The sequence below is a fragment of the Eretmochelys imbricata genome, chromosome 1, assembly GCF_965152235.1.
Source record: "Eretmochelys imbricata isolate rEreImb1 chromosome 1, rEreImb1.hap1, whole genome shotgun sequence".
Classification (NCBI taxonomy): domain Eukaryota; kingdom Metazoa; phylum Chordata; order Testudines; family Cheloniidae; genus Eretmochelys; species Eretmochelys imbricata.
In genome coordinates, this window is record NC_135572.1 from 156,246,127 (window position 1) to 156,390,305 (window position 144,179).

The 144,179-nt window shown below is 41.7% G+C and overlaps 1 protein-coding gene across 1 annotated transcript; it reads right to left on the bottom strand.

Moving 5' to 3' along the window:
* Nucleotides 1–22,543: 22,543 nt before the first annotated feature.
* EFHC2 (EF-hand domain containing 2) lies at nt 22,544–109,394 on the bottom strand. The gene is made up of 15 exons (XM_077807231.1): nt 109,353–109,394; nt 99,937–100,125; nt 95,505–95,655; nt 78,128–78,351; nt 69,725–69,976; nt 67,974–68,084; nt 67,481–67,619; nt 59,458–59,623; nt 57,402–57,544; nt 42,626–42,822; nt 38,529–38,662; nt 33,618–33,815; nt 32,807–32,899; nt 26,129–26,234; nt 22,544–22,639 (listed from the first exon to the last, which is right to left on the bottom strand). Exons 1-15 carry the CDS (start codon nt 109,392–109,394, stop codon nt 22,544–22,546), a joined length of 2,241 nt encoding a protein of 746 aa, XP_077663357.1.
* Nucleotides 109,395–144,179: the final 34,785 nt, after the last annotated feature.

Sequence of the window (144,179 nt, forward strand, 5' to 3'; positions counted from 1 at the left end):
GACGTCATGGTGGCAGTGGGGCTGGTTGATACAGTGGAATGCCGATTCTGGGCCAGGCAAACAAGCACAGACTGGTGGGACCGCATAGTGTTGCAAGTATGGGATGATTCCCAGTGGCTGCGAAACTTTTGCATGCATAAGGCCACTTTCCTGGAACTCTGTGAGTTGCTTTCTCCCACCCTGAAACACAGGAATATCAAGATGAGAGCTGACCTGACAGTTGAGAAGCAAGTGGCGATAGCCCTGTGGAAGCTTGCAACACCTGACTGCAACCGGTCAGTCAGTAATCAATTTGGAGTGGGCAAGTCTACTGTGGGGGCTGCTGTGATCCAAGTAGCCAATGCAATCATTGACGTTCTGTTGTCAAGGGTAGTGACTCTGGGATATGTGCAGATCATACTGGATGGCTTTGCTGCAATGGGGTTCCCTAAATGTGGTGGGGCGACAGACAGAACACATAGCCCTATCTTGGCACAGGACCACCTTGCCAACCAGTATATAAACCGCAAGGGGTACTTCTCAATGGTGCTGCAAGCACTGGGACATTTCACTGACATCAACGTGGGAAGGCCGGGAAAGGTGCATGACGCTCGCATATTTTGGAACTCCAGGCTATTCAAGCAGCTGCAAGAAGGGACTTACTTCCCAGACCAGAAAATTACTGTTGGGGATGTTGAAATGCCAATAGTTATCCTTGGGGACCCAGCCTACCCCTTGCTGCCATGGCTCATGAAGCCATACACAGGCAGCCTGGACAGTAGTATGGAGCAGTTCAACTATAGGCTGAGCAAGTGCAGAATTGTGGTAGAATGTGCCTTTGGACGTTTAAAAGCTCGTTGGTGCTGTTTGCTGACTAGGTCAAACCTCAGCGCAACCAACATTCCCATTGTTATTGCTGCTTGCTGTGTGCTCTATACTATCTGTGAGAGTAAGGGGGAGACATTTATGGCGGGGTGGGAGGTTGAGGCAAATCACCTGGCATCTGATTTTAAGCAGCCAGAAACCAGGGTGATTAGAAGAGCCCAGCAGGGCTCGCTGCGCATCAGAGAGGCTTTGAAAACCAGTTTCATGATTGATGACAGTTGTGTCACTCTCCCCCATTCGAAATAAAGTAACTATTGTTTTGAAACCATGCATTCTTTCTTTATTAATTAAAAAAAATAAGATAACCGACAAGGTAGCCCGGGTGGGGTGGGGAGGAGGGAAGGACAAGACCACATTGTTTATTGTAGCCACACTAAAAATCAAACTGTTTGAATGACAGCCTTCTGTTGCTTGGGCTATCCTCTGGAGTGGAGTGGCTGGGTGCCCGGAGCCTAGCCCCCCGCGTTCTTGGGTGTCTGGGTGAGGCGGATATGGAACTTGGGGAGGAGGGCATGCAGTTATACAATGGATGCAGCAGGGGTCTGTGCTCTTGTTGGCTTTCCTGCAGCTCCAACAGATGCTTCATCATGTCCGTTTGCTCCCCCATTAGCCTCAGCATTGCGTCCTGCCTCCGCTCTTCGCACTTATTTAATTCTTTCCTGGCCTCTGCCTCAGAATGCCTCCATGCATTAAGCTGTGCCCTATCAGTGAAGGAAGACTGAGTGAGCTTGGAAACGTAATCACGAGTGCGTTTTTTTCGCCTTCTAGTCTGCGATGACCTCAGGGATGGAGATGATGGGGGAGCGTAGAAACATTTGCACCTGGGGGGAGATAAAAAGGGAGAGTAAAATTTAAGATGATACATTTCTGAGAACAAAAGGGAGACTCTTTCACAGTGAATCAAGCAATTCACAGCAGACAGCACATGTGCTTTAGGTACAAGGTCGCATTTTGCCTTTTATATTGAGTGCCTGCTGGTATGGTGACACATCATGCATGGCTGGGCAACAGAATTCTGTTTCCAGGCAGCCATGGTAAGCCTATTGGTACACGGGGTTGGCTTCTTATGTCTTTGTAACATGGGAATGGTTTCAAACTGTAGTGCCCTCCTTTCCCAGAGCAAGCAATGGGTTGGGTTTCCCAGTGCAAGCAATGGGTTGCGTTTTTTGGGTGGATGTGCAGCACACACCTCCCCTCACCCTACCGCGTGGCTATTCTCCAGGATGATCCCTTCACCCCCTCCCCCCCCGCCGCATGGCTATTCTCTGGGATGATCCCTTTTAGCCAAGCGCAAACAGCCTGGCATGAACAGGGTCCTTTTACTGTTCCCATACAAAAATTCCCCTATTTCAACCAGATGAGCATGAATGATATCACTCTACTGAGGCTAACACAGAAAGATATAGACCGAACATTGCTTGAATGCGACCAAAACCCAGGACCATTCGCTGCCATGCTTTGTGCTGCAATGATTCCAGCCTACTTGCTACTGGCTTGGAGTGGTAAAGTGTCCTACCGTGGAGGACGAAATAAGGCAGCCCTCCCCAGAAACCTTCTGCAAAGGCTTTCAGAGCACCTCCAGGAGAGCTTCATGGAGATGTTCCCGGAGGATTCCCGCTCCATCCCCAGACATGTGAACAGACTTTTCCAGTAGCTGTACTGGCCGCAAATGCATTCCAATTCTTCAGGGCAAATCAAACATTAAACACTATTGCTTTTAAACCCTGTACTGTAGTTACAAATGTGCACTCACCAGAGCTGCCTTCTCCGGCTTCAGGGTCAGGGATCCCGCCTTGGGAGGGTATTGGCTCCAGGGTGATTAAAACGTCCTGGCTGCCGGGGAGAACGGATTCACTGCTTGCCTGCTGCGCATTCTCCTCCTCCTCCACAAAATCCTCCTCCCTGTTGCATGAGACTCCCCCTTGCAGGTGTCCACAGACAGTGATGGGGTAGTGTAGGGTCACCCCCTAGAATGCCATGCAGCTGATCATAGAAGCAGCATGTATGGGGCTCTGACCCAGAGCAACTATTTGCCTCCTTTGTCTTTTGGTAGGCTTGCCTGAGCCCCTTAACTTTCACGTGACACTGCTGTGTGTCCCTGTTGTAGCCTCTCTCCACCATGCCCTGTGAGATTTTGGCCTATATGTTTGCATTTCTTCTTTTTGATCGGAGTTCGGCCTGCACAGATGCTTCTCCCCATATAGCAATCAGATCCAGTGTCTCCCTTTTGGTCCATGCTGGAGTTCATTTGCGATTCTGGGGGGACTGCATGGTCACCTGTGCTGCTGAGTTCGCCACGCTGACCAAACAGGAATTGAAATTCAGAAGTTCCTGGGGCTTTTCCTGTGTACCTGGCTAGTGCATCGTAGTTCAAAGTGCTGTCAGAGCGGTCACAATGGAGCACCCTGGGATAGCTCCCAGAGGCCTATACCGTCAATTTGCGGCCGCACTACCCCAAATTCAACCCAGCAAGGTCAATTGTAGCGCTACTCCCCTTTTCGGAGAGGAGTACAGAAGTCGATTTTAAGAGCCCTTTAGGTCAACAGAACGGGATTGGTTGTGCGGACGCAGTCATTTTTAAATCGACCTAACACAGCTAAATTCCACCTTCCTGTATAGAAATAGCTATACCAATATAAAGCACCTTTATACTGATACAACTATGTTCACACTAGGAGAGGTGTACTGCTTTAACTATACCAGAATAGTTAAAGTGGTGCAACTTTCTAATGTAGACAAGGCCAAAGGCCTTGCCATCAGTCCCCAGTTGTTAAAATCTGGACACAGTTGCAAAAATTCCCCAGCTGATCACACCTCTCATGTAGCCGCTCTGTCAGAGGGGCAGTCTTTTATGATGTGGTTAGATATACTGATACCAATTTTCCACACATGTGAAGTATAAATTACTGAATGCAATGGAAATGGGAATAACTGTGAATAACAAGATTTTTTTTCTTTTTTCTCTTTTTTTGGTTCAATGGCAATTCTGAAAATTTGAGAAAAAAATTATTTTTGGTTAAACTGAAAATGAAATTTTTGAAATTTTTGGTGAATTGAAAAGTAAAAAAAAATTGTTTTGGGTTAAATGTTTCATTTAGTTTGACCCAAAACAAAATATTTTGTTTCAATTTAGAACATTTAATGTTGTTTACTTTAAAAAATATTAAGGCCATTTTGAAACAAAGTCATTTTGAATCAAATAATCAAAACATTTTGTTTTGAAAATATCTGAATGAAACATTTGGACTTTTTCAGAATTTTGTTTGTTTCTTTCTTTGTTTTCAACATGAACAATTTGGGGCTAAAAGTGAAATGAAATCACAAAACATTTTGGAGTCACTAAGTCTGCATTTTTCACCAAAAAAAGTTTCAGGCAAAAGTTTTCACCCAGTTCTAACAGTGACAAATCCTTGTCTGAGGTACAGCTATAAGACATTGACTTCTTTCCTTTTGTCAAATATAACCCAACCCTTTAAACACTTGTGCATAAATGCTTGCAGGATTAGGGCCTAATTTTGTAATTCTCGTTGAAAAATGCATTGTTTGTCTGGCGATATTTACTACAGTAGAAGCTAGAAACAGCAGACATCTGGCCTGTTGTATAATAACCTAGGCTGTTTATTGTCCATGATTCCTTGATCGTCTGTGGACAGAGATGGAGAGGTATGGTGTTTTTCAATATTTGTTTCATTATTTCATTAGAGATTGCAATTTGACAATATTTGTCAGTATCACACTCCTTTCTTTTTTTGGAACATCAGTGTCATCACTGCTCTTCCTTACCCCTCTAGCACCTCTCCAGTTCTCTAGGCTTCTTAAAAAATAATGGTTGTTGGCTTTGAACAATAATTATCTAGTTCCCTCAACACCAGAAGATGCAAGGTACCTAGATACACTTATCAGAATATATTCACATTTTCCAAGTATTCCTTTGCCTGCTTTTTTACTGTTGTTATATATGTACTCTGGTAGTGGTTAGAGGCCCCAGCTGAGAACAATGTCCCATTGTGCTATGCACTGCACATAGTAAGAGATTGTAAGCCCTTACAGCATGGACTATCTAAATAGACAAAACAGAGTAGGGGTGGGAAACAGGAAGTATTATCACCATTTTACAGACGGAGGATCAAGAGACAGAGAAATTAAGGGATTTGCCCAAGGTCACAAAATATATATGTAGGAGAGCCAGGAATTGAAACTTGCTCCCCACATCCCAGTCCACAAGACCATCCTCCCACTCTTTTACGTCTTTGTTTCTGTCTAAGAGCTAACATCAGCAATTGACCCCAGTGGGACTACTCACACACTTAAGTACCATCCTGAATTCGGGCCTAATTATCCAAATACAGTTCCTTTATTTTTCTTCTAAAGTGTAGGTTTTCAAAAGTAGTTCAAAATCTCTGTCATGTTAGAGTCATTCATTTAATCTCTTGCCTCATTTAGTCATGAAATTGCTATACCTCTTGGATTTTTCTTTCCTAGTTTTATTGTAAGTGCTCTCTTGCTCCTATTAACTCCTCTGGCTTATTACCTCATGCTACTTTTGTGCTGCCTTATATTTCCTGGTGAGTCCGAACTAACTCTGGCTATTCTTCTTTGGTTATGTCCCTTTTTTTGCTTCCCAGTAAAGGTATCAGCTGCTTTTCATTCCTTCCATTTTTCTTTTTGAGTCAGACTGTAGTCTGCAGCACATTAATTATGCTGTGGGGTAGGATTCTCCAGCCTCCTTCCTCATGCATGGATTGTAATATATCTGTCACTGTCTATTTAGGTTCTTATATTGTGCCCATCACCACGGTATCTGAATGCCCTCTCTTTCCCACTGCGCCACATTCATCACAGTATATTTCTTAATTTGCTGACACTTGTCCTCCTGAAGTGTCATCTTTCTACTACTCTGTTCCATAAACCCATTCCTTTCTATGTGGAGTTCAAATCACACATGGTAACTGATATCAGAAATCCATAACATTCTAACTTCCTCATTTAGAGCCTCTGGGTGCTTTCTCATCCCGCAAACAGGAAATACATTGCCCTAGAAACACACAGCCCACCAACCAGCTCTCATTTTCAGTCATTCACCAGTCCAAGTAGAGACGCTGTAGTTGAATCTGTCAATCACCCAGGAATGCCTTCCTCTTGAGCTCCTTCATTGGCTGATTTCTTCCTTATTGCCTTTCACACATTTTGCTGAGCAGTAACTCTTCTGCGTCTGGGTGATCAGAGTTATCTCACATGCTGTATTTCTTAGCATGTAAGTAAATAGCTGAAGTTGTCTTAAGCTTGTGCGTCTTATTGACCTTCATATGGAGGTAGTAAATATTCATCACACTTACAAGAGTTTTCTAAACCAAATTCAGGATGTATGAGGAGGAGGGCATGGCATTTTTCACTTAAATTGTTTGTGTATCACTCAACGAGCAATCAATCTCCACGCAGTGAGATGGTTAATCTGGGGCCTTGGGATAATGCTATGCTGCTTTTGTTTCTTGGTACTGTGCATCACACAATGCCCCCCTCCCACCACTGCACATCAGCTTTGTCGATGGTGTGTGTTCATCTAGACATCTTAAGTGTTTTCTCACTGATGATACCATTGTGTTCTCTTTAACATCTGTCTAATGTGCTGCGCCTACATGGTTGTGAATTCATGTGTTTATTTTACTAGCGGAATACACCTGCGACCTAAATATTGTATGATAAGCAGATGTTTGCATCTATGAATTGAACCATGCATAAAGATTTGTAGACCCAAGAGGTTCAGATTTAGTGAGTGAGAGCCAAGGTCATGTTGGACTTTCAGATTCAATAAATCTTGCCATTATTGGGGGGTGGGGGTGAAGGGGGAGGCAAGGAAGAAGTCGTTATAGACATTTAACCATTTTAAAAGTATGCCACTGATGATTTGCAAAACAGATGTAAGTCAGGTCGATTTTTGATACATTAAACTGACCCCAGCAGGACAGGAGATTAAATAAACTAGAGGCCTGACTGGGAATCACACAGGGAACATGAAGCACGTCAGGAGTGGAAATGGCAATAATATGCCACTCTTCTTATCAAGAGGGGGAATAAAATGCAATTAAAAAGACCAGATGTTTGAGTCACACCATACAATAAAGCTGATATTTATATGGCTCAGCATTAGATTTATCTGAAATTAGATGTTTGTAAATCACATGTGGGAGGGTGGCATGGGGCTAAAATGTACTGCTAAAATGTACAGGAGTGAAAATGTTAGCTCGGCATCCTTAATACTGAACTCCTCCATCATTAGAGCAGGTACAACTGCTGTGCCATCTTCTCCCCACTCCCTGCCATAATAACCACCAGGCAAAGTTCTCATGTAATTGGCTGAGGTTCTATGGCCTGTGTTATGAAGGCGGTCAGACTCGATGACTATAACGACACCTTCCAATCTATGAATATACCATAAAGCAGGCAGACTTACCTCTAAGGCAAAGAAGATAGTTCAGTTTTGATGATTCAGCCAGTCCTTGGCCTTGCTGCTGAGAATATCCCAGGAACCCGGTTGAGACCATTTCATACAGCCAACTGAACAGCCATCACCTTGTGACAACTTTAAGTCATACTGATCTGGGCTTGATCTGAAGCAGTGACATAGAGGTGACAGGCACCATATGCTATTCCCAGTCCCTGCAGTCAGCCAGTCCGATTTCACACATGGAGTTTTGCTATCTCCACCATTATTTTCAAAACAAACTAAAGTGGCCAAAAGTGGCTTCTTGAGCCATTTATAATAAAAATTAAAACACCTGCATGTGGACTTTTCAAAATCAGGTAATTTATATTTGTGTGCAGAAGGACAGACTCAGGAGCCTAACTTTGGGCATCCATCTTGGGCCTAGTTTGTCAGTTTTGGAGACGCAGGTCTCATTTTAGCTCCCACACTGCTGTTTGCAGGATATAGGAATACATCACCTCAGAGGCTGCTGTTGAAAATTTCACTGTAGATGCAGACTTAGAAAAAACTGCTACAATAATTTGTTTGATTTACAGCAAACTTTGTGACATTCTAAGCCCTCAGTGAAACTACTATTTCAAAGCATACATCCATCACATAGTCTACATCTTGCATCCTTTACTTCCCTCCTCCTCCCAAGTTGTTTCATACTTGAAGATATACAATGCAAGATTATATGTCGTGATTGCACTAAGAATGCAATACATAAGAACGGCCATACTGGGTCAGACCAATGTTCCCCCAACCCAGTAGCCTGTCTTCCGACAGTGGCCAGTGCCAGGTGCTTCAGAGGGAATGAACAGAACAGGCAATCAGTGAGTGATCCATCCCCTGTTATCCACTCCCAGCTTCTGGCAAACAGAGGCTAGGTTCAGTCAGCACATGGGGTTGCATCCCTGCCAGTCCTGGCTAATAACCATTGATGGACCTATATTCCATACCCAGAACTGGGATGCCAGCGGTAATGAATATGACGATCAGATTCACTAAAGTGCAAGATCTTCACCATCGCTACAAGCTTCAGAATCAATTAAAGAACTTATATTTGCGTGGCTTGTCACCACTATATTTTCCCCTTCATTTATTGGGCATCAAAAATACGAGCAGTGAAAATCCTAAGTAGCCAGAATAATTGAGAGGCTGTGTTCACATTTGCCCTTTCTGAGCTGTGCTCCCAATGTCATCAAACATCAATTCTTAAAATACTTCAAAAGGACTTCTGACTTTCTTAAGGAAAATAACAAAGCATATTCTATATTTTATGTTCTGGGGAAAGACATATTGTAAATGTCCACGTCCTGGAAACCACAGTACATTGGTCTGATAACAGAGATATCCCATAAGGAAGCTACCATCCTTTTTAGTGAAAAATGTGTCAATTTTCTGCTTTGTTGCCATCCCATCTCAGATTAGCCTGCAGGTGAAAGTGAGTTTCGTATTCACTATTTATCACAAACTGATTACTCATCCAATTTCTCAGTACTGAAATAAGGCATTAAAAATCAAAATAATCTTTTACTCAAAGGAAGACATTCCAACCAGCTGTTTCCTTCAAAGGCTTTACCCCTTTTTTCCCCCTATTGCCTCCCTAGGGAGCCCACAGGGAGACAGTGTTATGTAGGATGCCAACTGCTGACTATTCATCATGGCCCTACTCTCCAAGGGCCCATCTACCTTGAATCATTTATCACTTGGGGTTGTGTGTGTTGCTGCAGAAATAAATCAGACCAGGGAACACCAGATGCTCCCGCATCACATAGTTCTGTCTTAATTTATTGAAGAGGTGTTTTTTTATTCAGCATAAATGGAAGCAGTGTGGTTCTCACTAGCACGGAGCAGCAGGGACAGTGAGTTAGCTCCACGAGATAAAAGTGGGAGTAACTTTCCAAGAGAGAAATTTAAAAGGAAAAGCACGTGAGCTTGGAAACACCCACGGGGTGAGCAAACGGTCAGTTTTCCAATTAAAGCCAGTGGGGAGAGAGCTCCAAGAAAAACACATTTAGTGCTTAAGTGTGTGTCTTTTGTTCTGGGCACACAATATCATTTTGTTTCTTGGACTAGGTCTTGCTCCCAGATAGAATAACTAAATATCCAGCTATAAATCATAGGATTCAGGCTTGCTTTTCTTTCTTCAAGGTTGTATTATATAATAAAAAAGGTCAAGCCAATGCAAAGCAAGTTGTAAGCTGCAGATCCACAAAGTACAAAAGGCCCTAGGTCTCTTCAAAGTACCCTTCAAGAAAGATAGGGCTAGTGCTGATGTGAAGATCTACTTTTGTTAGAGACCACACAAATCTTCTCAAGGGTAGCAAGAGTTTCTCCTGTTCTTCTTTTCCTTAATAGTCTTGGAATAGTTTACATACAAAAACAACTTAATTTAACCCCCTTTTGCATGCATATGCATTATGAAAGTTTTACCCAACATCATAATGGGAGTCTGGCGCAGTGCCAGGACTCGAAGATCTCAGCTGTCCTGGGTTCCAGTACAGAGTCTTTAACACATAATAGCCTTTTTCTTCGTGCAATCTTCTGCCTCATTCACTGCCCATCTTGTCCACTGAGGCTCTGAAGCTGCACCATTAAAGTGAATGGGAGCTTTGCCACTGACTTTAAGGAGTCAAGCCCTGAATGAGGCAGGGGCCCTCTAGAACAAATACTACATAATTGTTTAGTTAAAGACTAGCCAAATTAACATTGCATGGACAATCTTAATTTTGGTATTTCCTAACTTTTGAATGCTTAACTTTGCATTCTTAGTATTCTTGAATGCCACTGTCAGAAGACAGGATACTGGGATAGGTGGACCTTTGGTCTGACCCAGTATGGTCACTCTTATGTTCTTGTAATCTAATATAATGTCCTCCTTATTGACAACAAGAAGCGGAATAGCTGAACTTAGAACTCATGATTGCCTCTGGCTCCAAAGTCAGTACCCATTTCCTTCTGCCAGAGGAGGAAAGTAGTGGTGGGAAGAGCAGCAATCAATCACCATAATTCACTTTATTTAGCACTCCAGCTTTGTGCGTACCAAATAGGCATTTTCATGGGGGGCTAGAAGCACACTCAGCGCTGATGGTGTAACACCAACAGACCCCGGTTGTTGGTGGGCAGAAGTGAACCTGGGACCTCTGGAGCTAAATGCATGAGTCTCTACAGTGTGAGCTAAAAGTCCCATAGCTGTTCGCTAAGGCTGTAGCAGACTCATTAATCCCTAAGCGGTATTGATGCCACTAGCGGGGACAGAACACCACACCCAGGAGGTGTATGGGTTACAGTGGCACATAGGAAGCCCTTGAGCAGGAGCATGGTTAGTGCTGAGGGAATGTTCCGGTAACATAGCATCATGTCTCTAACAAGCTCTGGGCATTCACAAATGGCCATTTGGGACTAGATGACCTCCTGAGGTCCCTTCCAACCCTGATATTCTATGATCCTATGATTTTCAGAGGCTCAGAACTTGGCCAAATGATGGTGGATTTTTTATGGTGACAACAAAATACATTTCTCTGAGCCAGGACTACTCCCCCAGACTCATTTCAAGTCTCTGCTTTAACCCCTGGAGATATCAGAGTTCTTTGAAGACATGACTGGAGGTGGGGGAGGGAGATTTTAACCATCCCTATTTTCCTTACTGCATTCTCAGAAATGGCTTCACCATTTTTCACTGACATTTTCCCAAATTATTCAGCCAGAAGTAGATATCTAGAGTGGAGAATTTCAGCCCAAACAGTTAAAGATGACAAAGTTATAAGCCACCTTAAGCAGCACTTTCATTGAGTATTGAGAAAAAAGTTACGTTAACTATGTTGTGGGGGACTTTTGTCCCCCACAGACATTCAGAAACTAAGAGCAATTCTTTAAAGAGGAAAATTTTAGACAACATTTAACTCTAAGGCTATGTCTGCACTAAAATAGCAGTGGAGGCAGGGGTAGCATGGGGGGCAGCTCGGGCTAGCCTCCTGATTATAAATTCACCCAGGCCAGACCCCAGGGTACATACTCTGGTAGTTAGCTCAAGCTGCCAGGCACGCAACCCCCGGCTACATGATAGCTCATGCAGAGTTAGCACATATCTGTCTATCCACATTGGGAAACACAGTCCCAGCGGCAGTAGAGACATACCCAGCCTGTTGTCTCATGAAGCTTTCAGGACACTGGGAAATCCTGAGTAGACAATAAGAATTTTGTTTATCCCCCAGCAGAACACAGATTTCATTAAATCAAGGCTGCTCTCCTTAAAGACAAACAAATGTTAGAAAAATTACTGTAAATTGCTAGGTAAGGTAGCAGCAAAAGATAATTTTCATTATAAACCCGTCTTCTCCCACTTACAACTTTATGAAAATATGTCTTCTTTGGAGCAAAACTTTTGTCTCAGCCTAAATATGAACTTTTGGGGGGAAGTTTGAACAAAACCCCTACAGCTGTTTTTGAATTATCCAGGAGGGAAAAAATGCACATTTCCCAGTATCAGCATTATCTTGGTTTTGGTTTTTTTAGTTCGAGGGGAACATTTTGTTTATTTAGAGTTAGACAGTTTTATTGTATTTAGTTTCAGCATGGTACAGCCATAGTTCTCAATGAAAAATACTCAACTTGCTATGTTTGAAAAAATATGGTTTAAATCTGAGATGTAATTAGTAATCAAAATGACTACAAGTATGCACTGAGGACGGGTTAAAGTTTTGATTACTCACTTTGCTGTTGAAAGCATAACTTCTTATATCAAGTGAACCAAATTCAATTCACCTAAAACATTTAGAAGTTGCATTTCCTACATTTCCTTTGCTCCCCTAATGTTTCCATTAACTTAGGTCTTTGCATTTTTAATTGGACATTTAAACAGTCTGTAATTTTGCACTCAGAATTTTGCTTTTGCTATCTCTTGTGGGCAAAGCTCAGTGGATGCAAATGACAGTATTTGGACTAAATCTGCAGAATTTATCACGTAGTTAGACATCTGCAGTAAATGCTGTGGTTTGAGCCCACAATGAAGAACTTGTCTACACAGGGAAATGTACGGCATTACTGTGCTGGTAGAATTATAATGCTACAATGATGCAGTTATAACTCATTGAGTGGGCTCTCTTTTTCAGAGTGACAGCGGCCTTTCTTGGGCTTAGTTTATGTTGCTTGAACATAACCGTTCACACTTTTAATTATCTACAGTCACAAAATTGGTATCTAGATTCAGACCCTTTTTAAAATTTGGCCTGATATACAATACAGAGAGAGAGAGAGAGAGAGAGAGAGAGACACTAGACTAGACTAGACAGGTAGACAAATAAGTCAGTAAACACGTGTAAAAATGTTTTCAATTTCAAAAAATACGAAATGCAAAAAACAGGAATTAGTGCTAACAATAAAGGCCTCATTCCATCAAGGTGCTTAAGCACATGCCTAACTTCAAGCACCAGAGCAGTAATGTTGAAATCAACACAACCAGTCTTGTGCTTTAAGTTAGGCACTTGCTTCTCTGCCTTGCAGAATTGGGGCTTTCACAGGAATCACCACAGACACCGCTTAGGCACACTTTCATTTGTGGTTTGGCTTTCAGGGCTGCTCATTGTTGCTTTGCAGTTCTCTCAGCTGCCGCATCTCACTCACTCGAAAATACTCTTACCCCATAATGGGGGAATCCCAGGTGCAGTGGTGCCAATTCAGATATTTCTTGGGGGCAAATTCTGTTCCAGGCCCCCCAGCAGGGACCTTGTTCTCATCCCCACTCATCCCTGTCCTTCCACAGGGACCCTGGATCTCCCTCAGCCAGGAAGTCTTCCTGTCTCTTACCCACATCGTGCATGAGCTCGTGCCACCAGGGAGTCAAGCTCTTGGCAGACTCCCCTGCATACTGCTGTTTGGGCACAACTCCCCCTGCACCAAGTCACATCATCATTTGGCCCAGCCCACCCTCTGTCTGGAGGGTGGGGCAGCTGGGCCAAATTTGAGTGGTGTTGTGACCCCATGTGCCAGATCTCAATGCCACTCACTGAAATTTGGCCCAGATACCACTACGTCTGTATGGAGGGGTGACTGGGTCAAATTTCAGTGGCTTTGAGACCACACAGCCAGAGTGATGCTTCAAGACCACTCCCACAGCAGCCATACTGATTTACTATGGGATGACTGCTTCAAAATGGTTGGGCCACACCCCGCCCTGCAACCCCAGCTCTGCAACCTATGGAACTTTGCGCAAGTTCAAAAATCTTGCAGGTGGGGGGACATTTACTCCCCCTTATTTACACACTTCCCAGATGCGATAAATTAAATTATAAATGAGAACTATAGCTACATATGTATGCCCGGCTTGCATTAACTAGTGTTTTACCTGGCGATGTCCTTGCTGTGAAGTCAGGCAAAGTCCTTGGTGAAATCTGGCCCATAGTCTAATGAAACTCATTGTGAACAAATGGGATCCTGTCTTCAGCGCTGGACTGTAATGTATTTTAAGCCCCTGTATTTCACTTTGTTAATGTCTGGCAACTTTCCATTTTTGAAATCTCACTGTTGCAACACTATGGCACTTTTAAACCACTATACTGACAGAATGTTCTGCGATGCACAAGGATTAGATGCTACGATGTTTAAATGTAAATCCATTTGAGTTGGTGTAGTATTCAACTTATTATCAGTGCTACAAAAATAAATGCAACATTATAAAAGGTACATCCAAGAATGACTTACATTGTACTGTAAACTGTAGACACTGTTTAAGTTTGGTTTTCATGCTTTGGTTATGAAAATACACAGTCTGCTTCCAGAATGATGGCAGACTGCTTGCTATCTTCAGTGATACCAACTCAGTGCAGCAAATGTGGAACCAGTTAAAGAGTTGATGTGAGCAACAGCAATATTAAATAAAAAGAAATTCTATATTGTACCCTAACTTCTGCTGTGCATGCAACAACAGAGCATGTGAAAGCCTTTTGACAACAGATGACAGAAGAATCCTAAATGTTTAACCAATACAACTGTCACCAGCTCACCATCCTGGAGTGCTTACTTCAGGCCGGTCACAATGATGCAAGTGAATCCTCCCTTAGGTTCTCCTCTTCCCACAGATTTGTCCTGTCACACCAAACCGGAAGAACCAACACCAAGTCTCAAGTCCAGTTTGACGCCTTTTCCGCAGGCTATCGCTATTTCTTGGAACAAAACAAACAAACAAAAAAGTTAAATAAACAAAACTCCAATGCTTTGTATAGGCTTTTACATGGTCTTCACCAAAGGCTTGTAGTCCAGACAGTTATTCAATAAGTCCAGACTTTTTGAGTCATTTCCCTTTTGTTCAAGGCATTCAGCCAGGACCCCACTGGTCCACAAGTTGCTTTTCTTAGTCCACACACCATAGCTTTCTGCTGAATGTTTAGAGTTCCTTCCTTTCATGTTCTATGCCTAGATCCAAGGATCCCTGCTAGAGGCTAAGGGCTTCCTGCAGTCTCCTTTCACCAGCACATCCTGGGACCCCTGCCCAAGCCACTCCACTCTAGGCAACCCCCTCCTCCTTGTTCACAGGGAGGACCTGAAGAGTTTTCCATATCTGCAACATCTTCATCCTCTAGCCCCTTTGGGCTCCCCCTCCTCACTCCCTTAGCTGCCCTTCCTGATATTATTATCATTGTCCCTCATCAGGGCCACCTACTCCATCACAGGGGAGCTGAACCTGTTTCCCTTAAAGGGTCCAGTCACCCCTTAAAAGAAACATGACATAAAAACAAAATGGAATTCACCAACTGCAAGGCCCTCAAGAGGAGGGTATCATTCACTTGACAGCTACATGTGTGACATTAACATCGACACTATAAATCCATATACAGCTCTATGTTCTCCACTAGCAGGGAAAAGCTTACCCAGGAGGCTTTCCAGAGGAGAGTAAATATTCCAAAAATTTCATGATACCATTTTACTGATAATATAGAAGGTAACAGACACAATTGCGTTTGATTTGTAACCCTGCTTCACAACAGAGAACACACCCCCTCACGCGTGTTTTCATGCAAAAGTGCTTACTGATAAAGGAAAGGAAAGAAATACAGAAAAACATGGACCTCTCCCTCCAAGAAACCAGTGGTAGTTGAGGGCTTTCTGGGCTTCCCAAAAAGCACTCGATACTTAAAGAATAGGGCATTGAGGTCACCACAATCCTAATTTTAAACCTCACTGAATGATTACCCATGTGAGCGAAGGGCCTCATCCAAAGCTGGCTAAGTCAACAGGAATCTTTCCAATCACTTCAGCGGGCATTGGAGCGGTGCCTAAATGTATATATTTTGTTAAAACACATAACCCTTAGGATTCCTGTATTCTTCTTCTCTGTAACTCATGTAACATCATGCCTGCTTAAATTAAGGAATATTTTGAAATAAGGAACTATTCTAGTCCTCAGTTCTGCTCCCACTGGAGGTTTTTATATATAAACATTTGTCTGTCACTTTACCAGTTCCCTATACTTCAGTGCTGGTATTGCAGACCTGCAGGTATAATAGGCTTTACAGACCAATTTACAGACTTTTCTTAGGATGGTGTGTGTGATGCACTGTACCACTCACCAATATATATGCAGAACATTTTAAGAGTGTTCTCTGATGGATAGGAATTATTGCTTTTAATATCCCAGGATAGTTTTGCTAAAGTTACTTAAGAACCTTGTCAGTTGTGAGCTCTGGCTTTCATTGGAGTTACAATCCATTTTTATATCATGTACAGTGTATGATGCTGTGAGTTAAGGGAGGCAGCAAAAGAAGACCCATTTATGCTGAATTAAGGTCAGATCCTGTTCACACTGAAATCAATAATAAAACTGCCACTGACTTAATGACCATTGGGATTGCCTCTTCAGACAAAGCCCTCTGCTCCACTAGGGTGCTGGGTCTCTTGTTTTTCTAATTAGAAAAAACTGATTTTGCCTCAGTGTGTTTTCTTTTCTTCATTTTGTTCTTTCCTACAGGGAATCAATGGGTGCATCTCTGGATCTGCTGAGTGGCCACAAAATATTAGTGCGTGTGCCATATGGAAAGTGTTGAAATGCATTTGCATGTTTGCTTAGGGATTACACCACTGTTAGTTACAATTATTCCTGAAACATAACCCAAGAGCAAAATAAAAAAGATAGTTAAATTAAAACAGCTCTAAAGCCAACAGAGAATACATTTGCTTCCTGTTAATTGCACTTGCACAGAAAAATATTTGATGGCGATATTTGTGGAGGTTCTGTTTGCGTGATAACTAGCTCTTTGGAAGCCTTCAATGCCAACCCCACCCCACAGGTGTAAAGGTCACAAATGCAAGAGCACAAAGGTCAAAAGAATAAATCTCAATAGCCATTTGAGATATGATCCCGCTCTGAAACAGACTGTCACAAAAAGTGACAAAATAGAAGCTATGAAATGGGGGGGGGGAATTAAATAAAAACAGGGGTTACATAACCAGGACAAGATGTATGTGGGAGATGGGGGATGGAGAGAAATTGATCCATTGCATACACTCTGGCTTTTCATGCAGAAATGGATTAACTCAGCTGCAGAGGCCAAAACATTCAGCTATTTTGATGAATTCAAACATATACACGAAATTAATGTACTTCAGCAAAAAAACTCCCCTGGTACAGTTGGCTCATTGAACAACTGATTACTTAATGAAATGGGAGTCTTGGCATCTTGAAAAACATATTTCAATGCGTTTGTTTTTTAGATAAAGCAAAGGGTTGGTGTTGTTTGCAAATGACTTCATTAATCACTCCCTCAGCTCTGAGTCCAAAGGAGTTCCTACTGCAGAAAAGCTTTGCCCGCGTTAACCTTCAGGCTGCCAGTGACACCCACAGACTCTCTTCCATCAAATCCATCTGTCCATCAAAATTGAAGAATGCTGGCAGCAAAATGGTTAAAGAGATGTAAAAATCCAGACACTACTGGTGGTGGTATTGTTGGTTGGTTTTTTTTGTTTGTTTGGTTTTTTTTTTGAATGAACATACTTGAATAACTGCAGTGGAGGGGATTTTTGTTCCCACCTTCCACAGAGGGGAAAGACAAGGTGAAGACGTCATCAGAGCTTTTAAAACTAAGCCTCTTTCTTTTATTTAAAAAGGAAGATTTTTCTATTGCCTGCAGACAAATTCAGAATTCATCACTGTTGCCAGACCACCTGGGACATAGGGAGGATGGGAGCTTTCCAGATGGGTTTTAAGACAATTTATTTATATTTATATAGCCAGAATAAATGTTTTTCCTGAGATAGCATTTCCCTTTGCTGTATCTAGACCACCAACAAAAGAGGGAGGCACAGAAATTCTACAGCATTAATAGTCTTGGTGTTTACAGCTTTGGCATTTATTAACTTGTGGGAGCTGTTTATTGAGTCATAAACAGTACTAATGGGGATATTATCTCTAAATTATAGAAGTATTACAGTATTTGGGTTAGTTAAGAGAACAGTTTAAAGCAGTTACATAGTTTCAATTTATCACGATTACCAACATGATCCCATAATGGGAATTTAATTGCTAATTGTTGGCTTATACTATGAAAAAAATACAGTAATAACTTATGACATATAGCACATGCACATGAGTGCAGACCCAAATGTGCACACAGGCACACACGCACTTCTATAATACCTCCTTTCTATCCTATCTTCTAAGATAATGTATTTTTATTACAGTGACTAAATTCACCAGGGCCTGTATTCAGCAGTCCATCCCCGTTCAACAAAGCATTTAAGCATGTGTGTCTGCTGCTCTGTGTTCAATGAGATTTTTTAAAAAATGCTTAAATGGCTTTGCTAAATAGAGATGGGCTTAAGGTCATGCTTAAATGCTTTGATGATCTGGGGTCTAGCAGTGCAACACAGTTAAGGAGAAAACCTGACTCCACTGAAGTCAATGTGAGCTTTGCTGTTGACGTCAATAAAGCAAGAATTTTATCTATGGTTACTACAGCTGGGATCTGATTCAAAGCTCACTGAAGACAATGGGTGTATTTCTATTGACTTCAGTGAGCTTATGGATCATGGTGACCATAATGGGAGCCCTGAGTTTCCTCTAATACATGCAAGTGGCAAGTTTGTACCACTGAACCTTCAAGACAATGTCATTCTTCCCTTTCAATGAGGACATTTTCTAAACTACCGTAGTTAACACTATGAACTTGTACTGCTAAAGAGTATTTTTACCAAGTTGCTTACCATTGGCTTACACCATGGTCCTGAGAAGCGGCTGACTCTGAACTGGCTTCTCCACTTTTTACTATGGCTAATTCTCAATGTAAAACTATTAGCTAAAGAAGGGAGAGAGGAAGTGGACAGATGGCTCAGCTGAAGGGTAGTGGAGGACAGCCAGTTTATTTACTGATAACACATACCAAAACAAAACAAAACAAAACCTGGTAGATGTTTCAGACCATCCAGCTGTACACAGTAACAGCCTATATAATATATAATCTTAATATGCTATACCTGGATGAAATTTCTTCCTCTCTCTTCCTTCCCATCAAGATACTAGTTTTATTCTCCCAACTGTTGGATCACCCAGATGAGAAAAGTTTTTCTAATGGCTCTGTAATTCCTTATCAGGAACCGTGGGAGCATCTGATGGTGTTTAACCAGAAATAAGCTGGCAAGTTGCTATTGGTGAATGAGGGATGTTTCTCTCCTATTGTTGTTGAGTGACTAAACCTTCTGAAGCTTCAGACATCATGGTATTAAGATCTTTGTAGATCCTCCATGGGAAGTTTGTACCTGGGGATACTGAATTGCCTTTTGAGCTAAAAGACAGACCAAAGAGAGGGTCTATCAGTTTGTTTTGGTGCGGGGGGGGGCTCCTTGTCATGACATGGAATCAGCTCCTTTGCGTGACACCTGATGTAATAATGAGGACGAGTGAGCTAAACACTAACTTCACACATCTGGGCAAAAATGATGCGGTAGCATGAAGGAGAGTGAATTGCACAAGGAGTCATTGGCACTGATCTGGGTGTACATGAAGGTGGTACAGTTGGCACTGCTGTCCACAAGAGCTGGTGTACTGAGCAGGGCATGGAAAAATGTTATGAGGAACATTTCATGGTAAGTTGATGCTGGTTCATGACGACACTGTTTATGGGTGCCTGTTATACATGGCGACTGTACCAGACACCTTTACTGGAGACACACAGACGTGGATTGAAGGTGTTGGGGGAGACAGCATCTTAGCAATGCATTAGCTGCACCTGGTGGCAGGTAGCCCTGGCTGTCATATGACAAGTTGTTTCGCTGAAGCAGCTTTTTTGAGGAATACGTAGAATTCCCATTCTGTCAGGTACCGCGGTGCTCGAACCCAGGCTGTGGGCGGGGAGGGGGAAAAGAGGGACGTGTCAAGCAAGAACCTTAGTCTCTGTGCCACGAGCTTACATGAGGAAAGTGCAGCTAACACCTCACCACCACAGACTACTCTCACTGACTCAGCTAGGTCAGGAGACGAGCAGCAGACTGCTGATTGGACACCACCAAGCATAAAGTTTCCCGTTCCTGTCTGACCTTTTGTCTGAGCAACTAGTTGCCAGGTCCACTGCTGACCAGACTCCTGATATCAAGCTCCTGACCCTTGTCCGTTACCATACCTTGGTCCTAGTTTCTGCCTTCTCAGCTGGTTCTGCTCCTGCTCCTGCTTCCTCACCTTAATTCCAGTGACTGACTCTGGCCTGACCCTCGGTCTGAGTTCTGACTCTGATTCTGGCTTACTCCTTTGCATGGCTACCGACTCCACCCTGGCCCTGACGGGTGGTTTGGCTTCTGACTCTGACCCTGTCTTGGCTTCTGATGCTGCCCCACTGTGGCCCCTGACACATTCTCAGGTACTGGGTTGAGCTAGTAAGTCAACATTGGGTCCTTTCAAGCTCCAGTCAGCATAGTGGGGTGAGGCAGTACCTCAGTGTGCATCTCTTAGCTACTGTCATGCAGAGCTGGGATGTCTGTGGACAGAAGATATATTTACGATATGAGGGAGGCTCTTCTCCAGAGACTGTTCGTTAAGATCAACGGTAAGGACTGCCTCCCACTTTATGTGATAAGTGCTTTAAAGTTGTGGCCTTATGCCATCTGGAAACAATGTTATGAAATGGTCTTCATTCAGGCATCTCATTAGCAATGTGAAGAGAGAGAGGAACCTGGTGGCAGGATTAAGGGGTTGAAATAGTCAGGGGGGTTGTATGCTTTATGTTACATTATACAAACAATAAGGCTGGCTGATGATTGGCTGGGGCCTTTTCATTGCCACTTGTGAACAGAAGATCTGGTGAAAATTATTTGTACTATGTAGTTCCACACAACTTTGCCAGGCGCATTGTGAACATGGTGGCAAGGAATGAAAATCCTTACATGAACCTGCAATGCACCATTCCTAGTAGATTTTTCTGTGGCTATCCATGTTGCCTAGTGCATGAGAAAGAAAAGAAGGCACAGACAGAAGCAGGGAGAAAATTCAGTGAGTATTATTAAAAATACACAGAACAGCATTACAAAATAGTCAAAAGACAGAAAGATGGTAGTTCTCAACCTTTCTTTCCAAGAAAAACAAGTCTTGTTACTTATCTACACATAGATCTTGTCAGACATGTGAGAAGGCATTATCAAGTCTAAAATAGCTTAAGGAGTGACTTGATCACAGTTTATAAGTACCTACATAGGGAACAAAAATTTGGTAATAGAGGGCTCCTCAATCTATCAGATAAAGGTATAACAGGATCCAATCCCTGGACGCTGAAGTTAGACAAATTCAGACTGGAAATAAGGTACACATTTTTAATGATTTGGAACAATTTACTAAGAGTTGTGGTGGATTTTCCATCACTGGCAATTTTTAAATCAAAATGGAATGTTTTTTCTGTAATATATGCTTTAGTTCAAACAGGAATTAATTCTGGGAAGCTCTGTGGCCTGTAGGACGTTGGACTGGATGATCACAATGGCCCCTTTTGGCCTTAGAATCTATGACATTATGGAGTCTAATCTGTGTTTAAAATGTATGACCACAAAACAAATCTGATTTAAATGATCTATTAAACTTGTTTGTAATACAGAATCATAAAATAAGCTAAGTATTTGTCTTTCTAAATTAAGCACTTGTCCTTCTCCTTGAATTGCAATTTGAGATAAAAACCTGTCATCCTCAATCAAAGAATTTAATAATTTCACAAAAGTAACCAGAAAATACTAGTGCAGAGCTGAGAGTCAGGATCTTTTGAGTTCTAATCCCGGTTTTTCTACTGACTCACTATTGCCTTGGGCAAGTCCCTCCACACCTCTGACCCAGCTTCCCCACCCTTCTTAAACTGGAATAATACTTACCAGTTCACAGGGGTGTAGTGATAATGAAGGAATTCCTGTCTAAACATGGCTTTGAACTCTTACAGTGCTATATACGTACAAAGTACTGACAGGAACTCCACTTAATCATCACAATCTTGAATGATAAGCAGGGTATCAATTTGTTTCAGTTGGGAAAGTGCAGTTTTACACTGAGGACACCTGTTCACTAAGACTGGACTAAAACCACCAATTCATTTCACACAGATTCCCCAAATAAGTTTTGACGTCTATCGATTTAGGATGTATGTAAAGCAAAAATCAAGAGCTCAGAGTTTCTGTGTTACACTGCAAGATATTTACTTCTATATTGGTAGGCTGTAATTATCTCTGATACCAGGAAATGTTATGCTGTGCTAGAACCCCTCCATAAACTAACTGGCTTTGACATAAACAACACTTAAGATTCAGCAGGGATACATCAATATAAAACTAAGCAGCATGAAAAAAAATTGAAGAGAATATTAAATTATTGTGCTGATATAGTCTGACTTAATGTTGTCAGTGATAATTTTCGTTTGTTTGCAGATGAGAATGGTTTAGGGTCAGTCACACTTTGCTACATTTGATTCTCACTGTAAGATTTCTGAATATTTGTGCATTCTACATATAAGCAAACATGAAGTTCAGTTTAAAGGATATTTTTAATTGTGCTCATGTACTTACAGTACAGTACTTTGTATTTTGAAAGAATTACAAAAATTCATGAACTATATTTCTACATTGAAGTAAGAAATTTAAATTCAATAAAATCTATATCTGTGATTCTTTTATTTTTTAAGGAAAGTTTACAGTATCTGTCCAGACACGCTTGGTGAAGTTGCAACAGTAATTCAAAAGAAGTGACCTGCATAGACCAGATTATTCTTCAGTGCCAAAAACATCCTCTATTAGGGGTAAATATTTGATCCTTTTCACTGGAAGGGATGGTGGCTGCCCACTCCAGTCATCTTCATACTGAAAGTGATAAACAAGATGAACTTAGAACTCCGTTTTGAAAACAAATAACTAGAAATGTCACAAAATAATGTTAAGCAAGTTATTTCATTTCTACATGCAAATCACCTGTGAAAAAAACAAATGTGTAAAGCATATCTTCCTAAAGAATATGGTGGTGTTGATTTTGATCAATGCTACTGAAGGTTTTATTAAAAATATCCCATCATCTCCACTTCTGCACAATTTTTTTTAAAAATCAAAGACTAGTGTGTACTGTTTTGTTCAGTCACACAACTATACTTCAAAGACATGGAGGTCAGCTAAGAGAACAAGACATTTTGTAGGAATTGTCAGCTTTCAAACGAGTAGACAAAACAAAGAAGAAATGTAAGTTAGAAGATCAAAACTTCAGGACTACATCACTGAGTAAGAATACAAACTGAAATTTTGGTTTGTCAAATATAATCATCTTACACCTAGACAAAATTACTGTCGTGCATATTAAACCACAGCTCGGATAAAGATTCAGCTGAGAAAGTCAAAGAATCAATAAAAGGATTTACATTCCCTTTGGTATCTTCTCTTTCTTCTTTTCTTACTCATTTTTTCATTAAAATGTACTCATCTAAAATAAATTCATTATTATATATTACAGCTAACCATCAAAATAATAAATTGGATAAATAATGCCACCACAGCCAACCTGGACATAATTTACTAACTTGTTTGTTCATTTACTATAGTGCAGGATATCTCAGTATGTTATAAAAACAGGAGTACTTGTGGCACCTTAGACACTAACAAATTTATTTGAGCATAAGCTTTTGTGGACTAAAACCCACTTCATCGGATGCATGCAATGGAAAATACAGTAGGAAGATTTTATATACACAGAGAACATGAAACAATGGGTGTTACCATGCACACTATAATGAGAGTGATCAGGTAAGGTGACCTATTACCAGCAGGAGAGAAAAAAAACCTTTTGTAGTGATAATCAAGTGATTCCCCCCTACTGTTCCTCACAGGTTCTTGTCAACTGCTGGAAATGGCCCATCTTGATTATCACTACAAAAGGGTTTTTTTCCTCTCCTGCTGGTAATAGCTCACCTTAACTGATCACTCTCGTTATAGTGTGTATGGCAACACCCATTGTTTCATGTTCTCTGTGTATATAAAATCTCACTGTATTTTCCACTGAATGCTTCCAATGAAGTGAGCTGTAGCTCACGAAAGCTTATGCTCAAATAAATGTTAGTCTCTAAGGCGCCACAAGTACTCCTTCTCTTTTTTGTGGATACAGACTAACACGGCTAGCACTCTGAAATCAGTATGTTATGTAATTTCCAGCCTTTTTTTTTTTTTTAAAAAACAATGAATGCAGAAGTGATTCTCCTATCTAGTGGATAACTGAATACACCTCTGTGGCTTGGGGCAGATTTTTTTTGTTTTGTGTTTGCAAAGTGCCTAGCACAATGGAGTCCTGCTCCAGGACTGAGGCTCCAAGGCACTACGGTAATGCAAATAATAAAATAAGAATATAACCAACAACTTCCATCTTTTTGGTCTTGTCTGCAACCTTGCTCCCCTTAAGTCCGTTCACTCTGCTGCCACTAAGATGGTCTTCCTAGCCTGTAGCTCTGTCAGCTCACTTTCTGTAAGCCCCTCCACTGGCTCTACTGCAAACACAAATGTCTTTTCCTGACCTTTACAGTATAACCCTGCCCAAATTATCCCTGATATTTTATTATATTGATCACAGCCTTTGTTCCACTTAAGATGCCAATCCTAACTGACTTCTTGGTTCACAAGTGCCTTTGTCTTTTCTCCCTTGCTGTCCCATAGACACTGAAGAAATTCCCTGTCAAAATCCATAAAACCAATCCTCCCTCAAATCACCTCTGCCATGACGCCTACAAAACACTGTCATCTGATAACAGTGAGGCAAAGTGGCAAGCTGTGATCACAGCCACTGACTGGCTTATTATGACTACAAACAGCACGTTGCCTCTCCTCACTACCACTCAGGTCCTCCACCCCCTCTTCAAGATTCACTTCAGGCACACCACCTACAAGAAATCCATCAGTGCTCAATGACTAGCCTGAGGCAGTTGGGCAGGCAGCCAATACAGCTAGGAGAAAAATATGAAATAAATAACGAGCCAACATATTTGTATATTTTTCTGCCTCTTTCACACACACATCCCCCCCCCCCCCGCACATGGTGCCCATCCTCGTAGTTTTGTAAGTGCTTTGGGTCAGAAACTGCACCTATCTGTTTGCACAGCACCTAGTACAACAGTGCCCTAATCCTGACAAGCATCACTGGATGCTATCACAACATAATCATTGAGTAATATCTTTGAGTAGAATTCTGAACTCCCTGTTTGAAAAGTGCCCTCATCAAAACCTGGAGCACACACTTTTAAAATCTGAAAACATATCCAGTATAATGTGGATGCTGTAAAAATATATACAGGATCTTGCTTAGAGGCATACAAGAAAATTTTTCTGAATTAAGGAATCCAAGAAAATGACACCCAGGAAATCTTAGCAACTCAGCAGCACTGTCTTCTCACTAGCCCCTATAGACAGTTTTATAGGCTCCAGAAGCGTGAGCAAGTAGTGAAGCCAGTATGTTGTCAGGATGAAAACACAGCACTTGTATATCACTGGTGAATATATGCAGCTGCTGAATATAAAATGCAGTGAACCCTATGCTTCTAAACCAGCAGAAGCAGAGGAGACTAAATGAAACACATTCAATATCAGCAGTCAAGGGCTGGGTCAGAAAAGCGATGTTATATGTGCACTAAGACGCTTTGGATTTCTTTGCTGTGACATTTTTAAAAAAAGTCAATTTGACTAGCTTATGCACAATTCTATTTTAAACCATTCTACTCTCACACCAACACAAGACAGCCAGGTCAGATTAATCTTTGCTGTTTGCTGAAATGACATTTTTACTTACTCTAAGTACTAGGCTGAGAGAGACATATTAGTTGATTTCTCCATGCTACTCCCACTACCTACCAAGGAAGTGGTGTATTCTGTGCAAGTTTCCACCGAGTTATAGGAAATTGTAGTTACATTTTGCAGAGTCAGTGGAATTTGTAGACTTTCCTGATAATTGTGACTTCTGAACATAAGGTTTGTGTAATAGAAAGTGTGAGCACCTAAAAGTCATGCCCTTGTTCACAGGAGAGCACAGCCATTTTCCTTCCTGTATTTCCCTAGAAAACCATTAGAGATGTGGCATCCACTGTGCACAAAAGAGCTACAGAGTTCCCCTGCTTTACACTGGTTCTCTGCTTCACCCAATACCTCACCACAGAAACAAACTGCTCAAAAAACCCGGGCAAGATCCATAAAGATCGAGTCCCAGATATTCTTTGTTGGATAAATCAATGGTGTTAATATGTTTTGACTTAATGACAGCAGCGGCAGCATGAAAGGAGCTTTCAAGTTTTGTGCACTGCTTTTTTATTTTAAACGTCTTAACTTTACCTTTATGGGAACCTTTATTGTCTGGAAAGTTGGAACTGGATTCTCTCTCCAATTCAGCCCATTGACAAACTTCTTATAATCTACTTGTTCCTTGCCATCTTCAAACCTAAAAGCAGAATATTTATATATATTTTGATTCAATTGTTACCTATTTTAATATACTTTGTCATATTTTACATCACACAACAAATTGCATATTTGATCATTAATTTAAAAAATATAAAAAATGGACAACTGGCTAAGGAGAAGACTGCAGAATATGTTTCTCTATTGTTCTATATATTACACTTCATATAAAACTTTACTCTTCATTATTGTCTGTCACATAAGACTTTTCATTGTCTTTAAAGTGTATGAGAGTTCAACTCATTTCAATTTTTTAAACATTACTATTAACCAATTTTTCTTCAATAAACGAAGGTTGTGATCAGTGGCAGCCTTATAGTTTTGGGATAAGGAGTGAAAATGTTCTTGGAGGCACCCTGTAAAATCCTGTCTTTATGTCTAGAAGAGAACATGCTGGTGCTACAGACACATGAAAATACAGCTGATCTGGTTTATTTTGCTACTTTGATTTATAATCCTTTCATAAAAATAAGCACCCATCCAAAATGCCCTGGGCACCCATTTTGTGATCACCAGTGCTGAGTATAGCAGGACAAATGCTTGCTTCTTAATCAAAAAGTAGGAAGTATGTGCCATAAAAGTTGACTGGCATTAACCTTTGATTGCACATATTATTTTAATATGATCTATGGTGCACACACATTGAATTTCATAAGACTTATGACATGTGATTTGTTTTTATTACCAACCTGTAGTATTGCTTTAACCTTCTGAAGAAAAAGTTAGAGTACTACATTATGTTGACATCCTAAAACTTCATTAATTAGACCCTTTGAAATTGTATGTTCTCAGTATAGGTTGGCCTTTTGCTGGTTTGTGGAAAGTCAAGATATAATCCACAGCACAGACTCAGAGTTCTACAGGTTAACCGAGCAGTTTTTTTATATACAGGAAAAGTGAAAGAATTTAATTACTTAAACCTATACTGGACCACTTTCATCTAAGACTGTATAGGTGCAATCCAGTGACTCCCACTGACTTCCACAAGCATTGGATTGGGGCCAAAGTCCTTTGATCTGACTGTGAAAGCACCCTGATCAGCTAGGAATGCCGTCTCTGAACTAGTACCCTTAACTAGAGTGAAAATTTTCAAGCCTGGGTGATGAAAATTAGGCTCCTAAATCCATATTTAGGCAGCTATGTAAAAGTGGCTTGAAAATATTCCAAATTCATACTGGTATATAGTAGGTGGCTACAAAGCCCTTGACTCGCATGGACTGCACCTGCTTACACAAGTGAATTTGAATAAGGAGATGCCCTATTTCTGAGTTATGAGTTTGGAGTCAAAGGTACTAGATGGACTGGAAAGAGATGCCCTACATTTGAATGATCAGAGTTAATATGAGTAGATACTATAATGCTTTTCAGTAATAAAGGAAGTTAGATTTGCCTCTTCCAAAAGGAGACAACTAAGATCATGTGACACCTTGTCCCCCTTTAGTTTAGCTCTAGATCATCATCAAAGCATTTGAGGTTAGAATATGGTTTAAGAATCATTCCTCCCCACAACACTTGGAGAACAATTTTCTTCTTTCTTTGGCAGAAGACAGATAGCTCTTGTTTGTGGCCTCTGCAGAATGTGTTCACCTTGGAATACCCCAACGCGTAGAAGCCTGCTTTATCAATTTATAAGAATGTAGTGCTGAATGACTCAACCTTTTTACAAATGTTTTTTTTCCAGCCAGGAAAGTTGCAACCCAAGTGTTCTTTTTCTAGATAGCAATATTTACAGAACTTAAGTTCCTTTGTTTTGAAAAACACTTTATTAAAATGTTAATCTGATAGCCGTGGAAAGGGCTATGTCACTTTGACTTAACGGAATATTTGTTGAGTATGGCTGTGCTGCTACTTCAGTTTGTTTGATAGCTTCTGTATATTCTGGGTATGAATAAGTGTTTAAGCTGGTTACAGGGAAAGATTAAAGGACTAACACAAGCTGGTTTGTACAACTGGTCAGTTTGAGCTGAGTAATGTTGGTGGCTAACCTGTGGTAAATATACTGATTAGCATGTACCTAACAAATGTATACCACACTACCTGTCTGTCATAGGGAACAGAAAAACCAAAAAAATGTTTGTAGAAAGTTAAGTTCTAAATATTGGTACCTGCGAGTTCCTTAAGGCCACAGTAGAGACAGGTGTGTCTAAGGTGCCAAACACATTGGGCTGGAGAGAGAGTATAGCAGGATGATTTAATTGGGGATTGGTCCTGCTTTGAGCAGGGGGTTGGACTAGATGACCTCCTGAGGTCCCTTCCAACCCTGATATTCTATGATTCTATGATGACCAGGGGAGCCTTTTGAGTCCTGCTGTCTGCCTCAAGATCTTTTTTGGTGTGGATGGGAAATTATGCCTACCCTCCTGGGGGGAGCATAACACCCCCAAAATGTACAGAGTTTTGAGGATAGATTCCTGGGTAAAAGTCACCAGGGCTCATGCACCAAGAGATAGCAAAAAAACAGAGGGGTCCTGGACTGTTGTGGGAGGGAAGTTCTAGGGACAGAATTATTCTGGCCCAAATCTCATTGCTCTGGCCCTTCTGAGGATCAAAGATGCCTGTTTGTCTTCTCCCTCTTTCTGTTAAGCCAGGGGAGGTGGGGTGCTCAGAGGAATGTGTGACCCTCGGGGTGGTACCATGTAAAAAGAAATTAACAGTTTTGCATTGTTCAAATTAAAATTGAAGCAAACCGTAACGGTTTCGTCGTGTGTTGGCTCATACACATGTGGAAACTTGGGGGCTATACAATGGAACTAAAAAACAGCCAGCAAACAGCGGCAACCTGAAGGTGCTGCATTTTCCACAGCTCTACTCAAAATGCATCTAGTTTGCATAAAGTTAATCTTTGATGCATGCACTCTCCTGCTGAATGTTCATCACTGCATCCCATATAGGGATTACAGTAAATTTTGGAGTTACAGTGTGTGGGCCTCCTGGCACAAGGAGCAACCATTTGGGATATTAGGTTCCAGAGGCACACCCGCTCCAGCCCTCCCCAGCTTGGCAGCTGCCCCCACAGGCTTTCCTGAGTCACAGCTGCCAAGCCTCCATCTGCCCTAGAAGCCCACCACAACCACCTCACAGCAGCAGGGCTGAGAGAAACCACCCCGATGTGTCCTCCACAGCGATTATTTAGCATAAAATTTACCATTTTTTTTTTAAAGCCACAAGATGCGTGCAGTATGGACAAACTAACTCATGAAGATAGCTCAGAGGTTTGAGCATTGGCCTGCTAAACCCAGGGTTGTGAGTTCACTCCTTGAGGGGGCCATTTAAGGATCTGGGGCAAAAATTGGGGATTGGTCCTGCTTTGAGCAGGGGGTTGGACTAGATGACCTCCTGAGGTCCGTTCCAACCCTGATAGTCTATGATTCTATGATCTTATATTTGAAACCTTTGTCGTACATTCCCTCTCCCTGCTTCCTTTCCTCCATTTTATCTTTCCTCATTCACCATGTCCCTATTTAGTTTGTAAGCCCTTTTAAATTGTCTATTAGTGCACTGTTAGGTGCACAGTGAATAAATAAAAATAGGATCAAAAGAAAATACCAATTATTTCAAAATGCAAAATTTTATTTTTCAAGCATTTTAATTGTGCTTGTGTATTAAACAAGCTCATTGTTCCTTGTATGTTTGCATAAACTTAAAGAAATGCTATAATAAATGTTGCATTTTACTAGTAGAAACAAATAGGAAGCCTCTGCATATCTTAATACATCATGGTAAAAAATCTGCACCTGCTCTGTAATTTTAAAAAATATATTTATACCAGTGAGACACTAAGAATTGCCTTAGTACTTTCAATGCACTGTATCTTGACATTATTGGCCAGGATTCTCTCTTCACTTGCTTAGATTGGGATGCTCCTTGGAACAGAAATCATGGGTGAAATCTTGGGCTCATTGAAGCCAATAGCAAAACTCCTATTTACTTCAATGTGGCCTAAATCCTTACTCTGTTTGATAAGAGCCACCGACACCTGCGGCATTATATACAAATGTTAAATAATAGATATTTATGGGTATTACTTTTTGAATAGAAAATTAAAAGTTAACAATAAGTTATTTAGAAAAAAACTGCAAGCTGTAGGATATATACCCCCAGCTAATGCAGTAGCTAAAGTTGCCTGTGTTGTGGGATTTGCCTTATTTTCCTCCTTAATACATTTAATAAATTCAGAAATGTTCATTAGAAATACCCAGGGAAATAAAAATCAAATTTTTCCTCATCCATAAAAACAGGTGAAGGGACATCAGTGATAAGCGGCACTGCTTTAGATTAAACAGTGGACTTTCCAGAAGTGAAACTGGCTTATCAGCAGCAATGCTACTATGTTAGATGTTTCGTGGCTGTTCAACCTTCATGATAAATGGGGGGATGGAGGGACAAGATACTAAATATCCTTCAAACACTCCTATTACCTGCAAGGTAGAGTCTGAGGCCTCCCAATAAAATGGAAATTAATTCCAATTAAATCCGTTACAGGAAACATTTTCCTGACCACAAACCCAAATAAACAAAAGTCACTATTAAATACACATCCTTACTTAAGTGGTATCAACTACACAAGCCTTTGTTTAAGAATTTAAATACTTTCCTCTTATCTGTAATGTAAGGACTCGCTGTACACACTGAGATCTTTCAATGCAACGAATCTTTATCTTATCACTCAAATTACTCGCAGTCCTTTATCATATAAAGCAACTTTTGGAACAAAGTGATCTTGCAATCGATATTAAGCATCCTCCTTGTCCTCTAAGATTGTATATTATTTTAATAATAATTTTAAATGAAAGGGGTTTGGTGGATTTTTGGTTTTGAAGTGACTCCATTCAGCCCTCCCTTACAAGAGAGGCTGTCAACTTTCAAAAGCTTTTCCTCATGCCAAACAAGACACATTTATTTTTGAAGCCTATGATGTATCAGGTCTGCCAGGTCTTCTTCGGTGTTAGTTAGTAAATAAAGGAAAACTCCACTTCATTCCTCCTCTAGTTGCATCTATTCAATCACAGTCTTTGAGACTATGAGAATTCTAACTCTAAATGCCAATTGTCCCGATGCACTTTTTCTGCTGGACAGCTTTGTGGGAGTTCTAAAAAAATGAATTTTATACGTCTTTTGACTAATGCTTGTGACCCAACCGTCAGAAGTGATGAATGGCCAGCAATTTGTAGAAGGCATCCATCTGGCTACCACAGGAAACTCCTCTGAATGCTTTTGGTGCATAGACAAACTGGGCTTAAAAACAATGGTGCCTTAGGTTTCTTAAGGCAGACTTGCAGGTAAAGAGTGACTTTAAAAGATTTCTCCCCCAAGCAGTGTCCTGTGAGCTTGGTGAAGTGTAGAGGGCTAGATTTGGGCATTAAGGATTTAAAGGTGGTCAAACTTTCCCTCACCTTCCTGTTTGAACAGAATCCTATCATTCAATAGTAAATCCCTGAAGCATATATTGAACTTCCGCTAAAAGCTAGAAGCTTGCATGCATGAAAGCATCTATTCCTGACAAGAAATAAGACCTCCTCCTGCTTTTGACATGATGTTAAGAGGTCTCCATATTCTCAAAATAATTTTCTTAATGATTTCTAGTAGGGGAAAAAAAGAGACCAAAGACTATATTCTAAAACTCAGACTAGACTGTTGGCCAGTTGGCTTAGCCCTGCTTCAAAGATGGGGCCTGGACTTGATAACTTCTCGAGGTCCCTTCCAGCCCAACATTTCTATGATTCTGTGGAGGCCTAGCAATCTGTGATAAGTGTTCAGATCACCAACTGGTAAACCTGTTTTTATTGTGAACTCTGCCCTCTAGAGTCTTGACACAAGGGCACTGAACATTTGTGCTTTTCTGTTCTTGTTCTTATCAGTGTAGCTGATCAAGAATTCTACTTCAAAGAATATATGTACAACCAAATTAACACTCCAAGAAAAAATACTGAAACTATTATGTAAATTCTGCTTTTGCCAATAATTTCTCTCCCTTTTCTAAAAAACTTAAAACATATATTTCAGGTAAGAACAACACCAAGAGTAATATAGGAGTAACAAAGAAGGACTGTTGTATCTATAGTGATACCATCTATTTGATTCATGAACTTTTCCACGTTATTCATCATGGCATCTTTCTCAGATCATATATAGTGTACCTTCTTGAGATACTATGTTTTTTCCCCAAACCAATACACCGAGAAAGTGAATGTAAAAATGGGAATTCTCCACCCATTTATCCCAAGACAATAAATATTAGTGGTTAATTCCTGTAAGCTTATTCAATCATAGTATTCATACATAGCCTAGGTGATTTTTTTCTGCCAACCAAAAATGACAAAAATGCTGCAATTCTCTTCCTTGTTAATTGCAAATGTTTACCAGTATGAAGACTCAAAGAAATGCATGGAAAGAATCAGCACAATAGCACATACACAATTCTGTGAACTGCTGAAATTCTTAGGAAATATTTCTACAATTTATGTTAAATACTCACCTGCCATTAAACATACATTACATTACAGTGCAAGTGACTTGTACTCACACACAGCACTTTATCTGTCTATGACTTACATGGTCAGTAAAGCTTGCAGAAGATCATCAGCCAATGGCAATCTGAAGGACTTGCAAATAGTCCTGCATTTCTCATGGGGCAGCAACCCACATCTGCACAAATATAAAATGAAATGAAAAAATGTCCTTCATGTTGTCTATCTTCACAGGTTTAACAATATGGAAGCAAAATGTATATTTCGAATGCATGTTTTTGTGAATAAGGAAATAATATAAAACTTGTTGAAAATCTAAGGGTAAAAATGAAAATCACATTTCACAAAACTTCACTTTTGCATACTAGGAAAAACATCAACACATTTGTAAGCCCTCTTCCCCTAAAGTATTTAAGACACATGTATACTACAAGTGGAAGGTATACGTTTACAGATTTCTAATTCTAAATCTATGATCCACAAAACCCGAAGGACAAACAATTTATCTAAGTGATTATTTTGAAATGACTAAAAATCCCAGGTTTTTTATTTTTGATAAATGTCTATTTTTCCTCCAAGATTTAAAAAAAAAAAAAGTTTTTCTATGGTGACAGGGCCAGGAACATAACTATTTCACAGGCTACTCAATACATTTGAAATGATGGAGACTCCATCAGCAAATCAGAAAGGAAAAAAAGAGGACAGAGAAGCAGTCTAGTTCTCATCCATCCTCACGTGGCTCCTACCAGAAACCAAATCCTTTGAATGTATTCATATGATATGCTAGGCAAGAGAGAGAGAGAACCTGGGTCTCCAAATAGAGTTTTATCAAATTGTGAACCAGCTTTAAAAAAAAGGAGTCAATTATTAGCTTGCATTAAATACAGAAACCTTACTTTTCACGATCATTGTATACAAAGGTAGCAGACAGTTGTCCGAAATACTCAAAGCTATTTTTCTTTAGCTGTTCTTGAGCCACTGCAAGAAGGAAGTTGATGTCCATTTCAAACTCATTTTGCACGCTGTAATAACGTCCAATAGTCATAATTTCATGTTCTGACAATTTTCCACCAGCGATATTCACCATCAAATTTCTGTTAGCAAGAAACAAATAAATTAAATAGACAAAAATAAGCAAAACAGTCAATTTAAAGCAGAGTATTTAATGTAATTAAGAGTTCTGTGAAATTAGGTGATGAACTATGCTCAACTTGTGGTGCTGATATTAAGTCCATATAGTTTAACATGAACTCAAAACTACTCAAGAAACTGTTTTAGAAATTACTTAAATTGTAACTCTTTAGGGAAGAGACCATTTCTTCCTACCGATCTGTAAAATACCTCGCACAATGCTGGTCCTGTACAAATCTTTGTAATCTTTGAAGTACCTTTCCACAGCAATGTCCTATTGGAGTCATACTGAAGACAGTATTTATTGTATGATTGTCTATGTCCAACTACTGTATGTGATCTTATTTCATCTTCCACCCTACTTGATCAGATATTTGTAGACTATGAGCTCGCAACGCAACTGCACTTATGTCACGTACACAGAAAATACACAAAATAGGGAAACAGGCGAGGATAGTGCCAAAAGGACAGAGTGATAGAGCTAGGCACGCAAATGGGGGAGAGGTGTGAAGTTCCACTCCCCAGCACAGAGGAAGTGCTGTGAAAGCTGGCCCCACCCCGGAAGCTCTGATTGGCAGACAGATGAAAAAACAAGGAGCTGGGCAGAGACATGTCAGGAGCATGGTGCATGGCTAAACCTTGCACAATTCTCTGATAATGTAGCCCTTAATAGTCAACACTTAATTCATAACACAAATACATACTGCCCCTCTCCCACACACACACACACACACACACAACTCTACCACAAATTTAACAGTTGTTTTATTTGTTTCGTTTAAATGATTTGCTTTTTGGGGAGCCCTGCCCAAATAAAGGTGTCAATCCAGGGCCTATGAAGTCTAAATTCTCAGAGCTATCCACTGAAGGATACTGAATACAATGTACTCTCTGCTTTGATTCAGCTGGTTCACTGTGAGCTGGACTTGTACTACGTAACACAGAAAGACTCTTTATTTACAATGACTGGAGATGAATATCAGGAGAGGACAAGGTATACAGAGCTCCAGATAAATCTTATTTCCAGACACAGGCAAACTGAGCATTTGCATTTGAATTGAATGCCCACCATGAAATACAACACTATACCAAAGCTTGGTCCCTCCCTTGTTATTATGTGTTTTACGGTAATGCTCAGAGGCCCCAATCAAAATTGAAGCCCTTTGTGCTGGGCACTATACTACCACTGTAGAGGACTATCCCTACCCCAAACGGCTTACAACTAAGACTCGGATCCTTCAATGATTTAAGCATACGCATAACCTTACACATATGAGTAGTCACTTTGAATCAGTGGGTCTATTCACATGCACAACTTTACATCCACACTTAAATCTTTGCAGGATTAGGATCTAAATAAGTCCTTCCATATGTTTTCTCAACTCAGACAATGACAATCAAAGCACCAAAGATTTCCCCAGATGACATTATTTTCTCTTTTGGAATTTAAGGGACTTTCTAGGGTTACTATAATCTGAACAGTGCTGAAGACCCAAAATTCCAACTCAGAATTTTATTGACTTCTTCTGCCAGGAAACAATGTCAAGTAACCTGAATCTTCCCTGTACAGTATAGTTGTAGAAGTGTGGGTCCCAGGAAATTAGAGAGACAAGGTAGGTGAAGTAGGATTTTTTATTAGATCAGCTTCTATTGGTGAGAGGAACAAGCTTTCAAGCCACACGGAGCTGTGTGTGGCTCGAAAGCTTGTCTCTCCCACCAAACAGAAGCTGGTCCAGTAAAAGATGTTACCTCAGCCACTTTGTCTCATGAATTTTCCCTGTAACTTAGTTTTCTTTTCTTTTAATTCTTTTATTCTATAAGAATGAAGCAGATTGAGATTAGGAGGATCGGAGAAGAAATTATAATTAACTGCTCAAGAAAACTGTTTCATAAGATGGATGAAAGAGAAGCATCTTCATTAAACCCATGTGATTCTGCTTTGTCTCTCACAGTGAATGGCCCTGCATATCACCTTCTGAAAACCAGAGGTCAGGACAGGACTGAGACAGGGTGTTTAATTTTCCAGACTGCTCTTTGCTCTCTTTAACAAAGCTTCTCCATAGCATGACCAATACCTCTGCAGATACTTTCTGTATATTCCATTTATTTATTTCCTGTTTTCTATTCTGTATGATTTGGGGTTTGTAAACAGAATAAATAAATGCTATAATTAGAATTCTGCTTCACTGCATCACATCTAAGGGTGTATCTTCTCAGTGTAGCTTGAGGAAAAGTACACAAGAGAGGATCTGTGCATTATGGAGAAAGCTATTTTGACTCATTAACTAGGCAGACAGGAGTATATTTGAACTGTAAACTTCAGAGCACAGTAAAATTCTTGTCTCATTCTAAGACAAGCCAGGAAGACTGTAGTACTGGAGCATAAACTTAAGTGTCCCTTACAGCTTCAGACTGTCATGCAGGTGTGTGCATGTACTAAAAATATGCATTTTGTAAAGGCCTCTAATTGTGAAATGCTGTGAAAGATTAAAAGCAATAGTAACATATGAGAGAAAAAGAAAATAAAAAACATATGTTCCCTCAAAAAAATTGACTTTTTATAGAAGCAGAGAGGTTTTCTGTTTGCTTTGGCATAAAAATATTTTCCCTCCGAATGGTGGATATATTTCCAGGCAGTTCTATAGTAATGCACATATTGCAAAATGGAACAAGACGACTGGTTAAGATAGTTCAAATCTGTGGATACTCCCTGGTCAGAATTGGTGGGATTCCACTCCCACAAGGGGGTTCAGAAGGCCAGCAGTTGCAGGTGATGGGCACACCTTATGAGGTACAGCTCATCCCCACAGGAGCCCTCTGCACCTCAGCACACAGGAGGTATGAAGAGGTAGGTCTGAGGTGAACCATGTAAGAGAGGCAGCTAGAAGATCCACTGCTTTGTGCGTCCTCCCCTCCTCTCACATTTGTGGAGGAGGATACTGAAGCCTCGCTGCTTAAAGAAGGGCCACGGAGTGGCTCCACAGCCTTGGGGAGAGAGTGCATCTCATTCCGCGCCCCTCTCACACTGCCCTGCGCTTAGCACTCAGGCGGTTCACAACGGCGCAGAATTCGGGCTTCAAAGACTACACAGTAAGCTTAAACGTAACAAAAGCTACACACCTCCCAAAATAAAAACCTTTTCCCACTAGACGTAAGTGCAGTCAGTCCTTCTAAAATCTGCCCCTCAAGTTTGGTAATACAAGTGCTAGAGACTTTGACACATTACCAATGCATGGCAGAGAACAACAAAATATTTCAGATCATTAGTGCAGAATTGGGACCAAAGCAAATATTTAATGATCAAGTTATTTGGTTTTTAAACAGATTACTGGGCATATGCAATAAACTGCTTACTCAAATAGTACGGTTTTTCAACATATACATCATCAACTAGGTTTTTTGCCCTTTCTTACTGTAGTAGTAAGACTAACCATCTCAATGCATTTAATGGTCTAATATCTTGACTTTGATCATGGACTGACACCTATTTGATCTCAGTAAAACTTCTAACACTGATCCCTGAGTACCTCGAGCAAAAAGAAGGTGCCAGTGGCACTGACTTCTCCTGGTATGACTCTTACCTCTCTAGATACCCATTTTTCATTACTGAAGATGGGTTTTCTTTCTTTCGTTGATACTTCTACTATGAAGTGTTACAAAGACCTGTCTTTGGCCCTTTTCTTCTCACCGATATATCTTCTAATATATTTCATCAGTAGTTTCTATCTGAGCTAACATTTCCCTATGGATGACATCCCATGGTACATCTCTTTATTTCCCATTTACCCACCCAACTTACCTCTGAAGTTCCTGATTATATCATCATATACTACTACTCAAAGTTTCAAAAACTGAAGTCCTAAGTAAAACAATCTTCCCTGTCCCACAGCTTTGACTTTACTACCACTCTCTTTAGCTCAGACCCCTTCTTTACCCCCAAAGCCAGAAATGTTGAAGCCAGCCTTGATCCTGAATTTAATTTCCCTTTCCATATATAACTTGCCTATAAATTCGTTCATTACCACCTATGGATCATTGCCAGAATCCAGACTTCCATTAATCCAGCCTCTGCTCAAATACTTATGCACGCTTTAATCACTGCCTGAGTGAACTACTACATTCCCCTCTTTTAAGATCTTCCCAGTTTGTTTCCTATACTTCAAGGGGCCTGGATTTAGTGACCAGGTTATCATCTTGCTCAAAGAATCAGGACTGAATTAACCCCATTCTCTCTTATTGTTTCCTATCCATCTCTGAATTCAACTCAAAGTTGCGTTCCTGATTTTCAGAACTTCCAGCTGACTTGGCTGACCCTACCTGTCTGCCCATACATTCACCTACTCCCCTGCCTATGCAGTCCTGATCTTATTCTCCTGTGGCCACATGGCTAACTCCACAGGGAACAGCCACATTCATTTGTGCTGTCCAAGCTATTCAAAAAATTCTCTCGGTCTAAGCCAGAATCACTTCCTTTTCTTTACATTTCACCTGAAAAACCTTTCATTGTATTGCATTTCACACAAAGTCCTAAAACTAGTGGAAATCAAATACAAGTCATCTATCACTTAACACTTAACACACAATTGTGTAAAGAGCTTCAAGAAACAGCAATGCTCTGTGCATTTCTCAAAAATCGTCCTCAGTAAACGTTAAAACTGAGAATCCCTCATTCTTACCTGAAAGGGTTATATTCCATCACCTTGGTGTGTTCAGGGTCAGTGGCTGCAAAAATCTGCTTGATCTCTCTGGAACTAGGTTCTCCTATAGCCTTCAGTTTGTTCAGGATGAGGCTGATATTGGCCATTGGGAACTTAATGGAGGGCGGAGGACAGAAAATATATATTACATGCAGAAAGGCATTACTTAGTTAATGTATGCACAGTGTTATGAAGATGTACGGCACTGTGTAATTGCTAAGCATTATCATCTTCATTGTCTCCTCTCAAACGTGCAGTACATATCACAGCATTTTCTAGGTGAGTCTGAGACAAAGCCAACTGCTGAGAAAATTTGCTTTTTACTGAAAATGTTAAAATCTCACTAAATGTACTTATCTGTTACACCTTCAGAAAGCTTAAATTTCAGTGACTGAAACGCTGCCCAGTCTTGCTTCAATGCAACATCAAAGTAGGTAGAGGTACATTTTAAAGCACAAGTTTAAACAGTACCTTTGCCCTCACTGTCCACTGCTGCATCCCACTTAATCCTCATTTAATACAGATGATCAATTTAAAATAAATCTTTGTGTCCTTCGCTTTGGTGAACAGTTCATTGCAGTTCCAATGTATATGCTCAGTCATATAAACTTTTCATTCACACTAAGTTCAGCACAGATTGTATTATTAGGAACCAATTTTTCCCAGAACATAAGATGAACATTTATTTCAACAAGTGTCATTCTTCCCGATTAGGCCATTCCAATTAGACTTGAGCACTTGAGCTTCAAATCCAGCATTCAGTTTTGCTATGTTAAAACCCTGTACATAATTTGCTTGCTACTCTTAAAAGTGTGTAGTCAACAAGAATAAAACTTTAATTTTTATTTTTTGGAATAAACAGTCATTTAACAAATGCTGAATCAATTTCTCGAAAGTCAGACATGCTCTGCTGCAGAACATACAGTATAATGAAACAAGCTGAAAACTGTTTTCTCCCATTCAATACATGATGTTATTTTGAGTAGCAAATACTGAAATTAGATAAGGCTGGCAATTAAGGATCTAACCATAAGAGATGTTGGGCCCAACTCCCAGCTACACTTAGCATAACCGAGAGTCAGGTCCAGCGTCTCTTAGTCCTCTTCACATCACTCTGGTTGTGTTAAGGGCCCTAAAAGTGGGTGTACCTTAAGGCCCTAGTAACATTGCCTGAGCAGCGCAAAGGGGCCTTAGTGTAATTAATAATCACCTGTTTGAATTAACCTACTTGCTAGACAGGACCTGCACGCTTTGTGACTTAGGGCTTGTCTACATGAATACTTACTTTGCAGCAAGCTGGAGTGTGACTCTACCGCGCACGAGTGCGTGGCAGGCTGGCTATCTGTCCATGTGTACCTTGTTGACACACATTACCAGCTCCTTAATGTGCTTTCATCTAGTCTCTTCAACTTGGCTAAAATATGTAGAGCTGTGTGGGAAGTGGAATTTCTAATTTGTGGGAAATTCCTCAGTGTCTAACTTTGTTTTCATTCCAAATCGAAACAAAACCAAACAATTTCACAATTTGCCACAAAATGACATTTTTGAAAATAATTCATTTTGGATCAATCAAAATGTTTCCTTTGATTATAACTTTTCAGATTTTTTTATTTTTTATAATATAAAAATAAACTAAATTTCAAAATGAAAATCAAAATGCTCTGTTTCAAAAATATAGAAATGGAACTTTATCAAAATGCCTTTAAAAAAATCTAAACAAAACTGCAACAAAAATCAACAAATTTCTGCAGAAAGCTTCTGTTTTGGCACAATGGTATTTTGTAATGGAGAAATGGTCAGTCGGAACTTTTTTGACCAACTCTAAAAACAGATACTGATGAGGAAAGTGATCAAGGCAAAGGAAGGAAACAAAGAAGTAAAGTTTAAAGAAATATTGAATTTAAAAATAAAAGGATTAAGAATAATCTTAAAACTCTCTTCCTCTAGAATGTATTTATTTTTTATCTATTTATCTCCAACTTTTATTGGAGTTCCTTACATTTGCTCAGGTAAGTGAAGTACATGACTCCACCTGAAGAGGTGCATGAAGTACTCTCCCTGGACCACTGTGACGAACAAGTATACTTAATCCTAATATTCAGTATTCAAATACCATGTATAAATCACCTAGGCATCAATACAACAGTAAAGCTTATTCTTACCATCTGTTTTAAAGTCTTATCTGCACGAATAATAGTTTTCAAAACTCATTTTTAAAGGGCTGTTTTCTCAATGTTTCTTGTTCACATTCTGCAGATTGTGATGCTGATATATGCATTCACTTAGTCTGAAAAACTAGGATCTCATTTATTTGCTTAGGGATTAATCAAATGCAAACAGCAGCTCCAAAGAACATTTGTAGTTTAATGGTGCACTGTATATTTTGGAGCAAGTTTGGTTATGATACTAGGAGTACAAACAAATTGCAGGGAATAAGAGGTATATATATAGCTTTATTTTTTATTAATACATAACAGTTAAAACACTTTATATCAACAAGCACTCTACAACAAATAATCCTTACTTTACCGAGTGAGGTAGACAATGTTAGTATCCTTATTTTACAAAGAAACAGAGGCTGAAAACCTGTTTGTCTCACTCAAATGAGTAGTGCATGGGGCCCAAAGGCATTAAGGGCTAGATTGTGTCTACTCTACCACGACTAGGTAGTGGAATAAGGATTTCCACCCTCCCACATGAAACAGTGTTAGGCTTACCCGCCCCTGGGATCTGGGACTTCGGCACAGCAGAGTCCTTGAATGGCTGCTTCTTGCCCCTTTCAGTGAGCAGGTGGGCAGGGAATAGGTAAAGATCTGTCTAGAGGGACAGTGCTCCCCCCCACCCCCACAAGATGGCAGGACACAAGGCTGGAGGGCAATCTCCTTTCTTATTAAGGACTGATTCCATGTATTCTTTGCCCCTCCTCACCTGCCACTGTGGGAAAGGGCAGCTTTGGAGAAATGATGACTCAGACACACTGAGTCTGAGGGCTTGTCTACACTGGCACTTTACAGCACTACAAGTTTCTCCCTCAAAGGTGTGAAAAAACACCCCCCTGAGCACGGCAAGTTTCAGCGCTGTAACATGCCAGCGTAGATGCTGCACCAGCGCTCGGAGCCGCGCTCCCAGAGCTGGTATCTATGCCCCTCGTGGAGATGGTAGCGCTGTGAGAGAGCTCTAGCTCTAGCCGTGGCAGCGCTTCCACGTTGCCAGTGTGGCCAAGCGGAGACACATTTCTTTCTGGTGCTCCTCCACAAGCAATGCAATTCATGCTTTGTATAGAACTGTGCCTCAGGGCACCATCTGGCCCTCAGGGCGTTGCTCAAGGTGAGTATGGCAGAGCAGAGGTTAGAACTCAGGAGTTCCTGACGTCACATATTCTTCAAACACATTTTTAAATAATTTCAGAATAACGTTTTCAACACTTCAGAGAAAAGACTTCCCAAATATGTACACCTACAGTTATAGTTATTTCATCAGAATCTCTGTAAGTGTATGCTTCTCTACAACATACCCAGCCCAGTAGTCCACCCATAATACCCTGCCATTCTTTTTAGCAGCTTGTTTTTATCTTCTCCTCCAAGTTACTATTTCTGCTAGTGCCTCATATGACCACTGCTGTTGGAAGATGCAGCCAGAACAACTATGAGATACCTTGTGGCTTTGGTTAACACTGACTCTGTTACCAGGACCAGATATAAATTAACTGGCACAGGAAAAGTATGTATCATCACTTTTTCCCCTCCTTCTACTAATTATTGCTTTCCTTTCTGAAAACAATGCCAGTGTCAGCAGATCATGAAACTCAATGCAACTGAGAGCTTGAATCCCCAGCTGTGAAGGGAATGTGATATTTGTGACAAAGCAAATGATCAGAGATTGTATACACATGGGGGGGGCCTTGCAGAGGGGAACGAAATGATCAAATTGTTAAGATAAATAATTACATAATGATAGTTCAGTACACATTGTAGTGTGAAGAAACATGGTAAACTTGGTTCTGAGAAAATTATATAGATATGATACTCAATGCATAGTGCTGAAAGGCAAAATAAAGTAGCAAAAGCCCAATTCACCTCATCTGCATGCTTCTCCATATAGTTGAATGCATACTCATCAGCATCCACCAAAAGAAAGTTGTGACCATTGAAACAAACTTTGGCTCCAACAAACAGATCCTGAGCTTTGAAGTACTCAGATATCTCACTCTTAAAGAGCTCCTGCCCAGGCTTCTTAATACGACTTCTTTCCAGGAACTTCCCACCAAGTATCCCTGGAGGAACAGAATTGTAAATTATTAGCTGTACTTTGCTATTTTGTTTTTAAATATTAGTTTTCATCTTCAAGTTTCATCTCCCATACTCCCTCTCTCATTCCTGAAAAGGGCCATCTATATCAGTGCCCACAGCAACAATTACACTGTGCACCTTCCATGACACTCCTTTTAATGGCTGCCAAACACCTTCCTTTTTTCATGAAAATGTGACAGAAGTTTGTCTTTTCTCATGGTTTCCACAACCCACACACCAACACTCGGATCCTTGGGAGGGATACAACACAAGCAATTGCACTTGAACTGCGAAAGCCAAATACAATTTTGGATAAGGAGAACGTCCTAGTGATATATACTGAATTTTTGGTTTACCATTATTTCAACTTCTTTTTAAGAGCTTATGAATGTGAAGAACATACCACTGAGGTAGCTCTAGCTTTCCCAAATAGCTCTTCCAATGCAACTTAATTCTGATCTGTTTTCCTTTGTAAACTTGATGTCCTCATGGTAATTTTGTTTTCATATATAATTATTCTATTCACATCATGGGAATTGAGCACATGGTTGAAGGGCACTGTGTGACTTATACTATAGGGGGATTTTAAAATGTAAATTACATTTAAGTGCCAAGTACAAGTGCAAGTAGGGCAGAACGGGTACCATTGTTTGTAAAGCTAAAGTGACTAGCATGTAAAACAGTAGAAGGAATAGGCTTTCTTTTGAATTGATTCACTATAGTTTTGCAATGCCCAGCAAATCTGCATCACATTTACCAAGTTCTAGAATACACTCTGTCAAAGTGTTCTGTTTTATCAAGATATGTTACTATGTTAAATGTGCACTATGCCAATTCCGTAGTGCCTGGGCTTCATTTCCTGTTTATATCTAACCTTTCAAACCAAAAGCCAAAAAGCATACTTTTGTAACTTTTTATGATGTCTTACATATTCTGTAGTGATGTAAGTCCAATAAAAGGCTGATGGACAGTGTAATAAAGTGCCATTTATAGTCAAAACTGTAAGTGAATGTGAAACCCAACTACTTATTAAACAAGAGTTTGGATCAGATATCTTACTTAATTGCTTTACTAACATCATAAAAATGACAGAAAAAAATACATTAAGGTAATGATCAGGGTCTAGCTTAAACCCCAATAAAGCATGAAAATTCAAAGTTAAGAATGGAACTCAACTTAACACATTCCTTTTCACCTAGGTATTACAACACATATGATACTTTAGATCATACACAGCTTTCAGAGTAGCAGCCATGTTAGTCTGTATTCGCAAAAAGAAAAGGAGTACTTGTGGCACCTTAGAGACTAACATACAGTTTTAGAAGATGTATGCAATACTTAAGCACAACTGGCCACCATGAGATTGGAATTTCAGCCCTGACTGCACTTCCCTCATTCTGTGTGTTTAAATTAGAAATTTACCTTAATGTATTTTTCTGGGTTTTTTTAAAATGTTTAAAAGTAGTGCTTTTCTAGTAGTGCAAAGAAAAATGAAAACAACAATAAGGAACACCATTAGGTTAAGGACCTTAGGTTGAGATCAGATGAGCAATTTGGATTGCAGATGACCAAATGGAAATCTACAAGAAGCAGACTCAAAATAAACACCAAGGAAAGTCTTCCACTGAGATCAGATCAGCCTTTGCAGGTGTTTATACAGCTGTTAGATTAGTATTAACACAAGGTGAAAAATGGGTTATAGTCTCCTGTATGGGGAGCCATAGGTCTCAGATTTTGTCCCCCTTTTCAACAGAAGCTTCAAAATGTCCAATTAAATTAAATTTCTAATCTAATTTGCAAAATATTAATATTGCGTTGCTTCTCCCCCTGTGATTTTCAGGATGCTGTAATGAGAAAAATAAGAACAACTTTAAGGTTTTAGTGTTAGCTTTGCAACTCCAAATAGTTTAACTTGCCTATTAACATCAATTTCTAAAATTAAAATAGGAATAATAAGCATATTGAATCTGAGTAAAAGAGGGGATGATCAGGCTTTCATTTAAAAAAAAAAAACAATTTACTGTTACTTCCTAACTCCCATCTGGTCTGAAGTCATCATTATTTCCCCCCTACTTAGCCCCATTTCAGCCCCACCTTGCTCCCTATGCCAAAGTGTCCCTCCCACTCTCCTCCTTCAGTCCCTGTCCCTTTGCCCTTATCCTCGCCCATCTGTGACCTCCGCCACCACTCCTCTCTCATTCTTAATCTTGATTCTCTCAGCTAGCTTCTTTTTCTTGGCCTTCAAACATACCTACTTCTCCGCATCTTGAGAAGTAAATCTTCCTCAGTTTCTCCCACCTTTCCAACTGCTACCCCGTCTCCCTAACCTCCCTAACCACATCCTAGCTCCTCCTGTTGCTTGTACTTCCTTTCACTCCTCTGTTCCACAGAGACTTCTCTCACTGAGTCAATCTCCAATTAGCTTTTCTTGGCCAAGTCCAAATCTCTCTTCTTCAGTTTCATCCTCCTTGACCTTTCCAAGCTCACCCTGCTTGATCTTTCTACTACCTTCAACACTGTTGACCACATCATCCTTCCTAACTCTCTTCTACTTTGTGTTTCTGAACTCATGTACTTTTATTTGACTTTCAGATACTTGATTTGGAGTGCTCCCTCTAGTATTTCCTCTGGAGGCACCACCTCTTCTTTACCCCCTCTCTACATCCGAATTCTGTCTTTGGCCCCTCTCCTCTTCATACTCTGCACTTTATGCCTGGGTAACCTCATCCACTTGATTTGAGCTATTATCTTTATGCTAGGTTTCAGAGTAGCAGCCGTGTTAGTCTGTATTCACAAAAAGAAAAGGAGGACTTGTGGCACCTTAGAGACTAACCAATTTATTTGAGCATAAGCTTTCGTGAGCTACAGCTCACTTCATCGGATGCATACAGTGGGGAGATTTTATATACAGAGAGAACATGAAACAGTGGGTGTTACCATATACACTGTAGTGAGAGTGATCAGGTAAGGTGAGCTATTACCAGCAGGAGAGCGGGTGGTGGGGGGGACCTTTTGTAGTGATGATCAAGGTGGGCCTTGATTATCACTACAAAAGGTTTCCCCCCTCCCCGCCCCCTCCCCACCCCGCTCTCCTGCTGGTAATTGTTGACCTTACCTGATCACTCTTGTTACAGTCTGTATGGTAACACCCATTGGTTTCATGTTCTCTGTGTATATATAAATCTCCCCACTGTATTTTCCACTGCATGCATCTGATGAAGTGAGCTGTAGCTCACGAAAGCTTATGCTCAAACACATTGGTTAGTCTCTAAGGTGCCACCAGTCCTCCTTTTATCTTTATGCTGACTCTCTCTCTGCCAATGACTGATCCCCTTTTGTTCCCTTCTCGCACAAGTGCCTGTGCTCTCCTAAGTGCTGCCCTCCGAGCCTGAAGTGGCCTCACTGGTCTGGTAGGCCAAGCAATCTCCCTGAGAATACTTCTTCTCAAAACCCACTGCTTTTCACAATCCCTCAAACAACAATCTGCAAATTCCATTTAAACAATTTTTAAAGGCAATTAACAAAACAAAAAAGACCACCTAGGAACTACTACAATAGGTAATGTAGTACCCAAACAAACCCTTAACTTTATTCTGTGTATTTCTTCTTCCCTGCATCCCTCTATTTCCCTTGCTTGTTGTTCTCTTTCCAGTGTCTTCTTGTGTCAATTTAGCTGCCCGAGGTGAACATATCTTTATTTGCTATGTGAGTTGCCATGCATGCCTATAGCACTATACACAAATGTTTCATAATAAAATAAGGAATAAACAATAACAGCAGCAACTGGAAGCATCAATGTGGATAAAGGATTTGTGTATGCAATATGCATTGCATACTATCTAAAATAAGCAAAAGCCAAAGCAATGGAAAGACACTGATATATTGTTCCACACTGTGGGATTTGTACCAGCATCCTCCCTCTGTTGATATAACATATATGGAAGCAACTGTTTCTACAGACAGTTCTGTTATAACTAGTTATGGATCCAATATGTAGGATGGAACAGTAGAGTGTGAAAGCTAGAAGCTATGGAACACAAGTCCTTTCTACACCGAATTTTTGCCTCTACTCCAAGAGGGGAGGGGGAAGGGCGGTGGCAGGTCATGGAACATATATGGACAACACATCTCGAAGAACCAGTTACTGTAACTTACACGTAGCCATTTCTTCTTCTTTGAGAGCTTGTCCATAAACATTTCACTGTTGGTAACTTACAAGCAATGACCTAGGTTACAAGGAGGTGGGTGCTAGGAGTCTACCTAACCAGTGATTGTAGAACAGTCCTACCAAAATTAGCATCGGCTCTTGATGCTTCCACGATGGAATAATGCTGGGTGAATATGTGTATTGAGCCCAAAGTAGCTACCCTAGTATCTCCAAGTATGGGAACATTTATCAAAGAAGCAACAGAGGTTGTTTCTGCTCTGGTACACTGAGATGTTAGACCCACCTATGAGAGTATGTTTGCTAATTCATCACATCACTTGATACAAGCAGAGATCCAGTTAGAACATCTGTGTTGAAAGGACTTGTCCTTTAACCCTGTCTGCATAAAATATCAATAATCTTAGAAATACCCTGAATGGCTTAGTCCTATCTACACAGCAGGAGAGCACTCTAAGAACTTCTGTAAGGTGTCCCATTTCACCTAACCTTTATTTGAATGTGGATGGGGGGGAGGTGTGAGAGACAGGTAGAGGGATGACCTGACTTAAGTGAAAGACAGAGACCACTTTCAGTAAAAAATTAGGGTGAGGTCTTACTGACACCCTGTCTTTATGGGGGGGCATGCCATCAAGTGCTTGTATCTCCTCAACCCCTCAGGCCAGTGTTGCTGTCACAGAAAAGCTGTTTTAATAAAAAGTGGAAAGAGAGAACTTATTGCCATTGGCTCAAAAGGTGGGCCCATTAGCCCAAATCAGTCCAATATTTATAGTTCCTGAGGAGGGGGAGGTTCTCTGACTGGGGGATATAATTACCTAGCTACCAGAGGGTGTGAAAGTGTAAAATATCACTGAAGTGGAGGGCGGAAAACTGAGATGGCTGCTCGGTGAACCCTCTGGGAATTCACTGACAGTCCAGAGTTCTTTAAAGATAGAAGGTAGTCCAGTATGTCTGGAATCTATTCCAGGGATGGTGATAACTGATGCTGCACCCAGATTATGAATCTCTTCCATTTGGCAGCATAAGTATGCCTTGTAGAATCTTTTCTACTGCGGATTAGGATGTTTTGTACTTCAGATTAATAGGATCTTTCCACTCAGGTCAGATAGCCAGCTCCCATGCCATAAGGTGCAGGGAACATGGATCCAGATGGAGAATCTGATAGTGCCTGAGATATTACTGGCTGGAGAAGCAATTGTATTGGAGGTTGGATGGAGAGATTCTTTAGGTGTAAGTACCAGAATTGTGTTAGCCATGCTGAAGCTATGATCATCCTGGCTGCATCTTGCCTGAACATCCTGAGAACACTCAGGATAAATGCAATGGTGCAGTATAGAACTGCTAAGGATCTCAGTGTGGTATGTCAGTCCTTCAGAGAGCATAAGGCCTCATCTGCTTTAGCACTGAGTTCACATTCCTTGAATGGGAGATCCTCAATTGTTATTTGAATCACTTTAGAGATCCCTAAAGAGCGAAGACCAGGGTGGATTTAATTTAAATCATGATTCAGGAAGACTATTCAACAGGTTAATCATTAATATTTGGAGGATTTTCTTGCCATGCAGTATTAGGAGGAGAACATCATCAGACAGACATTTAAATTGTTTTATTTAACTAAAACAACAACAACAACGTTATGTATTCTGGATTTTTTTCTTGAACAGCAACATGTAATATTTAACAAAACAAGCATATGAATTTTTGAATTTAGTTAAACATTCAAGTTTTTTAAAAATCAGGTTTGCTTTTGTTAAAATTGTTTTAAACTAAAATAATTAAATGAAACATTTTTTTAAAAACAAAAAACAAAAATTAAATTGACTAGGTCAGCCAAGGCAACATGAGAAACTTGAAATATTGGCTTCTGCAGCTCACTCAGTTGTCTTCATCTTCATTTTCCTGTTTGTTCATAATCTGGGAAAGAAAAACAAGCTTTCCTGATTTTTCAGGTCCCAAATGATTTCTCAGTTTGGAATGAATTAGTCCAAAGGAAGAAAATATTCTTTCTACACTGGCAGAAGAAGCTACTGCTGTTAAAAGTGAAATTATCACTTCAACAGTCTCTGAATCTAAGTGCTTAAGTGACTTCTACCAGTTCACTGGTGTGACTTTCTTTAAAACATCATCAGCAAACATATATTTCTTGAATGGTTCACCCTTAGCTCTGACGTTTATTATAGTTGGCATTATGGAGGGATGATTGCTGGATGTCCATGTCATAGCCAGCTCCTCTTCTTCAGCAGTTAAGGTTTGACCCTAGTACCAAGTATTGAGAATACTTGCAAGAAAATGAGCTGGAGATAGTGCTTGTCCCATTTATTTTTTTAATACTTGTAATTTAACTCTGTCATTGCATATTTCTCTTTTTAAGATCTCACTCAGTTCCTTCCAAATTTCGACAGTGTTAGCAATAAAACAGCCATTTCCCTGCATTTTGTTCCAGGCTACAGAAATAGACTTCAGGGTACTCAGCATGTGTTCAACATTTCTCTTAAGATCAACGTTGAGAACTTTGGCTGCGACAGTGCCATCTATTTTTTCATGATTTTGTTTATAAACTGTCATCAGATTAGGCCAGTTCTTGATATAGTGCTCAAAACAGTCCACTCCTGAGTTCCATCGCATGTCTTGTGGGAGAGTTAGCTTGGTTCTTCCCACTTTTTTCAGAGCAGCTGCTGCAAAGCGGTTGTTACGGAAGTATTTTGCAATTTCAACAATATTAGCCTCTATTTCCAGAACACTGAAGTCTTTGGCTAGGAGGTGCATCAAATGAGCTCTGCAACCGTATGTTATTAGCTTGGGACTCTCTTCACACTCTTCTAAATAATTTCTTCTCATCTTGGACACATTTGCAGCATTCTGTGTGACCAAGCCGCATACTAGACATTTATATTTTTTTCTCAGTTTGTTATAGCTTTTACTGCTACTTCTTGTAAGTATTCTGCTGTGTGTGCATTTCTTGATGTATCAAGTGTTTCTGTAAGAAAGACATTCCCTTCTTCTGTTGTCACACAAGCACATACAAAAGGATCATTGCGGACATTGCTCAACCCATCAAGACTCAGGTTAACAATTTTATCCTCTAGACCTTTTTACACACTGCTCAATTTCTCTTTCACACACTTTATCCAGCAATGTGCCTGCAACATCTGCTCTGTTGGTGGACTGTATCCTGGTCTTACTGACTGAACCATGTTAATAAAGTGTGGGCTCTCAATCATACGGAAATGAGAGTTTGTTGCATAAACAAATGGGGCAATTTTTTCATCAATTACCTCTTTCTGTAATCTGCTGGTTCTTATCACAAACTTATCTATGGCTGTTTCTGGATGATGGAGATTTTTGTTTTCTTTTTGCTACAGGTGATATACTGTGGCTATGTGACATACATGATGTGACTGAAACACTATCACTGGCAGAAAACTCTGAAACTATAGAAAATGATGGTGATCTTAAAGGTGGATAGTCTTCAGAATCCTGTATGTTGAGGATGGAGTCTCCTAAACAAAATAAGTCAATGCAGTTATTTAATTATTACCATACTGCTCATTTAGCATTACTCATTGCATTCCCTGACACTCAGTACTACTTTAAAGGTGAAATTGTAAAAGGAAGATCTGTCTATTTCAGCTACTTATTTTTTTTATCACAACTGCATCTAAAATGATAATACCACTATATTTTTTGCTCAAACATGAGAATTCAAGAATAGTCCAGAAGGAAGACAGGCAGTCCTTAAGAAAGATTATGAAATAAAAGTTTACCAACCTGAAGATCCTGCATGTTCAGATATGTTCCTTTCATCATCTTCAACACAGCTTCCTCCTGAGAAGGAACACTTATAGAACCATAGAATATCAGGGTTGGAAGGGACCTCAGGAGGTCATCTAGTCCAACCCCCTGCTCAAAGCAGGACCAATCCCCAATTAAATCATCCCAGCCAGGCCTTTGTCAAGCCTGACCTTAAAAACCTCAAAGGAAGGAGATTCCACCACCTCCCTAGGTAACATATTCCAGTGCTTCACCACCTTCCTGGTGAAAAAGTTTTTTCCTAATATCCAAACTAAACCTCCCCCACTACAACTTGAGACCATTACTCCTTGTTCTGTCATCTGCTACCAGTGAGAACAGTCTAGATCCATCCTCTTTGGAACCCCTTTCAGATAGTTGAAAGCAGCTATCAAATCCCCCCTCATTCTTCTTTTCCGCAGACTAACCAATCCCAGTTCCCTCAGCCTCTCCTCATAACTCATGTGTTCCAGTCCCCTAATCATTTTTGTTACCCTCCGCTGGACGCTTTCCAATTTTTTCACATCCTTCTTGTAGTGTGGGGCCCAAAACTGGACACAGTACTCCAGATGAGGCCTCACCAATGTCGAATAGAGGGGAACAATCACGTCCCTCAATCTGCTGGCAATGCCCCTACTTATACAGCCCAAAATGCCATTAGCCTTCTTGCAAAAAGGGCACACTGTGGACTCATATCCAGCTTCTTGTTCACTGTTGGTCCTTTTCTGCAGAACTGCTCCCTAGCTATTCGGTCCCTAGTCTGTAGCGGTGCATGGGATTCTTCTGTCCTAAGTGCAGGACTCTGCACTTGTCCTTGTTGAACCTCATCAGATTTCTTTTGGCCCAATCCTCTAATTTGCCTAGGGCCCTCTGTATCCTATCCCTACCCTCCAGCGTATCTACCTCTCTTCCCAGTTTAGTGTCATCTGCAAACTTGCTGAGGGTGCAGTCCACGCCATCCTCCAAATCATTAATGAAGATATTGAACGAAACCGGCCCGAGGACCGACCCTTGGGGCACTCCGCTTGATACCGGCTGCCAACTAGACATGGAGCCATTGATCACTACCTGTTGAGCCCGACGATCTAGCCAGCTTTCTATCCACATAAAAGTTCATTCATCCAGCCCATACTTCTTTAACTTGCTGGCAAGAATACTGTGGGAGAACGTGTCAAAAGCTTTGCTAAAGTCAAGGAACAACACGTCCATTGCTTTCCCCTCATCCACAGAGTCAGTTATCTTATCATAGAAGGCAATTAGATTAGTCAGGCATGACTTGCCCTTGGTGAATCCATGCTGACTGTTCCTGATCACTTTCCTCTCCTCTAAGTGCTTCAGAATTAATTCCTTGAGGACCTGCTCCATGATTTTTCCAGGGACTGAGGTGAGGCTGACTGGTCTGTAGTTCCCCGGATCCCCCTTCTTCCCTTTTTTAAAGATGGGCACTATATTAGCCTTTTTCCAGTTGTCCAGGACCTCCCCCGATCGCCATGAGTTTTCAAAAATAATGGCCAATGGCTCTGCAATCACATCCGCCAACTCCTTTAGCACTCTCAGATGCAGTGCATCTGGCCACATGGACTTGTGCTCGTCCAGCTTTTCTAAATAGTCCCAAACCACTTCTTTCTCCACAGAGGGCTGGTCACCTCCTCCCCATGCTGTGCTGCCCAGTGCAGTAATCTGGGAGCTGACCCTGTTCGTGAAGACAGAGGCAAAAAAAGCATTGAGTACATTAGCTTTTTCCACATCCTCTGTCACTAGGTTGCCTCCCTCATTCAGGAAGGGACCCACACTTTCCTTGACTTTCTTCTTGTTGCTAACATACCTGAAGAAACCCTTCTCTTAACTCTTAACATCTCTTCCTAGCTGCAACTCCAAGTGTGATTTGGCCTTCCTGATTTCACTCCTGCATCCCCGAGCAATATTTTTATACTCCTCCCTGGTCATTTGTCCAATCTTCCATTTCTTGTAAGCTTCTTTTTTGTGTTTAAGATCAGCAAGGATTTCACTGTTAAGCCAAGCTGGTTGCCTGCCATATTTACTATTCTTTCTACATATTGGGATGGTTTGTTCCTGTAACCTCAATAAGGATTCTTTAAAATACTTCTCATGATGTTGTTTCATTCGGGCAACCAGGCTTTGCATTTCTTTCTTGCGCTGTTTGCATTTTGCACGCATGCCTGTCTTACCCACAATATTCCCAAACTGGGTCTCTTTTACGGCCTGCTGCCATTATGGGTTTTCCCACCTAGTGAGAGAATATTATGGTAGATCTCAAATCAATGAAGGCTACACTCAGATAGACATCAAGACTTCTGGAATATTCTGCTCAAACAGTTTCACATTTGTTTCTACTGCCTGTCCCTCCCTTCTCACATTTATCTTCAGACTTCTTCTCCTTGTCCAGGTCTATTCCACCCCCAACAATCTTCTAGTCATTGAACTTTTTGAAACTTTGCACTTTTAAAGAGAGGTAAGCGATTGATTCTGTGTACACAAATTTGCAGACAATAGGGTTGAGGTCTGTTATTTCTCACCTCTATATATTATTTATTTATTTTAAAACATTTTTGCTGTTAACAAGCATGTTATCTCTGGAGACACAAATCCACAGTTTGAGAACTGCAAAACTAAGCATCTCTGATGGTACCTTCTAGACTGAGCACTATAGAAAGATTAACCTAAATAATCTATACAGAAGCCTCTGGAACCCCATAAGATTGGGTCCCTAATCCATGAACTATTGGAACTCATTTACAAAACTTTTCTTAAACATTACATGAATATATTGTCTCATGCTAAAGGAATAGGGATTATAAATTCTAATTCATGATGAAATATCTTTGAGCTATAATGTATCTATCTTTACATAGGTTTTTTCCTCAAAAAGCATTTTATCAAAACAATCAGATTTAAATAAAAAAAAATCATTGATTTTTATCCACCCTGGCGGAGACATGAGGATCCCTTATAGGAATGAGGTCACCATAGATCTAGAAGCTATACCTGAAGCTTCACAAGCTGCTTGGAGCGATATGCATAACACATCCTCACCTTCAGCCACTTAAATTCTTCCCTACTGTCTTAAAGAAGCCTGTCTGCAAATTTAACCATGTAATCCCACTTCAGATAATTGTATTTTGCCAACCAGGCTTGGTAGTTAACAATTCTCATTTGGAGGTTTGATGTGGAGTAATTTTCCCCACCCAGAAAAAATTATTTTGGGGGGTTCCTTGTCTTTTGATGTTGCTTTGTGTTGCCTTCCATGTGACCTCTCATTCACCACAAGAACCATCCATGATGCCAGCCAGTGTGTATAAAATTGCTCAATACCCTGGGAAGACAATAGGTGGAGATGATGATCTGAGCTCTTTGATGCTGATACCAAAGAGACAGGTGTCTGCCAGAGCAATTTAGCTGACTCTAGCAGTCCACCTTTGATGGGCAATGCAAGAGATCCAAGTATGGACTTGTGTAGGATGTCTAGAAGCTTCTGTGACTTTTCCTGTACTGCTTCAGCTGGAATCTCCAGCGGGTCAGCTATTCCTGGAACATCTTATAGCCCTCTGGGGTTGAGGTAGAGGACTCAGGGACTACAATCTCAGGCAGGGATGATGAGGACGTTTGAAACTGGGTTAAGATGTCCTCTGCTTGGGATTCCTCACTGGAACCATTAATGTCTGTTCAGCTGGAGTGGAGCAGATTGGGTTGGTTGAGGCGAAGAAGGGGAGTTAATCCTGGATTGGGAGGCAGACACTGGCCTTCTAGCCTGATGATTTCCTCCCAGAGCCCAATACAGACAAAGGTACTGTTAAGCACAAGATACAAGTGGCCAAGGGAGAGGATACCAGATAATTCTATCCCTCTTTGAGCTTCTATGTCTAGGGTAATAAAACTCAACCCTTGACTCCCTCTCCATGGTATGCTGCCTGAATATCTGGACCCTGGGGAACAAATTGGTCCAACCTCCCTACTGCCTTCAGAACCTGAGGAGGAGAATGTATAGTCCTCCTGGAGAGGAAGAGCTATAGCAGCTAGTGTGCTAGGAGCACCTTTAGTCTGTGCTCTGGTTGGTACCACTAATGTACCTGGTACCAGTGTCAGAGCAGCAGTCAGGGCTGGAGGAGGCAGTTTCATTATTGCTAATAGTGGATAGTCCAGCACTGAAGAGACCAGTAGGTCTTTCAATGCTATATAGGATTTCGATACCAAATATGTTGGTAACAAAGACAGGTGAGTAGATGGTCATGGTGCCGGGGTTATTAGTGTGAGAGACATCAGGGCCTGGGTGCTGAGAGGTCTGTACTGAGAGATTTAAGCGTTACCAAGGGAGGCATAGTGACAAGTGCCAGACTGGGTGCCTTTTCTTCTGAAGTTGGAGAGGATTTATGGTTCCTTGAGGAAGAGGACAGAGATCTCTTTCCTTTGTGGGTCCCGTGCTCTTTCCTTCCTCTGTACCCTGAGATTTTATCAAACTAGAAATATGGATCTTTACAGGTAGCTATTGTTATTAATTATTAATCATGTTTATTTTGAACAGTATCTACCACAATCAGATCTTGGTCTATGACGGAGGTTTCTAGGTGCTACAGTAATAAATAAATAATATCATAGTGTCTAAGGGCCAACAAAGAATGGACCCCTCTTTGCGAGACACTGTACAAACCCAGAGGTGTAGGTGGTCCTTGCCCCAAAGAGCTCACAGTCTAAATAGACAAGAGAAACAGAGAGTTGAGGAAGGAGTTGTTAACAATGGCAGAGTGAATAGTGTGATGGGAGCTAACATTAAACTAATTCCACAAGTTTTTTTTTGTGTGGGGGTGTTAGGGTGTTGATTTACTTAGGAAGAGATTGGTTAAATGGAAAGAAAAGGGAAAGGAGATGGGACACAGAAGGCCAGGGCATGAGGGACGGGTGTGGTGTGAAGCTGAGGTGAAAAGAATGGGAGGGAGGGAGAGGAGTGTGCTGGAACACCCAATCAAACACAGGGCAGAGAAAGTCCAGTTAAAAGTTTGGTCATTTCTGCTCCAGCCGGCTGGAGACTCTGGTCAGCTAGGCCACATTATAAGGGAAAAGGGGAGGCACCACCTGGATCCTAGTACCTCCAGAGTAGCGGGAAGTCTCCCCTGCATAGTTCACGGTTCAAGGAGATGCTATAGTCAGAGATCACCCCATGAGGCCCCATTTTACCCCACACCCAGTGCAGCATTCCCTAGTTTGGCTGCTTCTGCTCCCACTTTGACTCCAGGAGTTAAGGAGGCAGCCAGAGCACTTTGAGATGATGAGTGTTAAGAAACTGCTGCTCCAGGTGTCTCGAAGTTTGACTGGGATGCACTGACCTCTCCAGAGAGAATATTTTCAGAGGAGACTCCCTAGCTCTTTGGGTTCTCATAGAAAATGATTTACAGATGGTACGTGATTCTGTTATGTGCACTTCACCCAGACACAGCAAGCATCTAGTGTGCCCATCATTGGAAGGCATTACAGCCTTGCAGGAAGAGGAATTTTTGAAGCCTGGAGATTTCTGCTCAGCCATAATGACTGATCTGAGTACCAGAGCTAACTCACAGGAAAACAAAAAAAGTGAATTTCCTTCTAAAAGGAAGAAAGGAATTACTACCAAAAATCTGTAACAATAACACTGTTAACTAACTAACTACTAAGTACCCCACTATCCAGAATTATTTACATGACAAAGAATAGGCCACATAATGAGCAAAGAAGCTTGGACACTGCAAGTTCCAACCCATACCCAGAGGAAGGGAGAAGGAAATGAAGGGTAGGGTCGCCCTGCCCTTTTGGCCCTCAGAGGCACCAGAATACTCAGGGCGCAGGCATGACCCCCAAAGAACATTGCTGGCCCAAAGTATCTGGACTTAATTGTATTGGATGCATGCTCACCAACAGTGAAATATATGTGGACAAGAACTTGAAGCGTTCATCTCTAGAAAGGCTGGATGAGCTGTCTCCTCGAATTCAAATCAATGTCACTCTAGTAGGTCACTAGGACAGCTACTGGCACAAGACCAAATTTACCCTTCAAATGCCAATAAACTGAATATTGTTTAAGATATTGTTACATATATTAAAATAATTACAATGATTTTGTTTTTATACTGTGCCTTTATATAATGGAAAACATATAGCTAGAATAATAATATTGATCCTGCAAAACATAGAACTTACTGTATGATTTCCAATCTGTTATGTTTTCTATGGGTTTATCCCTATTTACCATCAATGACAACAATACAATTTCTATAAGTTACCTATAACAAAAGCAAGCTCCCCTGGATAAGATTTGCAAATAGAATATGTGCCACCATCTTTAGGAGCCAATAACTTTAAATGTTGTGAAGTGCTGTCTTACAACAAATGGTTTCATTCTGAGTATCACAGATTATAAATTAGCACAACAAACTACTATTAAGGTAAAACAGTAGACCTCTGTCAAGCCCAAAAGAAGCAAATGTAGATCTGACTGAATTCAAAAGGATTTGCACAGGCTTCCATTAGAACTGAGTTCTGCATTAGGGTTTAATGATCACTACATTTTAATCAAAGCAGCAGAGCTCTTGGAATTGCTTCCAGAGGATTATTATCTCTTACCTGTATTTCGCTGTGGGGTCTCAAACACTGAAATTGTGTCATCACTCAGAAAATAAGAAATAATGAATTGCCGATCCTTGTCAATGGGATTATCAGTAATAAATTTTGCAAGAAAGCGCAGCAGGTTACTTTCGAGGCCTTTTCTATGAGGGCAGAAGAAGTGGCAAGAAATTCAGTATATAGAATGATGAACCTTTTCATCACTTGGAAACGCATTTTGTGAAATAAACTGTGTTATTCTTGGTCTGGACAGGAAATGGAATGAAGTTCCCTATTTTTTCAAAAATAATTTTCAGCTGGGGTTAACAAAGCTAAGCAGGGTCAGCCAGATAGAAAGGAATTATTTTTCAGGGCACAATTGGTTCTCTGATTACAGATTCTGATTGCATCTGTATTCAATCTCAATTGCAAATCAGGCTGAAAGTTTATTTCCAGAAATTTAATTGGGGGGGGACGGACATTTTTTAGATGTATTCATTTTCAAACCTAAATACAAATCAAAATACATGTCAGGACCCTCTCCAGGAAATTTGGCCAATCAGATTCTTTTCCCATGTGGCTATTTTTTTAAATGTGAAAACCAAATGAATTCAACAATAGTATATTTATTGATTTAGACGTTACTATTTTAAAATATACAGAGGTTATATAAATTATTAAAATTTTACCAAGTCTTCTAATAGCGTTCTCCTTTTCTGAAGGCTCTACACGTGGGTTAATGAACCTCAGATCTGCAATGCAGCTTTGTTTTTTACTCAGGACTCATAAATCATGTCACAGTCTGTATAACCCACAATGGCAATAAAAGGTGCTAATGTTTTCATATTGCTATAGTACAACTGTGCATGAAAACCAGTCAACAAAGAAAAGAACTCTCAGGAAATCTCAAGAGAAACAAACGGGGGTTATATCATATTTGTGGATCTTCTGAAATTCTTTTTAGTTGTCTACACTTGGAGCTGGGGGAGGTGACTGCCAGCTCAAGTAGATATACTCACACTCTCACCCAGCTAGCATGCTACAAATAGTAGTGGAACAACGGTGACACCGGGAGTGGCAGCAGCAGTCCGGGCTAGCCACCCCAAGTATGTATCCACGGGGTCTGGTTGGCTCATAGTTGGGGCAGCTAGCCCCAACCACCTCTCACCACTGCATGTGCTACCACAGCTACATAACTTTTTTTTAGTACGATAGCTCAATGAGAGCTAGTGCAAATATGTCTACTCGAGATGGGAATCACACCCTAACTCCAAGTGTAGACATACCCTCAGAGCCTGATCCAATGCCAAATGAAGTCAAAGGAGTCTTTGTATTTATTTTAATGGGAATCAGATTAGACCCTAACTTCATAGAAGACCGTATTTGCCTAGTTCACAGAAATGCCGAATGCAATGTTGCTAACCAAGTCCTAATACACCTGGAAACTTACGTCAGGTAACCTTGAGATTTCACTTAACACCACTCTCCCCTGCAACTAGGAATTAAAAATATTGACTATGTGATACAGGTGGGCCAGGAAGCAGTGGTAGAGGGGAAATATATAAACCCTAGGCTAATTAAGGCGTGGTTCCCTGTAGACTAGGAAGGGTTGCTACAGGTTAATTGGAGCACCTGTAGTCAATTAAGCCCTGTCGGGAATCTAATAAAACCCCCTGCTTCAGGCAGTCAGGGGAGGAGGAGAAGGAGAGAGGACTGGAACTTGGAGGTGTGTTGTAAGATTTGAAAAAACAGAGAACTGAAGTAAGGGAGACCCGCCCCCGCAGGGGAGGGAGACTTCCTCCCCCAACATCCAAGGACCGAAGGTTCCTCACCCAAGGGGGAAGAGGGTAAGAACCCACAGGAGTTGAGAGGGGCTGGGGCTCAGAGTGAGGAGCAAACCCAGACCCCTCCCCTGCTTCCCTCCTCTACCACCTTCCCGGGCCACTGTTGGGGACCTCAGTGGCCCAAGAGCAGGGGCAAGAGGTGGCATCTTAGCCCCCTGCCAAGAAAAGCGCAGGACCCACCATACTAACATCGGCCATCTTGCCACAACTGGGATTATCTTTCACTAAAATACCTGTCTTTCTCCAAGAATTTCTTGAAATCTTTCTGGGGAGGTTGGGGAAGAAGGCTCATGCAGGAGCCTAGAGAATCCTCTTCAGAGCCAAATCCAGTGTATGGTGGAAACTTCCTTTCTATTTTTGGAGGAGGTGGAGCCTTGAATGGAACTGGAGTAAAATCCTCTATAAGAAAATAAGATAGCAAGATTTTTTCTTCAGATAATGCTATTTTATTAAAGATATTGCATTTTCAGTATAGATGTCTATTAATATATCCGAGTAACAGAGCAGAACCTCTCTCTTTAAATCATGCTTGCTTCACTATTTATAGGATGAAATGCAGGCCTTATTGAAATCAGTGGCAAAACTGCAATCATAATTTTGATGGGGCCAGGATTTCATCCATACCCAGTAATGTTTGGCAGAAATCAGTCAATAGGAAGGGAAATATTATTCCTAAACAGAAGAACCAAATTTTTAAAACCACTTTTCAACTCTTACCCCTTGGGATCATTCCACAATTTAAATTCCTTACTTGTGATATTTTTCTCTGTTTTTTGTCAATTTCTATGTTTGTATTGGAAGAACTCAAAGGTTTATGTCAGTCTTGGCAAGTTGCCAATAAATTCAGTCCTATCCCAAATACATCCAAATTTTCTGAAGCTTTACTTTTATAGTCCTTCCCCTACCCTACTCTTATATATTGCCTTAGCTCCAGACTCACTCATCAGCATTATTCCACAACTATGATCCCTTTCTCCATATGAACATGACCAATAACCAATCTGTCCTCTCTTCACATATGCCTGTCAGCTCAACAAGCTGTTATAAGGTCCACCCTGATCCCTATATCTAGCAAAGATCCTGCTGCCCCAGTGTCAGCTGCTGCTCTAGCGTGCCATAGTTGCTCCCCTGAACCTGTGTTTCCCAGTATTACGACTTGCAACAGCTATTGAGGCTTACAGCCGACATAAGAACCTAAACAGATACAGTTTTGATTATTATTTTCCCTGAAAATAAAGTTTATTAACATTGAAGCAACACTGATAGATGTTGGAAAACAAAAGGACAACGCACTAGGCAAATCACCAGCCAGAAGGATGTCACAGCATCCATGGTCCATGAAAGAACTGAGGGCCTCAGAAAGGCAGTGTACAACAATGGCCACAAACAAGAATGGGTTTTTTTTTTTTCTTCCCAAGCCTTGTCTCTTCTACCTGGAGTGGGAGAGATTTAATTCACTATTTTTTCCCTTTTCATTACCAAAACAAAAGTATCCAGTGAAAATGGTGAAATTTACACACAGTTCTATAGGAAGAAAAACTGATTGAATGAAGAATGAATTTTTTATCTGAAACATCCCCAACATTGTTGTACTGTAGGTTTGGTTTTGGCACATGTAGAGGAAAAGGGTGAAATTTGGGCCAATTCAAACTTTTCCTGAAGTGCTTTTTCAGTCTACATATCTATTTAAAATAGGGGTTCTCAAACTATGTCGGGGCCCCAAAGTAGGTCACAACCCCATTCTAATGGGAGCACCAGGGCTGGTGTTAGACTTGCTGGGGCCAAAGTCAAAGCCAGAGGGCTTCCACCCTGGGTGGTGGGGCTCATGTTTGGGCTTCAGTCCTGAGCGATGGAGATCAGGTTACAGGCCCTCTGCCCAGGTAGCAGGGCTCGGGCTTTGGTGGGCTCAGGCTGTGGTCCCCACTTCTGGGGTCATGTAGTACTTTTTGTTGTCAGAATGGGGTCGCAGCACAATGGAGTTTGAGAGCCGGTGATTTAGAACATGCTAATAAACGAAGATCATAGCAACCTACTCTTTTAAATTCAGATTTATCTAACACAAGTTTGTTGTTGAAAAGTAGAGCAAGAATTCAGATGTCAGAATTTCTCCTAAGTATAAGTCCTAAACACAAGAAGCACCTTCTCCATGCTTCCTTCAGCAGTTACTTCTATTGCAACATATCCTGTTGAAAATAAGTTCTTAATGGAAAATCTAACGCCTCCTCTTGAACCAGTCAAGAGGAGTTTCTATAAAAACAAAGCTGCCAATGTATTTCCCTCAGAAGTTACACATGCCCTTTATATATACAGATATAGATATAGCGCAACTAGTCTGGGGGGGCTCAAATCCTAAATCAATACATAAAAAGAAGTCTCCTGCTAGGAAATTTTCAAATTTTACACCAAAAGCCATCACTGTAACAGAGTAGAATCATATAAGTAAACACATGACAAAATATTATTTTCTAAAAACATTATTTCTGGCAATATTGACCCTCTAGAAAATTTCAGTGTAGCGTGTGAGGAGTTACATGTCCGACTCTAGTTAAAAAACAAAACACTGTGTACATAAGTCTCTGCATATTGAGAGGGGGAAAAACCCCTATGTGAGTTTGTATGTTGAATTACAAGGTGATCACACATGTATTCTCTAGTTGAAAAAGAACTATCAGATTTATAACGTTTATTATTCTCAATTACAGTCGCTTTAATTTGTGGGACCTACATAACAAGTGGAACACTGATTAAGATCTTTCTTGCACTCCAAGGGTGCCACCTAGTGTATGTCTAGTAGACGAGACAATTACTCAGTTTAGTTTTACTCTCTTGGTACTCAGCAACTGTACACGTGTTTTAATGTGTCGGCCATACCTGTAATCAACCATGCTTAATATAGCACTAATAAGTCACGATATCAACACAATACTATAGTATTCAATTGCTGTTGTATTTAGGTGTCCATTTTTTGTCTTCCCAGGTCCCGTTACATAAAGCCAGTCTAGATTGGGCTCTGTGTAATTATGTAATATTCCTGTATGGTCTTTAACTTTGGCCCTCAGAACCAATTCCTAAGAATTTAATGATTTGTTATCCCTGAATTCATATTTTATCTCTATTAAAGTCCTGAAAGTCTGTAACAAAACAGTTTAGCAGAAGTATTTTTGAACATTTGTAAATATGTCGCTTGCTGTAATAATCTGCAGAGTAACCCGATGTTCTTATATGTTCTTCACAAAAGAAATCTTGCAAATCATTAGGGACCAATACAGAAAATAAAGTAAGTAAAGTCCATTTATTCAAGTCTGACTACTCTTGATAGCATAGCAATATTTTCAGAATCCTTCTCAATCCATAGCTAACTTTGCACACACAGCAGTTGATCTTCCAGTGATCTGCTGCACAACATCTATCCATCTCCTCATTGGTCGTCCCCTACTATGATGACCTTGTACCATTCCTTGTAACACTTTAATGTGAATTTACTGTGGTATTGAAAGCCTGGGTAATGAAATCCTATTCATGGACAGGACAGGTACACCATAGGCACTGGCAGTCTTCTCCACCCTGCTGCATCAATGCAGCTCAATCTTGAAACTGAAGGATCATCTCGATGGGTATGTCTTCACTCCACAGTTAATCTGGATAATTGACATCTGGGTCTGAGCACCTGGGTTAGGTGCCCAAGTGTGAGTGCCCCCACTGCACAGTCCTACCCTACTTAATGTGTCATCACTGTTTCTGCCTTCGGCCATGCGTATCTGGAGGGATGGGAGGGAGGTATATCCCATACTCCTTTGCTGTAGGATTCATTCCCAGTCAGTTGAGGGAGAACTTGTCTGTCTGGAGGGACTGTGGGAAGGGCATCGGAGGACTACCAGAACATCAGTGATTTTGTCTACATCTTCACTGCCAAGTGGGTGGGTTCTAGCCGAAGTGAAAATGGGCTCTAACCCATGCCTCCAGCTGAGCAATGTAAGATAGCCTGGGCTTAAAGCACCCTCAGATCTGAGTCAGAGGATTTTCTATCTAGATATTAGGGAACTCGGGCTAAAACCCAGGTAAAAGCCTGCGTTATCTGTGTAGTGAAGACATACTCTATGCGTGAGAGAGCAGTTCAGTCTCCAGAGCAATTCAAGAACCTAACTGTGGTGCTGGTTTTGGTGACCAGAACACCTACCCACTGACACCCTCAAATTCATTTCACATAACATACCAGTCACTACATTCTAACCACTTTCAATCACGAAACAAGATCTGAACCAGCAACATCAAGGCAAAAAACTTTATATCCCATTATTAATCCCCAGAGCCATCCAGTCCCCCTTAAGAATAAAAACAACTTGAATATTATGTAGTCTTCTCAGTAGCAAAACTGGTGATAAGGACCAGTTCGGTGGCATAGCAAAAGCATTATGTTGGCAAGAAATCAGCTTTCAAATTTGAGATTTCATCTTTTGCTTCCAATTTCAATGGAGTTTTAAAAGTACCAGTGAAGGGGTACTTGCAATTCCCTTGGACTAAACACAGATGACTAGTACTGGACATAATGCTAGGTTCATGCATTTGCCAACAACCAACAGGTATAGAAGAGGCCTCCCCTAGTTTCCAACTTTATTTTAGTGACATGAGATCCTGCTTCACAGTTCACCTACCAAGTAAAACAAAGAGGCAATGCCTCCTTTTCTCCTGCCTTCCAAAAGGAATATTACAAGAGCACCTATTTGTCACATGGTTGGCAGTGCAACCAAAAATGTGACACTATTTAATTTTGGCTCACAAGAATAATAGGAGGCCCTCTTCCCCCTCCACATACTTTTCTATTATTTATTAATTAAATATTATTTATGAAAGGACACTTCTTACTCTACTTCTGTGCTATGATGAGACAGTAAGTAAAAAGCATAAATATAGTTCTCCTCAGAGACACACTCAAGAGTATGTTTCCCATTTCATTTGGGCATTCATTGTCTATAATGTATATGTGGCCATTGCTGCATTCAGATCATCCTTCTCTTTCTATGCAGCTGCATTAGCAAAATTTAGGCAGACTATATCCGACATTAAGGTGTCTTTCTCTTGCATTCAGACCAGTGCTGCATGCATCCATAATAATGTCAGGCTTCCCGCTGAAGGGCATGAGCTATCATTTACAAAGCTGCTGTCCTTTGAAAACTTTCCCTTTGCTTTCACAAATATTATGCAGAGCAAAACAGGCAGAAACATTGGAAACATATTGATTATCATAACAACTGCACTTCAAGAGAAATCTCCTTGTCCTCCTAAAAGGCAATTCTATTAGCATACAACTCCTGCTGAAGCCATGTAGTCAAATAAATGCTTGAACAAAGAACAGCAAGAGGTAAGATGGGTAACTCAAAGTCGCAACAGCACCAGTGAGCTTGGTCCTGGAAGGTGCTGAGCACTCTGGTCCCAATTTAACAAAACACTTAAGCAAGTGCTTAACCTTTGCCAAGGGCACAGTCCTACTGAAGACAAGTTAAAACTAAGCATGTGCTTAAATGCTTTTCTGGATCAGGAACAGAGTGCTGCGCACATTGCATGATCAAGCCCACAGAGGTATTTCTGCCCGCTCCAAATAAAGTCTGCACAAGCTCCATGGAGGACAAACATACCCTCTTCCTGGGGTTTGAATTTATTGGTAACTCACAAACAACAAAACATAAACCCCAACCTTGAGTTTTCTCCCCCAACCCTACCTGTTCCAAGAATTACCCACAGGACCTCCTTGTCTCTACCCTTAGTCCCCTCTGACTAAAAGGTCACTCCTTTTTATATCCTGATAAGGTATCCAGGGGGTTAACACGTCACGGTAAGTCAGCAGAACTTAGCAGCTTTATGCAAGGTTCTAACCCCTGCTAACAAAGTGGGTCATATTGAGATGCCTGCATTTCTACATAGAATCATAGATCCTACCACCCTAATACACACTATTTATTTTTCTGATATTTGCATGGGAAACAGTGTGCCATTCTGACCTCTCATAAACTTGCCCAACTAGCTGAAGTTAATATCCATAAACTAGTACCAGCAGTCAACTAGCCACTATTACGCTAGGGAAACAACCTTTGCAGCCGTAATATTTAGCTGTATTACTTGGTGGGCAGATAATAGTTGTGTGTGTTTCATTTACCACACCACCCCAATTCCAGAAGCCCCATTCACCATTCCAGCAATCACGGTATGGACATTCTTCATTTTAACAACATGTTCTGATAGGGTCTTGTTTAATGTCTGGCATATTTGCACCAGTATTGTTCCAACTGTTTTTTTTTTTCTAATGCCAACAAGTGAGGCAAGCAGCAGTATTCAATATGTGTAGTTAGCTTCAATAAAGGCTTCTACTGTAATAGTGGGCCAAGCTCCAGAGAAATAAAAAGGTGGCCTTCCTCCTTCTGATGTTTTTCAGTCATTTGCTGCTGTCATTCTACAGCACTACAGTACCTCATTCCACCAAGGAGTTAATTGGACTTTGGTCCAAACTCTGTGTTCCATCTGGTCATGAGTCTGGGTCACAAACAAGTCTACCCTGATATCTGGTTTCACATGTCAGGAAAGAGTTGTAGCAGCACTTTTCTCACCACTTTTGAGCAGTCCAGATACATGTTAGTATCTATTCACTGGATAACTAAATTGATGGTAGGATAAACTGCTCTTCCAAGGAGACACCCATACTAAAAACAGCTCTGATTCTGAATGGGGAATTCTGGGATTGCTAAACTAAATCCCATACTCCCAGAATGTTTTCCCATCTTGGAGACAAACCCTGATTGTTTTCCAAAATTCAGTGTTCCAGTTTGCAATTCTTGAGGCTTTATGGGATAGCTGCTGTGATGTTCCAGACTGCACAGATTCTGTATAGTAGAGAGCATTAAATGTAGATTTGCCAGCATCATTGTGCAGGAAAACACAATTGTTGTGAGGATGCACTGAATCATCTCAAGGGAGACAAACATCTAAACTCAGCTACCATTTTCAGAAAATAGATCATCTGACATCTTTACAAAATGCAGTGTGATGGGGAAGAATATGAAATCAGTGTACACACATGTTCAGATGTACATTCTTTTACATACTTTGACTGAAGGTACGGATATCAGAACAGGGAAGTGGAAGAATCAATAGCCTTTATGTAGGATCATTTTATTGTTCTGGTTTTGAAATAAAAACAGTCAAGGGCATAACATGCAAATCTGGGTTGGCTTTAAATAGATCACACAAGATAACCCATATTCAAGAAAGATGAATTCAAACTGGCACAGGTGTAGAAAAGGGTTACTAGGATGATGAGGGAAATGGAGACCCTACCTTACAAGGGGAGGCTAAAAGAGCTTGGTTTTTTTAGATTAGCAAAACAAAGGCTGGGAGGGGATATCATTGCTCTCTCTAAATACAGGGAGAGCAAAGAGCTATTTAAGCTATGGGGCAATGTTGGCACAAGAATAAATGGGTATAAATTGACCATGAATAAATTTAGGCGGGAAATTTGAAGAAGGTTTCTAACCATCAGAAGGGTGAGAATCTGGAACAGCCTCCCAACAGGAATTGTGGGGGCAAACAACCTAATTAGGTTTAAGGTAATTTATGAAGTAGGATTGTATGACAGGGTTTCCTGCACTGAGAGAGGATTGGGCTAGGCACCTCTGGACATCTCTTACAGTTCATGCCTTATGTTCCTAAAATCTCACACTTCAGGGGCTTCTGGTGGGTCTCACTCATATGCTCAGGGTCTAACTGACCACCATATCCAAGGATGGGAAGCAACATTCCCACAAGTCAAATGGGCACAGACATTGGGCATTTTTTGCCTTCTTCTGCAGAATGGATCACAGGTCACTTGCTAGGATCATCTGGGTATATCTTACTAAATCAATTCCCTGCCATTGCATCAGTGCACCTCAGTCCTGTTCACTGACTTTGGCACACAATAGTTCAGTTTCCTGAAGACTGTAACACTTTGGTCTAATGCTGGTTGTTGGGCTTGGTCTGGATGTGGTTGGGTGGTGTTTAGTGGTCTGTGATGTGCAGGAGGTCAGACGGGTGGTCCTTTCTGGCCTTGACTCTATAACAACTCCACTGGGACCCCTGCAAAACTACTATTTTGCTGTTAGCTACTTAAAGCAGGTTATAGCTCCCGGTTTCTAATTAAAAAAAATAATAAAAGGGTTGCTATTAATAGATTCTTTTAAATTCAAAGTTTAAAAGCGGGCACAGAAAAGGATAAATATAACTACTTACTGATTCCATACTTTGTCGTATAATATTCTTTAGTAAATTCATCACAGTCACAGAGTTTTACCCTCCTTCCCCAAACATTGATCACTGCCCCTATTGTCAGGTCAGAGTCTTTGTAAAATTCCTGATGCACAGTTCCTGTCTAAGAAAAGAAAAAAAAAAGATTTAAGAAGCACCTCTATGAATCTCAGAATAAAATGGAACTTTCTAAAAAAACCAAGCTGTTGGAATTTTACATAAATATTTGATCTTTAACAAAAAAAACCCTCCATATTTCACATTTTAGATGTTTTTACTCCCATTCCAAGCTAAAGCTTTTTCTAAACATTTTCACAAACACTGCATATTAAATTTCAACACTGCTCATTTAAGCAGTTCTACAGTGACACCACCATTCTTACAAATAACCTTCTTTGTTTTAGATAAGCAGGATTTTAGAAACGATAAAACAACTGTAATTATGTTAGATGGCCTGAGGTATTCAAAAATATCTGACCTTACGATTGTCCAGAATGTAACGGCCTTTGTTTCCTACTAAGCCTCCAAACACATTGAGAACTGTGCGATCTGTGATTGCACCAGGCTGATACAGCCCTGCTGGAGCATACTGCAAGGAAAGAGAACAGATGCTTAAGAACTGCATCTAATAAAGCAAAAAACAGAGACTTCAGTTACCAAACAAAACCAGTGGTTGTATGAGACAATTTTTATATGACTGTTTTTGTGTGAACATTTTTAGTGAGCATAATGAGGCGTGCTTATATTACTGACCTCCAAAGCCACTCTGCTGTTCAAACTATACATTCAGAGTCCTATTGTGCACCTAAGGGTACAGTCTCTTTCTCCGAAGTAACTGGAAAGCAAAGGTTAGCACAACTAAAGTATTGTATACCTATAAAATTCTGCTCTGAGGATTATTATTATTGCTGGTAGTTATTATTATATTATTGTAGCATGTAAAAGCTGCAAACGCGATTGGGGCCCCACTGTGCTGGGTGCTGCACAAATATAGAAAAGAGCTAATCAGCCTATTCTATTGTGACGAATGTTATAATAAATGTTCCTATAGTAGGTTTTTAATTTATACTAGTAATTTATTCTAGTTATAACCAAAAAAAAAAAACCAAAAAACATTTTTAAATGAAGATGTGCACATAACTAGATGTGCACATAACTAAAACAGATTTTATTATTTCTTAATGTAACCCCAGTCCCTCCTGTATACCATCCCCATTTTGGGTAATCTTTTGCTGCCCTTTCTCTAACTTCCATTGACTTCAGAGAGAAGTAGACACTTGAATCCCAATCCTTCAATGAGCAGTGCATGGGTATAGGGTCTGCTAAGTCAGCACTCACTGCAAGACCAGGGTCCCAGACTGTTGGCTCTTCAAGGCAGGGATCGGTTGTTTTTTTAAAATTGGCCTATAAACACCTATGGCTTACAGAATTAAATATTATAACAAATATTAAAAGCAAAGGAGGGGGGAAATAATTCAACACTGAATTACTCCAGACCTACAGTGATGCAAGTCTATCACCAGTATAAGAATGGAATGACACAAAGGTGATTCATGCTCATTGTGTTTAAATTCTAAAATGGTAAGTAAGTTATGGAGGACTAAACTAATTAGTAGACCCCCTCTAAGGGCCTGATCTAATATCGATTGAAGTCAGTGGAATGACTCCCATTGACTTCAATTTGGCTTTGGATTAGACCCGACTCTAAGAATTCAAGTTAAAGCAATGATACTGTAGCTGCTAGCAACAATTTACATTGCTGAATCTTGAAACTGGACTTTTTCTAAGGACTTAGGAAAAAATCATGGCCCAATTCTGAATGCACATCATTTTTATGATGGTGTAACTCCAGGGATTTCAATGGACTTACACTGATTTACACGGGTGTGCTGGGGTATTAAACTATTAAACTTAAACTTCTCCATTAGTATAAAATTATAAGGAAAAGGAAATTGTAGAATACAAACCTATTAGTTCGCCCATCTGAATTTTCTCTCTTCTTGATTTAAGTACAGCATTCCCAAGCCTAATTATTTTTTATAATTTTTGTACCTATTGTGTGATCAAATACATGGGCAAGAAAAAAAATCTCGTAATTGTGGTCATACTCAGTCATTTTGATAATATACTGTAATTAACATTATACTCCTAATACAGGAATTTGAAAATAATGCATTTACGCTTTTAGTTGGCAAAAAAACAAAGTATGCTGCATTTTTTATTCTTCACCTTTGGTAGCTTCTTCCTATTGAGGAAAAGTGGAACAGCATCCCGGCCCGAGTTTACTGGTATCACTTCTTTTATTTCAATAGTATCATCAGCCAAAAAATAGTGCAGAATAAGTTCTCGTGGGTCCCCAAACATGGATTCTGTATCATCCCACATACAGTAAAAACGTAAAACGTGTCCATCGTACTCCAGAAACTGTCTCAGAGTGTCAAAGCGCTCATAAGGGCGCAAGGGCTTTATACTATCCGCAATCTGAAGATCAAGGAGAAATGAAAGAGAGCATTTTTAAAATGACGTGTTCTCAAGTGCAGGAAAAAAACACAGGGTAAAGACATGTTCTCAGATTAGTTTTAAGGGTTTCAAATTATGTAATTTAGCTACGGTAAATCACACACCACATAGCCAAAGCACTATTTGAAAAAAGAGGATACTCTCAGTATATTTTTGAAAAGATCAATTATTTTTAGACTTTTCAATCCTTGTTTCTCCTGCTATAAACAGTCCTTCCAATCAGAAAATTGTCACGTTTTTAACGATAAGATATTAATAACCTGTGCCACACAAGTTTCAACAACTGGTTGAAGTTTCAATTGGTACCTATATGGCTACATTTCATGATAATCACCACCCTCTTTGATTTTTTCGAAGATATTTTATATCAGTAATTAACTACTGTAAAATAGTTGCTGAAAAAAGCAGAGGTTGCAGTCAAAGAGATGATGTAAACCATGGTGTTTGAAATGAAAAAACTGTTGATCTGGCATTTTCAAGGCTTCTGGGGAGCTTACGTGATTGTTTTAGAAACAGACTAAACTTGATGAATCAAGACAAGTTTTTGATGGCTTACATGTAGACGCATCCTTTGACCTTTACATCATTTAGATGGAACAACTTTGGGATATTTTCTTCTCCTTAAGGGGAACTTGAAAACTTTCTAGAACGTGACCCTAAGCTTTGCATATCCATGTCAAACCCAACCAGCACCAGCACTTCCATCATAGCCACCACCATCCCCCAATGTTGGAATGCAGGGATTTACCACCACACAATTTGGCATTCTTTTCCCTAGACCTCCAAGGTGCTGTGACCAGACTAAACAAGAGGAGGGAACTAGGCAACATTACTTTTTCTGCAAAAAGAAAAGGAGTACCTGTGGCACCTTAGAGACTAACAAATTTATTTGAGCATGAGCTTTCGTGAGCTACAGTTCACTTCATCGGATGCACGAGCTGTAGCTCACGAAAGCTTATGCTCAAACTGATTAGTCTCTAAGGTGCCACAAGTACTCCTTTTCTTTTTGCGGATACAGACTAAATACGGCTGCTACTCTGAAACCTGTCATTACTTTTTCCATGGCTGCGCTGAGCAACTGCAGAGATGTGAATCTAACGTTCCTACTGCACCTTTTTTGTGTAGTATTTTCCATCCCCACCTTATTCCTCCTGCTTCTTTCATATCTTTCTCTTTTTGCCATCTGCTTATTTAGAGCCTGGTTTAGCTAACCAAGAGAGGCTTCACCTTGTTCAAAGTGGTCCTGAGCAGCCCAATCATAGTAAAATAAAATATTTGTCTTCCACGGACTAGTTACAGAAAAACAAGAGCCACCAAGTCAGCTGGAATTTGCACTACCGCTGTGTGTATAATTTTCCAGTAGCTGAACTGCAAATATCAAAAGAGAGAAGCTGCATTTTTTTGTCTTTGGTATTCTTCTCTCTCTCCCCATTTGAGTGAGTTTATTTTGCATTGTCTTAAAAGAAATAGGATTGACCTTTACCAATAAAAGCTGAGAGCTATCTGGCAAAGACACCCACTACCAACTAAGAGCTCATCAACACTGGGGAAATACATCTTGGGTGTGTTTTCACAAAGGTGTATTCTACAGGGTCAGATTAAGACAAGGGGATAGGCCCAATACCCGAAGTCATGTGATGAGTTCAAAAATTCCGTTTTCATTTGACAAAAAAATAAAGGAAGTTTCTTTCTAGCCCTTGTAGTTATGGTGAAAAGCTTGTAAACATCAAAGGACAACTAATGCACAGATGTCTGCCTGAGGCTGCAGACAGCCTGACACAGCTTCCAAGATGTGCAGGCTGCCTCATATATCTTTATGGGGTGTTAAATCCCATTGTCACTGCTGAGCACTGTCACAGAGGAGCCTCAACAACAGGAAGGGAGAGGCAGACATGTGGGGTCTGTACTAATTGCTGCTTCCATGGATGCTCGCTGGACCCCTGACAACTGTCTGCAAACCCCTGACCACAACTCCCAAGGGGGCAGGTCAGAAAAAAAGCACAATGCCTCCTCTTCTTCATACTGGTGAGGAAGAAAAGGAGACATGGCCCTCAAGAAAGTGACCAGGGAAAAATCTCTTGTTGCTACTCCCACTGCTCTTCCCTGATTTGTGGGGAGACGGATCCCAAGCCCTGCAGAAAACAAGTGCCCAAACAAATGAATCTACAGTCACACTTGTGCTTGGACCATAGAATCATAGGGTTAGAAGGGAGCGTAAGGGTGATCTAGTCTAACCCTCTGCCAAGATGCAGGATTTGTTGGGTCTAAACCATCCAAGACAGGTGACTATCCCTATCCAGAATCCCTTTGAAAACCTCCAGTGAAGGAGCTTCCACAACCTCCCTAGGCAGTCTGTTCCATTGTCCTACAGTTCTTACAGTTAGGACATTTTTCCTGAAATTTAATCTAAATCTGCTATGCTGTAGTTTGAACCCACTGTCTCTTGTCCTGCCCTCTGTGGAAGAGAGAACAACTTTTCTCCATCTTTTTTAATGGTAAACTTTCAAGTATTTGAAGACCACTATCTCATCGCTTCTGAATCTCCTCTTTTCCAAATTAAACATACCCAGTTCCTTTAGCTTTTGCTCACATGGCTTGCATTCCATCCCTTGGATCATCTTTGTTGCTCACCTATGGATCCTTTACAGTTTCTCTTCATCCTTTCTATACATTGGTGACCAAAACTGGACACAGCACTCCAGCTGAGACCTAACCAGCGCCAGGTAGAGCGGTACTATCACCGTTCATGACTTGCATGCTATGCCTCTGTTAATGCAACCTAAAATTGCATTTTCTCTTTTTTCCCCAACAGTATCGCACTGCTGACTCATGTTGAGGTTGTGATCCACCAAAACTCCCAGATCCTTCTCAGCAGTGCTGCTGCCAAGCCAGTTATCCCCCACTCTGTATTTGTGCACTTGATTTTTCTTCCCTAAATGTAGCACCTTACATTTCTCTTCGTTGAATTTAATTTTGTCATCTATAGCCCAGTTCTCCAATTTATCAACATACCTCTGAATTATAGCTCTATTGTCCAACGTATTGGTAGACCCCCATGATCCCAATTAAATCTACCTTTAAAAATGTTAGGGAGACAAGGTGGGTGAGGTAATATCTTTTATTGGACCAACTTCTATTGGTGAGAGAGACAAGCTTTCAAGCTTACACAGAGCTCTTTTTTAAGTCTGGGAAATGTACTCTGAGTGTCACAGTTAAATATAAAGTGGAACAGATTGTTTGGCACAAGCAGTTAACCCATATTTCAAGGGACTATTAAAGGTGAAGTGGCAGGGGGAGGAGGAAGCTGGGAGGGGGTTATTAATGGGTTACAGATTGTTGTAATAAGCCATAAATCCAATGTTTCTATTCAGTCCATGTTTTTTAGTGTCTACCAGAGTTCTGAATGCAAGTTTCCAGGCTCGTCTTTTGAAAAAGTGTTGTGCAGGTTTCCTCTTAGGATGAGGACTAATAGGTTTATTAGTATTCATTCAGCCTAAGCAATATCATAAGCAGGATGTTGTGACTGGGTATAAAAACCCCACGCTGAACAACACAGGGTTAAAGACATACTCTGGGCTCAGGCAGCTCCGCCTGCTAAACTTGCAAAGCGTTCACAGGCTGAAGGAGAAGCTTAACAGCAGCTCATTTGTGGGCATACCTGCAAAGAGGACAGACAGTCAATGCTCAGCCCCTGAGGAAAGGGCTGACTGAAGGCAGGAGCTTCCCCGACAACCACTGCCTGAAGCCTTCCCTGAGGGAAGTGAGGGCCAGACTCTGACACACTCTGAGACGGAGTCATTCCCCTCTGTCTCTTATTAATTCAGTTTATTTGCATTAATTCCCTAAGTTTTTTGCTCATGGACCACCCCACCCCAGAAGTGAAGGGACTGTGAAGTGACCTCGCTGGAGGACCAAGTCACAGGAAGAAGGAGATCACCACAGAGAAGCAACCATCGCCAGGAGATACCCAGCGGGGAGAGAGCTGCTATGCCATGCCTCACCACAAGTAGGCACCATCAATGAGTCAACCCCTTCACAACTGCTGAAGAATGCAGGACTCCTCCCCACCCCTGGAGAGGATGAAGACTGATTGACCCAGATGGTCAAACACCCTACACCTCTACAGGTCTGAGTTGGTAGGTCAGACAACATGGATCTCAAGCATCTTCTCAAGTGCATGACAGAGAATCAGCAGCAGCAACAGGCAGCAGAAGCCGCAACTCCTGCAGCAAGTGGCAGCCCAACAGCAACAGCTGGCCTGGGCCCTAGAGGCACAACCGCAGGAACAGCAGCAAAGGCTGGTCAACAATTAAGGGTCTGATGCAGCTCAGGGTCTCCCAGGAGTTTCCCCTCCAGAGCCCATAGGCCTCACCAGTCAGTGAAACTCACTAAGATGAGACCTGAGGATGGACCCAGAGGGTTTCCTGGCAATGTTTGAGTGAGTAGCAACAGCAGCCCAGTAGCCACCTGACCTGACAGGACAGGCATAGGCTACATATCAGGGGCTGGACATTGTATGTGCCCAAGACTAAGTACAAGTGAAAGCAGCTATACTCACCTACCCTGACATCATGGAGAAGACCTTCTGACAGAGGTTCCATGGGGAGAAATACCCCCAGGGAGCCTGACCTTACATGGTTGCCCAGAAATTGGGACCTATGCTGAAGGTATTTAAAGCCAGAGATTTGGACAGGAGTTCAGCTGGCTGAGCTCATCATGGGTGGAGCAGTTTGCCCACATGCTTCCAGCTCAGGGTAGGCACTAGGTGCTCAAACACCAGCCAGAGTCCCTAGCCGAGGCTGTCTGGCTGATGGAAGATGATCTAACTGCTGAAGTGGCTCTGGCAGCATCACACAAGAACCTGCCTGACGCCGAGGGAGCCCCTCGACTCACCAGGGGTATTTGCGATCAGGTGGTATGGTCTCAGAAGCACCAGCCTCTAAGGGGCCCCGGGCTGTCCCTGTTGGGAAACCACAGCATCTCAGCTCAACAAAGGTCACTGGGAGCCCCATAGACTCCTCTGCAGGAAAGCCAAGGTATGGGAGCAGACAAGCCACGTAAGGAAAGGCTACCTCAAATATTAGGCTTAGGGCCAGTGCCCACTCAGCCAGCAGTGGGAGTTTGCTTTTCATGTGGGCAGTCCCCCCCGCCAAATTTTATTCACGATATTTTTAGTAAAACTCACGGACAGGTCATGAATTTCTGTCTACTGCCCATGACCTGTCCATGACTTTTACTAAAAATACACATGACTAAAACATCGCCTTAGTTATAACACCATTAAATTTCAGATTTAAATATCTGAAATCATGAAATTTCAGATTTTTAAAATCCTGTGATCATGAAATTGACCAAAAATGGCCTGTGAATTTGGTAGGACCCCATTTACAGCCAACTGCCAGTGGTGAACAGGTAGGTGATAGACTCTCAACAAGCAGAGCCAGTGGCAGATTTAGAGTTAGTGGGGCCCTGTGCTCAGCTTCATTTTTGGGGCTCCTCCTTGGGACCCAGCCAAGAAAAAGAACATTCTCTCTTATTGCCCCCTTGCCCCCAATTTTCATTTTTTTTTCTTCATCCTCCTCCTATAAGTAATAGGAAGTAAATGAAAATAAAGTGAGGTACCTTGATTGTTCTTGTAGTCTAACTTATTTTTCCACCGACCACTTGAAAATCACTGAGGGTCTTGGCAGACCACTTAATGATCTTTCCCAATATTGTTTGTACCGTTAGCTAACGATTGTAAAGCACTTTGGATAAGAGCGCTCGATGAAAAAAAAATATGTAAAAAAACATTGGGGTGAGGGATCTAGCCAGGACTTAGGGTGCGGGAGGGGGCTCGGGGCTGGGGGTGCAGGGTCTGGGAGGGAGTTAGGGTGCAGGAGCAGGCTGGGAGTTGGGGTGCAGGAGGGGGCTCAGGGCTGGGGCAGGGGAGTGGCGCGCTTACCTGGGGCAGCTCCCCTTTGGTGTGGGGGGTGCAGGAGTCAGGGTGGGCAGGGGGTGTAGGGTCTGGCCAGGAGTTAGGATGCAAGAGGGGGCTCAGGGTTGGGGCAGGAGGTTGGGGTGTGGAGCACTTACCTGGGGCAGCTCCCATTTGGTGCAAGGGGTGCAGGTGGGAATGTGGGGGGGAGGGTGCAGGAGCTCCCATTTGGTGCTCAGGGTAGGGGTGTGGATGGGGGGGGTGCAGGAGTCAGGGCTGGGGTCATGGAAGTGCTCCCAGCCCCCTGCCCTGAGCAGCTCGTGGCAGGGGGCTGGGGAGGGTGTAGGTGTAGGGGGAGTGTGGGGGCCCTGCCTTTGCTCCACCCTGCCCTGATTCCACCCCCTTCCCCAAGGCCCTGCCCCCGCCTCTTCTCCGCCTCCTCCCCCGAGCGCGCTGCAGCCCTGCTCCTCCTCATCCCTCCCAGAGCAACCTGAGCGCCTGCAAACAGCTGTTTGGCAGCGGGGGAAGTGCTGGGAGGGAGAGGGAGGGGGAAGGAGAGGGGGAGGAGGAGGGGCAGGAACGCAGCACACTTGGAGGGAAAGGTGGGGGAGGGGGGACCTTGGCTGCCGGTGGGTGCGGAGCCTGCAGCAGGAGCCCCAGGAGCTGGCAGGACCAAGCTTCTGTCCCCGCAACTGCCCGGCTCTGGGGGGCCCTGTTGTTGGGGGGCCTCGTGGCAGGGCACCCTGTGTTTCACTGTAAATCTGCCTCTGAGCAGAGCAGTACCCCTGGTTTGAGCTCCAGGCAGAGCAACTGTACCAACTGGAGAAAGACCAACTGACAGGTGAAGTTCAGTTGCAACTCCTCATTCCCCGGCCTCATAGGTGCGAGGTTATGCGACTGGCTCACAACACCCTCTCTGCGGGTTACCTCAATCATGAGAAGACCCTGTCAGGATTCTGGATCACATTTTTTGGGCTCAGAATTCACCAAGAAGTCAGAGGCTCCTGCCCCACATGCCAGCAGGTAGGACCTAAAGGAGTGACAAAAGCCCCCTGTGGTCTGACTCCCCATAGTAAGCATCCCATTTGAAAGACTCAGCATGGAACTCATAGGGCCTTTAGAAAAAAGTACCGCTGGGTGCAAACACGTATTAGTTACAGTGGATTACGCAATCCGCTATCCTGACGCAATCCCACTGCATGCCCTCAATGCAAAGATTATTACAGCAGAACTGCTAAAAATCTTTGCCAGAGTAAGGAGTACCTAAGGAGAGTCTTACTGATCAAGGCACCAACTTTATGTCTTGGCTACTGAAGTGTGATCTACTAAAACGAAAGACTCTATATATGTCTGTCTATCATCCGCCAATGGACGGTCTGGTTGAAGAATTCAACCAGACTCTGAAAACGATGTTAAAGTTTATTGCTGAGGGCCCACATTACTTGGATCATCTGATTCCTCCCCTGTTTGCTATTTGAGAAGTTCCCCGATCATTTCCTAGATTCTCCCCATTTGAGCGCTTATGTGGGAAATAACCATGAGGAATTCTTGCTACTTTTCAGCAGAGGGGAGGCATCTGGGAAACAGCTAGCACAGTATTACAGTTAATATCTATATTAAAAGAGTTACTTCCAATCCTACACGTGGTGAATCAGATTTATTAGAGACAATCTCGTTCTTTATACTAAGTCTCTAATAATTCTGATTCGCTACATATAGGGCTGGAAGCAACTCATTTTATACAGATATTAAATGTAATATTGTGCAGTTACATGCACACAAATATTGAAGACAATTTCACTCCTGTGTTCTTACAATTTTTAGTAACAGATAAGAACTGTTTTATCAAGGAAATACACACAACAGATATTGCTTTTATCATAAGACTTTCTCATGCTAGCTATTCCCCAAATGCTTCCCCTCTGCTTCAAAGTAGATGTGCACATCAACAGGAAAATTGACTTGTCTGGGACTATATTACATGCTATTGCTTGTGATAGTGAGTCAAAGTATACCAAATTGGTGTTTTCTTTTTTGCTTTATTTTTTGGTACTAATTCCAAATTTAATTAACATATATTAAAATAGTTACTTGGACACATTTTTAATTTGCTGGGGAAATGTTCTTTGCATATGAATTCACAGAGGCTTTTGTGTTTGTAAAATTAGATTTTCACCATCACTGTCTTGCCTTACCTTTTGCCGGGCTCTGGTGTATGGATCTTCTGGATGATATGCTGGAGGATTTAATCGAACTCCCAGCTTCCTCAAAAAATTTTTTGTGAATTGATCACAATCTACAATCTTATACCTTTGGGCATAAAAGATTACTTCTGTATTGATGTTGAAATAATCTACAGTATAAAACTGATCTTCATTAGGAGGTGGAAGTGGAATTCGATGACGCCGGACAATAGTTCCTGTAGCAAAATGATAAGGTAAGTATCTTTTGCTCCAAGGATCCAATTTCACATTAACCTAGTAGGCTTGTTTGATTTTTAAAAAAATGGAAGAACCCCCATAAAATAAAAAATCAGAGAAACTGAGACAACTATTCCTTTGTTCAACAAAGATTGTGCATATAACTATATGTAAAGGGGGATCTTTCTTCTTCTTATAATTATATTAATACTAATAATTAATAATAATACTTTGCATTCATCACCTTCAGAAGGTCACAAATCATTCTCCAAATACTGAGGTCAAACACACCTCTGTGATGCAAGTAAAGAAAATCATTACCTTCTGAGACCAAGATTTACAAGTATGTTATTGGAACAGATTCCCAGCTTGTGGCCCTTAGATCTCAGGACATGACTGGCGGGTATTTTCTTAGCAGCATTCTAAACTGGATGACCATCCAAAGGGGGGGGGGTGGTCTTTGCCACTTCTATTAAGAAGCTATGGCAGCCCCTACTGCCTTTTATGACCAGTTATTTTCTAAAGAGAAAGGTGAAAAGTCACTCAAAAACCAAATGGCTAAAACTCTATGGAGGTGGACAGCTGGATGACACAGTCTGGGAAACAAAGGATGGCGGAGATGGGATGTCCCTATACAACACTCTACAGGGTGAGAACAGTAATCCATCACTGTGATAAGATAAGACAACTGTCCTGCCCAGGAGAAACAGCCTGAACTTCCAAGCATGGAGGGAGGGGCCTTCAGCTTAAGGTCACTGAGAGGTAAGTTGAAAGCAGGGGCAATATTGAACTGATTGGCTTCCAGTAGGGAAATGCAGACCACTGACTTGGAGAACAGACTCAGGGCTCACCAATCTGACAACCTAGACAAATTTGGGACTTGCTTTTATTCTTTATAATACCTTAAGCAAAGGACCACCTCCCTGGGAGCAAGGTAACTGCTAATATCCACACTTAAGAAAGGGAATCATTATTGTTTTATCAGCCAAACACCGGGGGACCAGTATATATCTTACATTTTCTATTATTCACAATCCTAGTACTTTGTGCGTTCTCAAAAGACTTTAGGTTAGTTCACTAATATCTGTAAACACCACTCCATCCATGAAGAATCCATCCACTGATAGCCATCAACTGAAACAAAGGTTAAATTACTTTCCTGAGGCCTCAGTTTTGCCACAGATAGTCTGTGACAAGAACCCAGAACTCCTGACTCCACCTCCTGTGCTGCAGCCACAAGATAAGGCATTCATTGATTATATATACACAACACCAGGAGGACTGGGGTTACTAACTATCGGAATCTCTTTCCAGAGGTTCTGAACATGATTAAATCCTAGTAACCTTCAAACTGCTTGTTGCCCCATTTCTTGTTACACAGAGCCAGCCACAATCAGCTGATTGCCCAATTACCCATTATTATTTATATTATGTAGTACATAGGTGCCCTAATCAGGAAGCAGGACCCCATTGTGCTAGGCACTGTACAAATACATAACAAAGAAATGGTCCCTGCCTCAGTGAGCTTACAATCTAAATATGAAATGAGTGATAACAAGCACAAACCACCACCAGGTAGGGGAAGCACCAGGTAACAATGAGACAAATTAAATACAGAACAATAAGCAGTGGTCACAGCACACCAGCTGCCTAACCATAGTTGGCCCATCCACAGCAGCCTTAGTTTTGCTTTTACAAGTCTAACCTCCTTTCCCCACCCAACCCCTCAAAATAAACTCTGTCATATTTCAGCCTTTTGCTATACCCATGGGTGCCTGCAAGCATCTATCCTTGAGACCATTGCTCTCCATGCTGAATCATGGAAGTCAAAAAACGGATACAACTGATAACAGACAATGCCACCTCCAAGCCCTCACAGATAATATTGTTTAAATGTCTGCACATTTAACTTTAGGAAGAGAATTGATGAATTAATAGCCCTTCTTCCATCCCTTGTCTGGATACTTGTCCCTCTCGGGCTGGTAATTCCCAACAGGCACTCCCAACATTGAGAATGACAAACTTTACATCCATCACACTGCAAGTTTTACATTGGTTTTTCCTTTAGATATTTATGCCTGGAAAACCAGACTCTCAGGGGAAGAGTGGAATGAACAGCAGATGGTGTCCTGTGGTATACAAGTCTCATTTACACTAATGCACTGTTACACTGTTAGCAGCGCGCAAAGGGACCTTAAAGTGGGCGTAAATTGTCTTCAATGGGACTATTCCTGTTTAAGTTAGACATGCTTAAGTACGTTGCTGAATTGGGCACTGTGCATTGTGGTGATAAATGCCTTAAAATTACATATTATTCACAGTACTTAAGAAGCAGTTTGTAGCCTATTGCTCAAGTAATGTGCTGCAGTTAGGCATGTATACATTAGGACCCACAATGATTATTTTTCTCTTCTGAGTGAATTTAGTGTTTATAACAAGTGGTGAAAAGACAACAGATGACTTTAGTCCAAGGATTTATCCACATAGGAACACCAGCATGGGCAATAGTAAAAAGGAAAGCTCTCTCACACTAATGTTTCTCAACCCATTACTGAGAAACCAGCTCTAGGGAATGAGAAGGTAGCTAAGCCTTCATGTCCTTTCAATCTTTGCCTCCCTGAGGAGCCTAGCAACAAAGGTACTACTTTGTGACAATAATTTTGCAATGAGGACATCTATTGGCTAGGACTGGAATAATATCACCAACTCATTCAATCAAAAATTGTAAACTGTTATAATCACTACTTACAGCTACATAGTTCTTTTACCACTGTTTGTTCCCAATGTGCATTACAATACTAATAAAGATGTAACAATATTCAAACAGTTCTAGTACTTAGGTGAGTACTGTGTAAGTGTGTGTCATATACAATATCTCAGGGGTCTTGTCCCTAGTCTTTGCGCAAGTAGGAGGTCTCTTCCCAATATCTTTCAGCTGTGCATCTTGCACTCTACTTGTTACCACCTGAATCCCTTTTTGATATTTCTCCAGTGTTGAGAAGTGGTAATTTGGCTGGGATTTTTCTTATGTGTTCCTGTTTGGTGTGTGAATTGCTCTGTTTCTTAGTTAGCCCATGGAAACTCTTTATTGGATATCTTATTTCCCTGGGTTTGGCTCTAGATGGGTTACATTCCAGCCCTGTATTATCAGAGTTATTTGTCAAATATTCACTCCTGTTCTTAAAAGATGCCAATTTCTTCTAATTTTCAGGGTAGTTAACCGAATAAATAAATTTCCCAGTGTTTTCCCCCTACTTTCATTCTACAATTTAAGACCCAGTTATGTCACACATATATCATATCTGTGTCACTGACCTCTCATTGGAAAATAATTATGAGCTACTATCTAGCTAGTCCAACACCAGGTTTGGATACCCACGATAGACAAAGCCTGCTCTATGGAGCCATACAATGAGTTGCAAAGATACTCCTCAGGGTTTATGATGTATCAATATACTACCTATGTGCGCATTTAGACCATGTCTCCACTAAGACAACAAATCACAACACATATTCTAATTAACATTATGTAAAACACTACTTAGTACCAACTGTACACAGGCACAGGTTGTGTTTAAAAAACGTTAACTGGTCATGGTTAACACCTGGGTCTTGTGAGGTAATCCCTCAGCCAGAGCCTGCAATGACTCATCCCCCAGGCATGCTGCAACAGCCAACACACAAGCCAGGACCAAGTCAGATGACCCCTGTGGACAGCTATTTACCCCACAGAAAGAGCAGTCAGCCAGTCTGTGCAACCGCACCACTTGGCTGGGAACTCTCCCTCTGCCTTGTGGTGTTACAGACTGCTTTGGCTTCTAGCATGCACGGCTCCTGCCTCAGGCTTTCAGCTGGCCCTACACTAGCATCCACCTGCCAAAATGAGCTGCACCTCTGCTTCACTGAGTCACCCAGTGACCACCCTGACAGGTCTCCCCCTGGGTTAACCATGACCTGCTACATATTTTTAAACACAACTATCTTTACCCATATAAGGGGCAAAATCATGTTTAATTAGCATTTTAGTTAAAATGCATTAGTTGATGGTTTTCTAACATGATACATCTTCCCAGTGTAGTCAAAAGACTCCGAGAGTCGGTTTTCAACTAGTTTTTCATGGATACTGTGTCTGACTGGGACACACATTTCATCTTGGTGCTACGTAGGTAAGAATTTCTTTGCCAATGAAAAATGTCTTGTGCAGAGGGTGTCAAAAGCACCCTTTTAAAAAAATTAGATATTGTTATGCCTGATCAGGTTCATTTCTTCACATGTACTGTAGATCAGTGGTTCTCAAAGCTGGTCCGCCGCTTGTTCAGGGAAAGCCCCTGGTGGGCCGGACCGGTTTGTTTACATGCTGCGTCTGCAGGTTTGGCCATTCATGGCTCCCACTGGCCGCGGTTTGCTGCTCCAGGCCAATGGGGGCTGCGGGAAGGGCGGCCAGCACATCCCTTGCCCCGCGCCACTTCCCGCAGCCCCCATTGGCCTAGAGCAGCGAACCACGGCCAGTGGGAGCCGCGATCGGCTGAACCTGCGAACGCGGCAGGTAAACAAACCGGTCCAGCCCACTAGGGGCTTTCCCTGAACAAGCGGCAGATCGGCTTTGAGAACCACTGCTGTAGAGGATAAATCTCAAATTCACCAGTCTAAAGTTTAATAGACATTGTTCAGCATAGATTAGGTTTTTATTATCCTACTTTCATCGGGGGGGGTGGGGGAAAACCATTTCCACATCAAAAAAAATTGCCATAAGAATCCATTTTAAGAGGACCTGTGTATGCATGCTCAGCCAATCAGATCACTCAGAATGAGTGAACATTCTGACACCTCTTTCAGTAGATGTTACTTCATACAGTGCAGCATCCACCAGACTATTCTACTGCATTACTTTTTTTTTTTTGTAATCTCCTTCTGTTCAGTAGGGCCAACCCTCTTCTTCATTATACTCATTTTGCTACCTGGAATATAGCTTCTCTTCTGTACCAGCCTATGGTGCTGGCATTTATTTTCACTATATGCTTACTCCAGGAGCCAGAACATATTATCTTTTCTGGCATGACTGGTGGACTGACTTTCCACGATCCTAGTTGGAGTGTGAGCGACAGGAAGTTATTGATATATTTATAGAGCACCCCTGCCTGTGTCTCTTTAAAGTGTGCTTTTATTTTTGATTTGGACACGTCCAATGACATCTTACAAGAGATCTTTAATACCAAAAAGGGATGCAAGGAAGCCTTGAGGTTAGATTGTGTAAGCAGAGTCAGGATGAGCTCCACCCTGACATCTGGTGGTGAGGTGTGGCAAGTTGTGGAAAAGAACTTCAGGGGCTGATCTCATTTGCATAGGCACACCCACCACACCTAGAATGAGGCCATAGCTGCCCAAATGGTCACTTTGGCTGCTGTGGGATCCCCAGCGTCTCTGTTATTGGGGCAGGAAGAATAAATTGTTATTACCCTGATTATGGGAATCAAGGACAGGGAACTGTACTTGGCCTTTTGTTATGATGGAGGGACTCGCCATCAACTAAGTAGCACTCGCTAGGCAAGGGACATGGGTTCCAAAACTCTGTGAATTGACAGAGGCTGGGAACAGGTATTAATACCTGGTGGCATGGGCCCCCTGGTGTGGGCCTTACATGCTAATTGCACTTCTTCCTCTCTCCACTGTGGAATATCAGAGCTAATTTTGACTCCATTAGGAGTCTAGTTACAGGATGCTGAGCTGAATTCACTTTGGGCTAATGGTGCAGCAGCACTGTGGCTCCCCTACTACAAGCTGAAATCACAAAAGAGCTGAAATCACTGAGTGTTGTGTTAAGTAGTGGGGGAGACTGAAGCTATATGGTAGAGCTGTTTGCAGCACGGTGAGTGGAGCGGCTGGCGGAGCAGTTTGCAGGACAGCAAGTGGAGTGGCTGGCGGAGCAGAGCAGTTTGCGGGACAGCGAGCGGAGCCCCAGGGAGAGGTGGGGCCATCAGTGTTGGACCACATAAGGTGCCCTTTAACACCCCCCCCATCCTCCACCCAGGCTGGGAGGTAAAAACTCTGCAGATAAACGTTTGTACTCTGGGGCTGCCCTGACCAGGGACAGAGACTTTTGGGTCGTTGGACTTTTGGGACTTTGAGTGATTTGGGGTTGCTGGACTCAAGAACCAAAGGGAAAGGACATGCCCCAATTTGCTTGGGGTGGGTTTCGCTTGTGGGTTCTGTTATGAATCCTATTGGTGGTGTTTCCCCAACATAATGCCACATTGCTTCTCTCTGTTATTAAAAGGCTTTTTGCTACACTCAGACTATGTGCTTGCGAGAGGGGAAGTATTGCCTCTTGGAGGCGCCCAGCGGGGGTGGTATATATTTGTCCCAGGTCACTGGGTGGGGGCTCGAGCCGGTTTTGCATTGTGTTATTGGAACGGAACCCCTAGATATTGAACCTGGCCCTTGTTGCTGCCAACTCTGACAGGCAGAAGGGTTACAATTGTAATCTTGCTGAGCAGAGCAGGGAACAAATTATGTCAAAATTGAGTCTCCACTTCCTCCCTAACTCCACAGAGAAAGTAAACAGCACCAGCACTCTTCCTGGTATATCTTACCTCCCATACACACTAGCTCAGCTGTGTTGGCCCATGCATCGAGTAAAGGGAGGCAGAAAGAAATGAGTGAAGCCTTCACTCCACTCACTCAAAGCAACCTTCACAGAACAGGGGAGTAGCACCCCAGGAGCCTCTACTCACCCCACAATAGAAAAAGCAAGCATGGAGGAGTAAGAGGGCTCCTTATATCCACTCACCTGTGTAAGCATGCAGCAAGGGCATGATCTGGCCCTGAACAGAATCATAGAATATCAGGATTGGAAGGGACCTCAGGAGGTCATCTAGTCTAACCCCCTGCTCAAAACAGGACCAATCCCCAATTAAATCATCCCAGCCAGGGCTTTGTCAAGCCTGACCTTAAAAAATAAACATGATAGAATCCTGATTATCTAAACGTTCCAGGAAACATCAAATAACTTTAGATAATCAGATTCAGTTAAATTGGAGGAGCTAACTGCAACCTCGCTTGCCTGATTGCACTTTCCTCTTCAGCCAGCTGGCCTTGGGGAAGCCAGCCAGCAGGCAGCTCCACTCTCCTTTTCAGCTGGCTGACCTTGGGGAAGCCAGCCAGCTGCTTAACTGTGCTCTAGATTGTGGGACCTAAGCTGCACTGGAAACTACAGTTAACCCCATGGGACATAAATGACTTTCATAACAGAGAGCGTCAGCTAGCCAGGGTTCAAGTTAGCTGGGGATTATGAAATGCATATTAGAATCACCCTAACTTGTCTCCTCTGCACATGGAGGATTTCTTGTTACTGCTCTGCAGTAAAACTCTGACCCTGGAAAGATTTAGGTAGAGTTTTTTTTGTGTTTTCAAAATTATTGATCTCTCCTTCACTCTGTGCCCCCATAGCCTTACTTAGTTTTGTGTATTTTGATTGTCCTGGTATTTTTTAGCTTTGGTTCCAGTTTCTCCAAAGTCAGTTTCAAATTGGCCTGGCAAAACATGAATGAATGTATTTGTTTCTCTGTTTGGATAGCTTTCTTCTAATGCTTCTAAGGGCTTGTATACACAGTGGGGTAACACTCGACAGGAACGAGATTTCTACAAAGCACTAATGTGTTGTGTATTAATTGGTCCACGTAGACCCCGCTGGTGTGCACTAAAGGTTCCCTGATGTGCTTTAATGCAGTTCTGCTTCAAACAGCACTACATTAAAGAGCACCAGCAGGGTCTATATGAACCGTTTAATGGGCAACATGTTGGTGAGCTTTAGAAACACATCTCCATGGAGCACATTACCCTGCTGTGTAAAATAAACCAGAAGGTTTTTTCCTCCTTTAGTATTGTAAGTTCAAATTTTAGCAATTCATCTTCCAGCATTAAATCAAGTTTACAATTTTAGTTCCGTCACAGCAACCTTATTTATATTTTGTAGATATTCACATCCCTGTATTGTTGCCAATTTCACAGAAACTTTTTTCAAGTCTCTGAAAATCATTTCTGGAAATCCTTTACTCTTAGGGGGTTTTGACTACTGGTAAACACACATTTTCTGCTGTTTTGTTTGTGAGCTAATTCTTTTACATTTGTAAACTCATAATTTTTGCTTCAGAAAAACTCTTTTTCAAGTGTGTCTACCTTGAAATGTTCTCTCGGTATGTGAGTCTATATAATACTCTTTTGCCAAAGCAGCCAGCACTAGCCACAACAGAGAGCACAGTGGGTAACTCACAACCCTCCATGACCCCACCATACCCAGAGAGACCCACACAGGACACCACCCCCTATCTACACTACATGGGATACAGCAGAAGCTGGAGAGATCTCACAGGGAATGGACAATAGAAAACCCAAGCCTCTTCACTGAAGCAACCATCTGCAGCTGAAAGCGTAGGGGATAAGTCAAGGCCCTCCAGCCACCCTAGCAGTACTACACCCAGAAAGACCCTCTGAATCACCCTCCTATATCCTCTCCAAATGAAAAACAGGATCAGTCAGCAGGAGCCTTTTCAGTCTTCTACCACCATTCTATCAACCCTGACACTTGGCCTGGAGACTTCTTTCGCCTCATTTACCTCTATTGCCATTGTTCACTGTTTCTCCCTCATTCTGCCCCTTTCCTATCACTGCAGCCCTTTAGCTACCCAGCTTGATTCTCCATGACTATTATCTTTCTTACACCCCCCTCTGCTTTCTTTCCCCTCACCCCTCCAACTTCCCCCCACTCCGTTATCCTCTCACTTAATCCACTCCCCTTACTCCAACAATCCCTTCTCCTGCAATTCAACCTTGAGTGCTGCCCCCCCCCCCCCCAAAATCCATACATTTTCAGTAGTAATTAAATGCCTTTTTTTAAAATCACCAGAAGGATGTTTTTGTAGTTAACACACTGGAGTGGGATTTAGAGACTCGGGTTCACTTCTTCGTTCGGCCAGACTTCTTGTGTGACTATGCACAAGACACTTAATCTCTGTGCCTCCATTCCCCAATTGTATAATGAGGATACTTTTACTTCCCTTCTTAACAGAGGTATTGAGAGGTTAAATCAATTAACACTGGAAGTCTCTGGAGGCGAAGGGAGAACCTGATGAAAAGAGTGGCCATTTCCTTAGGAGTGCACGCTGAGCTTGTGCAAGAAAATACACACAGCCCCCTTGATATTTTACAAACCCCTGCCTTCAACAATGAAGCCTTGTTGGAGCTGGCAAAAACCATCTGGCAGAACCTCACCTCTATACCAAGTCGAATGGATGGACAAATGTTGTCAAGTCCCTCAGCTAGACTTAAATTACTTTTTCACCCAACCAGTTCCCAATTCCTTGGTGGTCATGGCTGCTCTTGACAGTCCCATCCTAAAGCCACTCCCAAAGACAAGCAGTTCAAGAGACTGGATTTATATGGCCAGAAGGCTTATTCTACCACTACTCTATAAATCAGAGTGGCCAACTATCAAACTCTCTTATCTAAGCATACTTTTATTATTTTTTGCAAAATTTCTAAATTTGATGACAAGTTGCCGCAAGAATATAAGGAACAGTTCCTGGCTCTGGTTTCAAAAGGACACCTCACACCCTGAACACCCTTCCAGGCAGCCACTGATGACGTTGATGGGACCTTGCATGGCTACGTCCATCTCCATGAGTGCTTTTCCTAGCTGCAGGCTTCTGGCATTCCAAAGAAGCTGCAAAATACAATCAAGGACTTGCTCTTCATAGGGTCTAAGCTATGTCCCCCAAAAAACAGATGGTGCTATGCACAGCCTGAAAGACTCCCATGTAATGCTTCCTACGCTAAGAGTTTACACCCCAGTGACAGAGGAAACAATTTCAGCATCATCCGTACTATAGGATTCATGAATGTTACAAGATTCCATGAAGAGAAGGTCTAGAACAGCTTGATTTTGCCAGTCAACTTTGTCTACAGCTGGCCCTTCTCACCAGACATCTTCAACTTCCAAGCATTCATTTTGACTGCTTGATCAAGGACAGCACACTGACCATATCTTCTTCCTCCAGAAGACACCTCTCTCTTTCACTGTGCTTGGAAAGACTTCACATCAGACAAGTAGGTGCTCAGCACTGTAAAGGAGGGATATGTTATCCACTTCACCACCGCTCTCAGAAGCAGGGCAAGTCTCTTCTACATCCCAGCCTCTAGTCTCCCCACTTCATGGATGATCCCTGGTTGAAAACTCATGAGAGATTGTGCTCCCAGGATAGTTAAACCATCTTGTTAAACAGAAAAATCCAGCAGAGATGCAGCAAAGATCCACGTATGCAGCAAAGTTTCGGTTTAGGTTTATGACTTGGGCATAATCACAACATTTATTGCCCCATCAAACAGTCCAGTACATGTCTAAATTCTATCTGTTGCACCTGAAATCATGTGGCTTTCAGTTAGTTCTGGGAAAGTCCACCTGGCTTCCATATCTCACTACAACCAGCAATAGATAGATTTTCTGTTTTCTCTCACCCTTTTGGTATCCAGATATCTAGAAGGTCTGCTGAATGTTTACCCATCTGTGTCTAGTCCCCTACCTGTATGGGATCTCTAGACTAATGGGATCCTCCTACGAACTTATGGCTACAACCTCACTACCTCTGGCTACCATCACTTCTGCAAGGAGAGTTTCAGAACTTCAAGCTCTTCTGGGTGACCCTCTTTTCATGGTCTTTCATAAAGCCAAAGTTTCTCTTAGGCCACACCCCAAGTTTACTCCAAAGGTAGTGTCAACTTTCCACCTGAACCAAACTGTTCATCTTCTGGTGTTCTTCCCGAAACCCCCTTCTTCTCCAAAGCTGAAGAAAGACTCCACACCTTCGATGTTTGTAGAGCTTTGGCGTTCTACCTGGACCATATTAGATCTTTTTGAGCCTCTCCCAGGGTTTTTGTAGCCTACGGTGTGAGAGTTAAAGGCCAATTAGGGTATGTCTACACTGCAATTAAAAACCCGTGGCTGGCCCTTGCCCACCAACTTGGGCTTAGGCTAAGGGGGTGTTTAATTGCGATGTAGAGCTGGAGCCGAGTTCTATGACCCTGTGAGGTGGGAGGGTCCCAGAGCTCAGGCTGCAGCATGAGCCCAAATATTTACAGTGCAATTAAACAGCCCCTTAGCCCGAGCCCACAAGCCCAAGTCAGTTGGCATGGGCCAGCCATAGATGTCTAACTGCAGTATAGACATACCTTTCATGTCAGCTCAGTGAATCTTTCACTGGATTTCTGACCGCATTAAGAACTGCTACAATCCTGCTAACATCTGTCCTCCACCGAGAATAACGGCTTACTCCACCAGGGCTCAGTCCACTTCATCAGCCCTTCTGAGCAATATCCTGATAGCAGACGTCTATGTGCAGCAATGTGGTTGTCTGTACGTACCTTTTCCAGATATTACACCATTACTCAAGCTTCTTGTGACAATGCTAACTCTAGCAAGTCAGCATTACAGTCTCTGTTCAGGTGATCTGAATTTGTTCCATCTGTATTGGAGCTGCTGATGAGTCACCTGCAGTGGAATGTACATGTGCACAATCACCTGAAGGAAAAAAAGGTTACTTACTTGTACAGTAAGTGTTGCGCTTCAAGATGCGTTGCATGCATGAACTTTCCACAATCCTCCCACCTTCCCCACTACTTTGGACATTAGATAGCAGCAAGAAGGAATGAAGAGGAAGGCAACAGACGAGCTTGTTTTATGCCCTAAGCTGGGTGTATGAAGAGAGCAGGGGCTCATGTGCCACCTAATGGTCCTGCTGGCAAAAGTCTCTGACTCGAATGTTTTTGGCACACATACACCGCAGTGGCATGCATATGTGCACAACTCATTTCACAGAACAACCATTAACTTACAGGTAAGTAACTGTTTCGCCCCCATCATGGCAGAATCTGAGCACCTGACAAATGTTGAGGTTAATAACTCCGAAGTCCTCTGTGGGGAAGACGTGGAATCTGGACTGACTGCTTCATCAGGAGAAGAGGATGAGATATGGGGGGGAGAAGAGAAGAACGTCTAGGAGCTCCTTCATTATTTCTCCTTTCCAGATTTTGTTGAATCCAGTAAGTTAAGGGATGGTAGCAGGAGCCTGACCAGAGGTTTCCTGTACTGGAGTGGGAGGAATCCTCCCCTCAGATTATGATTGTGGTCTCGAATCCCTCAGAGCAGCCCAAGATCAGTAAAGCTAGGAGGGATACTACAATGTCTGAGTAGCCCAGGGTGGAAAACCAGTCCTGATTCTTAGGACCCATAACCCCCATGTAAGAGGGCTATAAAGGTGATCTAAAAGACTTTCAAAGTGATACAAGTTCCTCCCTTTCAAAGTCTGAAGAAGAAATGTAGGTTTCTTCAGAAAAGGGAGGGGCAGTCCCCCTTGGAGTCTGTAGTGGTCAGGGTATGGAGGACACCAGCAGATCCAAAGAAACCAAGGGACAAGATGGCCGGAGTACCAACAAGGTGATTGGTACTGGCAGAACCAATGGTGCTGGCATAATAATGTGGAGAGACATGCTGTCTGCCCAGACTACATCAAAGGCGCTGGCATTGCTGAGCAGGCTGGTGGTGCTGATTGTGCTGAAGGTGCTGATCGTATCAACTGTGCCAAAGACACTGAGTTGCCCCAACTGGAGCCGGGTATAACAATGGAAAGTCTGGTAAGGGGAGACACAGATTCCTTTGCAGACAGGAATGCCTGAGGAGCCAGTGGGACCAAGACAGGTAAGACTTCAGCTAGGATAGTTGGACAGCCAGCAGTGCCAATAGGGTCTGAATCAGCTTTACTGACCATGTACCAAGTAAGGATGAAGAGACTACTCTCAATGGCCCCAAAGGAGCCGAAGTTGACACTGTCACCACAAATGGAGCCCGTGAGTGCTTATGACACCTCAAACCAGTAGTGGAGTGCTTACTGGAAGCCTTCTTATGAGATGAAGGATCAGAATGCTGGGAGTGCTCTGAGGAGGCTGGGGAGGAGGGTGAAGAGTGACGTTTTCCCATCAATTTCTGCTTGGGATCCCAGGTAGCAAAAGGAGTACTTCTTGTCGACTTGATTTAATTATTTTGTTGTTGGGGTCCAGTTAGGAAAAGGGATGCATTACCCTGCTTCAGCAGGGCTTTGAGGCGGAAATCCCTCAGTCTCTTAGTCCTGGTAGGGAAGGAGGTACAAGTACTGCACATGTCCCTTACCAAGGCAAATCAAGAAGCTTTTATGCCTGCCTGTCACATGGAAAACAGCTCTGCATGTGGTACATTGCTTGAATCCTGATGACTTTTCTTCATTTCAAATGAACAGTTTTTTCCTAAACTAGAACTGAGTAATTACATTAACTTATAGCTACACTAGAACTACCTATACACAGCTATATACAAAACAATTATTTAGAAAGCTGGCAAACCTAAGCTAAAGGTATGGGGAGCTCCAGCTCTTGCCACGGGTTGCGTGAAGGAACTAAGAGGGAGGCAGTGGATCAGCCCTTTTTATGCCCTTGGCTAGGTGTACAAGATGGGAGAGGGCACATGCAGCACCTAGTGGTACTACTGGCAAAAGTCTCTGACTCGAGTGCATTGGGTGCACGTACACCTGCAGTGTAACGTGTAAGTGCACAGTCACTCAGAAGAGAATACGGAAGTATGAACAAAAATAAGTGTATAAAAATAACTACACGCAACTAACATATGAGCCATTGTTACCAGGATCTGTTCACTTATTTGCTGTAATTCTTTCCCACGCCCTTTGTCTGTTCTCCCTCCCTCCTCCTTTTCAAGATTAAGCTCTTCTAGGTAAGGACTGAGTTTTCTCATATCTATACTGAACCTAATGCAGTGTGGCCCGAGTCCTGAACGGGTTCTGAGGGTTACCAGCATATAAGTATGATTAACAACATTAGACCACTGTTGTATTTACAGCTGAATGTACTTGGCAACTAGTGATTTTCGATTTTTTTTTTTAAATAGTGTTTTTAAAATGTTGTCTTTGCTTAAGTACTTTTAATGTGCTCAGGCTAAACAATACATCAGTAATAGACATTTTCACATATACCAGTAATAGAAGTCTTCTGTAAAATCTTCTGTAAAATCTAGTTTCTCACCTTTTCAAAAAGCCAAGTTAATGCATGCTTCTTACCTTTCCTGGATATTTAACACAAAATATAAATTCCTTATGGACACATTGTATTTTGCAGTTTACCTACATCAGGCAACTGAAAGCTCACCAGCCGCCATGAAATTTAGAACACTTAAAATCCTCCTTTTGTCTTTATGGACTATTTTATTCAAATGACTTGGCTGAAATCTGTAATCTGGTTGGCTGAAGAGGCTTTCTATCCATATCATCTCTCTATAGACCAGCGGTTTTCAAACTATTTGAGCTGAGCCCCCCCATTTGAGTTACAATTTTTGATTGCAGACCCCCCCCATACCTGCCCCTCCCTCCCTTGGGTTTTCAGGGTAGAGGAAGGTGCATGTGATGGTCTCTAGGGGCAGAGCCAGCACTGGGCATGTATATGCTGACACTGACCCATAGGCTGGGTGGCCTGCTGAGGTGAGTCATGGGTAGAGATGGCACTCCCTGCTCAACACCCCCCCTCACAGACCCACGCATGGCTGACCCGAGCCCCCCTGAATATTTCTCCATGGCCCCCTCTGGGGGCATGCCCCACGGTCTGAAAAACTCTGCTATAGACACACTGAAATCATAAAGCCTCTTCACCAACGCAAGTGGCAACAGAGAGTTAGACAGTTTTTAAAAAAATCTCAGAGTAGTCCTTTTGAATTAATTTTAACGCTTCAAGAGTTGTTGTATGCAGTGTTGTAGCCTTATCAGCCCCAGAATATTAGAAAGACAAGGTGGCTGAGGTACTCTCTCTTATTGGGCCAACTTCTATTGGTGAGAGAGACAAACTTTCGAAAGTTTGTCTCTCTCACTAACAGAAGTTGGCCCAATAAAAGAGATTACCTCAGCCACCTTGTCTCTCAAGAATAGTTGCTAATTCTGTAGTAAAGAATCAGGACTGAGTTGTATAAGCCATAAAGTTCTTCCAGATACACCTGTATAGTGCATTGAAAATATTTTTGCTTCTCTACAATAATGTTCAAGGTAAGTTACAGTATCTAAAACCAAAGAAAAAAAAATAAAGTACTCCAATAGCAGTTAGCACTAGCTTCAATCAAGTATGTAAGAGATAAGTCAGAGTCCTCCAGTCCCCACTGGAACCTGAGCAAACAGCGTGGGACTCTAAGCCCAGCAGCCTAGCCTCTCCAACCCCTACCACTACACGGGCAATAGGGATACATATTTGCTCCAACACCTAACTCCAATGGAATGGAGAGTGGTCTTGCTCTATCTTTCTTTAGTGAAACAAGCCTGCAACAAGCCTCATAGTGGCACCCTATGTTGTATTGCAGGCTCTCAAGCTTCAGGTGTACCAGCTGTTGAAGATCATTCTAGTAGCCAAGAAAGGCTGTGAACATCTAACCCAGAAGTAGCTTCTCACATTTCTGTATCACATGAACCAAGGAACAGATTTCCGGGCTGCTATCTCCAATCACAGACGGAGGGTTTAAATTCTTCATATTTTCCCACGTTAAAAGAATCAGAGATTTGACAAGCCTTCATCCAGAGCCTGATAGAGCATTTGCCCAGGTAGGACTAGGAGTGCCTACTGAAACCAGAGCCAGCTCCTCTGCTGAACAGCCAGTGAGACCTCTGATCACAAGGAGGGGCCACTCAACACCAAGAGAGGCAGTGTCATTCAGTACACAAAGCACTGTCTAAAGGAAAAGGGACTCCTGGATTTTATTTCACCCCTAGCCTGATAAGTAGAGCCCTGTGCAGATATAAAAATTTGGATCCCCTTGGAAAACTAAGAGTTTATGCAACTGTGCTGACAGACCCATAATCATGTAATTTCAATCATAGCTGTGTAAAAATAGGGACTTTGTCCAGCAGCTTGGTCACAGAATGTTCTTTCAAAAACAGGAGGGTCGTCAACTAGACCTGGATCCTCTCAACCAGAGGTGGGCAAACTACGGCCCGCAGGACCGTCCTGGCCAGCCCTTGAGCTCCCAGACGGGGAGGCTAGATCCCGGCCCCTCCCCCGCAGCCTCAGCTCGCTGTGCTGCCAGCACTCTGGGCAGCGGGGCTGTGAGCTCCTGCCGGGCAGCGCGGCGGCATGGCTGGCTCCAGCTGGGCAGTGCGGCTGCCAGTCCTGCTGCTCTGAGCAGCATGGTAAGTGGGTGGGGAGCAGGGGGGTTGGATAAGGGGCAGGAAGTCCGGGGGGGGCAGTCAGGGGACAAGGGGAGGGTGGATGGGGCAGAGGTTCTGGGCGGGGACGGTCCCAGAATGGGAACCGGGGGGGGGGGGGGGTGGATAGGTGTCGGAGTCCCAGGGGGCCTGTCGGGCCGAGGGACAGGGTCCTGGGGGGGGGGGCACTTAGAGGTGCAGGGTCCCCGGAGAGGGTGGTCAGGGGACAAGGAACAGGTGGGGTTGGATAGGTGGGAGCTTCTGCGGGGGGCAGTCAGGGGGCGGGAAGTGGGAGGGAACAGGGCCAGGCTGTTTGGGGAGGCACAGACTTCCCTACCCAGCCCTCCAAACAGTTTCGGAACCCTGATGTGGCCCTCAGGCCAAAAAGTTTGCCCATCCCTGCTCTAAACTGAAGCCTGTGAGGAAGTACTCATTAATGGCCATAGCAAGAAAAGGAATTTTATCTATAGTCCATCATAGATTTGTACTCAAAATTAGCTACACTATGGACTTGTCTACATTACAAAGACTTGGCCAGCATAGCTACGCCAGCAGAGCCCCCTAGTATAGAAGTGGTGTAAGCCAGCACAAGTTCTTTTCCCAGCATAGTTGCACCATCTCCACAAACATTAACTATGCTGACAGAAGCTAATACCTGCCCCTCTGTCAGCAGAGCAGTGAGGGCTTTGCCAGGAGAGCTATGTCAGGTAGGAGGTGTGATTTTTTTCACACTCCTAGTGGACATAACTATGCTAGCAAAACTTTGTAGTGTAGAACAGGCCTATGTAAGCAGACACTTTAGGTATCCTTTCAGACGGACAAAGACTTCAATGAGGAAAAGATTAGAGGTGAAGAAACAAAGGAAGGTTATTATAAATAGGTACCTTGTGGTATTCCACTATTTTTGACTTGGGGTTCAACCACTTGAATTGTGTCATCTTCAAGATAGAAGTATATTTTACAATGTCTTATTCTATATAGCTCTTGATTTTTTTCAGGCACTTCTTCACCAAAATAGGCATCAAAAGACAATACCTACAAAAAAGCATAAATAAATAAATATAAAGAAGCGAAGTCTTTATCCAGTGTGTTTGCAATAAAAAAAGATGTCAATAAAGGGAAGTTGTTCAGATGCACAATTAATTATAAAGATAACAAAATGTGTGCATTTCAGCAGGTAGATTTACTTTTCAGAAATATAAGAATACAAATCCACATGAAATCGCATATTTTTATATTCTTTTGGGTGGCATTTTTATCACCAAATCTGAGTAGAGAAGGGAAAAAAAAATCAAATATTAAGCTATCAGCAGACTACTGTCACAGAGAAACCCCATATAAGCTTCCTATAACTGGGTGCCATTTAGGGCTGTACAAAACAATCACTTCAAAACTTACCGGGTTTTGTGTTTCAGTGAGTGTGTGAACCTCAGGGAAGGCTGGGGCTGGCCTCGCCAAACACAAATCTAGATCCTCCCTTCCTTTAACTTACAGTAGAAGTAACCCTAAAATAACGTTTGTGAGTGCACTGCTCAGTAGTTTACTACAGCAGCTTTCACCTCTAGAGACCATGACATCTTCCATATGGTTACATGTACTAGTGAGTTTTGCTCATCTATTACCACTCATTTGTGCACATAGCAAAACTACTCAACAATTTGGCACCATTTATTGTCTTTATTCGTGAGGTCAAGCTTGGGGAAAATTGTAAAAAATGTTTGTATATGGACCAAGAGGAAAGGAAGCACAGCACAAACAGGCAAGAAAACACGAAGGAAACTTGCATAGTTTTCCCTATCATGTCCAGCTCAAACCAGTGCTAACTAGTACCTCTTTCATAAGCATTATATTTTCAAGATTTACGTAATGAAAGAATGCATTTTTAATCTGGAATCCATTGATAAAATTGACCAACGGAAGAAAGACCCTATCTATCCATTCTTCATGCCATACGGGTACTGATGGATGTCTGACTGAAGTAGGCTTCGAAATTTTTTAAAGATGTCAAAATTCTCTACATAACATAACACATAATTGCTAATAATTTGCCTTTCTTTAGCATTTCCACCAGAGACACTCAAAGTACTTTTTCAAATAGTAATTAAGTAGACTTGAGCACATCCCTGGGCAGGTATCAATCTCCATTTTTACAGCTGGGGAAATTGAGGCAGAGACGGGCCAAGTGCACTGTCTAAGATCACACAGGAAGTTCTGTGGCAGATCTCCTGGCTCCCAGTCCTGTTTCTTAATTGGGCTGTCCTTCCTGCTCTGCTGAAGAAGGATGTAACTGCAAGAGTGGAGAATCTCTCTTTACAGAAAAGGGATTAAAATTTACCCTGAAGGAACAAAGACCTGGGCAGCTTGCAGCACTTGAACAGTACATGATAATGCCCTTCTGACTTCCACCCTTTCCCTGGCCCAAAAAAACAAAAAAATCTTAAGAACTTTAGTAACCTTGATTGCAAGTTAACAAATGAGTTAACACTTAAGCTTCAGGACAATAACATTAGGAGTTAAAAACATAACAAATCTGTAAGTTATCAGTTAAGGTTGTCTAAATAGTACAATATAGTCTCTGATCAACTTTGAGTTGATATAGTTAAAAAATAAGGCCAAAATTCTCACACTTGGTGCCTAAGTTGGGCATTTATACAGTTTTCTAATCATGGATTTAAGTGCCTCACCTTAGGCACCCAGATGTGAAAATACTAGCTAAAATTTTTGGTGGTCAGTGAAGTAAACATAAACAATCTTAACTTTGCCCAACACCCCTCAACCATCAACCATTTCAGATGACATTACTTATGTCTTAACAAAACTGGATGTATTGTGATTCAATGGACAAGGAGACCTGTTCCATTCCTGGCTCTGCTGCTGACTAGCTGCGTGTCCACAGACAACTTTCTTCAACGCTCTGCCTCAGTTTTCCCATACGGGGACACTAATGCCCACTCATTTGTAAAGCGCTTTCATGCAAATGCTATATAAACATAATTTGATTATTACTTATTTTTAATTCTGTAGAAGCTTAAATCTTACCTCTGGCAGCAAGAATAACCATGGGAGGTGACTGGGCAGCTTGACATATGTATAGCTAGCATCTCAAAGAAGGCATGTTAAATGATGAATGAGAATTCCTCCAAGGAGGGAAAAGGGTAAGGTAAGAACCAGAGAATGGTTTGGGCTGATACTATTCCCCCATCCTCTTTTTCCTCTCTCTGTGGGAAGTGTCTTCCCCAGCTTCATTCCTGACATTCCCGACAGCCCTCCAGAACCCATCCCTTTCCAAGCCTTCAAGCCTGTCTGCCTTGGTTATTCTCATCTCCACTCAAGCTTTTCTAGCAAACCAGTGCTTGTACTTCCACTTAAATAAAGCTGGAACTAGGCTAATTGTGCAGGGCACCTGGACCACGAGGCTGCCAGTGGCTGGTATGTTCTCCAACCCCATTCGGTTCTTTACACAGTAGTGTGTTCTGTGTGCCAGAAAAACCCTTGTCTCATACATTTAGTGGAAAAGTACTTCTGTCATGGTTCCCTCTGAAGTCATGGTTCCATCATTTTCTATTTTTTCCTGTAAGTCATACAATGGTCCATTAACTAAGGCTAAAGAGGGAAAGGTTGGTAACAGCAAAGGGCAAAGAAAGATTCTGCCTTTACTTGCCGAATCCACTGCAGGAGTGGTGTAGATAAAGAATCATCTGCCTTTTGGGAAGAGGTCCTGTTGAGACAAAGTTGCTTCTGAAAGGAGAAGACTTTTGGAGGCGTGGTGCATCAGACACATCAACATTGAGAACAGAAGAGAGATTTCATCTCCCCTCCCTCCCCCCATCTGGACAGCACATTTCCACAGAGCACCCTTCTTCTCAGAGCTTGTAAGTGCCCAAAGGAGACATTCCACCACCAACCCCCAGGAGCATCATTGTCCCAGAGAGGAGCATGAAGAAGCTGCCGTGGCTCAGGGAGAATTTAAAACTAAGTCAATATTTCCGTTATATACACTCCAAAAAGTATTAGTTATTTTTGTTATATTACAAAAGTAGGGGGAATTTTTACTTGCTTCTTACTGAAAATGAGTTTTATCTAGATCCTTCAGACTTGGCAAAATAAACTCCTCTTGCCATAGAGTAAGCATGTCACATTTTCAGCTTCTTGATTAAACAGATGTGATTAGGCTACATTAGGGTTTATAATGAGAAGACTGTTTGCAAGCCTATCTCTGGGGCAGAGCCATTGGTCCCATAATAATGGGATGCATTATGTGCTGACACACCTCTCTACTTTAATATCCTGATACGCACAGGAATCCAGGCAGCTGGTCCCTTGTGCCCAAATGGAATCTCACTGACCCCCATGAGAATCCGTCTAGATGGAAGAGCCCACATGCAAGGACCTCTATGCAAGATCAGGTCCTAAATAACCATTCATTACTGTACTCATATGCCCAATTGCTTTTCACTTTGTAATACTAGTTTGATCAATTAAGCTTTTTGCTCCACAAACATTGTTTCTCTTTATACCCTTGTATATGAATATGCTTATGCTTTGTAAGATTGAAATATATGTAATTGCTAAGTCATCCATTTCAATAATGCAAAATCATTTAGAAAGGATGGGGCAGAGGGGAAGAGAAAAGGAGATTACCTTAAACTGAAAAATGACTAGTTATGTTTTAAGAATAAACACAATTTAGGGTGACAAATCAAATAACTCATTTTTTCTATTGGATATTAAACATCTTAAAATATTTTGGTAGTCTATCTATCACAAAAGGAATCAATCCAATCAAACCCTTACACCCATCTGGAGTTCCAGGGAAGTCAATGGCGTTTCGCACAGGTATAAAGGTCTAGATAGGCGAATTGCTTTGTAGAAGCAGAGCCTCAATTCTGTTCCAGTGGGTCTCTGAACCATACATAGCTCACCACTGGACAGGGATAGAAGTTATCAATTACATCTTGTAACTTTTCATATATGAGTTCCACTGATGTTTTTTAAGATAACCAGATAATTTCTTGGTCCCCATATATTTCACTAAAAAGAAATATATCATTGTCCTTCCTTATACTTTATGTCCTGCAGAATTCACACTGTACCCTCCAATCCCCAGTTAGGAACTTTGTGGTGGACTATTTAGACAGTTGCAGTTAGTATATCGATCAATGTAGCTACACTTAATACTGTGGAAAAATAAATGTCAACCACTGCTGTGCAGAAAATATTTTCTTTTTCTTTTAAGTTCTACCCACTTTATACTTTTTTAGCATAAATTAACCACTTGCAAAAACACTTTTATATCAGAGATCGACTTCTACATACCTGTTTATCAAATGCTACCCATGAAGGAGCATCACTTCCCACACCTCTGGGAAACACAGTATATTTAGGTTTCAGCTTTTGTCCACGCAAAGGTTCACCTCCTATTCCAGGTTTATCTTCTCCCACCAACATAGCAATTTTATTGCAGTAACCCCAATGCTGAGACTTATGAAACTTTTCTTTCCCTAGCTGTAAACAGATTGGAAAAAAGAGAATACGCCATTACTAAATAATCGTAAAAAGATGTATTTAAATCAACAGTTTAAAAACTTCCCTCAAATTAATTTTAATATAAATGGAAATTCTAAAAATATATCATAACCAGAATATTGCCAGTCAAGTGAACCAATCCAGCTGGTCAATTCTCAATTCCCATCTTACAGATAGGGATATTTGTATCCTTGATATATTTGATCATATGTAGATGCGCACGCATGAACACACACACACACACACAAACTTTTATAGTATAAACGTAGGACATAGTACTAGTGAGGGGATTTGGGAAGAGGGGGAATTGTGCTCATCTGTGGAACCAGTTCCTTGTTCGGTCCAACTGTTGGACAAAAATTACTCCACTGGTCCTCCCTCATCTTCTTGTGTGCAGTTGCCCCTATGCCTGTAGAAGGGTGAATAGATCTCTCCTTTCCATTCTTTCCCTGCTTCTGGCAATAGGAATGTATACCCATATGTTCAGTGAGAAGCGAAGTATTGTTTAAGAGTATAAGGAGCATGTTCATGGTCAAGGAAGCATAATGAAAGCAACTAAAGAAGTACTCCTTTATAACACAGTGCATCTTCCTCTGAAGCATCTGATGCTGGCTACCTTCAGAAATGGGACACGGGTGGACCACAGGTCTGATCCAGTATAGCAATTTCTTTGTAAAAGGTTTGCGGGTTGCTACTTTTATTCTCCATCTTTTTTTTCTGATGCTGGTCAACGGCTCTCTTGTTCTGTTTCCTTATTTTCTTACCTTAGTAGCTCCTCACCAAACTGGGAAAGGTGGTGTGGAGGAGACATAGCAGGAGAAAGCTTTCTACATTTGAGTTCAAATGGGAAATAAATATAATAAAGCTGAATTTAAAAAGATAAATTTGCAGGCAAAAATGGCTGATTTATACCAAAGGGCTCTACAGAATAGCACCACTTTGGGCACATCTAATATTTCTTATTTTTTCCCCCTCTATTACTGAAGCAATAGCTGGGGAGAAAAACACAGTTGTCAAAAGCATGGCCAATAAGTGAGGGAAGTATTTTATCTAGGTAAAGGAAAACAGCTCTCAAAACTAGGTGTTGTGTATCTCGAGCCTGTCCTGAGACAGCCTTCCTGTTGTTCTGTCTGTTTTTTATTTTGGTTAGTTGTGTCTTAAATTGTTAAGTGATCAAGATTTGCTCCCATAGGAATTCTTCCGGAAATGTAACTTTTTATATGAAAACCAAATGGCCGAATAATTAAATTCCATCAAGAATCTTTCACTGTCTGCTGCAAAATCATAGAGGGTTCTACATAAAGAACACTTTAAAATGGTTATATGCAGAATCATTATTAGAAGCAAACTAACCTTAAAAGGTTCTGCGAACAATAAACTTTTCAAACAGTGTGTATGTGCCAGCATATTCCTTTAAGTAAGAAAGGAAGAAAAGCACAAAGGTCTCTTTACACATATACTTTGTTGGTTGCTTTGACCAAACACTGGAAGTGAATACATATGGTATACACTGTGGCAGTGACATCACTCTGACATTCAGGTTCTCTCTGGAAATAATGGATGACCAGGAAACTGAGGGATAAGCAAAGCAACAGAAGTTGCCACAATATCTATTGGCAATTTCTCTCACCATGTTAGACCTTACGGCTATAACAAAGAAGGCAAATTTAAGCTGACCATTTTCTAGCCATGTACCATCCACGACTTCCTGCAGATTATCCAATATGTTTAGGGATGTGTGGTATTTGTTGAGGAGAATAGCACGAAGAAACAGTGATGCACTAGTTCTGGTGGCACTGACTGGAGAGTACAGTGTTGCCAACACTCATCTCATGATGACGTGAGAAGCTGCAGCCCCCTTGTGAAGTTCAGCCCAGCAGGAAGCCAGCAGAGTCTTACTCCTCTGCTTGCTGGACTCTCAGGAGGGGTGAAGGAAGGAGGGAACAAAAAGCCCAGCAACTCAATGCAGCTCCACTTCCTCCTCCCACTGTGAGAAACAGGGACAGGACAGTGCTTCTGATCCGCCCCCTCCCCCTGCAGCACCCAGCCTGGGAAGGGGTAGAGGGGTGGGAAGAGTCCATGGACCTGCCCCAACAGCCTGGAAGGGAGAGACGGCCCCCGCCCCACAGGCTTGGAAAAGAGGAATGAAGAGAAGGACCAGAGGTGAGGCTGGGAGGGACAGGATTAATCGCTGCATAGTGGATATGCAGATGTGGGGGTGAGAGCTCCTACAGCAGGGGCCAAAATCCTCTTACCCAGTACATTTGGGAGAGTGGGCAGCACTAATTGTCACATAGACACACTGGGGATGGGCAGGGGGTGCTCAAAACCGGTCCACCGCTTGTTCAGGGAAAGCCCCTGGCGGGCCGGACCGGTTTGTTTACCGGCTGCGTCCGCAGGTTCAGCCGATCGCGGCTCCCACTGGCCGCAATTCGCCGCTCCAGGCCAATGGGGGCTGTGGGAAGCGGCACGGGCCAAGGGACATGCTGGCCGCCCTTCCCGCAGCCCCCATTGGCCTGGAGCGGCGAACCACAGCCAGTGGGAGCCGCAATTGGCCGAACCTGCGGACGCGGCAGGTAAACAAACTGGTCCGGCCCGGCAGGGGCTTTCCCTGAACAAGCAGTGGACCGGCTTTGAGAACCACTGCCATACACAATGTAATTTTTTCTTTTTTTTTAAATCTCATGATTTTGGGGGGGGGGCAACTTTTGATCTCTTGAGTTTGGCAACATTGGAGAAGTAGCAGAGAATGCATGAGGCAGCAATTGTCATGGTAACAATAGCAACATTAGCATCATTGAGGGTAATTCCAGTAAGCTGTTGAAGTCAGAGGTGCATGCATGGAATTTGAGCTGTTCCAAACATTAGTGGCACAGAAGATGAGACCTTCCCCCCCACCTTCCCCCTTCTTCTCAGGTCTGTAAACTCACTTTCAGATCTTCTGAGAAGTACCAGGCAGAACTGTTTGAGAAAAGGTGCATCTCAATAGGATCTCAAACTTTTGGAACAAAAATTCATTGGTCAGCTAAAATCCAGCTTTCTCCCCTTCACCCCACTAATTTAAAAGGGCTGCATGCCCACTGTCATCATCTCAGCTGTGTGATCTGCTGCATGGTGGGGTGAGAGGAATTGTGCTTGATCTTGGTATTAAAGCACTGCATGATTGGAACAATAATAGGCATTCATGTTGCTACCACCAATTTAGGTTGGGGGTTTTTTTTGCCCTTAGCCCCAGTGGAGAAGAGAACAGAGAATACAAGTGATGGTACTGCTACCTTGAATGGAGGCAGATGGGACAGTACTAACAGCAGGAGAGTAGGATGACAGAGGGAGATAGTGCCAGGCATGCCACCGCACCACTTTCCTTACCCATTCTGGACTCAAAACAGCTTGTGCATTCTTTTTGCTGTACTTGGGCATACCTCTCATGCACTAAATTGGGACATCCATTACACAGAAGATTCAACAGATGGATCATAGTTATCAGGCTTCACAAGTTTCTGTCCCAGCAAACAACATTCCCAAAGTGTATGCCTACAGCTTGTGTGGCACTGACTATATGAAGCTCAAAATGCTGCCATTCTACATGGATTAAAAATCAACCACCACATTAACAATAGCAATGCTAGTTGGCCTTTGAGACTTCCTGCTCCTGAAGCTGTGCTTGCTTGTCCTGTTGCTGTAACTACTACTAAGACATCATTGGTTCTTAATTAATCCTGGCCTCACTAGCAGGATCAGGAAAACGGAATTGCACAATATATTTTCCCCTGTTTTTCAATGGAGCATGATAAGTGCCTTAAAAGAAAAAGAAGAAGGGGGGGCAGGGAGGCGAGTTCCTCCCTTTTCCCTTTGCAAGCAGTGAATGTTTCAAGCTTCTGCTGCCTCCTGATCCATTTCTACCAGAAATCATCCTACCCTCTGCAGCAAATGAAACATCAAAAGTTGCACGGTTTCTGTTAGTTCTGCTGTTTCATCCAGTGAAAAGAGGGCACTAGGGTGGATACTGTAAAAATCTATCTTTAGGTATTTATAAGGTGTATATATAAGGATTTATATATAATCCTTGAGTCTAATTAACTCGGGTGCCCAAATGGTTAGACATTGGTCTCGATTAAGTAGAATGGTCACTAACAGCATAAGCCATTTCAGTAGTAATACTGTTTTCTGGGAAGCTGCCAAGTTGGAAGGAGGCACTATTTACAGTAGGACAGGGACAGGGAATGCTACCTACCAAGTGCCAGCAACAGGGGCAGCTGTGAGATGTCCATCTTAGCCATCTATTGTGTACAGTTGATATGGAAAGAGGAAACAAGCAGAGATGAAACCTTTCTGTATGTGTCATAGCTAAGGAGAGACTGAATGCTGCTGATAGATAAATTTTGACAAATATAGAACCAGAAGGAGACTGAGACATACACAAAGACCTAAGCATCATGAAATCACTTTACAAGCCCCAATTTTAACAAATTCATCATCTCCACTGAGCTAGAATAATTGCCAAAAATCACAAAGCTCAACCAGTACCCCTGAGAGACATCCTAGTTCGGCAAATTTGCTGATTAGGCATGTACAAATCAAAAAAAATGGGTACTTTCACCTCTCCATCCACACTTCTTCTTGCCCTTCACATAGGCATAGTAACTGGCATAATAGTAACAGTGGGAACAGAAGAGAATGGTCATTGTAGTAGTGTTGACAACAGCAACAGGAAGCGGAACGATGGAATTAACAGCAGAAAAAAAAATAAGCAAAGAGCTAACAGGAATAGCAAGGACAAAGCCACTAATCCTTCTTGTTTTGTAGGTGCTACTGCTGGAACTAGATTTCTCCACAAAAGATGAGGCACTGGTGGTAGTGCTCCTAGTAGTAACCAATGTGGTTTTTATGTTTTCCAGTATATAGAAGCAGCAACCCCCAAAAACATCCAGAACACTGCTACTGTTGCTGCTCTGCACCTGTTGTTCTCATGGTGAAGATAAGAGAAGGGAAGGCAGCTGTGGCAGGAATGGTCCAAACCTTTTTGTTAGTCTGTATATAGTATATAAAAGTATATAAAAGCAGCAACCTCCAAAAACATGCCTCTCAGCAAAATTAAGCATCACTGCTACACTACAGCAAGCATAGCCTTGGAAGACCACCTTAGTGCTGTGAGCATGGTACCATCCGGCTCTGTTGTGTTCTGTACTGTCTTGTACTAACTGTGACTTAATTTTTGAAAATGATGCATATAATTAGATCTCTCTGGACTATGTGTGTGTGTGTGTGTGTACACGTATATATAATTCAATGAGTTCTAACTATATATATATATATATATATTCATACACACACCATATATATATGTTCCTTATCTAGACCTTTAGTATATAAAGCCAAGTACTGTATCTAATCTGTGATAAAGTAGAACCTTCACGGTTCTCAAAGTCTGTTCAAAACTTCACAGAAGCAATAGAGACAACTCCTAACATTTCTCCACCAAGAAAGAAACCTTTACCGATTAAGCTAAAAGGAGCTCCCCTATTAGAAAGAAGGTATAGTACACAATTGAGCAGTTCTGCTTCCATCCAGTGGATAGAGATGGTACACATCTATGTAGGTATTTCTAATGCATCCAGGGTTGCTGGAACTATTTGTATCATAGGGGTGCTGAGAGCCTTTGAATCAAACTGTAAACCCTGTACATCAGGGGTAGCCACCCTGTGGCTCCGGAGCCATATGCGGCTCTTCAGAGGTTAATATGTGGCTCCTTGCATAGGCACCAACTCCGGGACTGGAGCTATAGGCGCCAACTTTCCAATGTGCTACAAAGTGCTCACTGCTCAACCCCTGGCTCTGCCCCAGGCCCCAGCCCCACTCCACTCCTTCCCCCAAGACCCCCACCCTTCTCCTGAGTCTGCCACACCCTTGCTCCTCTTCCTCCCCCCACCCTTCCCCTGAGCCTCCTGCACACCACAAAACAGCTGATTGCAGCAGGTGGGAGGCACAGGGATGGAGGGTTAGGTGCTTCTGGCAGGTGGGAGATACTGGAGGCGGGAGGGAGAGCTGACGGGGAGCCGCTGACTTGTTACTGGGGCTCTTTGGTAATGCACATTGGTAAATTCTGGCTCCTTCTCAGGCTCAGGTTGGCCAGCCCTGCTGTATATGATAGAAATCACTTCAAGCCAGGGGGTGCACCAGCACCTATGAATGCACTCATCACCAGAGTATCTGAGGAATCATATACACACCAGCCAGTTCATTACAAAATGAAAACACAGTAGGCCAACTGTAGTAGTTGAGATAAAGTGGCTCATGACAAAAATTTTAGAGTGAGATTTACACCCCACATCCCACCTCCTAGTCTTCTCCGAGAAAAGGGCACTGAGAACAGCAAAAGCTAGCAATAACAACCAGCAGCTAAAATATCTGAAGAATGATTACAAAATAGACAAATGAAGCCACATGACTAAGTAGAATATTCTCATGAAGATTTAACTCTCTCTCTCTAGCCTTTGAACCTGAACTTCATTTTGGCACACTCACTTCCGAGTATTTACCTACTGATATTCAAAAATATTTGATAATATTTGTGCTATTCAGCAAATTTATTATTTAAATTTCCCCATCCTTAATGGACAGATCTGAAAAAGTGGTGGCTGTCTAAACTCTATTTTCTTTTATTTTAGAGTTCATGGTAAGAACCTTGTCCTTCTACATATTTACAAACAGCCATGAATACTTATGGAACTATATAAATAATGCTGTTGTCAGCTATGAATGATGTATTATCGTTCTTAACTTTGTTTATCCCTGAAGTGTCCTGGTTTTGATTTTGGTGTTTTTTTTAAACAGTGTATTTGTCTTTCCATTTTCCTTTGTTACATAAATAAGCAAAGTTCAAACTGTCCTAAAAACTACTGGTTGGTTACTCAGTTCTTCCTTGCTTGCTAAATACGTTCATTTTTTACTTTAGCCTTCAAAAAGAAGAAATGTTATAAATGTAACACTATTTTACTTTTGCTCAATAAATGTGTAATGAGAAGGTAGCAAACTCCAGAATTTAAGTTAAGTCTGCTTGTGACAACTACTGTGGAGCCCAATCCTACTGCCAAACAAGTCAACAGGAGTCTTGCCATGGACTTCAATGGAAGCAGAAGAAAGCACCTATGACATACCTATGTTGGAATTTTTTTTTGATGTACAAGAGGTCAGTTCCCCCGCTTCTCTCCCCCAAGTCCCAGATTTGCTACAAATGTTTTAAAGGCATACTTTATATATTTTTTTGTTTGCCGTACTGTAAGCAAGTCTGAATAAAGTTGTTCTTAGTCAATGCTAGCTTGCAGTATTACAGTATTCATGAAATTGAGAAGCACTAAAACTAGTTTGTAAATGATAATTAGTCCTCCCATCACTGACCCCTGAGGGCAATGTGCTTACTTTACAGCTGTGGGTGGATGCACAGATAAGTGCAAGTGAAATATTATTGATAGTGTGGACACTGTAGTAGTATACCACTTACGCTGGGCCCAGACTAATATTTTAATCACACACTATATAATTCTCCAGTGCAGACAAGGCCAGAGAGGATAAGTGTATTGGAAGCAAAGCCTCATATACGCAGAGAAAAATACCTATTGCTGACGACGGGTACAGCTGAAACATTGTTTACCAGTAAGTATAGACAAGGACAAGTTGTGTTTGTCCTCATCTACACTTGCTGCTAGAACACATTTGTAGCAATATTTCCTCAGGTGCAAATACTGCCAACACCTGATGTTGGCAATAAACATTTTTTTAACAATCTTCTGAAAATTAGACTTACACTCCCTTCTCCCCTGGGATAAGCACAGTCATTTCAAACGTATGGGTTTCTAGGAACATGATAAGTATAAGAGAGACAGTGTGAAGCAATCACATCTTGAGTTCAATCAAGAGCTATACTTGTGTATATTGAAAGAATACTGGAAGTTTCAGAGTAGCAGCCGTGTTAGTCTGTATCCGCAAAAAGAAAAGGAGGACTTGTGGCACCTTAGAGACTAACAAACTTATTTGAGCATAAGCTTTCGTGAGCTACAGCTCACTTCATCAGATGCATGCCTTCATTGGGGCTATGCATGCATCCAATGAAATGAGCTGTAGTCCCGAAAGTTTATGCTCAAATAAATTTGTTAGTCTCTAAGGTGCCACAAGTCCTCCTTTTCTTCATACTGGAAGTGATAATGCTGAAGGGTATGTTGTGGAAGAATATTGGGGGAGCCTGGAGTTCATTAGGGTGCACTTGGGAAGTACGTTGCAGGGGAGCAACAACAACACTAGGCTCTTTCAGAGCATTTTTCATCAGTAGATCTCAAAAGCTTTTTATCAAGGGAGCCAAGTATCATTGTCCCTATTTCCCCGCACATGAGAAAACAAAGGTATTGAACACCTGCATGGTAGATTAGTATGGTATGCTGGGGAGATACCTAGGGAGCATATAGAGAGGAACAAAGGGGGAGTTGGGAGTGTGTGGGTAGGTGGGGGTTGATTAGAAAGAATATCTGGGGGTTGTTGCATTCATGGGGCAGGTGCCAGCAGAGGGGTGCAGGGGGAGGTTGCTAGGTGCAGGAGCTACAAGGTGTGTGAGGGTACCAGAAGGTAGAAGCAGTGCAGATGGGGCTCTGCTGCAGACCCAGGCGCTTGTGCAGTTGCTAGGTGCCAGGAGTGCTGGGTCAGGGGTAGGGACTCTGTGAAAGGTAGGTGTGATGGGTAAAGAGTACAGGTGAAGGGGCTGAGTGGGATTGCTAGATACAAGGGGCTCTGGTGCAGGCGTTGCTAGGTGCAAGGGAGTACAAGGGGTAGGTGGTGCAGGAGAGGGGCGATGCAGGGTGGTAGGTGCAGGGGAGGGGCTATGTGAGGTTGCCAGGGGCTATGCAGGGTTGCTGGGGAAAGAGCTATGCAAGGAGGGCAGGGTGGGAGGTACTGGGGGGGAAACCGGGGGTGGCTGGGGCAGAGTGGGTGGGGGAGGGCTAGGGGCAGGGGCTATGCACAGGGCTGCTGTGGGAAGGGGACAGGAGGTAGCGGTGCAGGATGTAGGGGAAGGGGGAGTGCCGAGGGGGCTCTGCAGGGGGGGCAGGGGCAGGGGGCTGGGCGGGATGGCAAAGGACCGGGGGGGCGGGGCGAGGAGCGGGGGCACAGGATGCGGCTGGGGACGGGGTCTCGGGGGCGGGGCTGCCGCTGTCACTCACGCTGCGGTTGAAGGAGTTCCCGGGCAGGAGCGGTAGCGCCATGCTCGTGCCGGTCTCGAGCCCGATGCCGCCCCGGGGCTGGTGTTGCTGCCCGGACCCCGGCCGCTCGCGCCCCCCGCGCTGCCAGGCGGAAAGGAAACGTGAACGCGCTGTTTGGGATCTGTTGCCTAGAGACCTGCGCCTGACATCACAGGGGGAGGTGTCATGGCATCGGGGCGGGGCCCGGCCGAGGAGTGCCGGCTCTCGGCTGCCCCCTGCGGCTTTGGGGCGGTCACTGCAGGTGCCCCTGCCGGCTGCCCCGCCCCTGTGGACCCAGCGCCCAGCCTGGGCTCCCGCTGCTGGTTTCCCTGGGCCGGGGTCTCCTCGGGGTTTGTAGCGGGGGGCGGGGTGCTTCCCTTAAAGCGCCAGCTCCGGGAGTCAGGGGATCGGGGCGGCATTTCCGCCTGTCTTCCCCGCTTACGGGCGCTCAGTGACCAACCCTGGTGGCTGTGGAGAAAAGCTTGGAAACGTGGCCCCCTGGAAGGTGCAAAACGCACCCCCTAAAGAGAGAATTTCCTACCTTTTTTGTTTGATCTTGCACGTTACACGGTTCTGACCATGAAATTTATCTCAGTGGATTTCATTTTCTGCTTCCCATGCACTGGCCCCATGCCCACTATTTGCATTTACAGGATTACGTGGCAATATGTAAACATTTTTAAACCGTTTTCATTGACATTAAAAAGAAAAACATATGATGATGTTTTACTCAAGACCTTCACTATAAGTAGTGGCGAGCACGGTTCTGAGCACAAACTTTAAGCTGATAGTGCCCAAGGGAGGTTTAATTTTTCCCCATAAATAGGACACCCTCTTGGGGGCATTCTGGATGCTCAGTGCACGTCCAAAACATAGTCCAGAAAAGCAGCAGCTGAATGGCCTGTCTGTCCTTGTGTTTCACGTATGGATGGTCTAGCACTGTTTCATCAAAACTGTTTTTCCACAGAAAATTGGATTTTTGCCAAAAAAAAAAAAATTCAGAAAGTTCTGCTTTCCACAGCAGATTTCAATTTTTTATAAAAAAAAACTGGACTGCCTAGATCCAAAAAGATTTTGATTTTTGGTCAATAGCTGAAATATTTTAGCCAAAAAAACAAATATTTTGACTCTGATCTGCCACCACAGTGCCTGCTCGGCACTGTAGTTCAGTTGCTTCCTATCTGTATCCTCCATGGGTCAGACTCTGCAGGCAGGTGTCAGTTCTCCTTGTGCACCATAATCATGAGACTCCCATAATGCACTGCCTCCCTTCACCGGGGGCGGGGGGTGGGGGTATCACAGGCTATATTGTCTGATCAGGGAGCCCAGCCTGTAGAGAAAAATGGGAATATGAAGCATCCAAACAACAACTCAAAGAATCCCCACAGCCGCATTTCCTGATCAAATTACTTTGATTGTTGGTAGAAATATTTCAGTTTTTGACGTTTTGCAGAAAAGTTGAAATTTTCCTTGGGGGAAATAACCTGTTTTGTTACCACCTCTGGTTTCAAAGAAGTTTTGCAAAAAGCTGTACAACTTTTGAAGGTGCCATTGTGTGTATGTAGCACCAGTACCACGCATATGACTAACCCCTTTCTGTGCTGACTGAAGTTCTAAGAACACCCCTACGATACAGGTACCTTCTATATCTATTTCAATGTGTCTTTACCTTTTATTTATCTGTATAGTCCTCAGGAAACACTGTGTATATTCAAGCAGCAAAACTTTCAATGTTAGTAGCTTTCATTTGAAAGAGAGGGTCTGGAGGACATTGACACAAAGCATCTTGGAATGCTTACATGCCAATACGCTCCTATTCTTTTTATGATTATTGAACTAGCATAGAAGCTTCTTTTCACTTCCATAGATCCAGCATCATAAATCCTATCTGAGAGCAAGAGGGGTACTATCAAAAATAGGCTCAGAGAATCCAATTAAAAGGTCTACTTTCATATACATTTCACTGTTAATTCATGGTGAGAAATTATTTCTACTTTTTAAAATTTCTAAGCAAAATAGAGTTTTCTGTTCAGTCTCTGTTGCAGGTATGAGCCCCATTCCATACTACATAAGTTAACCACAGGGAAAGCTTAAATGGACTAGTGCAATTTCATAATAACTACTCATGGACACTTCTTGTATTGACCAATAGGCTGATGAAATGATATTACTACATTAGTAAAATACATTTTAATACCTCAGTTTTCAACTCAGAAAGAATTGAGAAAGTACTGCAGAGTTTATCCTAAATTAGGTCGGGACAATTCTATAAAGATGTGAAAATACAGAAGTGAGCATGGCTTTTCCATCAGCATGAACTCCTGCCATTATTAAGATGATTTTTTAAAAAGTGAACGGTAGAGAGTTTAAGCACAGAAGTTTCTGGTTATCAGGGAATAACGTACAGATTAGCAAGGGGTGAAAAGTTTGGTTTAAGATAGGATGGTGTGAGGAATACATAATCTGCAATATCCTCGCTTGGGGGTAAAAGGTTGACGGGTCAAAGTACAAACATTGAGATATGAGGTTACGTTGTTCATATAATGGCTATGTTCAGGTGTGGAGTATAATGAGTGGATACGATGATGAGGATGGATTGACCCTCATTTGGTGAGATTTAATATTCAGTGAGTTTATGGTTCCAGTTCATATGGTCCAATGGAAAAAGTCTCTTGGTCCCTTTCTCGTAGTCGATGCACAATGTTATTAAAGCCCTATCGGATCCAAGACAAATAAACAAAAATGCAAACTTTCCTCCTACATACTTTACTTTTGAAATAATGTCCTTAACTTTATCATCTCAAATCATCAGTGTTACCAGCTTTGCCCATTACTTTGCGGTATGCTCATTTATTAGGGTTACTCTTCTGGGGGTGGGAGGGTTTCTGTACTTCTACCCATGTACTGCTTGTGTCACTTGTGTTCCCATATGGAGCTCTACTTCTCCCTGCTGCAAGTTCCCTCTCAATGGAGCTATCCTGCAGGACCTAGGTTCCCCAGGGCTGAATTCTTCCAGCCCCAGAATCAGAGGAACACACACACACACACACACACACACACACATTAACAGAGAGTGTCTGAGAGGACTGGGTTAATCAGCACTCCCAAGCTGACCCCTTATATGTCCCTGGATTCAGCGGGCTGGGTCGAACAGCACCTCCAAGCTGTCCCTCTCCTATGCCATGGGCACCACTCCAGAATAGAGCGCGCCTGAGCAGGCTGGGTCAAGCAGCACTTTCAATCTGCCACCCTCCTATGTCTCAGGTTCAGCACTTCCCTATCCCCACTTTCATGTTACGATTGTTCTGGTAGTAACCTACCTGATGAGCAAACCCCACAGGATTTTTGGGCGCTGCAGGGATCTTTCAGCTTAGGTACGAGAAGCGTTGCTGCAGAGCGAATGAGGAAACCAAAAAACACCTGGGGGACAGTGGGTGGGGGGGAGAGAGAGAGAAGCAACCAGCTCAGTCATGAAAGTTATTTATTGCCAGGTAATAACCATAGGGGAGCCAAACAAACAAAACAGTTATAATATTAAATCTAGCTTAAATTTGATTATAAAAGTGAGGTTTAGAAAACTGTAACTGCCCACACAAGTCAGGGTCAGAAGGCTATACCTAGAGAGAGAGAAAGAGCTGGGTTCTCACCACTCCGTGAAGCTTGAATCGCTCGGCGGGGGGCCAGGTAGTGGTGGTAGCTGAGGGTCCGGAGTGCTGGAGACAGGCAGAACCTCCAACACGATCAGTCAGGAGAAGATGAAGTCCTAATGAAACTGCTGCAGATTTTGGATCCAGGTATCAGAACACTTACCTGAGCATGGGTAGCAGTTTTTTGTAGAGAAACAACAATGGTTCAAGGGAGAACACTAGATTTGTTTATGTGTAAACTGATAGCTCAAGGGAGTATACCAAAGTTGTTTTGTTCAGGTTAGACAATCGGAGCTGATCATTCCTGGCAATGGGTGGTGTTCCTTGGATGGAGCTCACAATGCAATTAGGGAGCTTCACTATTTTGGATACCAATAAAGGATTTATTACTAGAATTGGTCTGAATAGCTACTGAGCTGGGTGTATGCAGGCCTGGGTTGGATCATTAACATCTGGAGCAGAGATCCCCCATGATGCAGTGCTACTCTGCTTTTCTGGTCCCAGAGTTCCTTGAGGTTCTTGCCTTGGAATCTCTGTTCTCCATTCTGTATGTTAATGGAGATGCCTCCTTGTCCCATCTTTGATGCAAATGAGGCTAGGGGAGTTTCCTTAATCCTGTCACCCTTATCCCAGTGGTTTAGGTGTGTATCTCACTGCCCTTTCATTGCTTTTTGTAAGTCTTTCTTCTGATCGATTTTGGTTCAAGCAGAGGCTGGGCGGGGGGTGGGGAAGAGGGTGAAAGATCTTTTGTGAGTCAGACAGGCTGGGTACTGTACCCTGGTTTCCCAAGAACACAGAGCTGCTAGGTAACATCGGATTGTAAATATATTTTGAAAGTGTACAAAAATCAGTTTCCTCTCTGTAGCTGAAGGAATGTGTGCTTTCATCTGTCACAAGCAACAAGAGATGGTTTTATACTACAGTATTATCAGCATCCTATTAAAAATCATAAGTAAATTCCAAGTGAGGTTTTGAAAGCCATACTTAGCACAATTAACACTCTGCAAAAACATGTTATTCACTGTGGGCCATATGCTTCTCTGCCTGTGTAAAAATGCACAGAGTGTAAACACAGCCCTCAAAGTTGCAGGACTTTCAAAAAGCTGCCACTCTCCTGACTTCTGAATAGAGCAGGAGCCCAGGACGAATATGTAACTAGAATTTTTCATTCACCCAGAGATTTACAGGGATACCCAGGGAACACCCTTCAGATCTCAGGCTATATAAGGGTTTCCTTATATGTGGGCTTGTCTTCACTAGAAACTTAGGTCATGTTAGAACATGACTTTGAGGTGACATGTTAACTAACATGATGTCAAACAGACTTTGCAACCAATATCGGCAGGGACTGTTGTGTTTAATAGTGTCAGATGGTCATGGAACTATACATTTAACCGCAACCAGCTGACATGTTGTTAAACATAACTTGTACAAATCTACACCAGTTGCAAAATTGTGTTTAACATCCCGTTAGTTAACATAAACCCACAACGTTGGGTTTAACTTGATCTAAATTTCCAATATAGGCAAGACCTGTGTTGTTCTTGCCTTCCAGATAGCAATGGAAGTCTGACTCACACAGCTATAGCCCAAAAAGAACTCACACTTCTTCCTACTTCTTTCATGCATCTCACTAGGAAAACTGGCAGCCATAATTCACCTTTAGTGTAGCTCCATCAGAGGTAGTAAGAGTGGAAGTCATATTGTAGACAGGATTCAGACCTTTTTGCTACCATGTCATGTAACACAACACAGAGCAAGATTAGACAACATGGTGATAAAAATGCCTCAGCCCTTACTATTGTATCAGATGACATCATTACAAAGTACAATTCGCTAACAAGGGAACATCCACAGTGAACAGTCCCATGACTTCTTCCTCACATTCTGGCCAAGCTTTTCTTAGCTGCATGGAAATTAGCTCCTGCATAGTGGCCTTGGAGGGGCCAGAGGCAGCTGTGGAGGGGAACACATACAGAATTGCTACTTTCTCCCTCCACATCATCCCTCACCCTGCACAATTACTCAGCACAGTTAGGACTTTACTCTTGGCCTACATGATGTAACAGGTGAGAGAAGCATATGCTTTGTTTCAGGGATTCTCAAACTTCATTGCACTGTGACCCCCTTCTGATGACAAAAATTACTACACGACCTGGGCAGGGAGCGGGGTCTTGGGCTTCAGCTTTGGCTTGGGCTTTGGCCACAGACCCCAGCTAGTCTAATACCAGCCCTGACAACCCCATTAAAATGGGGTTGTAACCCACTTTGGGGTCCTGACCCACAGTTTGAGAACTGCTGTAAGAACATAACACACAATTGCAAACATTTTCTATCTACTCTTCAGTCACATTTTGCTTTCAGAAGTGAAGGAGCAATATATCCTGTCTAGAATCATTGATTTTGTTACCACATCCAGTTTTCTTTGAGAATGATTTATCATGGCTATCTTTTGTTCCTCACTTTTTATATTCATTTGAGAATATGGCCAAAACAAAACCAGATTCATTAGTACCATTACTGAAAAAGTGTTAAAAGAAAATATTTTTTAATAAAATCTTTATATTAAATGAAGATTTTAATGACAAAGGACAGTAATATTAAATTAATTTCAGAGTGGTAGCAGTGTTAGTCTGTATCAGCAAAAAGAACGAGGAGTACTTGTAGCACCTTAGAGACTAACAAATTTATTTGAGCATAAGCTTTCGTGGGCTAAAACCTACTTCATCGGATGCATGCAGTGAAAAATACAGTAGGAAGATATATATACACATAGAACATGAAAAAATGGGTGTTGCCATACACACTATAACGAGAGTGATCAGTTAAGGTGAGCTATTATCAGCAGGAGAAAAAAAACCTTTTGTAGTGATAATCAGGATTGCCCATTTCCAACAGTTGACAAAAAGGTGTGAGTAACAGTAGGGGGGGAAATAAGCATGGGGAAATAGTTTTACTTTGTGTAATGACCCATCTACTCCCAGTCTTTATTCAAGCCTAATTTAATGGTCTCCAGTTTGCAAATTAATTCCAATTCAGCAGTCTCTCCTTGGAGTCTGTTTTTGAAGTTTTTTGTTGAAGAATTGCCACTTTTAGGTCTGTAATAGAGTGACCAGGGAGATTGAAGTGTTCTCCAACTGGTTTTTGAATGTTATAATTCTTGACATCTGATTTGTGTCCCTTTATTCTTTTACATAGAGACTGTCCGGTTTGGCCAATGTACATGGCAGAGGGGCATTGCTGGCACATGATGGCATATATCACATTGGTGGATGTGCAGGTGAACGAGCCTCTGATGGTGTGGCTGATGTGATTAGGTCCTATGATGGTGTCCCCTGAATAGAGATGTGGACAGAGTTGTACATCCTGATAGCAACAGAGAGTTATAATGGCAAACGTACATCAGACACTGTATTGGTTCTATAGTACAAGGAGGAAGAAGGCAGAAAGGAAGCCAAAGGGCTAAAAAAAAATACAATATATTATTACCATGGTGAAAAGAGAAACGTAGTGATTCTAATCTGTATTGGGACTGTTTTTCAAGCAATATTCAAACTATGATCTCCTGATTTGCTTTGAACAAAACTACTCACCACTTGGGCAGTTTTGTCACAAAGGGCCTAATTTTCCTCTCATTTATATTGGTTTTACACTGAAGTAATTACATTTCCTTCAATGAAGTTACACTTGATTCACACCAGTATAGATGAGTAGAGAACTCGGTCCCAGGAATGCATTTCATCTATATATCCTTCATGTTTGCAAAATCTTCACGTAATTGGAGCATCTACGATATAGCGGTCGGAAAGAGCCATGGCACATGGACCATAATCCCCTTCTCCCAGCCATACTGCCTATGCCAGCTTCAGAGAGAGGGACGGTTTAAGAGCATCTATGCCAGTTTTAAACTACTGGCAGATCCCTCTACATTGAAGTGACCTTCCTGTGGCTAGTTACTTTGGCTAAGCTGCCCTAATACAGGGAAGAATCTGAGCTTGTATGTGAAATACTTCATAGTAAAAGCTTGCCATTTCATAATAATGAGTATGAATATGAGATAGACTAGGATGTAAAGTTACATCAGGTACAGTGGTACTTTTAAAGTGTCTCTACAGGTTTTGAAGTTCTTACCAGTTTGATATACATACTGTGTACATGTAGGTAGAAGTGATCAGAAGAAGTCAGCATGTCTGCCATTGAAATCAGTGGGAATTTCATCATTGACTTTAAAAAAAGCAGAGTTAGACCTACATGGAGTGCATTTGAAAATCATACCCATACTGGGGATCACCAGTAAAAGCAGCAAAAACTTTCCAACTGACAGAAACTTTTAAAGTGCAACCACTGTATATATTCAGTGTGACCTGGGATATGCTGTAAGCGTGCAGCTTCTACTCACCCCCACATCATGGGCCAACGCGAGATGCATGTGAAAGTAAAGCATGTGAAATAGTATGCGTGTGAAAGTAAAGCATCTGATTAAACTCAGAGCTGGAATGCTCTGTTTTTGCAGGAAAACTGTAGACACACTTTTACTAAAACACACAGCAACTGCTGGGAAGACTAGGAAAGCTCTAGCCCCCTGTGACATGACATACACAAGCAACTAAGGGAAGTATGAATACACTGCTCAGCAGCAATAACCATTTTTCATCATTTACTGAGGCCTCCCTGTTATATTTTCTCATACACAAAGCATGCATTTCTCAATCTAGGTGACATTTATTTTAGATTTAGAAACTGCGCAGAAAGAACTAATATAAAGTCACCATAAGGCGGGAGAGCCCTGTGACTCCCTCTGTGACATTCTGCAACTGAACTGAAATGCAAAATGGCAATCTGTCCCACAGCCAACCTTGCAGCTGCCAGGGAGAGGCCTCTATATTTAAAGGTGCAGTACCTAAAAAACAGAATGGCAACGTCAGAGTTTAAACTAGAATGAAAGAGGAGGAGGAACTCTCACTGCACCAACCAAGGAGGAGTGGGGAGCTGTACTTTGCTTATATACACTTCCTTTTACTTTAATCACTGGGTAACATGTCCCTTCAGTGATAGGACACAAAACTACACACAGCACATGCATCTTGTGAATTTCTGCTGTGTCTGTGTGCTGTGCCCAAGTAACAAAACTTACAGATTTGGCCCAGAGGAAGTGCCCAGAGAAATTTATTCTTGTTTCCACCCTTGGTTACTTGTCTGCAGCCTGAATACTCTATTGTAAACACTATCAAATATAATAACTGAAATACAGCAAGTTGCTTAAAAGCCCAGTTGCTGTCTCTGCTCATCAAGGGTTGTTAACCTGCTGCCTACTGCCTTTGAAAATTTCCCAGGCATTTCTCCAAGTTTCCCCTTGAAGGCTGCCTTGAAGCTTTGACATCAGTTGGAGCTGCATGAAGGAATTACCAGTTCCCTCTCTCCTCCAAATTCTGCATTTCCCAGCTTAATCTTTTAGGCTGATGGATAAAAAGAAAAACATTTTAAAAAATTTCCAAGCCCATGTTTAAGCTTCCTTTTTCCAGTCAGTCTTGAGACTCTAATATTGATCAAGGCTTTTCTAAGGATGTACTTATACTCCACCCTCATGCTACTGGTACACTGTGTCCTAGATTCAGCATCTATTTCAATTAAGAAAATAGAGGAGGAAATGCCATTTATTTTTAAAATAAAAAGCTTTCAAGCTATCCTTGCAGGCTGCTTTGAGGATCTGGTATTGATCAAAGCTGCTTTGAGGAATCATCTGTTTTGCCTGGAATAGGATAGCATATTGTCCATACAGACTGTTAATACAGTGTAAGATATTAAAACAGCTGGTACATTTTTGCATTAGAAGCAGTGCTGGGAGAAACTCTAAGGATTCAAAAATCTGTGAACGAATAAAATCAGATGTTTCAGTGCCCCATCTCTTTTCACGCTGCCTTTCATTTTCTCATCTTTTTGTTTTCTTATTTTTTGCACTTCTTCCTGTCTCTTTTTGTCCTCTTCCCCCTTTGTCTTGTATTTCTGTCGGCTTTCTTACATTCCCTTCTTCCCTCCCCACAACATCCCTTTCCTGGCTTCTTCTTGATCCTCCTTATTCTCACGGCCTCTTTTGTATTTCTTCCCATTGACCATCCATATCTTCTCATCTGCTGCATGTTTTGCTTGTATGTCTGTCAGTCCTCCTCATACTTTTTGCCAAGCCACCCATTCCCATTTCTAAATCAGTTCTTCCAGAAGCAGCACTGCCTGCCTTTCAGTGACTGACAAGAGGTGTGGGCCTAAACTCCTCTCACTTAATGTCACTGAAGTTAGTGGACTTACACTGGTGGAAAACCAATGTAAGTGAGAAGAGAATCAGGCCCCCTGCTTCCAAAGCTGTTGGAAGCATGTTGAACATGCTGAAGAACAAGTGGCCATGCAGGAAATAGGAGAGGCTGTGTAGGTTAGAATTATTGAACTGGAAGCTTCAGTAGAAATTTCTGGTTTCGCTCAGGAAATCCAATCTTGTCAAGTGTGAGGAGAATTTGTAGTTGCTCAGCTGTATTTCTACTCTTCAGTTCACTGAACTGGTTTGTTCAGTTCCAATTTAAATATAGTGCTGTGAGGGTCTTTTGAATTATAGAGTGTAGTATATGTAAAAGGGTTAATTTGGAAATAAACAGCTATGAGAAACTGCCAGAAATGGTTTCATGCCCTCAGAGCATGATTCACCAATGCGAGATTGTTCTGATGATGTAATGCTGCTAACTTGTATTTCATTGATGGAGGGTATTGTCTTGTGAATTGCTGCTCCAGAGTTGTTATTGTTTTGGGGGCTGCGATGGGGAGGGGGGAAAGATTAAAGAAGTTTCTTTCTCCAACTTGCAATTCTATTCAAGTTCACCTACAGGCTCCCAATTGCTATGGTTCCAAACTAAAAATGGGACAGACTCAAGATCGTGTCAATAAAAAGGATAGAGAGGGTTAAAATAAAACTTGTCCTTCTGGCACCATAGGACACAAATATCAGACTGCCTGCAGTGCACTCCACAACACAGTAGGTCCAGTCTTTTTTTTTTTTTTTCTCCATGTTAAATGCTGTAGCAAGGATATTTAAAAAAAAATAAAACTGGGCAGAATTCTTAAGGGAATTGCAATTAACTGGAACAACAACTAATGTGAAAGTTAAGAACTTAACAGCCATGACAGTGTCCCTTTAAATTACACTTGTTCAGTACAATGGAACTAAAGTGTTCTGTGCTTATGCATATCTTTCTAACAAATGAGTGCACAAATATTTGGCTCTTAACTATGAACTAAATGGTATGACATTTGCCTGGGAAAATTAATTACTTTAACATGTGTTGTATAAAATATGGGATAATCATGTACCGTACTTGGATGCTGCAGAATGTTTCTCAGTTATCAAGTTATTACCAAAGGAAATTTATGTGAAATAAACAAGAAATACAGATAGATGCTGTAAATGTCATGTTATGCTCAAGGGCCTTTTGCGGCTGAATAACTTTTATGTGGATGAGGAGGCCAGGATCATGCTGATCCTCAAGCCCAAGCAATAAGTCAAGTTACTACCGGTTAATTTTTACATGTACACGTAATTTTGTTGTTATATAATGTATCTGGGACATCTCTGTTTCAAGTTGTAGTGCCCGATAAAGACGTCTAAATATAAGGAGTAAGACAGGATCAAATCAGATTAACCTTAGGGATGCTGAATATGCTTGATACAGAATTTAAAACTGTTTGGATGTGAGGGAAGGAAGTGGAAAAAATAAGGTAACTGCTATTGATATTATAGGTGATAGGATAGGGAAAGTGCTAACTTACTACTGTTTGGGGGTTTTTGAGATAGTGGAGAAATCTTCCTCATAGATTTTCCACACAAATGGGCCCCTCCCTGCAGGTCTGTCACATCTCCCAAGTGAAGAAGGTTCAGTCACTTCCACAACACTGTCCTCCCATCAGAGTCCAGGCCCCCACCACCAGAGGGGGCAGCCCTGAGCCTGTGGCAGCAGAGACGGTGTCTTGCAAGAGTAAGTAACATTTCTTTCTAATCCACTCATTTAAAAGTTAGGTTAGGTTCTGAAGCAGGCGGGTTTTTGTCTCTTCAAATCTTTCGGATTTTTAAAATGTAATCTTTACTAATGTAAATCTGGATGTTCTCATCATCCATATAAATGTCCAGTCCTTCTTTGAATCCTGCTAAGCTCTTGGCCTCTTGTGGCAATGAGCTCCATAGGTTAATTGTGTATTGCTTGGAAAAGTATTCCCTCCTGTCATTTTGAAATGTGTTGCCTTTCAGTTTCATTTAATGTCCCTTTGTTCTTGCATTATTAGAAAAAAAATGTGACCTACTTTCTGTAGACAATTAATTATTTTGTATACTCCTCGTATTCATCTCCTCTCTTAATTAAACATTCCATCTCTGAATGTTCTTACATACCTATGGTCACTTTCATTTACTGCTTGTGAATCTCCTCTACACCTTGTAAAGGTAGGGTGACCAGAACTGAACACACTATACCATGAAATTATAATGTGGTTGAGGTAATATCTCTCACTGGGCCAACTTCTGGACCTGAAGAGAAGCTGTGTAAGCTTGAAAGCTTGTTTGTCTCACCAACAAAAGTTGGTCCAATAAAAGATATTACCCTACCTAGTCTCCCTAATAGCCTAGGACCAACACGGCTACAACACTGCATACATGAAATTATGACAGTGTTATTTTCCATCACATTCCTTATGTATCCTAACAGCTGCTTTGCTTTTTTTGACCAGTGGTTTTCACTGAGCTATCCACAGAGATATTCAGGTCATTTTCCTGACTTCCTACAGTTAATTTAGGAACTAGCAATGTTTGTGACAGTTCAGATTATTCCCTCCAATGTACATTACTTGGCATTTATCAACATTGACATACTTTTACTATTGTGTTGTCTACTCACCTAAATTGGTTAGAGCTTTCTGGAATTGCTCAATCTTCTCTTGATTTGAGGAACCTAAATAATTTGGTGTCATCTGCAAATTTTGCCACCACATTGCTCCCGCCTTTTTCCAAATAATGACAGTTAAACAACATTGGTCCTAGTGTGATACCTCATGGTATTATCATTTTCATATTACATCCCCAAAAATGACATTACAAGAATGTTAAGGTTGCAAAGTCAAGCCCTCAAAATTTAGGAAATTCCAGAATTAAGGCTACCTGTGCCTTCTTGTGTGTATGTATTATGAATAGACTTTAATTACATGATCACATACTGTTTTTCCACAGGACTTCTGCCTCATTTAGTGCACTGGATAGATGGTGCTCACTGAATGCATCCAATGAAGTGAGCTGTAGCTCACGAAAGCTTATGCTCAAATAAATTTGTTAGTCTCTAAGATGCCACACGTACTCTTTTTCTTTTTACTGAATAGATAGCCATTCAATATTTCTGATCCACGAAATAGCCCAATGTACTTATTATCTAAGTAGATGGTCAACATAAACTGCACTGGGAGACCTAAAAGAAGCATTATATTTGTTTTAATTTCAGGTCTATTTAGTCTTATGGGTAGGTGACAGTAATTTTATTGAGTTGGGTTATTGTCTGTGGGCTTCACAGAGGAGAGGGGTTGTAGAGTTTAAATAGTTTAAAGGTGCAACACATCAGGGGTTTAATCTATACACCAGCCACAATTCAATTTTAGAAAAATTGAAGGCTTTACATTTTTCCTTTTTTTCTTCCTATTGTAAATTAGCTTGATGATCAGACAGAGCATTATACAGGAAAAAATTAGTGACTTCTGCAATTAGTTTTTCATTTAACAATGACAGCTTTCTATAGTGAGGCAGAGTAAAAGAACTGTAAACTATGAAGTATTTGTTGGATGTTTCCTATTACATAGCCTCTGCATCTATTTTATTCATATTAAATGAAATTCCTTTTGATAGATAACATCATTAAGAGCTGAACTGAAATGACTAACCTTTGCAATAAGGTATTCCTAATTCAACAAAAATTGGTACAAATGGGCTCAAACTGAAGCTCCAGATCCAAAGACCATCTAAACTTGGTGTCAGTTCACATCCAGACCCTGACTTTACTTATGGCCCCATCTTTATAATGAGGCATACTAAAACACCAGATCTAAATACCACCGGTCTTTGGGGAAGTTTGAATCCAGAACCAAATTTTGTAGGTCAGAAACAAAGCAATGCTCCCAGGTATCTCAAGAACTCACCGTAGGGAGGTTTTCAGAAGTGTGGAGGAGGAACCTGCATTAGTCAATGCTGATTCTAATTGCCACTGTTGGAATGCATTTTTCAGAAACTGGTTTGATATTACCTCCTCAGTTTAGCACCTAGAAGCCAACAAACCACCTTTCAATGTCATCAGTGAAGAGGACATTTTTGTGTGTCTATCCAGCCAAGTCTGTTGCTCATGCTTATGCTGTGATTAACCACTGCAATGACTACACAAATGTCAGTGTTCTATTCACCTGGGGATTATCTTCTTCTGATAACAATGAGAAGCTATTCATATGAATGCCTATTAACAAATTATAAAGCCATATGGTGCCTGCAAATAAATGCATGCTCAAGCTCTATTGGGAATACAGTCCTAGATTGCCTGAGGTGTACCCCAGTCTAGCCCTTTCTCTCTATACATGATGAAAGCATGTACTTTGTACCAATCTGCTTCCAATGGAAGAGATTTACTTTAGTTTTGTATCTATACAAGTGGGATTGGAAAAAGGCCATCAAGATGAGTCCTTTTATTCTGGCTTTTCTTTTAAATAAATAGTGAAGCTGCCGTCCTTAAGAGAAAGGTAAAAGCGTGTTGATTTTGCTCTGTGCATGCTTGGTTCTAGTAATACATTAGGAAATGTAGAGATGTGGGATGCCTGGTAGCTGTAGCAGTAAACTATTACAATCAACCATTACATTTGTCTGTCTTGTATAATTTACAAAAACATAGCCCATACAGATTAGTAAAAATTAAAAATATCAGCTGTGTGTAGTAAAATATTGTGTTGTTATTATTACCTCATGCATCTATGAACTTTTTGTTTTGAATGTCCGCTGTTCAAAGGAAAACAATGAGGTGTGCAATCACAATTAATTCCAGAGATTAATGTTACATGTCCACACAAAGAGAAACACGGCACAGAGGCCATTCATTGCAATTATGAAGTAAATTATTAATGTTTCTAATTAAAGGGATTTTTGAAATAATAATACACAACAGAAGTTTGGTTACATACACATAGAAAAGTCACCTCAGATCAACTCCATGAAAGTCATGGGAGCTCCATCCCTAATGGCATATAGAACCTGAGAAGAAGGAGCAGTATTATAATGACAAATTTTAACAGATTTTTCATTTTACACTGTTCTATGGAAAGTTAAAGAGATGGCCTACAGTGCCAGTTTATCCTCTTATATCTGCTTACAAAGCCTGTGTCATTCTTTATATATGTGTTTTTCCCAAGCCAATGACTGACTATGCTTTTTTCTAAAATAAAATAAAAAGCATTACTACTAGGCCAACACTGCTGAGCAACCTTGCAACAACAAACCAAAAAACCATCTTAAAATGGCTAAAGATAGCCAGTGGAGAATTCCCTTGCACAGGGGAACTTTCTCTGTGGAAAGACAACAGAGATCACTCTGCCACCTCCTATGCCAGCTGTCTCTCTCCCCCTCATGCACTCTCCTCTATTCATGGGGTATGTCAGGCATGTTACATGGATGGGTTATAGACAGAGCAAGACAGAAGAACGTGCGGTGGAGCAAAGCTCCATTAAGCCTGATCCTTCACTGTTGAAAGTTCTATTACCAGCAGCAGATGTTAGAGTTGGGGAGGGCTACTCTAACTTCCACTGGAGTTGGGCAGCTAAGGATCAAGGAGCTCCCTATCGCCACCACTCTCCTGTATACATGTGCAGTTCAACTATAGTGGAGAATCAGGGCCCTCCATCTCAAATTTCCAAGGGGACATTATAGACACAAATGAGGTTATGATTAAATAAGGGAGGGTTTTTTAGATTGGGTGTCCCACTGAAATAAAATAACCTCTTTGAAACAAAACCAGATTGGACACCGTGCTTCCTTGCCTGGGAATATTTCAGGTAGAGCACTGGGAACTCCATGAGCTGATACGGGCAGCGTTTCCTCATAATACTTCTATTGCAGGGGGTGGAGAAGGTTTGAAATGGCAATAGCTCAGCAGCCTACAGATTTCCAAGGTGCCACCAGAAGCCAAGGCCCTCTGCACAGATGCTCTGTTCCTCTGCCCTGACTCCTGCTTCCTGAGGCGCCTTAGCTGTTGGGCTTCTAAGAAACTCTGCGTCCAGGGGCTCCCCATAAGAACATAAGAATGGCCATACTGGGTCCGACCAAAGGTCCATCCATCCCAGTATCCTGTCTATGGACAGTGGCCAATGCCAGGTGCCCCAGAGGGAGTGAACCTAACAGCTAATGTTCAAGTCATCTCTCTCCTGCCGTCCACCCTCTGACAAACAGAGGCTAAGGACACCATTCCTTACCCAGCCTGGCTAATAGCCATTAATGGACTTAACCTCCATGAATTTATCCAGTTCTCTTTTAAACGCTGTTATAGTGCTAGTCTTTACAACCTCCTCAGGCAAGGAGTTCCACAGGTTGACTGTGTGCTGAGAGAAGAAGAACTTCCTTTTATTAGTTTTAAACCTGCTACCCATTAATTTCATTTGGTGGCCCATAGCTCTTATATTATGGGAACAAGTAAATAACTTTTTCTTATTCACTTTCTCCACACCACTCATGATTTTATATACCTCTATCATATCCCCCCTTAGTCTCCTCTTTTTCAAGCTGAAAAGTCCTAGCCTCTTTAATCTCTCCTCATATGGGACCCGTTCCAAATCATTTTAGTTTTCATTTAGTTAATGAATTTAGTTGCTCTTTTCTGAACCTTTTCTAATGGTATATCTTTTTTGAGATGAGGGGACCACATCTGTACGCAATATTCAAGATGTGGGCGTACATGGATTTATATAAGGGCAATAAGATATTCTGTGTCTTATTCTCTATCCCTTTTTTAATGATTCCTAACATCCCATTTGCTTTTTTGACTGCCACTGCACACTGCATGGATGTCTTCAGAGAACTATCCACGATGACTCCAAGATCATTCTCCTGATTAGTTGTAGCTAAATTAGCTTCCATCATATTGTATGTATAGTTGGGGTTATTTTTTCCACTGTGCATTACTTTACATTTATCCACATTACATTTCATTTGCCATTTTGTTGCCCAATCATGAGATCTTTTTGAAGTTCTTCACAGTCTACTTTGGTCTTAACTTCTATCTTGAGCAGTTTAGTATCATCTGCAAATTTTGCCACCTCACTTTTTACCGCTTCCTCCAGATCATTTATGAATAAGTTGAATAGGATTGGTCCTAGGACTGACCCTTGGGGAACACCACTAGTTACCCCTCTCCATTCTGAAAATTTACCATTTATTCCTACCCTTTGTTCCCTGTCTTTTAACCAGTTCTCAATCCAGGAAAGGATCTTCCCTCTTATCCCATGACAACTTAATTTACATAAGCGCCTTTGGTAAGGGACCTTGTCAAAGGCTTTCTGGAAATCTAAGTACACTATGTCCACTGGATCCCCCTTGTCCACATGTTTGTTGATCCCCTCAAAGAACTCTAATAGATTAGTAAGACATGATCTCCCTTTACAGACACCATATTGACTTTTGCGCAACAATTTATGTTCTTCTATGTGTCTGACAATTCTATTCTTTATTATTGTTTCAAATAATTTGCCTGGTACTGACATTAGACTTACCGGTCTCTAATTGCCAGGATCACCTCCAGAGCCTTTCTTAAATATTGGCGTTACATTAGCTATCTTCCAGTCATTGGGTACAATAGCTGATTTAAAGGACAGGTTACAAACCATAGTTAATAGTTCCGCAATTTCACATTTGAGTTGTTTCAGAACTCTTGGGTGAATGCCATCTGGTCCCGGTGACTTGTTAAGTTTCTCAATTAATTCCAAAACCTCCTCTAGTGACACTTCAATCTGTGACAATTCCTCAGATTTGTCACCTACAAAAGACGGCTCAGGTTTGGAAATCTCCCGAACATCCTCAACCATGAAGACTGAAGCAAAGAATTCATTTAGTTTCTCTGCAATGTCTTTAAGTGCTCCTTTTATATCTACATCATCCAGGGGCCCCACTGGTTGTTTAGCAGGCTTCCTGCTGCTGATGTACTAAAAAACATTTTGTTATTACCTTTTGAGTTTTTGGCTTGCTGTTCTTCAAACTCCTTTTTGGCTTTTCTTATTACATTTTTTACACTTAATTTGCAGTGTTTATGCGCCTTCCTATTTACCCACTAGGATTTGACTTCCACTTTTTAAAAGATGCCTTTTTATCTCTAACTGCTTCTTTTACATGGTTGTTAAGCCACGGTGGCTCTTTTTTAGTTCTTTTACTGTGTTTTTTAATTTGGGGTATACATTTAAGTTGAGCCTCTATTATGGTGTCTTTGAAAAGTGTCCATGAAGCTAGCAGGGATTTCACTCTAGTCACTCTACCTTTTAATTTCTGTTTAACTAACCTCCTCATTTTTGCATAGTTTCTTTTTCTGAAATTAAATGCCACACTGTTGGGCTGTTGAGGTGTTCTTCCCACCACAGGAATGTTAAATGTTATTATATTATGGTCACTATTTCCAAGTGGTCCTGTTATAGTTACCTCTTGGACCAGATCCTGCGCTCCACTCAGGACTAGATCGAGAGTTGCCTGTCCCCTTGTGGGTTCCTGGACCTGCTGCTCCAAGAAGCAGTCATTTAAAACAGTGGTTCTCAAAGCCGGTCCGCCGCTTGTTCAGGGAAAGCCTCTGGTGCGCTGGACCGGTTTGTTTACCTGCCGCGTCCGCAGGTTTGGTCGATTGCGGCTCCCACTGGCCGCGGCTCGCCGTTCCAGGCCAATGGGGGCTGCGGGAAGGGCAGCCAGCATGTTCCTTGGCCCGCACCACTTCCCGCAGCCCCCATTGGCCTGGAGCGACGAACCGCGGCCAGTGGGAGCCGCGATTGGCTGAACCTGCGAACGCGGCAGATAAACAAACCAGCCCAGCACGCCAGGGGCTTTCCCTGAACAAGTGGCGGACTGGCTTTGAGAACCACTGATTTAAAGTATCAAGACATTTTGTCTCTGCATTTCATCCTGAGGTAACATGTACCCAGTCAATATGGAGATAATTGAAATCCCCCACTATTATTGAGTTCTTTATTTTGATGCCTCTCTAATCTCCCTTAGCATTTCATCGTCACTACCACTGTCCTGGTCAGGTGGTCGATAATAAATCCCTACTGTTATATTCTTATTAGAGCATGGAATTACTATCCATAGAGATTCTATGGAACATGCAGATTCATTTAAGATTTTTATTTCATTTGATTCTACGTTTTCTTTCACATATAGTGCCACTCCCCCACCCGCACGACCTGTTCTGTCCTTCCGATATATTTTGTACCCCAGAATGATTGTGTCCCATTGATTGTCCTCACTCCACCAGGTTTCTGTGATGCCTATTATATCAGTATCCTCCTTTAACACGAGGCATTCTAGTTCACCCATCTTATTATTTAGACTTCTAGCATTTGTGTATCAGCACTTTAAAAACTTGTCACTGTTTATTTGTCTGCCATTTTCTGATGTCAGATTCTTTATGTGAATGTTTCTTGTCTGATCTGGCCCATACTTTGTCCTCTTCCATCCCCTCGTCCTAACTAAAACCTAGAGAATCTCTATCAATAGACTCTCCTCTAAGAGAAGTCTCTGTCCGATCCACGTGCACCTCTGCAGCAATCAGCTTTCCCCCATCTCTTAATTTAAAAACTGCTCTGCAATCTTTTTATGTTAAGTGCCAGCAGTCTGGATCCACTTTGGTTTAGGTGGAGCCCATCCTTCCTGTATAGGCTCCCCCATCCCAAAAGTTTCCCCAGTTCCTAATAAATCTAAACCACTCCTCTTTACACCATCGTCTCATCCACGCATGGAGACTCTGAAGCTCTGCCTGCCTACCTGGCCCTGCGCGTGGAACTGGAAGCATTTCTGAGAATGCCACCATAGAGGTCCTGGATTTCAGTCTCTTTCCTAGCAGCCTAAATTTGGCCTCCAGGACGTCTCTCCTACCCTTCCCTACGTCACTGGTACCTACATGTATCACAACCACCAGCTCCTCCCCAGCACTTCACATAAGTCTCTCTAGATGCCTCGAGAGATCCGCAACCTTCGCAACAGGCAGGCGAGTCACCATACGGTTCTCCCGGTCATCACGAACCCAGCTCTCTCTGTTTCTAATGATCGAATCTCCCATTACTAACACCTGCCTTTTCCTAATGACTGGAGTTCCCTCCACCAGAGAGGTAACCTCGTGCGAGAGGATACCCCAACATCATCTGGAAGGAAGGTCCCAACTATAGGAAGACTTCTGTCTGTTCCCGTTGACTGCTCTCCTTCTCTGGGCCTTTCATCCTCCTTAACAGCGGAGGGGCTGTCTGACCGGAGGTGGGACAAATCTACAGTGTCCCGGAAAGCCTCATCAACATACCTCTCTGCCTCCCTTAACTCCTCTGGTTCCATAAACGGTCTCTGAGGGCCAGGAGCTCCTTGCACCGAATGCACACATACGCCACCCGCCCACAGGGCAGGTAATCATACATGCTACACTGAGAGCAATAAACAGGATAGCCCCCACTCTGCTGCTGGGCTTCTGCCTGCATTTTCTCCTACAGCTACCTAGATTAATGATAGGGTTTTTGTTTAAATCATGAAGTTTTGATTATAGTTTAGTTTAAAGGTTTTAAAGAATGGCAAGTGTACCTCACCCCCTTTCCACTCCCTTTCCCAACTCCCTCTTGAAACTCCCTGTTAGTGGTCCCTGTTTGCAAAGCTCCCTGGTCGCTTGCTCACTGCTTTATAAAGCCCTGGCCTTCTTGATAGCCCCATCCCTGACTAAAGCTCAGCCAATGAACAGAGGCGTCTAGATTTCAAACCTTATCATCCCTGCCCCTGGAATTCCCCCTCGCAATAGGTTTTCCAATATGGAACGGGAATTGGCACATGTTAATGCTGACTCAGTCAGTGAAAGCTTGTGCTACTTGGCCCCATGTAAATGAGGTGGAGGAATGATGTCATTGTACAACGGGCCCACAGTCACAACCCCATCCTACCTTTGGTGTTCCCCCACCTGAGCAGTGGAGTCCAAACCCCATGAAGGAAGAGAGGAGTTCCTGTGTAGTCTGGGGAACTAGAAGAACATGAACTCCACTTCCACGCCCCTGGATAGACATCAAGAGGTTCCAGTTTCCTTCTGCTCCTGTAAGTGGATGGGAGCATTTGACCTCGAAAACGTAGTCATGTTGCTCTCAAACTGGGCTTCTTATCTATCAAGTTTGCATTACTTGTACGTTCTGTATTGGGGCTTGGGTCAGGGTTGACCCTCTTGGGGTATGAAAATGACTAGTAGTTCTATTAAGTGTTAAAATTTCCTGGAAACACTCAGCTTTATATAAAGATGTGAAGAAAATCTCTCTGGAAATAAGTGCCAAAACACTGAGCCATCAAATTAATGCAATGAAATGTGGTAGAATTCATTGAAAAGAGAATGCTGCAAATTCTAAGCCCTTGCAATTTTTGTTGGTCTGAGAAAGGGAAAATGTGCACCTGAGAAATTTATCATCAAAGTGACAGCTTCTTTTTCTATGTTAATTTTTTTAAACCAGACCTATTTACTTGTCAATTGAAAATTAAATCAGTGAGAGAGATTCAATTAACGCATTACGCTATTCCCTGTGAGTACAAACATGACTCACAGCAATTCATACAGAAGACCAGCTCTTGCTTAGTTTAGCTACATGATCTGCTTAGTTTTAAAGGGACCCTGTCAGCCAAAACAAAGACAGCTTAAAAATTTCAATTTAAAGTAGTTTCAGGTACCAACCCTGCAAAGGGCCCCTCTGCCAATTTCTGTAGTTCCACAATCATATTTTCCTATTTATTTTTAAGGTTACTGCTCTCCTATTGCACCATGGAAGATTATCTCCACTAGAAAATTAGCTTGTGTCAGAACATGACCTTGAGGAGTTGTGTTAACTAACACAATGTTAAAGAAAATTGTGCAATCTTAACATAGGGATAAGTCATGTTCAACATTGTATCAACCGGTTATGGAAAACCAGTGTAATACTGAGCAGTTTCCTGAAAACCACTTCTCAACATAATTTGTCCTTGTCCATAGTGCTCAATCAGTCATGGTCGGGATTGTGTCACTTGTGTTCAAAGACAATAGGCTGCATGGCAGGGCAGAGCTAAGCTATGTGAACTGAGAGGTTTCCCTGGTTGCACATGCAAGGGCTGCGATATCAGTGGCAGGCTAGATTGTGTTGGAGAGAGAAAAAAGTCATAAGAAGGATTTATGAGCATGACACTGAGAGGAAGCAGAGAGACAGGGCTTTTTGGTTGCAGAATTCATTGGAGTAGCAGACTTGGGGATTTCTGAACAAGAAAACTGCCTGGTGTTGTTTGTTTATACCACATTCAGGGAAACAGGGCTCTGTTTATATTTTTGTTGTAAAAACACAAGATTACACCAGAAATATGCGTGACTCATATCATGAATTTCATATCCTAACAGAGACAACCTGACCACTCAGACCAAAGCGGTAATGATAGATAGATTCTATTAGTGTGTTTAGCCTAAGAATTTTTCTTTTAATTTTAAATATTAATCTTATGTTTCTGTGGTTACTTTGAAGGACGAAAGGGGGGCATTGTAGTACAGCGTCAGGCTTTTTGAAAATAAATTTTATTTAATATAAATTATTTGAGTTGCGACACTTTCCCAGATTTTGATAAGCAATGTGGGATTTTTGTTTGTTTTTAAATATCACATTGTAGTCAATGAAAATGTATAGCATTAATGGATTTGTATCAATCTTCTGAGAGCACTTGCGCAGTCTTTCTATCCTCAGGGTAACTCTTCCATATTGTTTTCCTTTTGTTTTAGTTGGACACAAGATCGCTTTGATTATTTTCATAAAAAGAAGAGACGGAAAATACCTAATTGATTATCATCTCCATCCCTCTGCAAATGCAGCATTTAATCCTTTGACAGGAGACATGTCAGACATTAAATTGATACTTCATTTATCAGTGCCATGTATAATCTGTAAATCCTTCTAATGAGATAAAGGTCTGCAGTTTGGTTCCAATAAAAATATTTGGAGCATTTAATTGACTTTTGCCTCTGATCCCTTATTGGACTTGTAGAGGCCTGTGTGATTTGTTGCTGAGTCAAAGAAGGCGACATTAGGTAATCTTGGATATTAAGGCAATAGATTGTCCATCTCCAATAAGGTTAATTAGAGATTAGAAGAAGCAAAATGGATGATCAAGGAGATCAAAACACATTGAGATATAGTCTTGAGCAGTCACTCCATTACTCAGCATTACCTCATCCACCAGGAACCAATGTTGTTGCTTCTGCCATACCTTTTTGGACTCTTCTTATTCTTGTAGATCATGCTGCTCATTTCCATGCCCAAGATTGTCTCTTCTTCTCTCTTCAAAAACACGTCTGCAAAACACTTGGGTGTGTTTTTCTGTTTTGAAAAATAAGACATGCTTATCACAGAAATTGAAATCTGTCTGATTTGCTAAAGCCCAGAATTAAGTTGGCACTATTTTCATTGATTTGTGAGAGATGTTTGTCACCTTTCAAAAAGAAGCAAAAAATTGCAGACTTTTAATTCTATCATTTTAGTGTTTGGTTTATTGAATAAGGGAGATCAGTTCATGCCATTGATGCTACCATTAAAGGGACTAGTTTGGCAAAGGAATATGAAGTAAAGGTGACTATTTATCTCCTGAGTCTGAACAAAATAATTCATATTTTTCATTTACCTTTTGCTCCATTCAATGGCATTAAGTTGGCCAATATTCACATCATGGCTGAGGACCTATGTTCACAGTACCAAAGTATTTTTTTTTGGAGGGTTGAATTTATTTAATACTTAATACAAAAAAGTATACAGATGATTTCCAAAGTGTAGTTGTTTCATGATGCAAACAGAATCAGCACAGGCTCAATCTTTAACCTTTCTTCCTCCAACAAAAGAAATTGCAAGGAAAATATCTGAAAACAAGTTTTCCCCACAGGGCTCAGATGAAACCTACTACCCTTTGTGACCTGCTCTGCTTCTTGGTAAATTCACTCCTTCCTTTCTATCACTGGCCTCTTTGGGCCTTGATGTAGCCAGGAGAAATACAGGATTTTCTTTTGATTACAGAATTTACTGAACAAACTGGCCAGAGCCTAACTTGTGTTCTAAGGTAAGGAGCCCACAGCAGGACTGCTTCAATTTAAAGTCTCAGTAACTGCTCACTGCATGAACTGATTGGATATAAGGAAAAACTTGTGACCTCTGGAGGGGAAGCTACAGGGAGAAGTCCATCCAAAAAAAATAAAAAAGGTCCAAGAGCGGGGATTTTGCCCCATTATGGATAGGTCGGTGTCCCAAAGTTTTTCAAAAAAGGTGCAGGGGGAATGCCCAGCCTGACAAACCAACAGTTCAAATGAATCAATGTTGAGGTCTCCCCATGTGATATGGATCTGAAGTAGCTTTTAGAAGTTAGGTAGGCATTCCTGAGCAAGAAATGAAGTAGCCTGATTGGACTCAACATATCCAACCCCCAGCACTGCAGCTTCACATGCTCTACCTGCAAAGTGCACAGTGGAGCAGGTCTGGTGGGTCCTGAAAGATACTCCAGGAGAAGAGCTGGAATAACAGAGACTGCACATCAGGGCCTTTGGCAAATCCCTTTATGGAAATATGCATGTGCAAGTTTCACTCAGAAAACACCAACTTTGTAATGTATGTACCACATGACATTTATTAGCACTATACAACATCAATGGAGCACACATTAAATGGATTAAGAGCTGGCTAACTGATGGATCTCAAAAAGTAGTTGTCAATGGATAATCATTATGCAATGGGGGTATTTCTAGGGGGGTTCTGCAGGGATCAGTACTAGGCTCAACACTCTTCCAACACTTCCATCAATGAACTGGGAGTAAATATAAAATCACAGTTGATCAAATTTGCAGGTGACAGAAAGATCAGCTGAATGATAAATAACGATGAGGACAGAGCAATCTGGATCACTTGGTAAGCTGGGCCAGAGACAGTGGGAGGGCTGAGATTTGGAGCCGGGGGTGGGTATGCCAAGGAGCCCGGGGTGCAGAGGGAGCTCAGGCACTGCCAGGGCTTTGGCAGTGGTGGGCAGGCACTCACCTTGGCCTCAGAGAGGCATGGCAGGAAGAGGAAGTGGAGTGGTGAGGGTATCTGTGGCAGAATAGTATCCCGGCATCCCGCTCCAGGCCTCCAGATACCCCAGCTCCCTACCCTGATTGCTGCTTTTACATAAATGTCAGTGGGTTCTGCCCTGCTGGGAAAACAGCCCTCCCTCTGTCCCCAAAAGGTGCAGCTCCTTCCCTGCCCGGTCCACCTCCAGCCCCACCTCCAAGCACCCCCTTTCCCTGGCACTGTGGGGCCTCGGCTGGAGAAGGAGCAGGATCTCACACCCCCCCAGCTACAGAGGAAATATTGTGGGGAGAGGGGGGAAATAGCTCCCACAATATTTCTATTGTGGGCACATTAGCCCCCACTGTCCTACTAGGACTCCCGCATCTGAGCTGGGCCCATTCAAACAAAAGGCCTTTTAATACAGTCAAATACAAAGTTACACATCTAGGAACAAGGAATGCAGGCCATAGATACAGAAGGAGGACTGTATCCTGGAAAGCAGTTCCTCTGAAAAGGATTTCGCGGGGAGGGATAGCTCAGTGGTTTGAGCATTGGCCTGCTAAACCCAGGGTTGTGAGTTCAATCCTTGAGGGGGCCATTTAGGGATCTGGGGCAAAAATTGGGGTTGGTCCTGCTTTGAGCAGGGGTTGGACTAGATGACCTCTTGATGTCCCTTCCAACCTTGATATTCTATGATTCTATGATTAAATGTCATGGTAGACAAACAACTGAAAATGAGCTCCCAGTGGGATGCTGTGGAAAAAAGGGCTAATGCAATCCTTGGATGTATGAACAGAGGAGTAGTGAGTAAGAAGGTGATTTTACCTCTGTATACAGCTGTCAGGGTTCCTTCCCCACTCTGAACTCTAGGGTACAGATGTGGGGACCTGCATGAAGACCCACTAAGCTTATTCTTACCAGCTTAGGTTAAAAACTTCCCCAAGGTACAAACTTTGCCTTGTCCTTGAACAGTATGCTGCCACCACCAAGCGTGTAAGATATCTACCAAACTCTTCTGTGATATTGGTATATTTTTGTCACGAGAAAAATAAATTCCTTTGCTAGAGAGCATGTAGGAATATTCGCTGTGGTTTGCTTAGACTTAATGTTATAGTTTTTGTCAAATGCCATTTCTGTAGAAGATGAAGAGAGCTACAGAAGTAAGAGTAAAACCAGATGACTTTTTCTGTCTCCACAAAGCAGTTGCAGTTCCTGTTAAATACTGAGCAAAGAAAGATAATCTGTCTCCAAACTTCTTAAAAAAAAGTCACAAAAAAGTTGACTTAAGATTTGCATTTGTACGTAAGAAACACGTTTATAATATGGGGCAGCAGAGCCACTTGGTGTATAGGTCACAGTTTGTTTGGTTTTTAATGCACATGATTCCTACAGTATCATAAGTAGGCATTTTATCACCCGGGGCGAGCAAGCATATTTGCTCCCCCTACCTTTTTTTCCCCACCCCTGCAGCTCTGCGCCTTGAGCAGCTGCCTCACTTGCCCCGCACTGGTTATGGCTTTGGATTCCTAAACTACATTTAAAAATAGTAAATTGGAGTGGGATATATACCACAAAACCCACTATGAGGAAAGTAAGACTATGGAAAGCACATATATAAAAGGATAGAATACCAACAAAGAAGATTAAAATTGCAAATAAAAAAAGAAAAAAAATGACATTAAATAACCAAATGTACAAAGTTGCTAGGGGCCTTTGGGATGCAGGAATAGATGGATGAGGTTGATAACACAGAGGCCCTAAAGGAATTCTTCGCCCCAGTAATCACAGAAGTAACAGAAGGTAATATCCTGGGAATTGGGATACATTTTCCTGGGGGGAAGGAAGTGAAATATCAAAAGGTTTTACTGTTGCACTAGAGTGGATAATAAGGCAATAAGAACTATTAAAAGTTGACGAAGCACTGGGCCCAGAATGATAAATCACATCCTAGAATTCTAAAGAAAGCAGATGAAATTGGAATGCTTTTATGCAACATTTTTGATAGCTTCTTAAAAACAGGGTTATTAAATGCTGATGAGTAGTTAATGTAGTTTATACTCCGAAATGAATGAGAGAGGATACAAATCCAAGAATTTATAGACCTGTGAGATTGCCTTTGGTTCTACAGAAGAAACTGGAAATGTTGATGAGTCATGACTGTATAATTTAGTAAGTGACAGCATGGATACATAAACAGAATATATTATTTAAACATAAGTGTCACTGGAAATGTAAATGATGCAAATAGAGTATAGTCTATCATTGTACAAAGAATTTACATGCATAATTCCTATTAACATAAATGGGAGTTACCTATGCAAATCCCTTCCTACTGATGCAAGAACAAATTTCAATATTAAACTTTACTGTTACTCTTCCAATAATGTCTACCGTTTAGTTTATTTCAAATGGTTTTCTACGTTCATACATTTTATAGTGAAGTTTGAAGTAACACTTTTTAGTCCTCTCTAAAACTATTAATCCACTCTGCCACAAATAATTTGTTTCAGTATAGTATCCTAGTTGTAGTTTATCATCAGCATTTTTAATTACAATTTTTGGACAAAAATATGGAATGTTTTGGATGATATATGCTCCAGTCAACTCTCTAGGTCTAATCTATATAGAGGTGTTTTTTTTTAACAGTATACCTATTTCAGATAGAGGTGTGATTTTTTATGAAATAATTAAATGGGTATAAATTCAAGTGTGGATGCAGTTAAACCAGTATAAAAGAGCATTATACTGGTATAGTTTATTCCTCTTTCCATATGGGAATAAGCCAAACCAGTATAAGCAAAAATTCTTAACCTGGGGCTCATACCCTCCCTTTCTTTATGGCTGAGAGAGAGAGAGAGAGAGAGAGAGAGAGGTGTAAATTAGTGGCAGGGGCATCCCAAAACCTTTTTCTGTTATAATGTGGGGTCATATCATAGAAAGGGCGGAGAGCCACTGCTCTAACTCATTCATTGTAGAATATGCTTTTTCTCCCATTTCTGCTTCTCTCAACTCATTGTCTTCACCCCAGCCAAGTATGTTCTCAGGTGCCTGAGCTACTTGAATAAAAGTCTGTAAGCTGCTTCCATGACTCATCTCTGCTTACCAGCTGTACCTCTGTAACAGCACTTTAATTGTTTTGCTCTGATCTAAATAGAGGAGATTCGTGTTTTGTTTGTATGGCTTTTTTAAAAAAAAAAGGTAAGTGAAGCTGATTCTCCTGAGAGAGTCAGAGAGCTGGTCAGAGCCAACATAGCTTAGATTGGAGCTGTCCAAGAATCCCACCCATTTCTGCCAATGCACTCTCCTTCTAGCCTGTGGCTAGATTGACCCAGCTCCTATCTTGTACCTCTGCGGTGTATAGAACAGCCAGCATCCTCAAAAAGTGGGTTGGGCTGTGATTTGATGAGGTGTATAGTCCTCCTCCTCATTCAAGTGAATCTGAGATGATTTCTCTTGTGAGCTAATTTTTACCCATTTAGAAATGAACAGCGCTAGCATTTTCTTTATTTTGTTACACAACTTCTTAAATCCCTGCTCATGTTGCCAGCTAACAAAGAGAAAGAAGACCTGGCTTCATGGATGTGGAACCACTCCTTAGCCAGCTGTTTCACATGGAATCAGAGTGGCAAAATGAGTATTGATGCCATTTGTTGTGTCATATATCTAACCACATAGATTGGTTTTTTGGTTTGGCTTGCCGCAATACATACCAAGGACTTCTTCAGAACAACAGAAGATGATCTAATCTATCACAGTTTATGCATTTCTAATGTGCCTATACTTAAGCATCATTTATGATAATAGTAATAAATAAAAATCCTTAGCTCTTACACAGCACTTTTACTTGGTACATCTCAAAGTGCTTTACAAAAGGTGTAAGTATTATTAGATGGAAAGGAATTTATGAAAAGATACTGGGTAGGAAGACAGCCAGAAACTATGGACAGCATTCTGTTTACCTTTGGTAGCTTTGCAAACAGAACCTAGCTGGAATTGCACAGATTACTAGGGAAGCAGAGAAACAAAGGGAGGGGCTAGAAGAGTATGTAGCTCCTCTAGCCAATGTCCTCAGCATGTAATAGCTGAAGAGTCAATCCCTGGTGTGGATAGTAGGAGTAAATTTATGCAATAAGATGTGGCAATATAAAACACATGCCCATAGAATACAGTGATCAGCACAATGGTTGTACAGCATGGAGCACAATGGGGGCCTGGCCCGTGACTGGGGCTCATAGTCACTACTTTAATAATCAATAATAAAGAGAACCAAGTAAGGGATGGCTGGGAACTTGAGCATACATTGCATGCTCCACACATCACGCTCTTTTATTATGGCTAAACACCTTTCCACTGATGCCTTGGTTATGCAGGAGGCAGCTATGTGGGAGTGACAATGCTAAATGATCCTGGGTAGAACTTCAGTGTTCAGCAACAACATCTGGAGCAACACAGCTGTGCACTGTGAGTGCTATCCAGGTGAGATCCATAAAATGTGTGGCAGATGGTATTGGTCCAGGGAACTATGTGCATGTCCAGGTTAAGCCCATGTTCTGACACCTCAAATGCCTGTGCAGGAAGAATGCCCTGTCCATCCAAGTTGCTTTTCTTCCTGGTGCCATAGCTAACACCAACATGTCCATGCACCCCTGATTACACTGGACTGTACCCACACTTCCTTATACTAACATAACATCACACTTCCATTGTGGTACAAAATACCTTCTGTGTAGTGGGAATGGTTGGAATGTTAAGCATGCCTATCATTTCCGTGCAGTAGGATGGTTCATGGTTACACCTGTGTGGTCTCACTGACATCCTCAACCCATGTAAGCTGATGAGATCATTATGCTTCCCGGACCATGTCCTTGTGTGGTGTCAATTGCACAAGTAAATAATTATACATCCTGGTACACTGCCTGGGGGATAGCAAGCCACATGCACTGTTGCTACTTGATGGGAGTGAAGACTATGAATTTGCAAGGGGACATTAATTCTGAAGTATGGCAGTAATGGACAGTGGTCTCGATTTCTATTTGCTAAGGTGACCTGCAAAGTACATACCAATGCCTGCTATACTCGCCTGCTCCCCAAACTGCCACATTGCTGAGGAATTACATACATTCATAGAGTTTAAGTCTAGAAGGGACATTAGATCATCTAGTCTGACCTCCTGGATGCTGCAGGTCATTACATTTCAACGAGATACCCCTGTATTGAGCCCAATAATTTGTGTTTGACTAAAGCACAACTTGTGTTAGGCTAAATCATAGTTTCCAGAAAGGCCTCCAGTTTTTATTTGAAGACATAAAGAAATAGAGAATCCACCACTTCTCCTTTGGCAGTTTGCTCCAATTGTTAATCACACTCACTTAAAAAATTGTGCCTTATTTTCAAGTTGAGTTTGTCTGACTTCAGCTTCCAGCCATTTGATCTTGTTCTACTTTTCTCTGCTAGATTAGAAAGCCCTTTGGTACCCTGTATTTTCTCCCCAGATGGTACTTATTCACTGTAATCAAGTCATCTCTCAGTCTTCTTTTTGGTAAACTAATCAGATTGACCTCTTTAAGTCCTTCACTGTAAGGCATTTTTTCCAGCCTTTGAATAATTTTGGTGGCTCTTTTCTGCACTCTCTCCAGCTTTTCACTATCCTTTTAAAAATGTGGACATCAGACCTGTATGCAGTACTCTAGTATCACACTTACCAGTGCTGTTGTCATAAATATAAAGAGAAGGGTAACCACCTTTCAGTATACAGTGCTATAAAATCCCTCCTGGTCAGAGGCAAAACCCCTTCTCCTGTAAAGGGTTAAGAAGCTAAGATAACCTCGCTGGCACCTGACCCAAAGGACCAATAAGGGGACAAGATACTTTCAAATCTTGGGCGGGGGAAGGCTTTTGTTTGTGCTCTTTGTTTACGTGGTTGTTCTCTCTTGGGACTGAGAGAGGCCAGACAGAAATCCATCTTTTCCAACCCATCCTAATCCAAGTCTCCAATATTGCAACCAGTATAGGTAAGCCAGGCAAGGCGAATTAGTTTATTTTACACTCTCAACTTTTATACAATGAACTCCCCCTTTTAAAAAAAAAATACCTAAAACTAGTTATAATATCATAATATGCCCTCAGTACCTATTTATTCTGGTCAGTATGAGACTCATGAGTATGAGGATACTAACCATAAGAATATCTTTTATTCTATACACTCAGAAATATAAGCATTTAGGGCCTGATGTTGTACCCACTGAAGTTAATGGAAAGACTTTGTCTGAAAATACATGGAAGCAGGTAACCTATGAAGAACACATGCATAAAATAAATGTAACTACATCATCCTCTATACAATGTTTCATGTGGGGGGAACTAAGCCATGGAATTGATTGCTTTTTTTTTTTTCAGGAACACACAAGAATGGAAGGTAGAATAAAGGGGAATAATATGGACTTTTTCAGATTTTTGTACATTGGCAATTCCAAAATGCACCTCAGCCTTCTACAGTACTACTGCAACATTATCAACCTTTCCCACTACTGAAAGATGAGTTAATTCATTTCAAGAATCACTGGAGGTAGTGAACTGAAAAAAGCCCCCAAAACACTGCCACCTGCAACCTGATAATATATACTAGTAGTGTTGACTTCAATTGAAAATGTGAAATACTTAACAGCTCAATAAACACAGAAGGCCAGCTAGTCAATAGTCAAGTCGGTTAAACCTTATTTTGTAAGAGTGTGGCTCATTCATTACTCCAAACCCCTTAATTCTTCTATTTTTCCTCAATAGATGGTATCATTTCTGTTGGTTTTGTGATCCACATAAGAAAGCTCTACAGACCACTTGAAGGCCATCGACACCAGTTTGTGAAGAAATGAGCTTCATTGTTGAAAGAGAAAAAAATGTGTAGCTGGCAAGTTACCTCTTCCAACTTAAAAGTTTTACTGTTATCAACCTTCATTTAAATCTCATCCATTTAAGCCCCGATCATGCAGACTCTTTAGCATGGGCTTTACTTTACTTACATAACCAGTCAAATTGAAGTCAGTGAGACTACTCGTGCTCAAAATCAAGCACATACATAAGTGTCTCCAGGATCAGGGCCTTAGATAGTACATTCTGTGGTGCAGGGGAAACTGTATGTTTATAAACCAGTAATCACATTTGATGCTATATAAATAACAACAGCCTTAATTTAAAATGCTGTAATTTCCAGAGAAATTTGTTATCCTTGACAATCACACGCAACTGTGGGAACACACGGTGGAGTACATTATTAATACTTAAGATTCATTCTTTTTATTTCAAAGGGAAACTGAAAAAATGTCTGGCTTTATCAGCTGTAGGTTTTTCTTGTAAAAATTTGGTTAGATGAAGTGTGGCATCTTCAATATTCAGTGTTTAACCACCAAGACATTTGGACTGACTCATTGCAGTGAATTTAAAATCTCAAAATAAAACCATCTTCACTTTTTTTTTTTTATTACATTGAAAGTTTGTTGTTCCTTAACTATATGAGAAAATTGGGTAACCTTCCCATCCCAATTTATGTATAGTTTGAGAAAGTATGAAGTTTTATTAACAATCATTACAAGACACACTGGTTCTGTCTTTTGTTGAATCAATACTGGCAAGCATACGTAGACAACCTCTGCTTGAAATGGAAGTTCTTCAAAGCATCTATTGTAAATGGGACTCATGATTTAATACTTATTCACTGATTTCTTGATACTATTTTCTATTAAGGATTTGAAAAATGTACACTGCATGTACGCAGAAATGTTTGCACATGTATTAAAGACCATTCTGCTCATTTCTGGGAAGGAGAAAGGAGTTCTAGTGTACCTCTATCACCACAACATTTGGGTCACAATCAGCCAGCTGCAGATACTTCCATTGAAATATACATGAGCATTGCAAATAAAAACAGCACTCAACTGTGAAAACACTCTTCTGCTTAGTTCCCCCTCATCTTTAGATGTGAATAAAGGTCTCTAGGATATATTGTGATGCTTCCTTCTCAGCACTGGAAATTACAGACTTTATGAAACATCTTGAAGTACTACTGTTTAAAGAGCTTCTGTGTTTAATTTTGGTAGCTTCTCCATTTCTAAAGACTACTGCATGCTTATGCCTTTAGTCTTAAGACAAAGACACTTGAAAACTGCTGCACTGTTGAATATCTGCTGTATGTTTAATTTCAGTGCTGCCATTTCAGTTTGCATTTTGCATGAAAATGGCCTCCACAGACAATGAGACAAATTCTGATCCCTGAAAATTCAATAGCAAAACTCCCATTGATTTCATTGGGAAGAGAACTAGGGTCAGTATGAACGACAAATAATTGCTTGACGTTGGTTTAGCTACCTAGAAATAACTGTTGAAGTGTTGATTACCAAGTTATACATATACAAATTGAATAGACAGCTTATTAAAGAGCTCTCTCAAAACCCACTACGCAGAAAACTAAATTATGTTCATTATATGTTACACAGGGATATAGGAATTGCCATACTGGATCAGCCCTGTGGTCTGTCTGGTCAGTATGCAGTCTCCAACAGTGGCCAGCATCAGATGCTACAGAGGAACATGCACAAAACCCACCAGGAAGCAGATGTGGTTTAATCAGCTCCTCATTAAGGTGTCATCCTAATCCTTAATAGACAAATATTAATTTAAGTCTTTAAACATGAAGTTTTAGAACTTTTCCAAAAAATGTGTTAGAATTAACTATTATAACTCGGGATAGTCTTGTTATTCATATAAATGTCCAGTCCCTCTGTCAAGGTTCCTTCCCCACTCTGAACTCTAGGGTACAGATGTGGGGACCTGCATAAAAGACCCCCTAAGCTTATTCTTATTAGCTTAGGTTAAAAACTTTCTCAAGGTACAAACTTTGCCTTGTCCTTGAATCCTATGCTGCCACCACCAAGCATGTTAAACAAAGAACAGGGAAAGAGCCCACTTGGAGACATCTTCCCGCAAAATATCCTCCAAAGCCCGACATCCCCTTTCCTGGGGAAGGCTTGATAAAAATCCTCACCAATATGTACAGGTGAACACAGAACCAAACCCTTGGATCTTAAGAACAATGAAAAAATAATCAGGTTCTTAAAAGAAGAATTTTAATTAAAGAAAAGGTAAAAAGAATCACCTCTGTAAAATCAGGATGGTAAATACCTGAGAGGGTAATCAGATTCAAAACCTAGAGAATCCCTCTAGGCAAAACCTTAAGTTACAAAAAGACACACAAACAGGAATATACATTCCATTCAGCACAGCCTATTTTACCAGCCATTAAACAAGAGGAAATGTAATGCCTTTCTAGCTAGATTACTTACTAACTTTTTACAGGAGTTCTGAGCTGCATTCCTGATCTGTTCCCAGCAAAAGCATCACACAGACAGACAGACCCTTTGTTCCGCCCCCCTCCAGCTTTGAAAGTATCTTGTCTCCTCATTGGTCATTTTGGTCAGGTGCCAGCGAGGTTATCTTAGCTTCTTAACGCTTTACAGGTGAAAGGGTTTTGCCTCTGGGCAGGAGGGATTTTATAGCACCGTATACAGAAAGGTGGTTACCCTTCCCTTTATATTTATGACGCCCCCCAAATCACAGATAGGGTGAAACACTGGCTGTGATTTCTTCCTGGAGCTCTACGAGAAAACAGAGTTAATAAGACACATGCACCTCTAAATATACTACCAAGTATATAAAGACTAACAATATTTTCCACATCTCAAGGACGATTTTAACCAGTTGGGAAACTTTCACGGGAGAGTGCATCAGCCACTTTGTTAGAAGCTCCTGAGATGTGTTGGATGTCGAA

Coding starts and splice junctions, on each gene's coding strand:
- EFHC2 (XM_077807231.1), bottom strand. CDS start 109,394: ATGGCGCTACCGCTCCTGCCCGGGAACTCCTTCAACCGCAGC. Junction 57,545..59,457: donor AAATTCTTGGAGAAAGACAG/GTATTTTAGTGA, acceptor CTGCCCTCATAG/AAAAGGCCTCGAAAGTAACC. Junction 22,640..26,128: donor CAATAAAGGTTCCCATAAAG/GTAAAGTTAAGA, acceptor TATCACTTTCAG/TATGAAGATGACTGGAGTGG.